The sequence below is a fragment of the Talpa europaea genome (assembly GCF_964194135.1).
Source record: "Talpa europaea genome assembly, chromosome: 13".
NCBI classification, from domain to species: Eukaryota; Metazoa; Chordata; class Mammalia; order Eulipotyphla; family Talpidae; genus Talpa; species Talpa europaea.
This window is the reverse complement of record NC_140080.1, coordinates 41,438,956-41,583,134: the sequence shown is the minus strand read 5'-3', so window position 1 is coordinate 41,583,134 and position 144,179 is coordinate 41,438,956. Positions and strand designations below refer to the sequence as shown.

The following is a 144,179-nucleotide window of genomic DNA, read 5'->3' as shown; positions in this document are numbered from 1 at the left end:
TATTTCCATCCATTTGTTAGGCTATGAAGCAAACTATCGCCATGGTGAAAATAATTGAATGTATCCTTTCCTTTTTTTGGTTAATAGTAAATAGCTTTCAAAATTCAAGTCTACTGAAGATGCCAGCCAGTTGAGGAGAAGAGGAGAAAAATGCAGGTAGGTAGCTTGTCCTGGACAACCAAAAGGATTCTGTGTGATTGAGGACAGAAGAATCTAGTTTAACTAGGGTGCATTTCCTTGTGGGCTTTCTGGTGGGAACTGAGATCTATTTGTCTCTGTTAAGGCTGCCAGACACGTTCTACTCACCTGAGACCTCTTCCTCGTCAGCCCTGTGTGTTCCAGATGCCTGGACAGCACCTGAAAAGACAGAGCCAGGGCGGGGTCACATTCACACAAACGTGTGTGTTTCACTCAAGCACAAAATTCACACCCTTTTTAATCCTCAGTTATACTGTAAGATAAGCCTTCTTTTTTTTTTTTTTTTTTTTTTTCCTTTTTTTCGATGGTTCTATTTTTTTTTTTTTATAAATTTTATTGTTATATTCCCCATACAATTGCAGCCCCCCATTCTGACCCCAATCCCTCCCCTCCCGCCCCCGCCCCCCTAAAAGTGTCTCTGGTTCATAGTTTTTTGTTGATTTTGATTTTCACTTTCTTATAGTTATTCATTTTCCTGGTCCCTTATTTAAGTTTTCTAGATTCCTGCTATGAGTGAGACCATCCGGTATTTTTCTTTTTCTTTTTGGCTTATTTCGCTGAGCATGATCCCTTCCAGCGCCATCCATGTTGCAGCAAATTGCATGTGTTTATCTTTTTTGAATGCTGAGTAATATTCCATGGTATATATGTACCACATCTTCTTGATCCAGTCATCTATTTTTGGGCATTTGGGTTGTTTCCAAAGCTTAGCTATTGTAAACAGTGCTGCTATAAACATAGGGGTGCAGGTGTTCTTTGGAATTGATGTTTCTGTGTCCTTAGGGTAAATACCTAGGAGTGGAATTGCTGGGTCATATGGAAGCTCTATGTTTAGTAGGTCCAGAAATCTCCACACAGCTTTCCACAGTGGTTGGACCCGTTTGCACTCCCACCAACAGTGCAGAAGAGTTCCTTTTTCTCCACACCCTCGCCAACATTTGTTGTTGCTAGTTTTTTTAATATGTGCCATTCTCACTGGTGTAAGATGGTATCTCATGGTAGTTTTGATTTGCATTTCCCTGATGACAAGTGATGTTGAACATTTTTTCATATGCCTGTTGGCCATTTGCATTTCCTCTTCAGAGAAGTTTCTTTTAAGCTCTTCTGCCCATTTTTTGACTGGATTATTTTCTTTGTTGTTGTTGAGACTCATCAGCTCTTTGCAGATTTTTGTGATTAGTCCTTTATCATTAGTGTTGGGTGCAAAAATGTTCTCCCAGTTGGTGGGGTTTCTCTTTGTTTTTGTTATTGTCTCTTTTGCTGTGCAAAAGCTCTTTAATTTGATATAGTCCCAGCTGTTTATCTTTGCCTTCACTATCACTGCTTTGGGTGATGTGTCTGTAAAGATGTCTTTGATGTGCAAATCACGTAGTGTTTCGCCTATATTTCCTTCTATATATTTTATGGTTTCAGGTCTTATGTCTAGTTCTTTAATCCATTTTGAGTTGATTTTTGTGTATGGTGTGAGGTGGTGGTCAAGCTTCATTCTTTTGCATGTAGCGACCCAGTTTTCCCAGCACCATTTATTGAACAAACTTTCTTTGCTCCAATGCATAGTCTTTGCTCCTTTGTCAAAGATTAGTTGACCATAAACCTGTGGGTTTATTTCTGGATTTTCTATTCGATTCCATTGGTCTGTATGTCTATTCTTGTTCCAATACCATGCGGTTTTGATGATTATGGCTTTGTAGTATAGTTTGAAGTCTGGGAGTCTGATGCCTCCATTCCCTTCTTTTTTTTTCAGGAGAGCTTTGGCTATTCGGGGTTTTTTGTGATTCCATATGAATTTCATCAATAATTGTTCTATTTCTTTGAAGAATGACATTGAAATTTTGATTGGAATAGCATTGAATCTGTATATTGCTTTTGGAAGGATGGCCATTTTAATAATGTTTATTCTTCCAATCCATGAGCAGGGGATGTCTCTCCATTTCTTTGTGTCTTCTTCTATTTCTTTTAACAGTGTTTTATAGTTTTCTTTGTATAGGTCCTTTACCTCTTTTGTTAGATTTATTCCCAAATATTTGATTTTTTTTGTTTCAATAACAAAAGGGATGGTCTTTTTGATTTCTTCTTCTTCAGATTTATTGTTTGTGTATAGGAAGGCTACTGACTTTTGCGTGTTGATTTTGTATCCTGCCACTTTACTGAACTGATTGATGAGTTCAATTAGCTTTTCTGTGGAGTTTTTGGGGTTCTCTATGTATAATATCATATCGTCTGCAAATAGTGATAGTTTGACTTCTTCTTTTCCTATTTGGATTCCTTGGATGTCTTTCTCTTGTCTTATTGCCCTGGCTAGGACTTCCAGTATTATATTGAAAAGCAATGGTGAGAGTGGACATCCTTGTCTTGTTCCAGATCTTAATGGAATTGCTTTCAGCTTTTCACCATTGAGAATGATACTGGCTGTTGGCTTGTCATAGATGGCCTTTATGATGTTGAGGTATGTTCCTTGTATCCCAAGAATTTCAAGGGCTTTTATCATGAATGGGTGTTGCACTTTGTCAAAAGCTTTCTCAGCATCTATTGATATTATCATATGGTTTTTATATTTCTTTTTGTTGATGTGTTGGATAACGTTGATTGATTTTCGGATGTTAAACCATCCTTGTGCCCCTGGAATGAATCCAACTTGGTCGTGGTGAATTATCTTATGGATACATTGTTGGATTCTGATAGCTAAAATTTTATTGAGGATTTTTGCATCAGTGTTCATTAGGGAGATTGGCCTGTAGTTTTCCTTTTTTGTGTTGTCCTTGTTCGGTTTTGGTATTAGTGTAATGTTGGCTTCATAGAACGTGTTTGGTATTGTCCCTTCCTTCTCAATTTTTTGGAAGAGTTTGTGAAGGATAGGCACTAATTCGTCTCTGAATGTTTGGTAGAATTCATTTGTAAATCCATCAGGTCCTGGGCTTTTGTTTTTGGGGAGGTTTTTGATTACCATTTCAATTTCGCTAATTGTAATTGGTCTGTTTAGGTGTTCTATTTCTTCTTTATCTAGCTTTGGGTGATTGTAGAGTTGTAGGAATTTGTCCATCTCCTCTAGATTGTTAAACTTGTTTCCATATAACTGTTCATAGTAGTTACTGATTATTCTTTTGATTTCTGCTGTGTCCGTTGTGATTTCTCCTCTTTCATTGATGATCCTGTTTATTTGTGCTTTCTCCCTTTTTTCCTTTGTGAGCCTGGCTAGGGGTTTGTCTATTTTATTGATTTTTTCAAAGAACCAGCTCTTGGTTTCATTGATCTTTTGGATTGTTTTTTTAGTTTCAATTTCATTTATTTCTGCTTTGGTTTTTATTATTTCTTTTCTTCTACTGGTTTTGGGGTTTTCTTGTTGTTCTTTTTCTAGATCTTTGAGCTTCGAGATTAGGTTGTTTCTTTGCGTTCTTTCTTGTTTCTTGATGTGAGCTTCTATTGCTATATATTTGCCTCTTATTACTGCTTTTGCTGCATCCCATACATTTAGGATATTGGTGTCCTCCTTGTCGTTCAATTCAAAAAATTTTTTAATTTCTTCTTTGATCTCCTCATTAGTCCAATGGTCTTCCAGTAGTGTGGTTTTTAATCTCCATGAGGTAGGAAAGTTCCTTGCCTTCTTTTTATGGTTTATTTCTAGTTTGATGCCTTCATGGTCAGAAAAGATGGTTGATATGATTTCAATCTTGGTGTATCTGTTGATGTTTGTCTTGTGCCCCAGTATGTGATCGATCCTGGAGAATGATCCGTGTGCGCTTGAGAAAAATGTGTACTCCATTTTTTTGGGGTTTAGTGTTCTATAGATGTCTGTTAAGCCCAATTGCTCTAGGTCTTTATTTAGAGCTTTGGTTTCTTTACTTATTTTTTGTCTTGTTGATCTATCCATTGTTGATAGTGGTGTGTTGAAGTCTCCCACTACGTATGTGTTTTCTCTGATGTCTGTTTTCAGAGAGGACAACAGTTGTCTGATATATTTTGGTGCTCCTTCGTTTGGTGAGTATATGTTAATGAGTGTTATTTCTTCTTGAAGTATTGTCCCCTTGATCATAATGTAGTGACCATTGGGGTCTCTTTTTATCTTTTTGAGTTTGAAATCTGTTTTATCTGATATAAGTATAGCTGTTCCTGCTTTCTTTTTTGGTCCATTTGCTTGTAGGATTGTTTTCCATCCTTTAACTTTGAGCCTATTTTTATCTTTTGTAGCTAAATGTGTTTCCTGGAGACAGCAAAAGGTTGGGTTTTGTTTCTTAATCCAGGCTGCAACTCTGTGTCTTTTTATTGAAGAGTTTAGTCCATTTACATTTAGAGTTAATATTGATATGTTAACATCTGTATTTGCCATTGTGTTTGTCTTTCCTTTGATTTTATTTATTTATTCTTTTAATAACTTTTTTTTTTTTTTGGCCTTCTTTCATTGTTATTCGTCGCTCTGAGGTTCTGGCTTTAGGACTCCTTGTAGTATTTTTTGGAGTGGGGGTTTAGTTGCAATGAAATTCCGGAGTTTCTGTTTGTCTGGGAAGGTCCATATTCTTTCTTCAAAGAGGAAGGAGAGCTTTGCGGGATAGAGTATTCTTGGTTGGCATCTGTTTTCTTGGAGTCTGTTGACTATGTCCCTCCACTCTCTCCTTGCCCGTAGTGTTTCTTCGGAGAAGTCTGATGTCAGCCTGATTGGTTTTCCTTTGAATGTTATCTGTTTCTTCCCTCTTGCCAGCTTCATTATTTTTTCCTTGTCCTGGATTCTTGGGAGCTTTACTATTATGTGTCTTGCTGTATTTTTCCTTTCGTCGTGGAAGTTTGGTGTTCTTCTTGCTTCTTGTATATCAATTTTCAGCTCCTTCTTCACATTTGGGAAGTTCTCTTCAATTATCTCTTTGAATATTTTCTCTGTTCCTACATCTCTCTCCTCTCCTTCTGGTATTCCTATAACTCTTATATTTCCTTTCCTCATGGAGTCAGATAGTTCCCGAAGTCTTTCTTCGTTCTTTTTCCTTCGTACTTCTCTTTCCTTTTCTGTTTTGGTTCTTTTTATTTCTGTGTCTTCAAGATTACTTATTCGTTCTTCCATTTCATCTATTCTGCTTTCATTGCTTTTCCCAGAATTCTTTAGTTCTTCCATTAATTCTTTGATCTCCTGCATTTCTTTTACTTCCCTCTTTAGGGACTCAATTTCTTTCTTCTGACCATTGTTTTCCCTCTCTAGGGACTCAATTGCATTCTTCTGATCGTTGATTATTTTTCCCTTATCATTGTTTTCCTTTATGACTTCTGTCAGTTTTTTAATCACGGCAATTTTAAATTCTCTTTCTGGAAGGCTCAGAAATTCTTCCAAGTTATTGTCGTTGCAATCTGGGGGCTGGCTTTCTTTTTGTGGTGTGCTTTTTCTCTGGAGAGTTGCTAGGTTGCGTGTGGTTCTTCTCCTCCCTACTGTCTGTTTTCTAATTTGCCGTATGCGTTGGGACACTGTGTTGTTGGGACTTGCCGGCATCTTGGGTGGGCTTCTCTGTTCCCCTCTGGTTCTTCCAGGAGTCATCTGTCAGTTTCAAGCAGCCTTTACTGGAGAAAGGTCCCTGTTCTAAAATGCCGATGTGGGGACACACTCCCCTGTGCGCCTGGTCTGCCCCGGCGGTGGGTTCCTGCTCCCCTCTGGGCTTGGACTGCAGGCCAGATGGGGTCTGGCGTGGGCGAACTTCCCCCGCTCACCTCTGGCTCCTGAGGAAGCCTTCTGCAGGTAGTCTTTACTGAAGAAATGTCCCTGTTCTAAAATGGTGATGTGGGACACACTCCCTGCGCTTCTGGTCTCAGGCACACTCTTCTGCGCGCCTGGTCTGCCCCGGCTGTGGGTGCTCGCTCTCCCTGTGGGCTCAGACTACTTGTTCAGAAGGGGCCCGGTGTGGGCTAACTCCCCAGCTGGCCACTAGCTCCTTCAGTAGCCTGTGCTGGGGTCAAGTCGCTAGGTGGCACCAGAGATCTCTCCTAGAGCCCTTGGGGAGCTGATTTTCCACCCCGTGGGACAGGGAGCAGAGCGGGGATGGTAGGGTACACCTCAACGGCTTTGGGGTGCTGTGTCTGCCTTGTGCCCCACCGTCGTGGGGAACCCACGCCCCTAATTTCGTGCCCCGGGTCTCAGTTCCAAAGCCCTCAGTTCCAGGACGCGGGCTGTAGCCCAGATCAGTGGCGCGGGAATGGCGCCTTTTGAATCCCGCTCCCCTGCCTGGGCGCCTTGTTCCTGCTCACTCAGGGAGGGCCTCCGCCCGGGTCTCAGTTCCAAAGCCCTCAGTTCCAGGACGCGGGCTGTAGCCCAGATCAGTGGCGCGGGAATGGCGCCTTTTGAATCCCGCTCCCCTGCCTGGGCGCCTTGTTCCTGCTCACTCAGGGAGGGCCTCCGCCGTCTCCCCGCAAGCCTAGGTCGCAGGCGCTGGGACCTGGGCAGCTGCAATCCGAGCGCCGCTTTCGCGCAAGCTTACCGGGCATCCGGGGCTGTGTGCTGGTGCTGGTCTCCTCCTGGGGGGCGGGGCGCTCTTTAATGGCACGTGGAGCTCACCTCCGCGGTGGATCCTGCAGGGTTCGCCTCAGCTCCCGTTCACGGGGTGTGGTGGCAGAAATAGTTCCTTTCCACTCACAGTCCCGCTTGCTGCATCCGTTTTTCTTGTTGGGCGTTTTGGTTTGTTGTTTCCCTTGTCTCTGCCGGTCGGAGAGTGCCGCCTCTGTGGGCGGGGGATGGGAGCAGGGTTCTGCGCTTCCCTCCCTTCTCGTCCTCTTTTATGGCAACTTTCTTCTTCGGGCAGTTTGCTGGAGTCGTCCGTTTATCTTCCGTGTCCCAGTTCTCACTGGGACCTGCCGCTTTTCCTCCCTATTAACTTTTTTTAATGGGAGATCTTACTCGCAGCGTCTCCTCGCCGCCATGTTGCTCCGCCCCTCCAAGATAAGCCTTCTTATTATCCTCGTTGGCTAAAAACACTAAAGTGAGATTATTTTTTTCAATTGGAGTAAATGCCTGCGAGACTATGCTTGAAACCAAGAGATAAAGATTTGAACTTTGGACCCTGACTTCCAATACTATGATCCGAGTTATTATTGAGAGGTAACAGCACATCAAATAGGGAGAAAGATTTTTGTTACCCTATTGTCCAGAACATTCCATTATTTCTGGCAGACCAGAAGAGAAGTCCAAGGATGGGGTGTGGGGGTTACACAGAGAAGGCAGGGCGGCGAGGAGACAGAAAAGGGTGCCAAGGGGGTTGTGGATGCCTTGGTTACTAGGATATGTCTGTGGCAGAAAAGATAAAGTTACTTTATTCATTCTGCACCTTTCCAAGACACTGGACATCCTGCCTGGGGCTGGGGCCGCTGACGGTGATGTGCCAGCTAAGAAGACCCAGGGCCCTTCCCACCAGCACCTCGACAATGCCGCACTGAGCCATGAATTGCTCCTCCTCCTCCATCTCCCCCAACCTTCTTCTTTTGTTCATACCTATTTTTATATTTATAATGACACATTCACAAATCAGCTATTGTAGCTAAAACTTCAGATAACACAGATCTCTTAAAAAAAAAAAAAGATAATGTGCTTTTCTGTCTGCCTCCCCAGTCCCCCTTCCCAGCTGGGAGGGCGGGGTGCTGTCATCCCTCTCTCTGTGGACCCCTCACCTGGCACGGCCAGGGGCAGAGAGGGCGCTCGAGGACACCTGTGGAGGGATTAGAGGAATCACCACCAGCAGCCCCAGGTGAGCCTCTGCCTCTACATTCAAGGTGGAGTGTGTCCAGGAAGGAGCCCTGGGTGGGCTCGCTGGGCGGAAGGCGCCTCCTTTCCGCCCCATTACTGGGCTGATGCCTGAAGAGCTGAATTTCCCTGAAAGATAAGTTGGACTGAGGAGAAATTCCTTTCCCTGGGAGCGGTGGGGAGTGTCCGTCCTGGGCTTGCATCCTGGCTTGGCAAACACATGCGTGTGCACATGCACACGTGTACACACACACGTGCAATCACAGGTCATCCTATCCCAGCCTGCTCCCCAGGGAGCCTAATTTCACAACACAGACTGATCGGTGGGAGCACACTGAGCTGAGAGGCCTGAGCGTTGAGTTCTTATATGAACTTTACACGACGTGGCCTAAAGCGTGGAACTAAGCACGCAGTCTTCATGGGCCTCATCTTCTTTATCTTCCAAATGGGCGGGCAGAGAACCAGGCGTGGAGGAGACACCAGCCCCGGAAGGACACTGCACCTCCCAGGGCACGGCTTTGGGAACCTGCCCTTGACCCCCGGTTTGTTGTGGGAGCCAAGACACAGGAAACTGACATTTTGGGCAGAGCAGGCAGCTGTGCAGGGGGAGGGGTGACGTCGGAGCCAGCGGCTGAACTAGTGGCCTCTGCCCAGGTCAGCAGCTGCCCGGGAGCAGCTTCCAGGAGCTGAGTGACCCCCAGCAGGGCACGCTGCACCCCTCAGAGGACAGTCTGGAGAAGCATCCCCGGTGCCCGGTCGTGGGTGCCTTCTGCAGGCTGCGGGCGTCGCTGTTGGGGACACTGCTTCTGCCTTCCTGACAGGGTGACCCGACTGATGCAGAGTGGTGAGGACCAGGAGGACGGGCCACTGCCAGCTCACCTTGACCCTGCTGGCTGTCCACTGAGCGAGCTGGCAAGTCTTCTAGACTTTTCCTTCCTTGTAGTGAAACTTTGGATAATGTTAGCAAAAATCTTAAAGGGTCTTGTAAGGAATAAATGAAAATTTTTTTCCATTTTTCTTTTGTTTTCCATTTTGCTGATGGAAAACTTACACCAGAGAAACAGAAAAATATATAAAAAAAGGACTCATAAAAATATAAAATTTGAAATAAAGCATTAGTTATATAAACCAAAGAACTGGCATCTGGAAATAGTGACGCTGAGGGCAGAGTAGGAAGTAGGTGAGATAGAAGGGCCCCTCAGACTAGAGTAGCCGGTGAGGTGGCAGGGACCTTACCTGCCAGGTGGATCTTTGTGAAACTGGATAAACCTCATTCTAAAATTCCAGAAAGGAGAGCCTTGGTCTACTTCATTTATTGTTTTGTTCCCAGTGTCTAGAGCAGTCCCTAGCACAAAGTAGGTGTTTGTAAATATTGGGGGATTTTATTTTTGTTTCACTGTACTGATAATTTTCTAAATTTTATCATTTTTGTTCCCAGTTTTATGAGCTGCAGTTGGCATAAAACATTATATTAGTTTCAGGTATACCACATAATGATTTGCAAATGACAGAATTTCCTTTTTTTTTTTTTTAAGGCTGAATCAAATTCTATTGTATGTGTGTGCCACATTTCTTTATCCATTTGTTTTTCCATGGACACTTAAGTTGTTTCTGTGACGTGGTGATTGTAAATAATACTGCAATGAACGTGGTCATGGACTCTCTTAGAGAGACTGATATCATTTCCTTTAGATATATATTCCAGAACTGGAATTGCTGGATCACACAGTATTTCTGTTTTCACATTTTTTAGGAATCTCCAGACTGTTTTCCATAGTGGCTGCACCAATTTACATTCCCACCGATGGTGCACCAGCCTTTCCTTTTCCTTTTTTCTCCATCCTCGCCAATGCTAGTTACCTCTGGACTGAGAGCCATTCTAGCATGCCAGGTGGTATCTCGTTGTGGTTTTGATTTGCATTTTCCTGACGATAAGGGATGTTGAGCATCTTCTCATGAACGTGTTGACCTTTTGTATGTCTCTTTTGGAAGAATGTCTATTCAGTTCCTTTGCACATTTTAAAAATCAGATTGTTTTCATTTGCTAATAAGTTGTATGAGATCTTTACGCATTTTGAATATCAATATCAATTCTTTATCAGATATGTAGTTTGCAAATATTCTCTTTTTGTGTAGACTGCCTTTTCATTTTGTTTGTGGTGAAGGTTTGTTTTTCATTGAGTGCATAATAAGTGCACTTGTAACATTAGTGTTCAGAACAGGGATAGAACTTCTAACATTAGTGTTCAGAACAGGGATAGCGCCCAGAACAAGTGGTCAATAAATGTTTGATGAGTAAATGACAAATGCACGAATGAGCTGGAAGTGGGAACCACATTCCAGCTCCTGTTTCATCTCTGACTTCCCTTCACAAGCCTCCAGATCCTCCCAACTCATCAGGCCACCCCCAAACTTGCCCCAAATTTCCTCACCTAGCATTTTTACTATGGCTTTTCTCCATCGGGAACACTCTTCTCATTTATTTTTGCTGTCAAATTTCATCCTTCAAGATGCAAATTATATGCCACCTGCTCCATGAAGCCGTCTTTGTTTCCTCATTTGGAAATGCTTCTTCTCTCATGTCCCAATATATTTCTCTGTTGATGATTCTCAAATTTATATTTTCAATCCAAATCTTACTCATGAAATCTAAAGTAGTATACCCAACTATCTACCCAGCATCTCCCCCTGGGCAGCTAATAGACTCAGCCTTCATATGTCCACCCACCCGCTTGGCTAAGTCAGCTCCCCGTGCAGGCTCCCCCTTCTTTGTTAAGGGCAACTCCATCTTACACTTAATTTATCCAGAAATCCTGTTGGATCTAGTTGGTAGCACCAGAACCACAATGCTCACCACCACCACTGATACCACCCCGATCCAAGCCCCACCCCTGCCCTTCCTGAGCCCTCAGTCCAGTTCTACAAGTAGACTGCATGACTATTTGTCAAATATAGATAAATCGTATCAGTCATCTGCTAAAAATATGGAGGTGGCTCTACATTTCACTGAGAGTAAAAGCCAACATTCTTAAAATGGTCTATCAGGCTTTACAAAACCACACAGCTCTCTGACTCATTTGCTACCATTCTTTCTGTCCCGGGTATTCTGATCCCTAGATGAAACCATGGCAGGCTGTGGTATGGGATAGGGGAGATGGGAGCTGAGAGAAGTTGGGGCAGTTGTCCTCCGTTTCCTTTCCTACTAAGTCTGGTCATGGCTATGACTGTGTTGCCTTAGGAAGGAGCACATCTGCACAGTCCTCGCCTACAGTCAGCAGGCTCTGGGTGCCAGCAATCCTGCTCTCTGCTGACCCCTGCTGGCCTAGGGGGTGCTAAAGACCTATGGCTGTTGCCAACTCTCCAGGGCCTAACCTCGCTGGCTTATTTTAACTCTGTGCACATCTTTGTAAATAGTCTCTTTATGTAACAGTCTTCCATTACTCCTTTCCAAGGTATGTGCTTGTCTTGTCTAAACTTGATCAATCCCTCATCCTGGCTCACTTGTTCAAGCAATCTTCTTCAGAGCCTTTGCACTCTCTCTTCCCTTTTCCTGAAGGTCTGTAAATTCCTCCCTTATCTTCTTAAGTCTTCGCTCATTTGTTTTTTTGTCAGTGACCATAATTTCTGATTGCCCTAATAAAAATTAAAGCTCCTCACCCTGGCAATTCCAATCATTAAAAATAAAAACTAGTACTTACTACCTTATAACTTGCTACATTTGTTTAGCTGTGATTTTCGCAATCTTTATCCTCCCACTAGACTCAGGAAAAGATTTTATCTGTGTGTTCATTGAAAAATCCCTACTACCTAGAATAATGCCTAACATATGGTAGATGATAAATGCATGCTTGTTGAATGAGTAAATGTTTGAATACACCTGCTTTGTTCTTATCTCTCATTTTTTTTAGGGATTTATTTATGCATACAAGAACTAGGGTACAGGCCAGAGGTGGGCGGGGGGTGAGAGAATTCACCAGAGACAGAGTGGGGAGCAGAACACGAGAATTAACTGAAACACACTGCTGAGGGGAGCAGCAGACGAGATAGGAGAGGTCTACTGTGCCATGTGGGTCACCTCTGTGGCAGGCCTTGGATCTAATTCATGCTGCAGTAGCTGCCGATTGCTTCACAGTGCTGACATTTAACCCCTTGCGCCACCAGGGAGGCCCGTGGCCTTATCTTTTATGTTCTTTTTACCTCATATGTGTTTTTATCTTATGTGTGATGTAACCAAAAAATACTTATGTGGAAAATGTATAACACTAATTATTATGAAAAAAAGAAAAACCTCACAATAATGATCTCAGCTAGCAGCTTAAATTATGAAAAGGATAGTAAGTTAAACAAAAGCCAGCAGAAGGAGAAATAAAAATGTGAGCAGAAATCTATGAAACAATATAGAAAGGTAATGCAAAATCAATGAAGCTACATACATTTGTAGCCAGACCAATCAACAATAAAAGGAGAGAAGGCAATTGCCACGATCAGAAATGAAGAGAAGATTTTACTACAGATAATACAGAAATTAAAAGGTCAAAGAGTTAATATTATGAGAAACTTTATGCCAATATATTTGAGAATATACATGAAATGGATAAATTGTTCATAAGACCCAAACTCCCAAGCTTACTCGGGAATAAATAAATAGTCCAAATGATGCTATATCTATTGAAAAAAATTAAATTTGTAGTTTAAACTTGCCAACCAATGCCTAATCCTTATCAAATACTTAAGGAAAAAATAATAATTCTGCCAAAATTTTTTCCAAAAAGTGGAAGAGAATGGAACACTTTCCAATGCATTTCATGAGATCAATATCAACCTGATATTAAAACCAGGCATAGCTATTACATGGAAAGAAATCTACAGTTGAATATTCTTTATGGACATAGGCAGAAAAGTCATTTTAAAACATTAGCAAATAAAATCCAGTCATATATAAAAAAGGATCATAAATAATGAACAAGTAGGTTTATCCTGGGAATGCAAGGCTAGTTCAACATTTGAAAAACAACCAGTGTAATTCATTATATGGACAGGCAGGAAAAGAAAACCTTCAGGTTACCTCAATAGATGCTGAAAACACATTTAAAAAAACCTCAATATCCATTCATAATAAGGCTTTTCAAGAAACTAGAAATAATTGAGAGCTTCCCAAACTAATAAAGGCTCATTATGTGCAGCTAACATCATACTTAATGTTGAAAGACTGAATATTTTTTATCAGGAATAAGGCAAGGATATTGACTCTTATACTTAGTTCAAAATTGTACTGAGGAAAAGAACAAGAAATAAATGTATACAAATTAGAAAGGAAGAGATAAAAATTGTCTTTATTTGTAGGTAACATGATTATCTATATAGGATATCATACAGGATATACAAGCAATTGTTACAGCATCACCTAAACCATGAAATATACAGAGACTAGCTAATAAAATGCATGCCAGATTAAATGTTAACAGCTACAAAACACTGATAAGAGAAATCAAACTAAACCTAAATAGTGACGAGACACACTATGTTATTAAAATATCAGTTCTCCCCAAATTGATCTACAGGTTCAATGCAATCCCAATCAAAGTGAAAACACCTGGGCACGGACTCATGGGAGCTGTGGACACGTCTGACTGTCCCAGTGAGATGGGTGCCCAGACCGGCCTCATCAACAGACAGATTCTTCCAGGACAGGGACCCACTCAGCTGCTCTCCTTAGTGCTGGTAAGTGCCGCTGTAACTTTCAGGTTCAAGTTCATTCTCAGAAACACAGATCCTGCATTTCATGACCTGGCCCTGCTTTTCTTGGCATCCATTTTTTTGCCCGCCCACAAGGAAGTTCCAGGCTTGGTGAGGGCTTCTATTTTGGAACAGATTGATTCATAAAACTTTTTCTGTCACTGAGTAGAAATCTTTGTTTCTGCAACACCCACCCTGGTTAGGCTCTCTGAACTTACAGAAGTAATCTCACATTCATTAGAACTTTTAAGTGTTTAAATGTGAGTTTTTTCTTGTGTTTGCTATATATTCTCTGCTCACTTAGGTATTCATTCCTGCATTGACTAGCTTTACTGTGTTTGTAGTCGCTCTTTTCTCAGGAAGTCTATAAATGTCTATTTTAATATCTGTCACCTGGAATTGAATGCATGGTCCCATCAGCCTGCCAGAGAACAGCCAGAATTTGCCAGATTGTTTACTTACACATCAGTCCCCTCATGGAGCCTAAATTGCATTTATGTTTGGTAGTTTCATTTCTGGATAACCCATGCTTGGAACCTAAAATGCTGACATATATCCCATCGGCATTGTTTTTAGTCATTTCCCCCTTCTGGACTTGTCTCATGGTATTTTTGAGTTAAGATTTTGACATTTATTTCATTTGCTTATTACCTTGCTGTGCCATTCTCTTTTGGTGATAATTGTGAACTCTAATTCTATTTTCCTATAGATATTCTTTCCCCCTTCACCGATGACTTTGATCAGTTGTGTCCAAGACTTTCCCACCTAAAGAACCTCTGAATACTCTTCATTTTGCTCTCCACAGTGCAACTTAGTGCTGGAGACCGTCTTCCAGAAAAGGGATGCTTGCTGACCTTGGCTGGTCTCACACATGTACTCCTGTGCTTTCCAGCCTTTTTGCTACGTTGAAGTCAAGCTAATCTCTGCAAAACAGGGACATTTGCTCACAGTACCCCATTTCCTAATCATTTATAAAAAAATGTATTGTTTGTATTCCCTACATACGCCACTTTAATATATTCGATATTCATTTAATATTTATCAGAACCTACCATGCAAGGCACATTGCAATGCACTGGGGATACAGCTGTGAGCAAAATAAAAATCCTCTGTCTCATGAAGCCTATTTTGCAACAGCACCTCTGTTCATCGGCCTTTTGTTCTGCACTGGTCATCTTCTGTCCTTGCACAGGGCCTCTGACCCTTCTTTCAGATTCTTTTTGCTCCTGTCTTTTTATGTAATCCTATTTATCTTTCAGATATTAACTTTAAAGTCACTTTTCTCAGAAAACCTTTCCTGATTTCTCTAGCAAAGTAAAGCTCCCCTTTCATTTGATCTTCGAGTATTTTCCTTCCTCCCTGCTATAGCCCTTACTGCACAATCATTTCGGCAGCAATTTGGCCTCTAAGTGCCCAAATGGATGGTGCCGAAGGGTTCTGGGAGGGCAGGGGCTCTGCTTTTGCTCAACAGTGTTTGTAGTGCCCAGCTCAGAGCAGGTGAGCATTCAATATCATTTCGAGGAGTGAAGTTATGCCTTTATTCAAGCCTTCCCTAATATTTTTTCCTGGAAAGGAGTGAGAACTGAGACTAAGAAATATCAGAAAATATCATTCAAGGAAGCATTGTGTAATCTATCAGTGGTCATCACATCGGTCATGTCTCTGCCTCGCCTGTTTGCATTCAGCCACAGTCTTTTCATCTCCTCGGGGAACATTTCATGTTCATGGCAGGTTTTCTGAAACTCAGACACACTGTCAACTGCCGCCCCCGCTCCACAGTCTATGCAACATGGGAGAGCGGCCAGTCTGATGGCACCAGCTTCTTCTGCACGCTCGTAGCCTCAGCATGCTTGGCCCTGCATCCTTTCTCCTATAAGAAGCTTGCCCACATCCAGGTGACTCCCCAATTCCTGCTGACCAGGACCTGGGGAGAAAGCAGCTGGGGGGCTGTGCATTCACCATGAGATGCTGGCTCACTGAGGCTGCTGGGGTAGAGGGGTGATGCCGTGCCCCCAGCTTCAGCCTCACCCAGAGAGCCAAGGCAGTGTTTGCAGACAGAGGGGATCCCTGGAAGAAGATGGCTTTCTTGGTGGAGGGGAGCCCAGTGTAGACCTGGTCAATGAGGTAGGAGCAAGAGCACAGCCCTCATTCCTGGGTGCTCTCTGCCCTCCTCCCCCGCCCTGGCCACCCTCACAAGAACTAAACTGTGTATCTTGGTGCTAGAATGCGAGGAATGTGCCACAGCCTGATAGGCATGAAGCAATCTGCAGAAGCAGGGAGGAGCCCTGCTCCCTGGTCAGAGGCCTGTCAGTGCAGGACTGTGGGGCCTCCTGCTGCAGCAGGCATATCAAAGGCTGTGTTGTACACAGGGTATGGTTCCCTCCTAGCCAGTAGGAGGCTGGAGAAAGGGCACCCTCAGAATGGTGTTTCCATCCAACACTTTTGAAGTTGCTGTCCTTGGCTGCTCAGCCCTGGAAAGATGAAATAAACAGAGATGGTTGTTTCTGTACCAGGGAGCACTCTGTTCTGGGGCCCAGAGGAGTTTTGCTGAGCTTTTCAAAGAAACAGCTCTTTGATTTTATTGATGTTTTCTGTTGCTTCAATTTCTATTGCTTTCTGCTCTTCTACTATTTTCTTTTCTTCTCCTTACCTTTTGTTTAATTTGCTCTGCTTAGATAACTGATTTGAGATTGTGCTTTTTCTAATATAAGCATTTAATGTTATAGAGTTCCCTGTGAGCGTTGCTTTTGCTGTATCCCCCAAGTTTGATAAGTTGTGTATGGAGTTCATTGCATTCAAACTGTTTTCTCATTTCTGTTGTGATTTCTCCTTTGTCCTCTGAGCTACCTAGAAGTATTTTGTTTAATTTATGCTTACTAGGAGATTTTCCAGATGTATTTCTTTTGTTGATTTCTTTTAGAACATATTTTGTGTAATTTCAATCCTTTAAATTTCTTGGCATTTGTTTTTTTGTCCCAGAATATGTTCATTAAGGGTGAATTTTATTATGTACCTGAAAAGACTGTCTATTCTGGTGTTTTCTGATGTGTTGCATTTGATATATTATATTATAAATGTCTGTTATGTCAAGTTGTTGAAAATGTTCAAGTCTTCTGTCTTCTTACTGATTTGTTTCTGGTCTAGATGGTCTATAATTATTGAGAAAGTAGTTGAAATAGCTAACAAAAATGTTAGAATTTTTATAGTTTTATCAGTTCTATTATTTTATTATTTCTTTCATTTTAAATTTGTGTTCTAAAGTACACGTATTTTCAAGATTATTTTTTTGAACGAGTTCACCTCTTTATTATTAGGTAATGTCCTTATTTATCCCTATCATATTTCTTGTTCTGAAATTTACTTTAGCTGACAATAACACAGCCACGCCAACTTTCCTTTAATCGATACTTGGATGCCATTTTGTTTTCTATCTTTATACTTTTAACCTAGTTATATCTTTATAGTTATATGTTTGGGTCCTTTATTCAACTGACAGTCTCTGATTTTTAAATAGAGAGCTTAGGCCATTTTCATTTAATGCAATTATTTGGTTGCATTGTTTGAATCCACTCTCTTGTTACTATTTTTTTGGTTTATTTGTTCTTTTGTGACTTTTTCCTCCTTTCTTGCCTTCTTCTGGCTTGAGCATTTTAAAATGATTATATTTAATATTAGAAATATTTCTTGATTTATTTTTTTTGTGGTTTTTCTAAGGTTTCAAATATTTATCCTTAACTTATCAGAGGCTACATTCATTTAAAATTATACCAATTTACATATGGAATATGTATCTTACTTTTCAAAATTGAAAGAGAATACTTTCTTAGACAAACAAAATTTTAAGGAGTTTGTTGCCAGTAGACCAGCTGTCAAGAAGTATTAAAATAAATTCTTTGGAGAGTAGGAAAACAATATAGGCCAGAATCTTGGATCTATATAATGAAAAGCAGACCACTGAGGAATGGATAACTAAGGTAAAATAAAACCTTTTTATTTTCCTTATTCTTAATATACCAAACAGATAAAAATTTATTCAAAATAAATTTTGAACTATATAATTATATAGGAACTATGTAATTATATATAGAGCTTATATATATATATTTATGCTTATATATAAGTGAAATGAATGTTAGCTACAATAATTGTGGCAGGGACAGGAGGAAGAAATTAGGATTGTTTTATTATTGTAAGGTACTCTCACTACCTATGAAATAGTATGTTATTTGAAAATGAACTTGGATGTAAATGTATGTTGCAAATCTAGGTAAACCACTGGAAAATGAAAAAAGAAGTACAATTGAGATGCTAGGAGAGGAGAAAAAATGGAATCAAAAAATGCTCAATTACAACCCCAAAAGTCAGGAAGAGTTGAAGATAAAAATAAGAACAAAGGCAGCAAATAGGAAACAGTTGCAAATGTGATAGATATTAATCTAGCCATATCACTTTGAATGTCAATGATCTAAAATTATTTTATAGATATTAACAAACTGATTCTGAAATTTATATGGTAAGGCAGAATTTAACTCATAATAGCCAATACAATATTGAGGGAGAAGAACAAAGTTGGAAAACTGACACTACCCAACTTCAAGACCTATTTAAAGTTCTATAGTAATCAAGACAGTGTGGTATTGGTAAAGAATAGACAAATAGATTAATGGAAAAGAACAGTGGGTCCAGAAAATAGATAGACTCTCCCCTCCCCCATAATCAACTTATCTTTTCAAAGGAGCACAGGTAACACATGGAGAACAGATAGTCTTTTCAAAAGTGGAGTTTTGCCTGTGTATGTCAACAACTGTACTTACACATGCAAAACAATTGAATCTAGACTCTGACCTTACATTCTGCACAACAAAGAGCTCAAAGTGGATCACAGAACTAAACGTAAAATGTGAAACTATACAACTCCCAGAAGATAACATAGGAGAAAACCTACATGACATTTGGTTTAGTGATGCCTTTTTAGATAAAACACCAAAGACATGCTCCTTGGAAGAAATAACCGATATGAGATGCACTTCATTAAAATTAAAAACTTCTGCTTCTGTGACAGCAGTGTCAGGAGAGTGAGAAGATATGCCACAGACTGAGAGAAAACATTTGCAAAAGACACATCTGATAAAAGAGTTATCCAAAATATACAAGGATCTCTTAAGACTCAGCAATAAGAAAGCAAGCAAACTTACTTTAAAAAGTAGGCCATATACTTTGATGATTCAAGGTGGACTAGTATGGGTTTGGAGTTGTCTCTTTCTCCATGGTCCCAGTGGAATGGCAGCCACCAGGGAATAACTCCACTTGAAAGAGAACTGAGAACTTGATGATATGCATCTACACAGAGAGGTGAGGCAGATAACACCAGAAAGCATAAGAAGGTATGAGAAATGGTTCAATCAGGAATAATATTGGGGCACCGGAAAATGTACCCACCCCACCCCTACTCAGACTTCTAGAGTTTCTGGGTTACTAGCCTGTTATATCCAGGCAAACACTGCCTTCCTGAAAGAATATGAGTATAAGGTGGGCATTGAGATGACACACTTGGGGCTGCTTATAGTTAGCTTGACATTCTGAGAAGCATCTGTCCCTCCCCCTGCCTGGGCTCCTGGATCCTAGCCCACTGAAGACAGTGGAGTGCCACATAATGGGCACTGACTGCTGGGAGGAAGTTGGACTGACATATCTGGGGCTGCTGTCAGCTGATGTAGCAGTGCTGAAAGGCTCATGCCCTACCCCAGCCAGACTCCCAGGTTACTCTTGACTCCTAGCCCACTGCAGCCAGGTCAGTGCCACCTCACAGAGAGAATGAAATCAAGAAAACAATCCTGTTTACAATTGCACCAAAGAGAATTAAGTAGCAAGGAATTAACAAAAGAGATGAAAGACATATGCAATGGGAATTGCAAGGGAGTGTTATAAGAAGTAAAAGAAGACAAGGAAATGGAAAGATATTCTATATTCATGGATTGGAATTATTAATATAGTTATAATGGTCACCTTACCTGAAGCAATATGCAGATTTATTGCAATCCCTATCAAAACTCCACTAGCTTTTTTCAAGAAAATCAAGCAATACACACACACACACACACACACACACATGCATACACAGAACCACAAAAGAACCCAAATAAGCAAAATAATTCTTTTTTTTAAAGATTTATTTATTTATACAAGAACCGACCTCTGGTATAGGCCAGAGGCATGGGAGGGTGAGAGAATTCACCAGAGACAGAGCGGGAAGCAGAACAGGCAGACGACTGAACACACTGTTGAGGGGAGCAGCAGGTGAGGCAGGAGAGGTCTGCTGTGCCATATGGGGAACACTCTGGCCAGCCAGGAATTGAACCCGCGCTGCAAGAGGCTGTGAACAACTTCACATGCTACGCTCAACCTGCTACGCCACTGGGGAGGCCCAAGCAAATTAATTCTTAGAAAAAAGAAAAGCAAATGGAGGTAAATACAGTTGTAGACTTCAAAAGGTACAATAATCCAAGCAATTGGTATTGGAAGAAAGGGGAAGGGCGGGAGGAGAGAGAAAGAGAGAGAGAGAGAGAGAGAGAGAGAGAGAGAAAGGAGAGATTATGGGCAGGTATTTTCTTCTAGGTAAAAATTCAAGAAGTTCAGTTATAAGATAAATTAGAAGACACCAAGTCACATCATAGTAAAAGTGTCGAAAGCCAAAGGAAAATAAATAACATTGAAAGAGTTAGAGAAAAAGACACATTCTAATAGTGGAATAAGACAAATACTCTGTCCTTTGCTCAAATGTGAATTAAGCTTCCCTGAATTCTCTTTCTAACTAGATCCTGGCCTTGGGATCTGTCCTTGGTCCACCTAGTCTGGCTTTAGCAAGAATTCTATCTTTTCAGTTTAGGGGAAATCTCCCACCCTTTGAACATCAATATCTGATCAAAGTCCACATCCTCTTACCCTCAATAGCTTATCATCTCAGCTTGTCTTCAGGAAGAATCTTTTTTTTTTAAATTTTATTTTTATATTCCTTGCTGAGCAAGTCTACCCAAGTCCTCTCACCCGTGGTGTCTCCCCTTATATGTTACCATTTACAGATCCCCATTCTGCTTCTTGGCTATAAATCTCCTCTTGTCCTTGTATTCAGACTTGAATCTGGTTTCTCCTTCTGTCTCTCCTACAGTAGCTCTTCTTGCATAAAGACTTGTATTTCATCTTTCACAAATAATATGAACATTTTTTCTTTAAAAAATCTCAGTCCCCAAAACCTTCTGATTTCCTGTCACAGACTGTGGGGGGCAGAAGACTATAAACAACACTTTAATGAAAAGGGAGAGATTTTCAGAATTGATTTTTTAAAAGCAAGACCCAGTTATGTGCTATTTACCAGATAGATTACTGAAATATAAATATAGGTTATAAGCAAATGAATTGAAAAAGATAAAACGTGTACAAGAAGGTGGGGGGTGGTTGCAGCATTAAACTAGATGGCAAGCAATCATTAATGTGGCTAAATAATAAATCTTTAAATTATACAAAAAAAGCAATTGAGAGAATTAAAGGGAGAAAGAGAAATTCCGTACCCACATTTGGGGATCTCAACGCCATCTCAAAGCAATCGAAAGAACAAAAAAATCCATAAAAATATAGATGATTTCAAAATACCAAATATCTTGACATAACTGATGTTTATAGAACATGATTCTCCCATAACTGTAGGATAGACATTTTCCCCTCATGCATATGATGTGTTTACCAAAATAGACCAAATTTGTGGGCGAATATGGCACATGTTCATACTCATATCTCATCTACAGATGGTCAAGACACCATAACCATCTTCTCAAGGATCTTAAATCTGACTATGAGATTGCTTATGCATCTTCCATCACTCTCCATTGCCTACAAAGTTAATTTAAATCTCTGTAGGCTGACATAAAAAATGCTGTACAATATGGTTCCCACTTTTTACCCTCCATCCTCATCACCCATCATGCTCTATTCTATGTATGTGTGTTGCATGGCTGATGTGGACTCTGTTGTTTCTGGCAATATCACACAGGTGGCTGCCCAGTCTTCCTACATTTCCTTCCCACTGCCTTCTATGCCCTGCCTCACATCCTGTGTCACATTCTGTGTCCTCCCATGTTCACTCAGTTGTCTTCCTTCTTAGTGTTCTTCTGAGCACTGAGACTGGAGGGCCTTTCTTTACTGGCCTTCACTGAATTGAGGTTCTATGTCATCTGTCACAGAATGGTTTTATCCGCTGATCCTCAATGACATCCCCGCGCCCGAGGAGAAAGCCCTTGTGGACCGCACTAGGCGTAGTCAGCAACAGACTCTGGCGAGCAGGGAGCAGGCAGCCAGAGAGATACCTACTTCCCGGCTTGGCCAGTCTGTAGGACTTGACATTAAGGAATTAATGCGACTCTAAAAATTGCAAGAAGTAACTCCCCGAAGAGGAGGTGACTGATTGGCTTGTGAAGTGTCTCAAACTGTCTGGAAATCAATCTGAGGCAAATATTAGCCATTCCCCTCAAATGCCATGTGAAGAATTTGATTTCTTCGTCTCCAGGGAGACACTTTTTTTAAAGACAACCAACCCAAACAGTTATTGGTCACCTACCGAATGCAAAGTACTGAGATAGATGTGCAACTGATGAGATTTTAAAAACAGAGAACTAGCTTTGAGTAGCAAGATAGTGGTTCGGCATATAGAAGTTCCAGATAATCTATGTAATAGCTGGGGGAAGGAGATGAGAGAATTATCTCCTTGCAGCAGGCTTCGCCCATGGGGTTTGGTAGACAGCAGGGCAGGTTGCCGGAGCATAGCTCAGTACATCTGCGGTGGCAGTGACCCACCTGCCTTCTCCATCCCTGTCCATGCCAGGAAGACGTACAGTTACAAAGCAAAACCAAGCAAGGAAGGGGAAGCCACTTGAATTGACACACTTTGTATCTCCCAGAAAACCGGTTCTCTGCAGACTTACACAGGCAGCGGCTTTGTGCAGGCTGGAGGTCGAGATGGCTCTTGGTTGGAAGGAATGAGGGAGTGACTTTGTTCCCCACACCAAACTTCTCCTTTGGGGGGCATTGCAGATCTTTGCCATTCAAAGTGTGGCCGCAAGCCTCAGCGTGATCTGGGAGCTGGCTAGACAGAGAGAATTTCAGTTCTACCTCAGACCTACTGAATGAAATTAGAATTGGCATTGAACAAGATTTCAGACAATTCCTTTGCCCATTAATGGATGCAGGAAGCACTGTCATAAAACACCCCAGGGTCTGTTACTGAAAAGTAAACAGAACAGAAAGAAACAGATGTCAGCCTTTTGGAGAGTAAGCCTAGAAGGAATCCAACATCAATACAAACAAACTGTGTTTGTATGTATGCTTAAAGGACTAGGTGTTTCCAAAATTTTAGAATTTCAGAGTTTTCAATCTGCTTTTTTTTTTTTTTAAACAAGAAAATGCTTCTAAGGCACAGGATGAGAAAGAAGGCAGGAGTGAGCGGTGCAGGAAGTCCCGGCCCTCACCTAAGGGCCGTCACAGTCCATTTCAAGGGCATGTGAGACCAGGCGGGAGAATTTCAAGGACACAGCACTGAGTGTTTTAAGCCTGGAGGCTTCTTGTCATGATTTTTGTAGAAGATAATGAATTTGGCTTGGACATCTCTGAAGCATGAAGGCAATCCCCATGTTAATAAATGCAAAGAGAGTTTTAAAACATGTATCTTTAGAACATTCTTTCTAGAAATTTTCTAGCTGTTCCCACCCTGGATTGAGGTGGGAGGTGAGAGGCCTAGGCCTGGGGACATCCCTCAGGCTCCTGCACCCCCTCCCTGAGAGTAAGTACCCCCAGCTCCTGAGAGGGTCCTGCTGGTGGTCCCCACCTGACAACCACGTGCTGCTGGAGTCTGGCCCCTCACCCCCTTGCCATGAAGTGGTCCACGAGGGACGTACACACATAGGAGTGACAGGTACCAGCATGTGAGTGGGGACTCATCACCGATATGAGTCAGTCTCCCGAAGCTTAATGCGAAGATGATTTTGCCAAAAGACCAAGGAGTAACTTTTTAAAAAATTTATCTATTTTATTTTATTTTAAAAATTTATTTATTTTCAGTTGAAGTCATATTGTTCATTCCTTTCTGCCTTGACTCCAGAAGGGCTGCTTCTGAGGAGCAGATCCACCCACCCAACCAGAGCTCCGTCCGCCCTGTCATAGTGGGACAAGGTGTGGAGGTGCTGCACAGTCTCCCTAGGGTGCCACTGGAGTTCAGCTTTGGAACATGTACGATATTTCAACAGGTGTAGAAGGGGAAAGGAGGTTGAAGTCGAAAGGGGGCTGTGTGAGAAGTGACTGGTGTCCTCAGGAAGGGAGGGCGCTGGAGGACCCTGGGGGGACAGAGGCTCTGAGAGTCACTGTCAGGAAGATCAGGGATGCCTGTGCTAGGGGCCTCTCCTTCACATGAGTGTCTCCATGTAGGGTGACAAGTGATGGGCAGGAGCGTCTCTCTAAAAAGCTACCTCAGCTTTGGGTGAGGCATGTCTGGGCCAGGGAGAACCTGGAGGTTGGCGACCAGAGAGAAGCCCAAGGTGAGTGTTGCTTCGGAAGGGATGGAGGAGTGGAGAGCAGAGGGCCTGTGCAGCCCAGTTTCAGGAATGTGAGGATTGTGGGCTTTGCAAACATGGGTGCCTGTGTTCTGCCCCCAGGGGTGCTGTCTCATTGGTCTCGGTGAGGCCTGGGCAGTGACATTCATGAAAGCACCCCAGGTACAGCCAAGGTGAGAACCCCTCTCTGAGCCCCCTTATTTACCCCAGGGAACAGCAAGGACCCCAGGAGGCAAAGGACTAAAGGCACAACCTTGGGTCTGGAACCCCAGATTGCTGATATAAAATCTAAGGTTCGTTTTCAACCACGTGGTTCTGCGGTGGAGGTCCTAGCAAAAGGGTGAAAATAAAAAGAATGGAAAGTAGGGTTGGTGGGAAGAACCTGGGGGGTGGGTACCTCCATTGGCAGAGCAGAGGACGAAAAAACTTTGCAGAGGAGACAGAGGAGCCGTTGAGAAAAAGGACGGAGCCATGGGGAGCAGTGAGTGGGGGTGGTTGACACCATCACAGGCTCCAGGGCAGAGCAGGTCCAGGAGGAAGGGCCTCAGGGCTCACCCTTCATGGCCATGAGGCGCAGTAGTTTTGAGTTCCGGAGCAGGTGCTGAAAGGTAATTCGAGGCTATGTGAAAACATGAGTAATCAGCTCATGACTCTGGACATGTTCATTTATGTTTCTAGGCCTCAATTCTCTCATCTATAAAATGTGTTAAATATGAGTACTCACCTAATAGGACTGTGATGTTGAAGTGAGCTAATATACGTAAAGCACTTAAGAAGGTCCAGTGTGTGTGATCCGCATGCTCACCATGGTGATAGCTGTTACTGGTGTGGGTGGAATCTTCAAGAGGTCATTTTAATTGGATGGGGGGAGAGGTGTCAGATTTTTTCATTTTCTTTAAATTAAAAAAAATAATTAGTTAATTTTTAAGTGTGGTAATATTGGGGTAGTGGCATCAGATATTACCAAGATTTTATCGTTTCCTTATGGCCTCTTGCCTCTCAGCCAGCATTTCCTTAGCATGAACCCCAAGATGGTTGTTGCTGGAGTGCTTCGAAGGAGACATCCCTGCTTGCAGAAGTGGGGCAGACTTAACCAGGTTTATTCCTTTGAGGCCTTTTTATGTTAGAAAGGATTGTCTACCCTGGCACCCTGGCACATCTTATACCCCATCCTGAAGTCCAAGAACTCAGTAGCACTCAGTTCATGTGACATCACATTGTCACTGGCGTAGTTGTAGCTGCTACATGTCACCCTGAAGAGCAGCATCCCTGTATCACAGCAGTAGGGCCAGACCTACTTTCCAGGGTGGTCCCTCAATCTCCACCTGGTCAGCCAGTGCACCAGGGACTGCATTTTCCCCAGCGAGGGACAGTGTTGCAGGAATGGGGTGGGAAGAACAGAGAGGGAACTGGCTCCTTGCTTTCCCCAAAGAACTGTCTAGCTTTACAGACACTACCCTCAGCAGTCGGAAGAAAACCCCAGACCTTCCTGCAGGTGTGAGCTGCTTGTGTGCTGTGCCAGGTCTGGCCACTGGATGTCACTCTTAGTCTATTTTCATTTGGCATCAGGTTTCTGAAGATGCTCCAGCATTCTGCTGGCCTCCACCCCCTCCTCACAGGTCCCTCCTCTGCTGTTGTCAGCCCCAGAAGGATTTGCTGACCACACAGGTGGTATAGTGAGAGAAATCACCCAGGAACTGACTTTTGGTCCATGCGTGGGAAAGTAGCCTGCTTGTCTTGGAAGGAAGCAGAGTCCAGTATCAGTAACTAATTCCATAGCAATAGCAGCTGAAAAAGAGCTCTTAAAATATAGAAAAGATATTCCTATCAAGTAGATAATACCTTTACTTTTTGAATGTGATGTCTTGCCTTTTCGTGTTGACAATTGAAGATATTTGATACACTTCAGTGTTTCTCGCTCGCTCTAGTTCTCTCTCTCTTCTAAAGGAAATAGAAGGTTCCAGGTACATTTGAAATCTCCTTTATAATTCTCCTGGATCATATTACCCTAGTTTCTGGTGGGAATCTTTCCAGTTCAAATCCTGATAGTCTTGTAAGTATGTACATGTTCATAGAGAACTGTGTGGATTTGTGCATTTTTAAAGTTAATAGAAATGGTTATCTAATACTGTTTGTTTTCTTCAAAATGCATCTCTTCTGTGTCTATTTTTCACTAGAATTTTGTTGTCTAATAGTCATTTTGTTATAGGGCAGCCCCGATATTGAACGGGTTGCCTGGCTGTGGGTCCTCACCCGCGCGCTTACAAGGGACTTATGAATACTCCACTACAGGCACACACAAAAGGTTAATAAAAGGTTTATTTACAAGGGAAAGGGAATTATTTACAAGGGAAAGGGAATTAAGGAAATGTACAACTCTGGGAGAAAATAGGGAAATAAAGTCTTTAATGCGTCCTACCCGATCCGCCGACCTGGAAACCCAAAAAGCACTCTCCGAACTGGCCGGACCCTGCGAGCTGGCGGAGAGTCAAAATGGGGGACCCCTCCAAAGCCCACGTGTCTGGCTTTATACTAACCTGGCTGCTTAACCCCACCCTCAGGTCCCAGCCACCTTCCCTTTGGTGGTGATGGGATTTGGAGTTCCCAGTGTCTTTGGCTTTGGCCTGGAGTGGGGGTGGATTCCACAAAGCCTGTATGGAATTAGCTTTAGGACATCATTTTCCCCCTAACAATTTCTTTGCAGGTAGTCTATCTTTTCTGTTTGGCTATTTTGTTTTTAGTAGCATTAAAAGCATTGACCTTGGGATCTACTGTCTGACCAGGTTTTTAAGAGCACAGCACAGAAGTTTGGTACTAGGAACCACAGACTCTCTGATTGTTTTAAAAAGGTTTTATTTATTGATAGTCCTCCATTCTAACGTGACATATCCAGGTGTGACTTTGTATTTCTATAGAAAATTGCCCATTCTTATTTTCCTACAGTAAATCCTTCAGTATTTGTTCATTGGAGGTTTGAGTGAGTTATAGGCTCTTAGTCCTTGCTTGTCTTAAATGTGTTTTCTTTTCAGTCTTGAATAATCATTTAGCTAGGTGTTAATATCTTCCAGGTGTGAAAATAAAAACAATGGCTAACAAAAGTTTCCACCAATTTTTCCAGAGGTGTGTCTGGTCCACTATTGTTTTCAAAGAACCAATTTTGGGTTTGCTAATAACCTGTATTGTGTCTTTTTCTCCTTTTCCATTAATTGTAGCATGCATAATTGATATTTCCTTCTTTCCATAGTCTTTGTTTATTATTTTATTAATTTAGGTTCTTTTTTATTTAATTCTTTCTTTCCATGTAATCAAACATTTAGATGAAAAAGAAATTAAACTTAAAAAGAATTGGTAGAAAAACTTAAACAGATAAAACCTTTAAAGAATGAGAAGTCATGTTTTAAAAGCTATTATTTTTATTTACCTTGTTCAGGACTTGGTGTGCTTTTTTGAACTAAAGACTTGTGTCTTCAGTTCTGGAATATTCTCAGTTATTTTTTTGTGAATATTGACACAATATTTTCAGACTTTCCTTCTAGAACTTTTATTTGCAGAACACTGGGAGTCTCAGTCTATTGTCCTCAGTGCCTGGTTAATTTTCCCATCGTTTCCATGTCATTTCTTCATTCTGGCTGGTTTCTGTAGTCCAGTGTTCTACTTCACTAATATTTTCCTTTGCTGTGGCAGCTCAATCTATTGCGCCCTTAATTGCAATGCCTTTGTCTTCTTTTCTAGAAATTGTATTTGGTTATTTATCACATGTGTTTAGTTCTTTTTCCATAACACTATGGTTCCTAATTTTCAAAATCTTTTAAATTAATATGTTTATTCTAGTTCTCTTTCATCTCCAGTTCTTTTTATTTTTTTTTAAAGATGTATTTATTTATGCATACAAGAACTGGGATACAGGCCAGAGGTACAGGGGGTGAGAGGATTTACCAGAGACAGAGCGGGGTGCAGAACAGGCAGACTGACTGAAAAACACTGCTGAGGTCTACTGCACCACGTGGGTAGCTCGTGCTGCAGAAGCTGCAGATAGCTTCACAGTGCTGTGCTTAACCCCTTGTGCCACCAAGGGGGCCATCTAGTTCTTTTATTTCCTCATCTTGCAATGCTTCTTGCACCTAGTGGCTTTCTCTCTAAATACTTATTTTTTGTGTGTGATTTTTACTTTATCTGTAAACTATCCTAACATTAAAAAGGGGGGAAGGGTCCTCAAAGTACCCTACGCTGTGAAAATATCCTTATGAAGTAGTTTTTGCAATTGTTTCTATTGGAAGATCTGACAGCCAGGGCCAGCTTTTGTCACTACCTCCCTGACTGGGATTCCTGCAGTGTGCGGGGAAATTCAGATCCTGTCCTTCTTAGGATGCAAGTCCGGTGATTGATTTTTACACTCAAGGCCTCGGGGAGAAACATAGCTACTTTAGAGTGTCCTTGGAAGGTGGAAGGAAGTTTTCTAATTCCCTTTTGATGGAATAACACCAGCTCCAGGCTTCAAATTTCATGGAGGGAGAAAATTTCTAGCTCCTTGTTTTACATAGACCCAAGGTCAGATCTACTGCAGGCACAGGGGAAGGCAGAGGGTGTTAGAAGGATTTAGAGGGCATGTCTGATCTCTGAGGACCTGTGTTCTGGCTGAGAACCCCCCGGGTGCCCACTACCTCTGATCTCACCTGACCTGTGCAGCTGTTTCTAGATGCCAGGGATTGGTTTTTTCATTCTTTAAATAAGTATTAATTTTTTTAATCTCTGCCACATTTTATCCTACCTTGAACTTGAGAAATTCAGTTTATCTTCTGGATTTCTTACCAGTGGTTTTCAAACAGGGTCCTCTGAGCTGTGCAGGGAGGAGAGTGACAATTACAGACATCTTCCTGGCTCTAACCTGCCCTCCATCCTACCCCACAGGGCAGCTCTACTTGTGACCTGCTTACAATAACCTCACTGTGGAACCTGACAAGTGTCATCTCTCTGTGCCTCAGTTTCTCCCTCTGTGAAAAGGGGACAATGATAGTGATACCGGAATTGTCAGGTCTAGTCTCCCAGCCAGGAACGGATCTCAGGCTGCAGGGCAGCGCTGAGTTCCAGCCACTAGACCCCCCAGGGTTGGTGTCTCACGAAGCCGCAGCAGGAACTTCGCAGACGCTCAGGCAAGCAAGCGAGAAGAGGCAGGTTCGTTTATAGAAAGAAAAAGTTTATTGAGGAGGAAAAGAGCAGAAATAAAGTGGGAATCCCACGCCAGGGAACCAGGCCTGGGAGGGGCAAGGAAGCCAAAGTGGAGTTGTGTTTCAGGGAATATAGACCTTTTTTTCCCTCATTATTCTAAAACTTCACCAGTCTCTTTGTGATTGGTTAGTTCTCGGCTGTCTTACTTAATTTGCTACTGAGTGGGGGATCTTCACATTCCTTATCTAACAGCTTTCTCTTTCCCCATTAGTTGTGTAACAGGGTGGTCCCCAGGAAAGGGGGAGGTTCCCTGCCCCACCCAAGGGAGGGTGGAGCTGAGCAGGAAGAGGAGAAGCTGCAGAAGAGACTGAGGAAGGAAGCAGGATGGAGCCAGGAGACCTGGAGGAGGCGCATGGAGCCTAGAGACACGTGAAGAAACTGCGCTTGTCTTTTGGTCGTGGACTAGGTGACACAGATGTGGGTGAGACCCGTGGGGAGGGGACAATGGCAGCTTTTATCTTGATGTTGATTTTGCTCTTTTCCTTCCGGGCTTGTCCAGTTGTTTGTGACCCTTTTCTGTGGGTCCCCACTGGAAGATGCTTTAGACTTGTGGCAGGCTTTGGGGCCTTGTTCTGGGCCGATCCCATATGGATGGACTTTTACCCACGAGGGGACGGGTAACTTTGGGTGCTTCACTTAGAAACTAGACTCTTTGCCTTACCTGTATTGTTTCCTAGTTTTATTAAAGTTCCTTCCCATTAAAGTCTCACATGTTTTGTGTTGATGCGGCGGATGGCAGAACCCATTTAGAATAGGCAGGTTTGCGGGGTTTGGGCTGCCCCTCTCCCTGTCCTATAACAGTTGCATCTTTAAATTTAAGGCCCAGTCCCCTGGATGGGTATCCCTGCATTGAAGCTGCCCTTCTAATGTGTCCATAAATTAAACCACTCTCCATTTCTCCAGTCTCCACCTCCCTTTACCACCTGAAGGAAACCAGGACCAGCATTAACAATGTTGTCCTTGGTCCTGGCATGTTTGTTTTTCCTAATGGAATGGGTTACTTTCCCTTGCTTGTCCTTATCTCTTAAGCCTCCCTAAATTTTTCAGAGGTCCCCTCCTGCACTATCCCTAAAACTGCCTAATAACCCTAGCTTGCCCCGTCTCAATAGCACTGCCTCCCAGGACTTGTGAAGATTAAATAATATTCTTAAGGTGCTCAGATCAGTGCCTGGGTCAAAATAAGAACTCAATAAGTGATCTTTGTTAATTAACTATTTAGTTCTAAGTTATTTTTCTTTTAAAAAATGATTCTGAAATAAAAATAAAAGTCTTTTTAGATCTAGATGGAGCTTTAGAAATTATGTACATACGTTTCTGGACTATTTTCTAAAACATCTTCTAGTTTGGAAATTCTTTATTTCTATGTCAACTCTACAATAGGAAAGTTGGTTTTAGCGAAGCTTGGAAACTAGCAGGGTGGGCATAAAGATTTCTATTGTTATGATCATTTTCATCCAGCCCCCTGACATTCCTTCAACCCCACTTCCTATCCATTAGCAATTCCATTCTTTTCTTAATGATTCACAATGACCTTGTTGTAATCATGGAATCAGATCTTAACAGTTGCACAAGCTTCCTCTGACTGGAGCCAGCCTTGCTTCATGGTTTCTCAATACTGTGTCGCTTGTCCATAGATGTTTTGCTGAAAGTGTTAGGGGGAAAGGATGTCCTGAGTTAATCCCATGCAGGCTTTGTGGACCCCACCCCCACTCCAGACTAAAGCCATCAAGACATTGGGAAAGACAAATCCCATCACCACCAAAGGGAAGGTGGCTGGGACCTTAGGGTGGAGTTGGGCAGCCAGGTTGGGTATAAAAACCAAACACGTGGGCCTTGGGGTGGCTGGCTCGCTATCGCTCGCCTCCTGGCTTCACGGCTCCTGGCTGGCGGCCAACTCTGAGAGCGCCATTTTGGGATTCCTGATCAGTGGATCAGGTAGGACTCATTTAAAACTTTGTCTCCCACTTTTCTCCCTGAGCTGTACATTTCCTCATTTCCCCTTCCCTTGTAAATAAACCTTTTATTAACCTTTCGTGTGTGCCTGCAGTACAGCATTGATAAGTCCTTTTAAGCGCGTGGGTGAGGACCCGCAGTCAGGCACCCCGTTTTGTATCAGGGTTGCTCTACAACAAAAGCACCCAACTCCAACGAAATTGTATTTAATGGTCTCTCGAACCTTCACATTTATGGTAACTTCTTCTACCTTTCCATGAAGGCAGATGCTGTGGAGTTTCAAGGAAAGTATAGGGCTAAGGGAAAAGCTTTACTTTCTTTCACGACCAGGGTGCTGTTGGGAGGGGCGCTTTCCTTCCCACTGGACCTGTTAGAGGGCAACCCCAATGTGAAATGGGTTGCCTGACTGTGGGTCCTCACCCACTTACTTAAAAGGGACTTACAATAAGACTCAATTGCAGGCACATACAAAAAGGTAATAAAGTGTTTATTTACAAAAAGGGGAAAGGAAGAAATGAATAACTCGGGGATAAGGAGAAGGAGAAAAATTGGTGAATGCGTCCTACCAGTTCCACTGAGCTGGAACCCCAATAGCATGCTGAAAGCTGGCGAGAAGCCAAGGACCCCCAATGCCCACATGTCTGGTTATATACCAAACCTGGCTGCTTAACTCCACCCTCAGTTCCCAGCAACCCTCCCTTCAGTGGTGATGGCATTTATGGGATTTGTCATTATGGCATTTTGGATCTCCTTGGTCCGGGGAATGGGGAGTTTGTTCAGGACATCCTTTCCCCCCAAACAGACCTACTCAGCAGTCACTCCCTCGAATTCTACCAGGCAGTGCTAGCTATTCTTACTTGGAAGCATTGTGAACCAATGGCATAATGAGTCAGGAGCTGGGTTACAAGAAATGTGTTGATTGGGCCTCCCCTGGTGGCGCAGGCAGTTGAGAGCTGCGCTGTGAAGCTGTCCGCAGCCTCTGCAGTGCAGGTTCGATCCCGGCCACCCGGTGAGGGTCCCACATGGCGTGGCAGACCTCTCCTGTCTCGCCTGCTGCTCTCCTCAGCAGTATTTCAGTCCATCTGCCTGTTCTGCTCCCTGCTCTGCCTCTGGTGAATCCTCTCACCCTCCCGCGCATCTGACCTGTACTTGGCAACCAGAGACTCCCCTCATCCCCACCATCCCACCCCTATCTTCGTTCAGTTCAGGAACGCTACAATTTTTCAGAGACAAAATGAGATGCTCTCTTGAGGTACAAGGAATTGACAGGAAATCAGAGTCTGCCAAACTCTCTGCAGATTGATACAATGAACGTCTATCTGGTAGCTAATTGTTCCTAATGTCTTCTGAGGACCCAATTCTCATCAAGATCAATAGACCTTTTAAACTGTGACTAGGGAGTCTGGCAAGGTAGTGGCAGTGAAGACACCAGTTAACCGTGCCCAAACATGCACAACAAAACTGATGCAAAATGAAGTAAGAAATCCCCTAGCGGAAAAACTGCCTACTAGGAGCATCAACCAGACTGGAAAGGGTAGAATTCACTTTAAGTGAATTCTGTTTAGAATGATAACAGGGAGGTACCACACACAGAGGGAGGAGTGGCTGCGTGTAGAGCACCCTATAGCTATTGACTCAGACTCTTGCCAACATGTAGGCTCCTAAGACCTGGTACTGCACTGGAAAAGGGGGTGCAGAGGTAGACACCCAGGACAGAGGGTGTTTTGCTGGAGAGCTGCAGAGGGGGGAACACAGAGTGAGGATGCTGGCTTGAATCTGAGGCTCCTAACACAGAACAGCTGTACCATGAATCAGATCAGAGCACCTTGACTTCCCTACTGAGGCCCAGGTTGAGAAGATCCAACACACCTGCCACCCAGCTCCCAAAGAAGTGCTTCACAACAGAAAGTACAAATTCCTAAGTCTACTGATGGTGACTCATTGATGCCCATTTCCCTGTCCTCTATTATACCTGCTACTCTTCACCAGAACCAGTCCCCTGACTACTCCATCTGGTGCAAAAACAACTGTTGACAATACGCCCCGACTAAAACCCATACAAAATTGAAAATGGAGAGACAGAAAAACACTGTGTAAATGCCAGAAAAACCCTCTGAAAGGAGCTCTTCCTCATGGAGTTGTGGATCATGATAGAATGGGAGTTCAGGGTAATAGCCCCAGCAGTGCTCATGGAACTTAGAAGAACAATGGGAGATTTAAAACAACAGGATAAAGATAACGAAAATATGAAGCAGCTGCATTCAGAAATAATAGAGTTAAATGCTATAGCTGATTTGAAAAATACAATTGAGGGTATCAATAGCAGACAAACACAAGCAATGGAGAGAATTAATGAGCCTGAAAACACAATGTTGGAGAACACAAGAATAGAACAAAGTAGAGAATGGAGAATAAAATGATGAACACAGTCTAAGAGATCTCTGGGATAATATAAAAAGAAATAATCCAAATAATCACTGAAAATCATCACAATCTGAGAAATGAACAGAAGTTGTGATCCAAAAGAAATATAGAGTCCCAAATAAAATAATTCCAGGCACAAACACAGCAACACACACAGTAATAAAGTCATTGAGAACCAATGACAAGGACAGAATATTAAAAAAAAATCAAGAGAAAAAGAGGGTAACCTATAAGAGAATACCAATCAGACTATCAGCAGAAACATTACAAGCATGAAATGTCCAATAGGCATATGAAAAAATGTTCAACATCACTTGTCATCAGGGAAATGCAAATCAAAACTACAATGAGATACCATCTTACACCAGTGAGAATGGCACATATTAAAAAAACTAGCAACAACAAATGCTGGCGAGGATGTGGAGAAAAAGGAACTCTCCTGCACTGCTGGTGGGAGTGCAAACTGGTCCAACCACTATGGAGAGCTGTGTGGAGATTCCTCAACCTACTAAAGATAGAGCTTCCATATGATCCAGCAATTCCACTCCTAGGTATTTACCCAAAGGTCACAGAAACATTAATTCGAAAGGGCACCTGCACCCCTATGTTTATAGCAGCGCTATTTACAATAGCTAAGCTATGGAAACAACCCAAATGCCCCCCAAATAGATGACTGGATCAAGAAGATGTGATACATATACACAATGGAATATAGCTCAGCAATTAAAAAAAGATAAACTCATGCAATATGCAGCAACATAGATGGAGCTGGATGGGATCATGCTCAGCAGAATAAGCCAGAAGGAGAAAGAAAAATACTGGATGGTCTCACTCATAGCAGGAATTTAGAAAACCTAAATAAGAGACCAGGAAAAAGACTAATTGCAATAAAGATAAAATCAAAATCAACAAGCAACTATAGATCAGAGACACACTACAGTGGGGGGCGGGGGGAGAAGAGGGTTAGGGTCAGAAAAAGGGGGTGGGGATTGAATTGGGAATATAACCAAAATGAAAATGCATACATTATGCAAAAATGAAAAATGATGTAAGAATTATATAAAATAAAATAATTTATTAAAGAAAGAAACATTACAATCATGAAGGGTCTTAGAAGAGATATTTAAAATACTTAAAGAAAAATATTTCCGACTCAGAATCCTTTATCCAGAAAGATTGACAATCAAGTTAGAAGGAAGACTAAAGAGCTTCACTGATAAGCAAAAACTAAAAGAGCTTATCAAGACCAAGCCCCACATGAAAGAAATCCTGAAGGGGTTTATATAAAAAACAGAGCAATGAATATCAAGGCAACAGACACCTAAATTCCTTAACATGGAGAAGGAGGAAAGTAGCAGTGTGACCCATTAGAACCAGCCAGAGAACAGCTAGTTCAACAGATCATACATATAGCCCATCAAATAAAACCTCAGTAGAATTCTGAGACAAAAATGAATAGAAGTAACACAGGAGACAACATAAATGGAACTTAAACAAAAAATAATAGGAAGCATCAACAAACAAACAAAAACAAAACAAAAGGCAAGGCAAACCAAAAACAAACACATAACAAAATGGCATGAAGACTTGTATTACAATATTCATCTTAAACATAAATTTAATATGCCCCTTGACCCAGCACTCTCCCAGCTGTCCTAGCCACTGGAACTAAGCCCCAAAGTGCTTCAGGCAAGGCCTTAGCACCATCCCAGATTTCACAAAGCCCCAGCAGCTGTGCCCACCACCCAGTAAACACCCAGAATAGTGTGAGAGAAGGACCCATACACAACAGAAACCCCAACTACAGCTGAGCAAATTGAAAGAAAATAATTTTGAGAAAGAAGAATACAAATGGCAGAACAAGTCCTCCGGAGAACCAAATCTCCCAGCCACTAAGACAGGGAAGAGCTTTGATCCCTATCAGACACAGAATTCAAAATTGCTGTAATGAAGAAAATCAAAGAAATGAAACACAAAATTAAAAAAAAAAAAGACCTCTGAAAAATAGTTTAGAGAAATGCAAGAAAACTCAGAAAAGCAAATGAACAAAAACAAAACAAACAAAAGGAGACCAACAGCAAGACATATAGTAGTAAAACTCCCAAGACTCCAAGACAAAGAAAAGATAATGAAGCCGAAAAGAGGGGGAAAAAACTGATAACCTATAAAAGGACCCCGATTATGCTAACAGTAGATTTCTCTGAAGAAGCTCAATGGGCAAGAAGAGAACAGAACATTATATTCCAAATAATCCAGTATAAAAACTGCCAGCCAAGGGCCTCCCCGGTGGCGCAGCGGTTGAGCGCTGGGTTGCGAAGCTGCCCGCGGCCTCTGCGGCGCCGGTTTGATCCCCGGCTGCTCCCCGGCCACCGGAGGAGGGTCCCACATGGCGTGCAGACCTCTCCTGCCGCCCGCTGCTCCCCTCAGCAGTGTACTTCGGTCCTTCTGCCTGCTCTGCTCCCCGCTCTGGCTCTGGTGAATTCTCTCACCCTCCCGCGCTTCTGACTGTACCCAGTGCTTGTATAAATAAATAAATAAATCTTAAAAAAAAAATAAAAATAAAAACTGCCAGCCAATAATACTCTATCGTGCAAAACTCTCCTTCAGATATGAGGGAGAAATAAAGATCTCAGACAAACAGAATCTTAGGGAGTTGGCAACCATTAAGCCCTTCCCCATAAGAAATATTTAAAAGATCTTTAGTATTTAAACCAAGTAAAGGAATAAACATAAAGAACTGAACAATCACAAATATGGAAATTGAAACACTAATAATAAATCTGAAAAACAAAAGCCCAAGACCAGATAACTTTACAAATGAATTTTATCAAATTTTTAAAGAACTCATGTCCACCTTGCTCAAGTTGTTCTAAAAAATACAATAAGAAGAAATGGGGGCCTCCCTGATGACAAAAGGGGTTAAGCACAGAACTATGAGATATCCACAGCCACTATAGCACAAGTTCGATCCCTGGCCTGGGAGCTACCCACATGGTGTAGCAGACCTCTCGTGTCTCCCCTGCTGCTCCCCTCAGCAGTGTATTTCAGTCAGTCCACCTGTTCTGCTCCCCACTCTGTCTCTGGTGAATCCTCTCACCCCCCACACCTCTGGCCTGTACCCAGCTCTTGTATGCACAAATAAATAAATCTTAAAAAAAAATGCTCCTTAATATGCCTTACGATGCTAAGATTATCTTATACTGAAACCAGACAAAGACAGCACAAGAAGAGAAAATTATGGACCAATATCCTTGATGAACATCTATGCAAAAATGTATACAAAATTCTAGCAAATCAAATTCAACAGCATATCGCAAAAGGATATATACTCTGATCAAATGGGATTCATCACAGGATGCAAGAATGGTTTAATATATGTAAAGTAATTAGTGTAATACACCATATCAACAGAAATAAAGATAAAAATCATATATTAATATCAATAGATGCAGAGAATGTATTTAATAAAATATAGCACCTATTTATGATAAAAGCTCTAACCAAGATGGAACATACAAATGGGAAAAGACAGTCAGTCTCTTTAATAAATGGTACTGGGAAAATTGGAAAGCCACACATAAAAGAATGAAGTTGGTTAAAGGCAATGTGTTTCCATCAGTCTGCACCGGGGACCTGGGTGCTGGGTTGTCTGTGATGAGATGTAACTGCATTTGATGAGGACTGTATGGAATTCCTATTCATAGATTCACCCCACGATTCCTTAGGGTGTCTTGGAGACTGAGGTTTTGTTCTGTGCAGTGCAGGACACAAACTAGCTTGCGTGAGTTTCATCTAGGATGTATCTTAGATTCCTGGGTTGCCTCTATAATGGTTCTTATTAAGTCATTCTCAGAGGGGCTAGGATTTCTGTTTTGAACGAGTTCCCCATACAATGCTGAGGCAGGCAGCCTCAGACTGGATGTTCTAGATCAGCAAGCTGTGGGGCCCTAGAGCCAGCATGTTCCTGCTCTGGATTGCTGATTATTAAATATTCAGGAATCTTCTGAGTTGGTTGCTTAAGTACTGATAGATGGAGGCAGCAATAGTAAAAGTTTTCACACCAAAGAAATTGGCAAACGCTACACAATTAGAGCTTTTTGGTGCTTCTAGATTCTGGTTTATCAGTGCACCATTAGCCATGACAACTTTCTGAGTGTTCCAGAAGGCAGGAACTGGGCTGTGACTTGGGGGATGAAAAGTTTGGGCTGTAAAGTCTCCTCATGTGCTGTACAATCTTATGCAAGTACATTTCCTTCTCTGGGACTGTTTACTCTATAAAACTGGAAGTTGGACTACATCAGTTCTCAGACCCCGTCATACAGGAAAGCTGTGTGGACAAATACTGACCCAGACTCACTCCTGGGTCTGGAGCCTCACATTGTCATGGAATTTTACACACTCTGCACATGTCTCATCTCAGGGTGAGTGTACTTGCTACCAGGGCTGATAACTATTCATCTAGATGATGTTGTGTTCCTTTAAATTCTAGATTTTCAAACTATACGATACCACATAGCCTTATGCTTCACTCCTCATTAGCCCCTGTCACAGAGGAAGAGTCTTTCTACATAAGATCATTCTCTGATCATTAAAGAGTATACTATGAAGCAGCAACTTTTAAAACATCCCGCCTGTTTAATTTTTCTTCTTAAACAGAAGAATCAGAAGATTAACTTTTTTTTGATATTTTTGGAGTCACCACTATGGATGAGGAGTGCTTATTTATTTGACAAATATTCCTTCAGCCCCCGCTTCATGCTAGACTTCTATTAGAGAACAATCCTCTCAGGCCGGTACAGGTAAGTCCCTATTTTTAAAGATGGGAATACTAAGGAACAGAGAGGTTCTGTTCTTTGTTTTGGAGATGCACTTCCCCTGTGTGGGGAGCTTATGAGCACCCATCCTGCTCTCCTCCATGTAGCTCTTAAGATGTGATCAGTGCCCAGACTTGAGGCTCCAGGATAAACAATCACAAGGTGTGTAACGCTTCCATCAACAATGGGCCACACAGGCAAAAGTGCTCCCCAAAATCCTACTGCCCAGTGACATCAGAGCTGACATTTCCCACTGGTAGAGGCCTCATATAGCTCATGTTTACAAAGTCTTTTGTTGACATTATTTCCCCTTATGTTGGATTTAATCTGATGTTGTATTGTCCATCATGGGTTCCAAGCATACAAAATCCACTGCTTATGTTGCCAGTAAGAGGCCACATGCAGTGATTGCCCTGAAAATGAAATTAAAAGGATTTCGTGCTACAGAAGCAATTCTTTGATGGCCATTGCTCACCATCAGGCATGTCCCATTACACCATAGTTACGACCTTGAACAAGGACAAAGTGATGAATGATGTTAAATGGTCTAATTCGTCAAAACCAATGAGACTAATAAAGATTAAAGAAAGGCCCCCATCAGACATAGAGAAGGTTCAAATAACTTGAACTGAAGACTAGACACAGAGACAGGCCCAGTCCTTTCAACCCCTGATGGTCAGGACTGAAGCATGACTGCGAAGTTGTAAGAGAAGACAGGATGGGATGTGGAATTTGCCGCTATCTCTGGGTGGTTTGAATGATTCAAGAATCCTTCATTGCATAATGGGAAAGTGAGTGGGGGAGTCTGCAAATGCTGATGTAAAGGCAGCTGAAATCATTTTGGAAACTCAAGTTAAATTGCATGTGCAGGAAAATTACTTGCCAGAGGAAATCTTTCATATGGCTGAAACCTCCCTATTTTGGAAATGAGTGCCCAAAAGGCATCCCACCCTAGGGAGGGCAAGTCAATGACAAGTTTCAGGATTTTAAGGATAGCATAACTGTCTTGTTTGGGGGCCATATTGGAGGCTACAAATTCAAACCTTTTGTGATCTGGCCCAGTGAGAAGCCAAGGCCTTCAAGTGTATCAATAGGCACATACTGCCAGTGTGCTAACAGGAGCAAGAAGAAATCACAGATGACCCAGCTCCACTTCCAAGATGCACTCCTGAACTGCTGTGCCAGAAAAATGCAGTACTGTTTAGTTTGGAGAATGACATACATTTCAAGGTTTTGCTTTTGTTGATAGTGCTCCCAGACATCCTCCTTTTTATTGGTAACCCTCATCCTAACATCAGAGTGGCACTTCTATTTCCAAATACCACCTCTTTGATCCAATCCATACATCAAAAAGTTGTAGCAACCAGTCAGTCTACTACCTGAGGAGGACCTTTGCCCAGATATTGCTGCAACTGAGGAAGACACTGATGTCTTTCTGGAAGGATAAAGATATCTCTGACTGCACCAAAGAGCTTTGCTGGCTTGGGGCTATGTCACCAAGGAGAATGTAAGTGGCATCTGGAAAAAAACACTCGAGGCTCATCCGTGACATCAAAAGATTTGTCAAGGATGAAAGGTTGCAAAAATCCACACACCTGTGGCTGAAATGGCAAGCAACTCTCATCTGGGTGTAGACGAGGATGACACTCAGGGAATCTAGAAGCAGCTTCTTAGGAACTGACTCACGAGGAGTTGTTAGAACTGGAACAGAAACACACAGCTAAAGAGGAGACAAGAGAAAAGGAAACTGCAGGAGAAAAAAAGAAGTAATTAAGAGAAAATCCCCCGTGGAAAATTTAGTGGGGGCTTTTGTAGGTCTCAATGAGCTCCTTAAAAAGTTTAAAAACGTGGACCCTGATACCAAAAAAAAAAAAAAAAAAAATCATTAAAAGAGCAGACTGTTCATGGTGCATTACTTGCCTACTAGCAAATCTTTCATAAAAAAACAAAACAAAACAAAACAGAACACTCCACATTAAGCAACTACCATGTACAGAGTTCTGATGATTTCTGAAGAAGAGTCCTCTGGTCCTCCAGGCTATATGAGGAGACAGCACTGCTGTGCGGGGGATGGCTGCTCCCTGCATGTCACTGCCTGAACCCTCCAGCGGGAGAGCTGTGGATAGAAGACAGTGATGTTGGTGACCCCACCTCTGTGTAGATATAGCCTCATGTGTGTGCTTGTGTTTTGTTTTTTCACAAAATAAATAAAAATAAAAAAAATTAAGATGAGAAAAATCATTATAGAATAAGGATATAAAGAAAGAAGATATTTTTTGTATAGTTGCATGCTGTATGTTTTAAGTGCTATTGCAAAAAGGGTCAAAAGTTAAAAAAATTGTGGCCTCCCTGTTGGCACAAGTGGTTGAGTACAGCACTGTGGAGCTGTCCTCAGCCTCTGCAGTGTGGGTTTGATCCTGGTCGGCCGGGGAGATGCCCACATAGCACAGCAGACCTCACCTGTCTCGCCCGCTGCTCCCCTCAGCAGTGTATTTCAGTCAGTCTGCCTGTTCTGTTCCCCGCTCTGTCTCTGGTGAATCCTCTCACCTTCCCATGCATCTGGCCTGTACCCTGGTTCTTGTATAAATAAATAAATCTTTTAAAAAAAGTTAAAAAATTAAAAAATAAAAAAGTTACTGTAAGTTAGGGTTAATTCATTACAGAAAAAAGAAATGTATTTTCACAAATTTAGTGCAGCCTAAGTGTACAGTGTCTATAAAGTCTAGGGTGTTCTACAGCCAGGTCTCAATTTTTATATTCCCTCACTGCTCACTGACCCACCCAGATCAACTTCCGTTCTGGCAGGCTCCATGCAGTGTACCATTCTTCTCTTTTGCTGGGTTTTCCCTAAGTCTAGATATCCTCGCTTACATACAAAGAATTGTGTTGCACCTGCCTACAATATTCCTGCAGTCACCTGCTGTACAGGTTGGCGCCTACGAGCCCAGGCCGTGCCATCTAGGCTCAGCATGCAGCAGGCTAGACCATCTCATACCGTGTACTCGTATTTCCTTCTGAGGGTGGATATACCCCGTTTGTTCATCATTCATTCATAACCAGGCCTTTGGGTGTGTCCAACTTTGGCATGAATAAGGTAGCCATGAACATTTGTGTGCAAGTTTTTGTGTAGACATTACAATTTTATTGCTCTGTGTTATATACTCATAGGAGTAGAAATGCCAGAGGAAATGGTAACTCTTTGTTTAACATGTGGAAGAACTCATAGACTTTTCCCCCAAAGTGGCTTCATCATTTTACATCTCTACCGGTAGCGTATGAAGTTTCCAATTTCACCCTTGCCAACACTTGTTATTCTCTGATTGTTTGATTCTAGACATCTCATCCACTATGGTGGGTGTGAAATCATATCTCAATGTGGTTTGGTTTTGAGTTGCATTTCTCTTATGACTGATGATGTTGAACATCTCTTCAAGTGTTATTGGGCATTTGGATATCATCTTTAGGGAAATGTCTATTCTGATCGTTTGCCCATTTTGAAAAATTGGACCTTACTTATCCTTTTATTTTTGGGTTGTACGAATTCTTTTTTTTTTTTTTTATTTATTTATTTATACAAGCACTGGGTACAGTCAGAAGCGCGGGAGGGTGAGAGAATTCACCAGAGCCAGAGCGGGGAGCAGAGCAGGCAGAAGGACGGAAGTACACTGCTGAAGGGAGCAGCGGGAGGCAGGAGAGGTCTGTGCGCCATGTGGGACCCTCCTCCGGTGGCCGGGGAGCAGCCGGGGATCGAACCGGTGCTGCAGAGGCTGCGGGCAGCTTCGCAACCCAGCGCTCAACCGCTGCGCCACTGGGGAGGCCCGTACGAATTCTTTATGTCCTATAGATACACATCCCTTATCAGATATGTGATCTGCAAATAGTTCTCCCACTCCATGGTTGTTTTTGCATTTTCTAATGGTGGCCTTGCAGCACAAGTTAGTAGTCATTGTGGTAATGTTTAACTTATCTTTCTTGCTGTTGTTATAAATGCTTTTGCTGCCACACAGCTAAGAATCCATTTCCTGAAGATTTCAGATCTATGAAGATTTACCCCTGTTTTCCCTCTAAAAGTATTGAAGCTTTGACTTTGACATTGAGATTTTGATTCACCTTGAGTTAATTTGTTTATCTAGTGTAAGGTAAGGATTCAATGTCATTCTTTTGTATGGTTGTCATGCAGTAATTCCACAACCTTTTGTTGAAATACTGTTCTTTCCCCCATGAATTCATTTGGCAACCTTGTCGAATAGCCACTGACCACAGGTACATGGACTTATCTCTGGACTCTTGGTTGTATTAAGATTTGTCCTTATGCCAGTAACATACCATTGCTGTGATGACCACAGTTGTGATTACCATTGCTTCATAGTAAATTTTGAAATCAAGAGGTGTAAGTTCTAGAACGTTGTCCTCTGAATTCCCTGGGGACAGAAGTGGGGCTGGCAGAGTCTGAATCATCACCCTTTCTGTTTCAGCCCCTTGCACCCCAGACAAAGGGAGTGTGGAGGGTTAGGTAGGTGGGTGGGGTAGTGTAGTGACTGCTTGCTGCTGCCACCTGCTGGATATTCAGGCTCATGTCTGGGTCCCATCCCGCTGGGGCTTCCCCCTGGGTCCTGGGGTTTGAGCCTGATATACAGGACCTCTAGTTCCTGAGGTCAACAGGGTGGTGCTTGAGCACTTGTTTCCCCTCCCTCGGTTGTGGGGACTATGGACTGGTCAATGACAGGGAAGTAAACTTGTCATTGGGGTTTCCACTGTCAACCCTGCTTTTGAGCAGCTCGGTATGATCTGGTTTTGAGCAGGTCAGGATGCTTGGTCTTTCCCAAGTATAGAAAGGAGCAGAAGGACCAAGTGGAAGAGACTCTGTGGGTTCCTCCAGACTGCAATCTTACCACCCTGTACTTTCTATTTTTTTCCTCATTGCCCTTTCCAATCCATTATTCCCTCGGCTCAGTGGCTTGCTGCTAGTGTGTTACCTCTGCTCCTGCAGAACTTCTGCTCCACGAAAGAACAGGTGGTGCCTGGACTTGACTGCTGTGCTCCTTCCCCTCCCCCTGCCTAGGTTGGCACCTGCCCTGGTGTTTAGTCAATAGCCATTGAGTGAATGCCTGGTTTTCTTCTACTCTCCATACTCCAGGCTTCTAGAATTGTAACCTATGTTATTCTTTTTTTTTTTTTAAATTTATTTATTTATGCACACAGAGGAGCTGGGTTACATGCCAGGGATGGGGTTGGTAGTGAGAGGATTCACCAGAGACAGAGTGGGGAACAGAACAGGCAGACTGACTGAAACACACTGCTGAGGGGAGCAGCGGGCAAGACAGGAGAGGTCTGCTGTGCCATGTGGGTTTCTCTCTGGCCAGCCGGGATGTAACTAATGTTATTCTTTGCCAAAAGCAATCCTGAAGGGAACTCCCCACTCTGGCCTCGCTGGTCCTGCTGGGCTCTGAGTCCTGGCTTCCTCACTTCCCAGCTGTATGACTTTGGAAATTTACTCAGGTTCCCGGGGCTTCAAACTTCATCTGTAGCTGAAGAGAAGATAATGATGGTATCTATCTCACAGGTGACTGCTAGCAAAGTTTAGTAACATGCTTTGTGTAGCATATCCGCATGGAGCCCTTGAGGTACGTGACTGTCATTGTCATGGTCCCTCACACGGATCGCTGAGAAGCCAGTTGCTGTTCTGCTAGTGCAGGCTGCTGGGCCTGTCCACAGTTCCTTCCTGCTTGTTGTCACTTCCCTGCCTGGAATGTGAGGTGAGCCCCATTGCCATGGGGACTGCAGGGAGTGGCCCATCCTCCAGGCCACCAGTGCCAATGCTGCTGAATGAGGCTGTGTCTGTTTCCATCTCCTTCCAGAGAAAGACTCAGGCGGGGACCAGGCAGAGGACAGAGAGCTTCTGGCTGCTTCCCTTCTCAGTCACTGTCTCTACTGTGGCAAATGCAGTAAGAACTCAACCCAGCCTCTTTATTCCACAGACTTGTGAGGATCTGGATGAAGTGCTCGTTCCTTTATTCCAGGCTGACATTAATTTTCCTCTCTGTCTGTGGTCAAGCATTCTCCCCAGCTCTGGAACTCAGTTTAGTGAAACACCCAGTACTGCCAGCACCCCACCATCAACAAAATGTGTGCAAAGATACTCTCATGTTCTCACAGTCGCTCTGTAAACTGGGCAGGGGCTGCATTCCCATGTGATGGCACCCCTGTTTGTGTGGGGTCCTTTTCACTTTGCCTAGCTTGGTGCTGATGAATTAGATGTAGGGGAGACCACTGAGTTTGGACCACTTAAAAACCTCAAACCTCTACTAGGAAATCACTCTTCTTTTGTCTGATAAATATGAGGCTAGAAAGAAAAGGTTCAATAGAAATAAAATGTCACAACCAGGAAGATGCCCATAATTGTGGCCACCAGGGGTGCCAGGCGAGCTGGGGTAGACTTTCCTGGGGCCTTCACTGGAAAGGGTGTCAGGAGATGAGCATCTTGGCTCATGTCTCTCAAGTGAATGGAATCAAAACTGGGGGCAGAGGAGCCTTTTCCTTAGAATATGATTTTGAACTTTATTTAGGCTACAGGAAGGGAGGTAAACAATTCTTACCCAGAAACAGGAAAATGTTGTTAACTGTTGGAAAACTACATGGCAAAGCCATCAGAACACACTCCTTCTACCTTTGTCAAGAGGAAAGAGGAAACTTTACGGGGCGCACGTCCCCCAGGGCCGCCACCTCCCCCTTCCTGGGTTGTATTCAATAAAGCTCTCTTCTCCACCGGAAGTCCTGTCCTTCCTGCTGGGGGGCCCCAGCGGCCAGTCATGTGGCAGGCCAGGTCAGACATGTCCTTATCCCTTGCGGGCTAGGCCAGCACTGAGAGTGAAGCAGTGAGCAAATGAACATATATGACAATCTCTGTATTAGGATCCCAGTTAGGAGAATATGCATATGTATGCACACATGACACACACACAATCATGTAAAATCTTCCGTACAGAGATCAGGTCACAAGTACACGTGTCTAGGAGGCAAAGCCAGTGTTCTGGAAGGTCACTCCAAATTATCACTCCTAAGGTTGCCTTCGGAGAGGGCACTGAGCTTTTTTGCTCAAGGGTGAAGTGCTTTGAAAGGGACTTGCATTTTTATTCAATATGCAGTCTGAACCCCTCCATGCGTGTGCCCTGCTGTCATGACACATTTCACATAGACAATCTTTGGTGGCCTTGGAAGCTGGCCTCCTGCAGGACAGTGCTTGCCTCTCTGTCCTCTGCAGGACCCCCATCACCCTCCACATTGTGACGCCATCTCTGCAGCCCCCCTCGCACCTCACCTCTGGAGGTCCCCACTTGCTCATGGCCACTCCTCTATGGCACCTCTTTTCATGGCCCACCCCTGTTCTCATGTCCTGCTCCATCCCCTCCATCCCCTCCAACTCCTCACCCAGCCTGGCTCTAAGTCACCCATTTAGGGACTCTCTCCCCAGCCCCTGGATGCTCCCACCCTCTGTCCCCTGCCTCACCTGCTTTGTCAGCTCTGAACTGTCATTCCTGCTTTGTTTCCAGGCTGCTGGAAGAACACCAATAAAATGGTGCAGGCTCCTAAGGGCCCTGCCTGCCTTTATTGTGCCAGTGAAACGGGTCGAAACTGGAAGACAGGGTGAGCCCATTAGTGAGTCCTTGCCCAGGAACCCAAGAATGCAGCACGCATGGGTAGAAACAATGAAAAGCTCCTTTTAGACAGGGAATGAGAAAAGGGAGAGGAGAGATGAGGGTAGAAGGGGTTGGGGGAGTAGAATTTATAAGCCCACATGTGGCCAGATGCAGTCTGTGCTACCCCAGATAGTATCTACTGAGCAGAAATGGGGTGCAGGCAGGAGCCAGCTTAGGAGGAGAGAGACCCACATGTGTGCTGCCCTCTTAAAGCCCGCACGGGGCTCCGCTTCACCCCTCATTCCAGTCACCCCATTCAGGAGTCCATGGGCACATTCCAGAAAGCTCCACCGTTTTCTATTGAGTTGATTTGAGCAGCCTCTCCAGGCTCGGAGGTTGTTCTTCCTGTTCCTCTTACCCCGCAGAACCCACTGCACCAGCATCAGCCATAGACCTGGACTCCCCCTGTGTTGAGGCAGCCCGTCCGGTGGGACACCCTCTGTTCACACCAGCCTGGCTGTGTCCTCTGCTGTTTCTTCCTAACTGGCTTCTAATTGTGAGGCACCGTGGACCCTGGTGGGATCCCAAGCCACCTTATTCTCGGGGATATTGTCTCAGTGGGCAGAGTTCCTGCTTGTCAGCTAGGTGCATGGGTCATGCAGGGGCCTCTCACACCAAGGGCAAAAGTCCTGGTCTGAGGAACAGACCGGGAAACCTGTATCTGCTGAAAACAGCAGGGAGATATTAGAGATAATTTGCTTTGACTGGCAGGAACAATGGAGCCCCCCCCAGGCAATAACCCCTCGTCACTCCGCCCTAGCTTATAGCCCCATAACTGCTTCCCCCATGCATGAACACTCCCTGCATATTTGCCCTGCCTTTGGACTTGATGCTAATAAATATGAGACTGCCTTTGGATGGGGCTGCACCAACCACAACCAAGCCCATCCTTGCTCCTTCCTGGACTCTGCTCTGTCTGGTCTCCTCTCTAGTCCACACTGAGTGAACAGAGGTCTATCCTGGCCTGGTGCAGTTCAATAGCTCCCTTTCCTCCAATGCCTGAGTGTGTGAGGAATGAGGCATGTGGGGGATGTGGAGATGGCCTGGATCCCACCCCATCATGGCCGCCCGCTCCTGCCCCAGGAGGAGCTTCCAGATGATGGTTTTGGAGTTCTGGAGCTTTCCAGATGATGGTTTTCTGCAGAATCCCTCTCTGGGGCTTGTCTGAACTGAAAAGCACCATCCCAGGTCACGCTCCCTTTCGGGGCAGCCTGTACTGAGCCACTGGTCATATGGGGACGTGTTCGGTCACGACAGGCGTGTGGCCAGCACAGTGGCTGCCACTGGGCACCTGGACCCCAGCTGAGGACAACCCTATGGGGCTGTGACCTCTTAGGATTCCCTGTAGGAACCAGCAGGGGACTCCAGTGGGTCTGCATTGCAGGCCTCCACTCCCTCTCCCTTGGTCAACCCTTTCTGCCCCCACACCCCCAATTTTTGATCCTGCTGGTATGTCCACCTGAGCTGCCTGCCCACAGATCTTCTCAGAGACACTGGGACCTGACCTGCAACAGCAGGCTTTTATGTTGGGGAAGAAAAATCTTGAACACGGACAAGAAAGGTCAATATTCAGATTGATTTCATTCCCTTGTTACGTAGAGCACAGTTTGAAAAGATAAAGCTCCTTGGGTCAAGGTAAACTTTTATGTAGCTTAAAAAAGTGTGAAAGAAAATACAAGATGTGAGAAATTGTGTCAGGCATTTGTTTGAAGATGAGCCAAGGGCTTCCTTAAGCCTTTGGTTCATTCATTCCTCCATCTCAGTGTCTTTTCTATGCCACCTGTGTGCTGAATCTCAGGGTACAGTGGCAGAAACTTTGGGCCCATAAACATCAAACTTATTATGGTCTGTGACACAAACAAATCAGGGAAGAAATAAGAATAAAGGTGGTGCCTCAGCATGGGTGACCCTGAAGGCAAAGCTTATGAGGGGGCATACCGCTCTCAGTGGGGCAGATGCGTGGGAGACGGAGGCCGGGAAGTCAGGGGTCTGCAGGTGACTGCTCTCACCCCATGCTGACTGGAAGCCTCTGGACATCGAGAGCCGGGCCGGAGGGGAGAGGGCTGGGGATGGCCTTGCTGCTCCAAGTGTGGGCCATGCAGATCTGTGGAGCTTCGGACATTTCCAGTCCCGGGACTAGGATCTGCATTTTCCCATGGCCAACGTACCTGTGTTTCTTATGGCTGCAAATAAAACAAATCACTATAAACTTAATAGCTTCAGACAACGCAAATACATTGTCCTATACTTCTTGATGTCAGAATTGCACAGTGGGTCTTCTTGGCAAAAATCAGGGTGGCTGTGTTTCTTTTGAATGTTCTAAGGAATTGTCAGTTCCTTGCTTTTTCCAGCTTTTAGAAGCTGTCTGAATTCCTTGGCTCATGGTACCAGCCTGGCTAGCAGCCTCATAATGTCATTTTCAAATTTATTTCTCACTGATTCTGACCTGTATCCTTCCTTCCATCATCATGTTTTCTAACCCTGATCCTCCTACCTTCTATTTGTAATGACCCTCATGATTATGTCTGGATAACCAAGCATTCTCTCCTTCTCAAATTCCTTAACTTCATCAATTAATAAAATCCCTTTGAGCCATATCAGGTAACATATTTAGAGGTTCTGGGATTAGGACATCTTTGGGAGCCACTATTCTCTCTATAATGCCAGACTCTTCATATCCATATTAAAGTGAGACCCTGGCTCACTGGCTATAAATGCGTTCTCTTCCCTACTTCCCTGGCTGCTCCCACACATCCGGCTGAAACCTCTGAAGCTAAGTGCATTATGATAAACTTGTTTTGCTTGTTTGCTTGACCCCTATACATGTGTGGCTCTGTGCGGGTTAAAATGACTCTGATCTTTATTATTAGCAGGTTTTGCTTCAGGAAGTGGTTGGAATTGGACATTGTATATGTGTCTGGTTCATATCCTCTGGGTATTTATATTGGTGAACGTGCTGTTGCTAGTTGGAATGTTCAAGACAATTCCTTTCTGCCAAGTGCTGGTCATAATACCTTGCAAGAGTCACCTGACTTCTTTCGGCGTCTTTGTCACAGATCTGGCATGGAATATAGTGAGATGAAACTCTTCAATAATAGGGAGCCCCTGCGCAATTGTAAGACATTAGTGGATGCTGAACTGTGAGGAATGAAAGGGCCCCTCACACCTTATCACTGAGAGTGGGCCTGTCCCTGCGTGTGCTGCCCCCTTGTGGTTAAGGCTTTTAATAGACTGGTGTGGATCAGATTAAGAAGCAGAGCTGGGCATTTAGATACCTGGACCTGCTCATCCAGGGAAACCTCTGCGACATTATTTTCTGAAATCTGAGTGCACATTAGAATCGCCTGGAATAGGTCTAAAAGAAAGCCTCCAAGGAACCTGCTTCTAGAGATCGCTATTTATTGGGGCTGGCAAGAACTAGGCATCTGAATTTTGATAAATCTCCCCAAGGAAACAGAATGTGAACTATCTTTTCACTCAGCAGGTTTGTGTAAGCTTGAGCTCCACTAGTAGGAATACAGGAAGTGGGATGAAGAAGAGGACATGTCACAGAGTTGTGTATGGCCACCCTGCTGTATGGGACAATTGGATGGACATCTGAGTCTCCTGCTTCCAGAGGAACTTGGACAAAGTCTTCACAGTTGCAATAAGTGAGTGGTATCAGAACTCAAAGCTGCTAACAGAGAAATGAATGACTGCCAAAGATTAGCCACCAAGATTTATCTTTGAAAACACCCAGAAAAGAAAACATACACACACACACTTCCTTTGGCTTTGAACAAATCTGTTAGATCATGAAGCCAAATAGCATAATGATGAAAATAGTTAAGTGTGGGTTTTATCGTCCTTTTTTAAATAAACAGAGTGCAAAACTCATATGTGCTGAAAGTGTCAGACAGTTAAGGAGTAAGGAGAGAAATGCAGTGAGGGTAACCTAGACTGGGATGCTTTCCCTTGAGATAACAGCAGAATCTTTCTTATTACCTGTAGACAGGTGGGTCTGATTTTACTGGATGCATTTCCTTAGAAATGCTCTGGCTGGACGGTGATTTTATCTCTGCTCTGTGCAAGTACCATCCCTCATGTCATGTCAAAAGCATGAAGCCTCAAAGACACGCCAGAGCCTTCTACAAGCACCCCAACATGTGTTACTAATGAGCTTGCCCTCCTCCTCCTCTTCTTCCACCTTCTTTTTTTTAAGATTTATTTTTTTAAAATTTATTTATTTATACAAGCACTGGGTACAGTCAGAAGTGCGGGAGGGTGAGAGAATTCACCAAAGCCAGCGCGGGGAGCAGAACAGGCAGACTGTCGAAGTACACTGCTGAGGGGAGCAGCAGGCGGCAGGAGAGGTCTGCGCGCCATGTGGGACCCTTGCTGGTGGCCAGGGATCGAACCAGTGCTGCAGAGGCTGCGGGTAGCTTCACAGCCCAGCGCTCAACCGCTGCGCCACCAGGGGAGGCCCTTCTTCCACCTTCTTATTGGTATATTTTTATGCTTATTAGGACATCACTATGGAACATTCTAGTTGAAAAACTTGTGAAAATATAGAAATTTTATGAAATATAAAAAAATAATGTCCTTTTCCCCTCCTTCTCCTCTTTCCCAGGGCAGGGTGCTGTCATCCCTCTCTCTGTGGACCCCTCACCTGGCACAGCCAGGGGCAGAGAGGGCGCTCAAGGACACCTGTGGAGGGATTAGAGGAATCACCACCAGCAGCCCCAGGTGAGCCTCTGCCTCTACATTCAAGGTGGAGTGTGTCCAGGAAGGGGCCCTGGGTGGGCTTGCTGGGCGGAAGGCGCCTCCTTTCCGCCCCATTACTGGGCTGATGCCTGAAGAGCTGAATTTCCCTGAAAGATAAGTTGGACTGAGGAGAAATTCCTTTCCCTGGGAGCGGTGGGGAGTGTCCGTCCTGGGCTTGCATCCTGGCTTGGCAAACACATGCGTGTGCACATGCACATGTGTACACACACACGTGCAATCACAGGTCATCCTATCCCAGCCTGCTCCCCAGGGAGCCTAATTTCACAACACAGACTGATCGGTGGGAGCACACTGAGCTGAGAGGCCTGAGCGTTGAGTTCTTATATGAACTTTATACGACGTGGCCTAAAGCGTGGAACTAAGCACGCAGTCTTCATGGGCCTCATCTTCTTTATCTTCCAAATGGGCGGGCAGAGAACCAGGCGTGGAGGAGACACCAGCCCCGGAAGGACACTGCACCTCCCAGGGCACGGCTTTGGGAACCTGCCCTTGACCCCCGGTTTGTTGTGGGAGCCAAGACACAGGAAACTGACATTTTGGGCAGAGCAGGCAGCTGTGCAGGGGGAGGGGTGATGTCGGAGCCAGCAGCTGGTGGCCTCTGCCCAGGTCAGCAGGTCAGCAGCCCCTCCTCCTGCCCCGGAGCAGCTGCCAGGAGCTGAGTGACCCCCAGCAGGGCACGTTGCACCCCTCAGAGGACAGACTGGAGAAGCCCCCAACGCCCGGTCATGGGTGTCTTCTGCAGGCTGCAGATGACTGCAGCCATTGGGGATGCTGCTTCTGCCTTCCTGACAGTGTGACCTGACTGACGCAGAATGTGAGGACGGGCTACAGGCGGCTCACCCCAACCCTACCGGCTGTCAGCTGAGTGAGCTGGCCAGTCACCAGACTCTTCCTTCCCTATCGTGAGGTGTGGAGTGAAGTATAAATGTGCACTTCTCATATGAACAAATAATATGAACTTGGTAAACATGTATTATTGTTACGACTAATGCCGGCAACAATTGAAGCCTTTGGAGCTGGGGACCAATGATGTCCAATGAATAAATGAGAAATGCTGGGGAGCTAAGAGGCTGCCGTTTCTGCCACCAGCTCCCCGCAATGCCAGCCCCACAGCTCTTGCCAGTAGAACACCTGTGCCCTAAACTCATCCTTAATGCCAGTCCTAGCCCCTGTGATAATAACTTGTGTTCATCTGGGATTCTAGGATCTTAATTTCAATTGAAGTTGGTTCTGTTTCTCTGCAGACACTGACTAACAGACTGGTCGCTCAAAACTGCATCTAATGCCACAGCCCTTCTCTATGCCCAGGCAGTCACTGGTTCGAGTCATCATCATCTCTCCCTGGGGTGCTAGGTTTGCTGCATACCTGGAATCTCGCTGCAGCTTATTTCCCAATGAGCAGTCAGGGTAACCCTGTAAAACCATGAGTCAATTGTGTGACCCCTTCTTTAGTGTCCTCCATCAGCTCCCGTCTCAGTCAGAGTAAGACCTGAAGTCCTTGGACAGCCTCCCCTCCTGCTCCTTTCTCTGACCTTCCTTTCCCCTCCCTGCTCACTGGACCCCAACCACATGCTTCTCCTTTATCATGCCAAACAAGTTGCATTGTGAAGGCCTTTGCAGTTGCTCCTCTCTCTGCCTGAAAATCTCTTTGTTCTGGATAATCCACCTGAGCCAAGCACAAACTGAGTAGCACTGGTTTCTTCCTCTCAAGAGAAGCAACAACCTTAGGCAGAGTGGACTGTTCATTTCGGATTTGTCAAACATGTGTCTGAAACAACTGCCGCTTCTTGACAGATGGCTTGGGGAGAAATTCCTTCCCCTAGGAGTGGTGGGGAGTGTCCCTCCATATGTTGGTCTCGATCATTACGTCATGTCTGTTGCTGCACCTGTATGAGGTCGATGTGCAGGTGAGTCAAGACAGGATGCTAAGTTGGAGCGTTTGTGTGAAAGGCAAGTTAGGCCATAGTTTGTCTTTTATGTCTGCTCCTCACTTCCTTCCAAGTCTATGATCACCCACTATCTAAAGAAGCCCTTGCCCTTTGATCTTGGGCCCAAGATAATTCATGCTTTGGTCAGGGAAATGGCTTGGGATGCATGGTAGGAAGTGGATACTCTAAATAGGAGTGCATGGGGGATACACCCCTTTGGGGGTGTTCAGATGAGAGAGCGCTGTGTCCCTATACGCTCATCCTTGTCAGCCCTCCTCTCCTAGACTTACCAGAAGCGGCCAACTAGCTTTGACTGTTCACTGTCAGAACACCCAAGCCTTCCTCATGGTAGTTGTGAAAGAACCTGTGTATTTGGACTGTGGAATTAGCTAGACCTGGTTCAAGTCCCTCATCTGACATTCTTAAGAGGTGGGGCCTATGACAGATTGTGTGTGCCTCTTGGTTAGTGTCCTCACCTGCAAGATAGAGATGATAGTGCTTATATTGTGGTGTTGTTATTGTGTAGCGAGTGCCTGGCTGGTAAGTAGTGAACATTCAGTGACTTTGAATCAGGATGAGTCTGCCTGGCAACAGAAGCCTGTCCAGATGTATGGCCCAGACCTGTCCCCTGAGATCATAGTGATGTAGCCACAAGTCAAGGAATGTCACCAGAAACTAAAAGGCAAAGGGAAGATTTTCCCCAAAATCTCTGTAGGGAGGGTGGCCCTGTGGATACCTTTATTTTAACCTAGTAAACTGGACTTTGGACATTTGTCCTTCAGAGATATGAGTGAATATCATTCTGTGATTTTCAGTTACCAAGTTTGTGGTACTTGTTGCAGTGATCATAGGAAATGAATGGATTAGGTATTCAGTAAATATCAATGAAACTGGTAGGGGAGCTAGATGCAGATTTATGTCTATTTAACTGACCCATAAATACATCAAACTGAAAACTTGATGTATCTGATCCAAGCGTACTGTCCACATTCTGGTCTTTTGCCAACCTCAGCTCTTGTTCCAGAAATCTACTGATTTTAACTCCAAAAGCACCTTAAAACAATTAAACTGGTGTGTGTGTGTGTGTGCCTATATGTTGTCATTTTTTAAAAAAGTTCTAGGTGGTTCTAACATATAGCTAGGTTTGAAAACTATCTGGACCAGGTTCTTCATAGAACTGGTTGATCCTCTCGAAGATCACTAAGAAGTTGAGTCTGTGAGTGACTTCAGGGTTTGCAAAATACAGTTAACCTTTGAGCAATGTGGGGTTTAGTAATGCTCACACCTCCCTCAGCACCCTGAGGCTACCAAGGTGCTGGTATGTTCCACCCCTTAAAGTTGGCCTTCCATCTGGTGCATGCAGGTCAGAGGCGAGGTCCAGACGTTGTCACCTAGGACCGAGCTGGTACCTGCAGCAGACACTCATGACCACTCCAGTGGGACTGCTCTCCTTCACCTTGTGACCCACTGCTCCTTCCAGAGTCGAAATTCGATCAGCCTACTTCCCGCTCTAAACTGCAGGTAAGATTCACTTAAAGTGCAGCCCCCAAGCAGCTGCAGGACCCAGTCTTAGCCCACACCTTCCCACTCTTTGCCCACACACCGAGAGTCTTTGCACTGGGCATTAGGAAATATTAAGCAGTTAGTGACCCTGAGGTCTTGACATCGGTCATGCCTCTGCCTAATGCTGTTTGCATTCAGCCACAGTCTTTTCATCTCCTTGGGGACATCTCATGGCAGGTTTTCTGAAGCTCAGACACACTGTCAGCTGCCACCCCTGCTCCACGGCCTATGCAACATGGGAGAGCGGCCAGTCTGATGGCACCAGCTTCTTCTGCACTCTTGTAGCCTCAGCATATTTGGTCCTGCATCCTTTCTCCTGTAAGATCACATCCAGGTGATTTCCTAATTCCTGCTGACCAGGACCTGGGGGGAGAAGGCAGCAGGGGGACTGCACGTTTACCGTGAGGAGCTGGCTCACTGAGGCTGTTGGGGTGGAGGGGTGATGCCGTGCCCCCAGCTCCAGCCTCACCCAGAGAGCCAAGGCAGTGTTTACAGACAGAGGGCATCCCCAGGAGGGGATGGCTTTCCCTGTGGAGGGGAGCCAGTGCAGGCCTGGTCAGTGAGCCAGGAGCAAGAGCACAGCCCTCATTCCTGAGTGCTCTCTGCCCTCCTCCCCCGCCCTGACCACCCTCACAAGAACTAAACTGTGTATCTTGGTGCTAGAATGCGAGGAATGTGCCACAGCCTGATAGGCATGAAGCAATCTGCAGAGGCAGGGAGGAGCCCTGCTCCCTGGTCAGAGGCCTGTCAGTGCAGCGCTATGGGGCCCGCTGGCCGGCTGCCCCTCCCATCCTCCCTGGGCCTCCTGCTGCAGCAGGCATATCAAAGGCTGCATTGTGCATTGGGCCGGCCTTGGTCCCTCGTGTGCAAGGGAGGAGGCGGGAGGAGGGACACCGTGGCGGAGTGGTGAGGCTGTCCCCTCCCTCTGCTCTTCTGGCTGGTGTTCCCAGGGGCCTCGGCCCGGGGAGGATGGTGCACACATGGGTGGCTGCTTCTGCATCCCTGGGGAACAGAGTCTGCCCTGGGGCCCAGGTGAGTCTCCGGGGTCGGGGGCTCAAGGCTGTGGCTTGGCCAAGGTGGCCGGTCCAGTGAAAGCTCAGGGATCTGCTGGGTTGGGGAAGCTGCTCTTCCAAAGGTGGGGAGGTGGTTATGCTTTCTGGCTGCCTGTCCTCCCCCCAAGTTCAGTATTTGTCATTCTGACTTTTTAAAGGGGAGTGAAGCCTGGGAAACATTTACTTTTTGAGAGAAAGAGACTTTGAGTTCACTCAGAGTGAGAACTGCACTTGGCGGCCACTCCCAGGGTGTGACTAAGCCCTTCCTTCCTTTTTTCCCAAGATTCCCTGGGTCAGGAAGAAAGCTCAGGCAGCCAGTTCCTCTGTGGCTCATGGGTGGTCATGAACTTGACCTCAGTCACTCAACCCTATTTTCGTCAGTATTGCTGTTACTGGAGAAAAACAAGCCGTTTCCTGTCTCCTACCTCGACAGTGTGATTTTTGAGGGTATGTCAAGCTGAGGCCATGGAGATCTGTTGCTCTAAGAAATTGTCAAGTCATCTGAGACTGGATTCGAGTGACCAGCCATCCCGGTTTGCCTGGGACAGTGGGCTGCCCGAGGATGTATTCCGGGCTCAAACGGAGACCGTTCCCGGGAAACCTGGATGGTTGGTCACCCTAAGGGCAGAACGGAGGTGAGCCCCGTGGCCTGGCATAAGGCAGTCTTCAGGACGAGCATGGCTTTGTGGGAGGGGTGGCTGGGGAAGGACTAGCTTGGGCAGAGAAAGAACATTCTTATAAGGAGTCATCCTAACCCTCCTTAGGAGTCTGTGTCTTCCTGGAGCACAGGCTCCCTGGAAGGAGAGGACAAGAGCCACCTAGAACATCGGCTTCTAGAAGGTGACTTCTCCCTGTGGCCTTGTGACCTGGCCTGACGGTGTGAAGGCTCTAGAGGTCCTTTAAATGAACAGTGAACCTGAAGCATCTGGGTCCTGCTCTTCTGCTTGGAGTTCCAGCCTAGCTATTTGGCTTTTCTGGCAGGAAGCGGTGCCCAGACTAAGGCTACCCTGGACCAAAAATTATTATCAACCCCTCAAACAACATCTTGGCACAAAAGGCACAACCTTTAGCTATGAAGCATTTTCCTTCTCCAGATTTTTGGGATTTTTAAACTTTTCAGACCTTCTCCTTAAATCCTGTTGTTATGGTAACCCATGGGCACAGGCATAGCATGGAGCTGGGGAGACATGAAGGATCGCCGTTCTGTAAGCTGGGGGCCTGGCTTCTAGATCTGACTCAGTTTACCTCCCGCGAAGCAGGCATCATGAAGGCCAGTTTTGATCTTGCTTCTTTGTGGTGCTTTGAGCAATTTATTCTGTGCTTAGTTTCTGTGTTTTAGTTTCCTTGTCTATAGATTTCACGATATAGTTATGCCTTCCTCATCAGGTTATGGTGGGAAGTCATGTGGAACACTTAAGTCAACCTGGCACAGTTAATTACTTACAATCAGTACATAGCCACATTAACAGTGGCCAATATGCTATACTCTTGCTAGGTCTCTGCCCAGCTGTAAAGTGAGGGGAGGTCTTAACTGAGCCCGTGGAGGGCTCTGCGCTGGCTCCCTGACCCCCAGCTTCAGCTGGAGCAGCTCTGCTCCTGTTTGACATCCTGTCCTCACGCTAAGATTTCATGCAAAGTGGTTTTGCAGCTCAAAAGCAGCCAGAAAGTCAGTTCCTACTGAAGGAGGCACCACAAGTTTCTTATGACCCTCTGCCTCTATTTCATCCTTTCAGCTGGTTTTTGCCATTGATGATTGGTTGACATCCTGGATCCTCATTTTCACCAAGAGTTAGGCTTCTGGTTATTTCTCCGTACTGGTCAGCGCTGATATGGGTATTGTAGGCAGATCTGAGGCCAGTTGCTATAAGTATCCCTTTGTAGGTGTCTATTTATCCTAGAGAAAGGGAACCAAGAATGAGATGACTTAAGGTAGTGTGGCTGTGGGGTGCCACTTACACTCTTGAAGCTAAGCTGTCCTGGCTGCCACCTGGGTCTAATGGCGGTGTCTGTCACATGGAGGCTTTGTGAGGATCCAATCAGATAATTCCTCTAGGGGTTTAGCACAGCGTCTGGTTTCTGATAACCCCTCAGTGCTTGTGGGTTGTTTTATTGTTGGCTAGTAAGACCCCTCCCACATCCTTTCTTCCCAGTTCCTGACTCTGCCGGCTGGAGTTGGCAGAGGGGCGGTCTGTGCTTTTCCTTTGGCCGCTTCTGCCGCTGTGGCCATTTAAGTGGGAGTGAACAGTAAGGACTGATAGTCCTCAGGGCTGAGGGGGCAGAAAGGAGCAGGATCCTGATAGCACCAGGCTCTGGATGGTTGCCCAGCTGGCTTGCTGAGGCGTGATACGTGACAATGTTGGCTCTGAGGACCTGAGGCCCGTTGCTTTATCGCACGGCCCCTGCCTGTAACATCTGCTCCTCAGGATGTTCCTCATTTGCTCACATAAATCTCCCCTTTGCACATGGTGGGAGGGCAGTTCCTGGTCACTTGCCATCACCCGTGGGCCTCCCTGGTGGCGCAGCGGTTGAGCACTGGGTTCTGAAGATGCCAGCAGCCTCTGCAGTGCCGGTTAGATCCCCTGGCACTGGGTGAGGGTCCCCATATGGCACACAGACCTCTTCTGCCTCCCGCTGCTCCCCTCAGCAGTGTACTTTGTCAGTCTGCCTGCTCTGCTCCCTGCTCTGGCTCTGGTGAATTCTCTCACCCTCCCATGCTTCTGACTGTACCCAGTGCTTGTATAAATAAATCTTTAAAAAAAAATCAAAAAAAAAATCCCCCCCTTGCTCACCTCAGATCACAGGCCAAGTCATGTATGAGTTTGTTGGTGTCAAAGTTTCCAGAACATTCCTCTTATGAGCAACATTTTCTTGAAGAAATTTGGGAGACTGACACCCTTAACGAGCGGACGAAGAGAGACTATGGTCGTAACTGGTGTTTGGAACTATCCACCTTTCTGGTAAATTTGCATCATCAGTGTAATAATAGGAGACTTAGTGCGACTGCCAGTGACAGCGACTGAAATTGTGCATTTGAACTTTAAAAGACTAATGAGGCATTTCAAACACATCCGAGAACAAGAGAACAATAGGGCCACCTAACTTGAGCACATTTCTGCTTTATGCTGTATTAGCTTCAGAACAGCTTTATTTTTCTTCCTTTTCCTTTTGAAGAAGTAAAACAGTACAGATACAATTGGGGTCACCTAGTAATTCTTCCCAATGTCATTCTCCTCTTTCTCTCCCTAATCACTTTCATATTTTCAGTGGTTTTGTGATTTTATGACATAATCACATATTCATATGCTCATCATCAGTGCAGCGAGTTTATTTAGAAGATTTTACAGCTTAAGCAAAATATCGCTATGTAACTACCCCCCCTACTCTCCCCCTCCATGATCTGAGAGATATCTGTGTAGCTAGAAGGAGTTGTAGTTCCAATATGACACTTGTCTCAATAAGAACTATGTGAATCATAAAAACTGCTGGTGGTATGTTTATCAGGTCAATGAAGGAAAAAATATGTGGGTAGAGAAAAAGAGCTTGGAGGGAAATGTTCACAATTTAGTTTTCTTTTAAAGTTGGGTGTGGTGGTGCAATGTAGGAGCAAAGAGACTAAGAAAGAAAAAATGGGAGCGAATTCTCATTCCCGGCGCATTTTTGTGAGTGAGATTTTTCCTGCATTAGAGACTTTAGACCTCAAAGTTCTGAGGTCAGGCTAGCGCAATGAAAACAGCAAGATCTGCCCTCAGTGATCTGGATTCCTGCCGACTCTGTGCTTAACCTACTGTGCAACGGTGGTAAAATCCCTGTACCTCTCTGGGCCTTTGTTTCTCAACAATAAAACTAGGAGTGAAACAAAATGACCTCTTAAATCTTTTAAACATTTGTTTTCTTTAATTGTCCCCTCTTTCTCATTTTTATCCCACATATACAATATGTCAAAATGGCTTCTCTTTTCTTAGTTTAAAATATATTATCCGTCACTCTATCCCTAACTTCTCACTGCCAAGACCTCAGTCACATTCCCACACTCTCATACCTGGATTGTCATGCAGCTCTTCGACTGGCCTCCTTGCTTCTTATTTGCTCTGTATTTTCTGTGTTCCCCCAGCGAAAATTTATGCTTTATGCCATTCCCACGCTCAAGAATGTTTCCTGGCTCCCTATTGCTTGCTGTATCCATTCTAAAGCTCTCTGCCGATCTCCCCATGCTCTTCCTAGCCTGTCTTTCTTATGATTATCAGTTTTAGTCCCACAGTCACCCACCTTTCCAGTACATGTATCTGACCTCTGCCAGCTCACATGCCTGCAAAGCCTGTTTCCTCCTATCCTGCTGATCTCTTTACTGTTGATCCTGTTTGCTCCTCGCCCATAGCAATCTAGCAACAATGTAAAAAGGCAAAAAAAACATTGTAATGCAGAAATGAAAGGTAAACAATCCAGTTAAAACAGGGCAAAAATGTGTGCAGACAATTTCATTCTAAAAATATAATGGTGGCAAATAAGCATGTGAAAAAATGCTCAGTAGCATTAGTCATTAGGGAAATGCAGCTACAAGCTAAAGCTGAATAGCTACCAAATGGCCAAAATTAAAAAGATTGGTACAAGCAAGGGTTGGTGAGCATGTGGAGCAACTAGAATATTGCAGGTGATGCCAAATGTAGCAGCCATTTTGAAAAGCAGTTGGCTGTTTAAAATAAAGTCTCAGTGTTTTTTGAAATGAGTTAGTAACTTTTTCTGATCAATAATCATAAAAATAAAATAGCTTACACCAAAAATAATTTATTGAATCACATTGTCTAATCAATAATATTAATACAAATGAAATTGACTTACAGCAAAAGTAATTAATTAATTTATGAATGAAGTCCAGGGGTTATTTGTTTCAGGTATGGCTGGATCAAAGTATTCAAATGAAGTTTGAATCAATGAAGTTAACTTTCCTAAGCTCTGTACTGAGTCGAACTTAGCTTCCACCTCGCTTTCTCCTTGTGGTGGATTCCACAGTTCCACCTGCCGAAGTAGAGAGGCTACCCCCAGATGTTTGAAGGTAGAATAGGTTAAAAAAGAACTCTAGGAATATTTTTAATTCATCGTTTTATTAAAATTTAGCATTCATATGGAATTGTGCCTCAAATTATGTGTGTACAGCTTGGTGAATGTTTCCCGGGTGAATATATCTACCTCTTCTGCTTCATTTATTTATTCTCATTCTGTGATCTTAGTCACAACTTCAAGTGCAGCAGAAACAAATCTTCTCTCCCCTAAGAGTGCTGATAAGGTTCCTAGGACCAATTCTCACTGACTTAACTTGGTTCATGTGGCCATGGTGTAGCATAACCCCATTGGTATATACTTGAATTATGTGCCCACTTTAGAACCTGGCCCAGGAGCCAGCCTCACCTGAACTGTGTGGGCTGGTTTGGCATGGGTCACAAGACTCATGAAGAAGGCAGGGGTTGAATCCAAGAATGTCTAATTGCAGTCTTTATTCCGTTCTACCTGCCTCAGTGTTTGAAAAGAAATGCATGCCCATTATGGCATATTAGTGCCAAAAGTAAATACACTGTACCTTTATAAACTTACACGTAGTAAGTAACTATAGAAAGAAGAATCAGAAGAGTGATTAAAAATGACTCAGCAGTAGTCAGCACAAATCATTCAAAGTTTATGTTTTTCTTAAAGCACTTCATTCTATATGACAGTTTTTGTTGTTGTATTGAATCATCTCTGGTTCTTTTTCAAGGCCCAGCTCAAATCTTCAAATTCCTTACAATTCCATGTGAAAGAACTTTGTGAATTGTAAGTGCCTGTGCCACTAGTACCTATCCTACTTATTATAGGGCTTACTCTGATTTTCTAGATTCCATATTGTTTCTTTTTTTTTTTTTTTAAGATTTATTTATCTTTAGAAACACTGGCTACAGTCAGAAGTGCAGGAGGGTGGGGAGCAGAGTGGGGAGTAGAACAGGCAGAAGGATGAAACACACTGCTGAGGGGAGCAGCAGGCGAGACAGGAGAGGTCTGTTGTGCCGTGTGGGACCCTCGCGGCAGCCGGGGATCAAGCCAGCACTGCAGAGGCTGCAGGCAGCTTCGCGGCCCAGTGCTCAACTGCTGCACCACCAGGGGAGGCCCTCCATATTGCTCTTGAAGCACATGGATCCGAGGCTCTCTCTGCTCCAGAGATTCACACCAGAAACCCCCAAGGTGCTACATAAAGTGCCTAAGTCCAGAGGCTACCTCCAGATGTTTGGAGGTAGAATAGGTAAAAAAAGAGCTCTAGGAATATTTTTAATTCATTGTTTTATTAAAATTTAATACTTATACGGAATTGAGCCCCAAATTATGTGTGTACAGCTTGGTGAATGTTTCACAGGTGACTATATCTACCTCTTCTGCCTCATTTGTTTATTCTCATTCTGTATTGAATTTAATTGTATGTCCTGTCCCCTATCCATTTTAGTGTAATTGGGCATTTCAGTTGTTGTTAGGTTTTTGCTGCTGTGCTGTTCTGAAGATGTTTATAGATGTGTGTTGGGGAACATATGTGTGTATTCAGGTATGGACCTAGGTGTGGAGTTGCTGGGTCTCCATGTATGCATGTGTTCCATTTGAACTGATTCTGTAAAAATTTTCCAAAGTGAAAAGTTGCAAAATTCATCCTCACACTTGCATATATAGGAATTTAATTGTTGTGTCACCCTACAAACACTTGATCTTTTCATTTTCGCCAGTCTGTGTCGTGGCAGCCCCTAGTTTTAATTTTCATTTCCTTCATGTGTTTGAGAACATTTTCAAGGATTTATTGGTTGTTTGGATATTATCTTTGTGAAAAGATAAGGGATAAGATAAGATCCCTTTTGTGAAATTACTGGCTACCACGTCATGCAGATATCCTTACCTATTTTTCTATACATCTTCTGGGACAGGTATCCTTTAAAAGATATGTATCTAGGTCATTCTGATGCAGACTGTCCACATTTGTGTTCTGTGCAATCTACAATTTTCTGCTCTCAAGCCCACATATTCTAGAAGAGCCACGTGTGGTGCCGTCTCCCAAGTCAGTACACTGTCCTGGGCCTTCTCCTTCAAGGTGGGCTCAACTCATGGGCCCTTCATTGTTTTCAGGCCATTGTTTCTTCTCCTGCAGTCTCACAACAGGGACACTCTCACCAAGGTCACCTGTGCCAGGGCAAATGGGTGACCTGACAGAGACCAGATGCCTGCATAGGGGCAGCAAACACACAGGCCCAGCTGACTGTGCTCCAAGAACATGAGGGACCTGCTACAGATTTTCCAGGCAAGCCAAACCTCTGGGCTGTGTAAAAAATCCCAATTTCTAAATGCTGTCAAGTAGTTCAAACTTGAAATACTAACTGTGTGGACAAATAAATCAATCAACAATAGGGAGAAAGGAAAAAGATGTATGTAGGTTGCTATGGCCATGGCCTTTGCCTTTCAAACTCTGTCCTCGAGTAGAGAAGCAGGTTGCCACCCCCCACCTCCCCTGCCCTGCTGGTGAAGCCTGGGGCCTGCAGGACCACCTGCGGATACACTAGAAATGCAGGACCGGATCCTGGCAACCGCTGAGGCAGAATCTGTGTTTTAGCAATATTCCCTGGTGACTCTTACACATATGAGAATTTGAGGCCACCAATTCAGGTGTGTTGTTCTCAATACTGCTCAAATTAGAATCATTTGGGGAAACTAAAAAAAAATAGCTGGGGTTTCCTAGGAACCACATCAGTCAGCATTTCTGGAGATGAAGCCAAGCAATGGTATTTTAAAAAAATTCATCCTGAATGACTCAAATAGGTAGCAGGGTTGAGAAGCACAAACATAGATCAAGTCCTCATTTATGAGTGGATAAGTGAAATCTCAAAGATGCAGAGATGAAATGTCTTGCCCAAGGTCATGTAATTGATGTGAGGGAGAATGTGATTTGTGCTCTGACCTCATAGCTCCTGGCTCTCCAGTCAGTGTCTTTGCTACAGTGACTCTTGGTTCCTGGGGAAGAAATAAAAAAATGATCCTGTTCAACGATAGCTCATTACTGCCAGCTTTCCAGTTCAGCTGCTTAGCTTTCTGCACTGAACCCCTAACAAAACTGACTGGATAAGAGCTGCGAGGTGATGGGTCCCCCCTTCTGCGTGTTCAAGCCTAAGTCTATTTAATTCTCCCTGTCTCTCACCCAAGTGAGTGCTCACTGCTCCCGCTATGAGGAACTGGAAGATCCTCCACTTGGATTTCAAAATTCTACTACTGAGAAACAGGAGGAGGCAAAGGTTCCAGGCAGCAAAGGGAGAATGTGACAATAAGATCCCTTATAGTACTCACCAGCCTTGAGTCCTGGATAGCAGCAGTAGAAACAGCATCCAAATGCAAACCTGTTGGGCTACTTGACCCACCCTCCTCACCCTCACAGTTGGAGAATCTGGGAGTATTGCAAGGACTCCCTAAGTCCTCTTTTCCAGGAGCAGATATGCTTGTAATTTCTGACCCCATTGCTGAATTGTTTTGTGGTCAGATCACAGAGTAACCACAAGTCATATATTAAGGACTCAAGTCCTTTGGTATTTTTGGGATATATGAAAGAGATCCATATTCCATAGCAATTCTTTTGAAATTGCCTTTTATACTTTCCTATCTACTACCACATGCTTTATACCTACGCTCTCTTTGCAACTCTCTCCCATTCAAATACATTCAAATAGGGGGACCAAATAAGGGATCAGGAAAAGAAAAAGACAAAACTAGCAGGCAACTATAAATTGGAGATATTCAGCAGGAGAGAGGGAGGGAGTTGGATTAAACCAGAGATGGGGTGGGTCCTCCTTGGTGGCCCAGGGGTTAAAGTCTCAGCGCTATCAAGCTATCTCCAGCCACTCAGGCATGAGTTCTATCTCAGCCCAGGGAGGTGATCCACGTGACGCAGCAGACCTCTCCTGTCTCTCCCGCTGCTCCCCTCAGAGGTGTATTTCAGTAGATCTGCCTGCTCTGCTCCCCACTCTGTCTTTAGTGAATCTTTCCACTCCCCCTCCCCGGCCTACACCCAGTTCTTATATGCATAAATAAATAGAAATAAATCTTTAAAAAAATAAAGTGGGGGAGGGAAGAGCATAAGAGACTATGGTGACTTGGTGGTGGGAATTATATGGGGACTACACCTGAGAGGAGAACTCAAACGTTGTACAAAAATGAACAATGATGTAAATACATACATACATATATATATATATATATATTTATAAACAAAACCAACTAGCCTTCTCCCTAACTCGTGCCTGTGCCACAATCTTCCTTCTCCTTTCACTCCAATTCTGCAGCTGCAGAGACAGGAGCTTGTTGGAGAGCTGGGAGAGAGAAGTCTATTTAGTGGGAAGACAGGGCAGGTTGGGGATAATCATGCATTTCAGGGCCATTCTAAAGTGGCCCCAGCCACCTCCCTAGAGATGCAACTCTCTCTTGCTCCAGCACATCTGCAGGCCACCCCTTGCTGTGGCCATAACCACAGTGACCTTGTAGCTTAATAGACACTGAACACCTTCAGTGTACTGAGCGATGGGACTCAGCCTGACCTGTGGGGGGGATTCTTTCTTTCTTTCTTTCTTTCTCTTTCTTTCTTTCTTTCTTTCTTTCTTTCTTTCTTTCTTTCTTTCTTTCTTTCTTTCTTTCTTTCTTTCTTTCTTTCTTTCTTTCTTTCTTTCTTTCTTTCTTTCTTTCTTTCTTTCTTTCTTTCTTTCTTTCTTTCTTTCTTTTCTTTTCTTTTCTTTCTTTCTTTTTTTAAAAATAAAATTGGGACACCCCAGCACCTGCAGGGTTGAGATAGCATGCATGGCAGTTCTTCGATAAGAGTTGAGTACTAAATATAAGGCAATGGTGATAGCAATGAGAATTCACGCATGCCACCAGCCCCAGAGAAACATTCTCATTTGACAAAATGTTGCTTATAACTTGCTAATACTCCCACAAGTGATCTTTCATTTGATCTTCTCTAGGTAAAGGAACTCCTTCCAAGGATCCAACCATATCCAGTGAGGTTTTAACCTCATCCGAAGACAAAGAAAAATGTTTCCTGCCACAGAACATGACTCCAGGTATCTAAATGACAAGATCTAGCAAAACTTCAGTAACCTTCTCTCTCCCACCTGCGGGCAGTTCCCTCCCTCTTATCCTTTCCAGAGACCACCAAATGCATCTTTGCAGGTGTGACCTTGGCAATGATATTGACTTTTTCACTAATCTTTCACTGCTCTCCAGTGCCTTCTAGATAAGTTAAAAATTCTTACACTGACACTCAAAGCCCTTCAAAATCTGGAGCCTTTTGGGAGTTCTATACATACTTGCTGTATTAAAGCATATCATTGATTTGATTTGAAGGTGTTGGAGGGTAGGGTTTTTTTTTTTGAATAATTATGTATTCTACATAGTTCCTAAAAAACTGATTTGTACATAATGGGTGCTCAGGAAATTTTTCGTAAATAAATACATGGATGGTTGAATAAATATGTGGATGTCATTTGTATTCTATGTAGTACCTGATAGTATATTAGTAGGTTCTGAATAAATATTTGTTAAACTAATGAATAAATGAATAAAGGATTAAACATGCAGAAGGAGGTTGGCAGAGCCCCTTCTGGGCATCTGTATGACTCTTTCAGAAGCAGAAAAAGATTTTGAAGTTAATGTGAAAATATTTTACTCTCAATACACATCTCTCACAAGGTTCCTCTTAAGAGATCTCAATGAAGTGGGCAAAGAGAGATATCATCAGAGACTGGCCAAAACTTGCTCTACAATCTCTGAGAATAAACCTGTAGAAGACAAGCATGTTGGGACTTCCATATATATTTGCTGTATTAAAGAAGGCATGTCATTGATTTGATTTTAATGTGCCGGAGGATGGATTTTTTCTATTTTTGGAATAATTATGTATCTGCAGGATAAGCCTGGAGCAAACCATGTGCCAGACACAAGCCAAAGTGATCCTGGTGTGTTCTCCTCATCCTCATGTACTCACCTGTTAAGAGATGGCACCAAATCCCTCATTTTGAAGGTAGCTGCCAGGGTCTCAGACAGGGAACTAACTTCTCTACCACTACACAGGCAATTCGTGGTGAGAAAGGGCAGGGTGAGGGACACCCCGGGAACCCAAACCTGCCAGCTTTAAGTAGGTTTTGTCATCCGCTGTGTTAAGACAAAACATACTCTAGTGCATAAGACCTTTAATGAAAAGAAACTTTAATACAATTAGTGTGCAATATAGATAAGAGAAGGGAGAGAATAGATAAAATAGTTTCCAAATCAAGCACCCAAAATTACCCATCCATGTGGGTAAATGCCCAACCAAACAGGGTTGGCCCAAACAGGGTTGGCCCAAACAGGGTTGCCACAAGTCCAAGGCACCTTCGGTGGGGACACATAGAAAAGGGGCAGAAGGCGCCAGACAAGTCTGGAAGGAAAGACCAAAATCAGGATAAAGGCTGCCATTGTTAACCTCCCCATGGGTCTCTTACCCACGTCTCTTTCAAGTGTCTTTTTCCATGTCCCCAAGTCCCTGGTACAAGTCCAAGTCTGAGAAGCAAGCATGGCTTCCTCACATGTCTCTCTGCTCCAAGTGCCTCCTGCAGGTCTCCTTCAGGCCTCCTTCAGGCTCTCCATCTTCTTCCTTTCTCTTCTCAGTCTCCTCCCTAGCTTCTCCTCCTCCCTGGCCAGCTCCATCCTCCCTTGGGTGGGGCAGGGAATCTGGAAACTCCCCTTACCCTGGGGTCCACCTTGTTACACTTGTTCATAGCCATGATGCTCCATTGCTCTCCAAAAAAGCACTTCTTTTTGGCACACAAAATACAGTTGTTTCCCGTTGGGGAGATATGTTCTAATACCCCCAGCGGATGCCTGAAACCTGTATGTTTTTTCATATATGTGAGTATATATATCATATGAGTATGTATACACACAGATATATGATATTTTATCAGTTAGGCACAGTAAGCGATGAACAGTAATAGCTAATAATAAAATAGAACAATTATAACAATATACTATAATAAAAGTTACGTGAATGTGGTCTTTCTCTCAAAAATATCTTATTGTATATGATATTTCCAGACCATGTTTGACTGCAAGTAGCTGAAACCATGGAAAGCAGAGCCCTGGAGGGAACTGGGGGAAGAATCTATACTACTGTATAGATCTGTGGAAAAGATTTGCATTAGGAATGTTTTAAAGGACAGAAACCATGGAAAACAGATATCGTATAAATGTCATACCAGCTTCTTTCCTTCCTCAATTTCAAATTCTGTCGAACTGCTTGATTGGCAATGAGAAAAACTTGTTCTTTGTCTCTTGCTGTTGTGTCAACCTGCTTACCTGTCTGTCAGCTGGGCCATCCCTGCAAGAAGCCAAATCACCGAGTCGTCATTTGCCTTATCAGTGTGTGAAGATCGAGAATAAAGGGCATGTGTAGGTGAAGCCCTGAGACCAGAGGCAGGGCTTGTCCATCTTCCAGTGCTTTCTGCCATGATGCTGCTTCCAGGAAGATGGCGGACGAGAAGAGGAGCCAGCTCAGCTGCACCCTTGCCTTCACGCTTAAGAGACGCAAACAGACTCAATCATATATGATATCATAATTATCTGACTGGCTTCCAGAAGGATTAAACAGTGACAAGCTACTCTTCACACTAAACCCTGAGTGAACTTGATTTTATTCCCCCTCCGCTGGTGTAGAGGGCCCTGGAGGCTCCGGAGAGTATGTGCTCTCACTGGTTCAGATCACAAGAGCTGTTTGCTTTCTTAAATCCAAGCCTTTTAAGGTGCTTATGTTTAACCTGCTGCCAAGGAGATTCATACTCAAGGGATGTCATTTGTGAGGGGGGATTCTGATGAGAAATTCTAGAATTTAGTTTGGTCCAGTTTTGTAAGGATAGGGTTTGGTGAAAAGGATGAGAGACTCAGAGTCAAGATTAATTGCAGGTGTGGCCAGGTGACAGCAGTCATTTCTGGGGTACAGGGTGAGGGCAGGGGATTTCCAATGTGTAACAGCCAAGGCTTACTATGCTTTTCAAAAAAATTTTTTTAATTAATTTTTTTCCTTACATCATTATAGTCCCTTTAGTTCTGTCATGACATCACCTGTGACCCATCACCATATTCCCCTGTGCTCTTCTGTCCCCTGTTTTGACCCCCTCCTCCCCTCCCTTGCTGTAGGCCTCAGTTCTATGGTCAGCTTGCCAGTTTTGACTTTTTCTTGATCTTTTTCTTGGTTTCTCTATATTCCACATATAAGTGAGACCATCCGATATTTATCTTTTTCCTTCTGAATTATTTCAGCTAGTACAATTAAGGCTTACTGTGTTTAATGTACATTTAGTGTGGACCCAAAGCTTCTCGTGCATAATCTTGTTTAGTAAGCCTCTAAAAACCTCTGGGGAATAGATACTCTAACGCCACCTTGCTAATAGGAAAAGTCAAGCGTTGACAGGTAGTAACTGTTCAGGGCGGTGCAGCCAGGGCAGAGCCAAGCTTTGAGCTGGAGTCTGTGGCTCCTCCTCCCTGGCTTTGCCTCCTCCTAGAGATCAGTGTGCACTGAGGTCACCCCACGGAGGGCTGGACTGATGCGGAGATGAAGGGCTCGGACAAGTTCAGAATACAGGCCCCGAGGATCTGAGTAGGACGAACAGCCACCCCAGGTTCACCCAATGTCAGGTCAGTGGGGTATGTTGCACAGGAGCTGGTCCTCTGACACAGCATTTTCAGGCTTTCTGGGTTAAAGACAGGCCTTTTAAAGGTAGGGGGCCAGGGGTGCCGGCTGACCAGGCCACACTGCAGGGGCTGTTTTCTCTAATGTGCTCAGGAATCTGGGGAGTCAGAAGAGCATCCTCGTGACTAGCCAGTCCAGTGCCTCTTAGTTCATTGTGCCTGATAATTATTAACGGGGTTGCTACTTAGTGTCCCAAGAAGACAAGTGACACATGTTCTTTCTTGGGTCATCTCTCCAGAAAACAGAATCTAAAGGGATATACCCTTCCCCACCAACTCAGTGTCCTCCACTCATCTCTTTAACTTATTTATTTTTTCATAACATTTTCTCCACCAGAAAGTACCGCATTCGCAGGATTAGATATTTACCATGTAGAATACATGTTGCATGAGGGGAGGGGTCACGTCTGTCCTGGGTCCTGCTGTGTCCCAGCTTTTATCACAGAAGTTTTGAATGCATTGGAATAAATTAAAAGCAGACTTTAATACATTAATCGATTACTCTAACAAACATTGATAAACACGTTACACGTTTCCTCTACTATCTGCAAGTAGAATGCTTCTATTTTGTATGATTTGGCAAGCTATTTTTTGGGTCTGGGGATATTCAAAATTTTTTCCATATAAATTAGTGGTAATAGTGTTCCCAGATGCAAGACAACCTATGAAATCATGCCAAATAGTCACATTCTACTCTAAGATGGCAGGTGAAACCTGCGTAAGAAGAAGTAAATGTTAATGTGTAACATATATAATATCTATTACATATTATAAATATGATATATTTATTCATATGGATAATATAGTGCTTATTCAAAACCTTCATATCATCCATAGAAGGAAATACATTTCCTAGCTTCTGTGTCAGCACCATCACCTCAGACCCAAGCTGTGTAGAAATAAACCCTGTACAAAGCAGAAACAACCTGATTGCAGTAGTTCCCTAACTCCAGAACATTCCTGAGCACTGTTAAATTTTCCTGGGGAGACAGTTTAAAGGAGGTGCTCCAAGGATGTTAAGACTCCCTACGCCTCCTAATCAGCCCCAGCATTTTTCACACCAATTTAGGGGCTAGGTATGGGAAACATTGGGGCTTATCTAATTCTTTCCTTTTGTCATAGTTTCACCCTGATTTTTTCCTCTGTTCTTGTTTCTTAAATTAATTTATTTTTTTTACATTGCTGTTCATTTTTGGACAGTATTTGATTTGTCCCCTCAGGTGTAGTCTCCGCGGTTCTCCCACCACCTTTGCCTCTGTGATAATCACCACAGTCCCTGTGCTCTTCCCACCCCTATTTTGACCCCTCTTCCCCCCGCTCCCCTCCTGAATGCCTGACATCTATGGTTCTGTCTGTTCCCTAACCCCTTGGTTTCTCTATATTCTGTAAGTGAAGCCATCTGATATTTATCTCTCTCTGTTTTCCTTAAGACCTGGCTCTCTCCTTCAGTGTGAGGAGCCGCTCCCAGAGGTGCGTCAATGGCCCCTTGCAGGAAGCGGCCCGGAGGCGGCTGTGGGCCCTGGAGAATGAGGACCAGGAGGTGCGTGCCCTGTTTAAGGTGAGCGGGGGCAGAGTGGCCCACCTGAGGTGGCCTCACGTAGGCACAGGCTCGCCAGCACCATGGCCAGCGCCAGGAGCAAAGTAGATGCTCAAGAAAACCTCTGACCATTGAAAGGATGAGCAGAAAACGTACACCTCAGCTCAACAGGAATGGGGCAACACCTGGGGCGGCCAAGTCAGAGAAAACCACTTCCGTATCTGCCACTGTTAATTGTTGAGCCTTCAACAAGTGACTTAATTCACCTCTGTAGACTGGGAATGGGTGTAGTACCTATCTCACTAAGGATACATTTTAAAAAAAATGTGGTAAATCTGAGTTTGTTATTTTTTTATTGTGATCAAATATACTTAATATAAAAATTTCAATTTAAGGACTTTTAAGTGTGCAAGTCAGTGGCATTAAGTGCATGCACGGCCCTGAGCAACCAGCACCACATCCATTTCAGGACTTCTCCTGCACTCCAAACTGAGACTTTATACCTGCTGAGGGATAACACTCCTTATCTCTGGCCCTCAGCTACTGGATGTTCCCTTTTTTTTTTTTTAAAGTAACAAAATTGTCAGTCAAATAATACCTGTAAATATCAGGAGAGGAGGAAAAGGCTATAAAAAAAATAAACCAGTTCTTCATCTTTCATACTAGATTCATAATATCTTTAATCATTAAACCAAGGAAGAAGGGCATGATCAAATGATCATGCTCAGAACTGATGTGAAAAATGGTCCAAAATGGTTGAAACTTGCTGCTATTGAGTTGGGGAAGGAGACTACGGCTTCATAAATCAGCATACATTTTGGTTATCTTTACAGTTTCCATACTAACTTCATATAAACTGTCACATATATAGTGTCTGGTTTGTTGAGGGGAGTAAATGAGAGCATGCCTGGAGAGACTGGGGTATTGTGTCTGTGTGGTGATATGTGTTCCAGAAATAAAGGGAGAATTGGTTTTTGTCTGTAATCTCTGGAATTCAAGGACTTGGAGGCACAAGCTGGTAATTGACACCAGAGAGTGTCTTTTGCTTTGCTTCCTGCCTGGACAAGGTCAGGTTTGGCCGGGACAGTCGACCTGCTAGGCGGAGGCTGCAGAGGGGCAAGCTTGTGAGCCCACACTGAGGCCTGGACACAGCTTACGCACAGGTGATGTTGGACAAATTTATTGGTTGTCTGTGCACGACCTCCTTGATTATAAAACAGGGGTAATGCCATTGCCTATTAAATGCCATTGGTTATTAAATCCTAGATGCCATTTGTTTATAAAATGTGCCATTATTTTATACATCTCTAAAAAAGAAAATGAATGCTACTAGTTAAATATGATGCCATGCTTCCTTATCTTTTATTTCAGAAATGGTTAAGTGGGATGAAAGTGTGTTCTTAGAGGGGATTAGTGCTGTAACCATACCCTCTTCATAAGGCGTTGTGACAGCCAGCGAGGCCTTGCCCGTCAAGCTCTTGGTGAAGTGCTTGGTGTGTAGTGAGTTCTTTGTAAATGGATTTTTATCTAGAACCCCTTCTCTGATTACCAGGTTCTACATCTTCCAAGGACTTGGGCCTCCTGGGGCCTCATGTGGCAGAAAGAGTTTGATTTTGCTGACCTAGAGAATATTCTTTCAAAACTTTCTATCCACTTCTTTCCCCAAGGTGTCTCAGGACAGGGATCCAGGGGTTGATCTTTGATGGCGAGACCTGGCCTGGGGGGAGAGGGACTTTCTGGCCATCGCTCATTATAGTCAACTCCAGAAGCTTGGCTAAGCAACAGAGAGCTTCTCAGGGGAAAACCAAGTATGGACAGCAAGTCAGGCCTGTTTTACTCGATATTAAAAATGTAGGGCTTGCAGCTTTCCTCCTGCTCTGCTTGTGAGCATGTAAATTGGCACAGCCTTTCTGGAGGGCAGCTTGGCTTTTGCTTTTTAGGACTGAAAATATACATATGCTTGCATTCACAGTTGCACTTCTTAAAATTACTCACGCCAAAACAATCAAGGAAGTGCCAGAGATTTAACTGTTGGAGGTTTATCACAGACATGTTTAGGATATTAAAAAATTGACAACATGTTGATTAACCTGACACTGATGTTTGATATATGGTAGTTTCCCCTTTATCTCTGGGAAGTATTTTCCAAGACCCCTGCTGGATGGCTGAAGTCATCCAGTACAAAACCCTATATACGCTGTGGTTTTCTCTGTACATACACACCCATGATAAAGTTTAATTTATAAATTAGGCACAGTAAAAGATTAATGCCAATGATAACAAAATAGAACAAGGTGAATGTGGCCTCTTTCTCTCTCAAAATATCTTATTGTTTATAATATTTTCAGATCATAGTTGACCTCAGATATCAGAAACCTCAGAAATCAAAGCTGATTTGGGGCTGTGGTATTTGGGACTATGGTATGAGGACAGTTGCTAAGAGAGTGAATGCTTAAGCATTCTCATCACAAGGACAACTTTTTCCCTTTCCTCTTTTCTCCTTTTGTTTCTCCTTTGTATGAAGAGATGGATGTAGCTGAACCTATCACAATTTCACAATATATGTAGTGAAACCATCACTAATGCAGTGAGTCAATTAGTTCTCAATAAAACTGAAAAAAATGTAAATTACTCAAATGTCTAGCCATCAGGAAAAGGTAATAATTATGTTAATGCAACAAAAGCATATGTAACCATTAAAAGTAATATGTATTTCATGACATTGGAAAATGACTCACAGGATATTGTTTGTTTGGTGCCAAAAGAAAACCATAGAATGATTTGTGTCATGTAGCTCTAATAATATACAAATAGTTACATAGAACTCATGGGGTGGGGGAGGTTGAGAGTGAACAAGGTGTTAACAGTGATGATCTCTAAAAGAAAGGCTTATGGATGATTTTAACTTTTTGTGCTTTGGTTTTTCTGTCAGCCCACTTTATAAAAAACATCATTAGACATAAAGTCAAATTTGATTCCAAGATGCCTTCTGTGACTCATCCTCCTCCCTTGACCATGCATCTTTTTTTTATTTTTAGCACAAAAAGTAACATTCTCTGTTCTTCTGTCTACACTCTGATTTCTTTTTGTTGCTGTCCTACTTAACAATGTATATTTGGAGTCTGATTCAGTACACAAAGAGCATCTTACTTTTTTTTATAGTTGCATAATGTATTATTCCCTTGTAGGGTGTATTGGGTTGTCAGAAAAGTCATGACATATTTTTGTTTGAAAAACCTAGGAAAAAAAATCATGGTTTTTCCAACAACCAAATACATAATTCATGTTAACCAGTCTCCTGCTGATGAACATTTAGGTAGTTTTCTTTCTTTCTGGTGATGTAAAAATCAACGCCACAATCCAGAAGTTCACACAAAGCATTTTGTACAGATGGGTGTTGTCCTAGGCCACGCTGTCATCCAGCTGACCTGCTTTTCTCTCTGTTCAGGACCTCTCAGCAAGGTTGATGAGTGTCCAGTCCCAGAAGGCACAGTTTCTCATCACTTTCAAGACCATGGAGGAAATCTGGAAGTTCTCCACCTACCTGAACTTAGGTAAGACCTGGAGAAGGCAAGTGGAAAGCATTTACTTCACAACTCAGTCAACGTGTAGGGCTTGGTGTTAAGGAATTGGTCTGGCTCTAATATGGATGGTTAACTTTCTTTTTTTTTTAAAATTTTGTTTTTGTTTTATTTGTTTCTTTTTTTTCTATTTATGCATACAAGGGCTGGGGTGTAGGCCAGAGGTGAAGGGAGGTGAGAGGATTCTCCAGAGAGAGTGGGGAGCAGAACAGGCAGACTGACTGAAATACACTGCTGAGGGGAGCAGTAGGCAAACAGGAGAGGTCTGTTGTGCCATGTGGGTCAGCTCTCTGGCCGGGAATCGAACTCATGCTGCAATGGTTTCCCATAGCTTCATAGTGCTGTGCCACCAGGGAGGCCCCTGGATGGTTAGTTTTTGAAATATCACAAACTTCTTGGAACTAAACCAAAGCAAACATTAACTGCAACTCTAAAATGCCATGGACAACATTTGTTTTCAGGGAGACTTCTTCATTAAATAATCAATTGACAAAGTTACAGATCATCTACTAAGTTCAAAGTACTGAGATATATGCAAAACTGATGGTTGTAAAAAAAAGGAAAAAAAAAAAAGAGCTAGGCTTGAGTTAGGCCAAAGTAACTGTTCAAAATAATAAAGTTTGGGATACTTTATCTTAGGTCTTTGGGAAAGAGAATAAGAAAGAGATGGGAGAATTATCTGTCAAAGGGCTTTCAGGCTGGAACTTTTTCTAGAAGGTAAGGAAGGATGTGGTGGGGAATGGCCCACTGCCTTCTCTCCAAAGGTGAAAAGGAAGTTTCTGTTACAAATAAAAGTCAAGCATAGAAAGGGAAGCCCCTTTGACTTAACCGGTTTTATCTCCCAGAAAATGCTGCTTCTATGCAGACTTATACAGGAGGTGACCCTGTGTGGGTCTGGAAGTTCAACGTGGCCCTTGGTAGAAGGCTTACTTCTCTGCTGGTAGCAGTGGTGATTTTCTGCTCTCCACACCACACCTCTCCTTTTGTGCTGATTAGAGATTCTCACTCTTTAAAGTGTTCTCCCTGGACTAGCAATATTGGCATCACACTGGGCTTGTTGGAAAAGTGGAATCCCTGGCCTGCCCACATCTGTATTTTAATAAGCTCCCCAGGTCGTTATTTGCACTTTAAAGTATGAAGCGCATGATAGAAGGTGCATGTGACCTAAATCAGTACAACAGAGTCAGGATGGAGAGACCAGCTTTTGCCTTTTAAGAAAGAGATGTCTCAAAAGAAGTGAAGTTTAATGCAACCAATTCACATATATATGCATATATAACTGATCATAAAGTTCCATGTATGACTGATCAAATTTTACAGTTTGCATAGCTTCTAGTCTGGTGTTAATGAGGGGGAGCTTAGTGGGCATGGGGTGAAGGGAGGGTCAGAGTGGGATTGCTGAGGTCAGCCTAACTCCTTTGTGGGTTCCAGAGAACCCCTCCCCCCAGCCATGGTCCAGGGTACAGGAATTTGAATTCTGATTGGGAGAGCTTTAAGGGGGGGATCAGGAAACACCAGAAGCAACATTGTAATCTCAGAGCTTATTCCATGGATGGATGTATTAGAAGAAGGTAGTTGGCTTTGCTTATGCCATTATTTATTGATGGAGGTCCCTAATAGGTTGAAAGTGATAAATATCATATTAAAATGACTTGTACATCTCAGAAGATGATGAGAAGAATTGATTCATTCTAGAAAAGTCTAATTACTCCTCTGATGTGCTCTGACTCCAGCTAAGTGGGGTCAGCCTGGAGAGGAGGCTGGGACTTCAGCTCAGCCTCTTGTACACTCAGCTCATGGCAAAGATCCTCCAGGCCCCCTGTTGGCTTGCCTCCTAGGCTATGTGTCTGCATGCCTGGAGCACCTCCTCTTCGACCACCAGTACTGGCTCAGCAGCAGATTGGTGGAGGACACGGAGCTCCAAGTGTCCGTAGATGATAAACACCTGGAAGCCATCTACCTGGGACTCCTGCTGCAGGAAGGTGAGCAGGGAGGAGCGGTGAGGATGGGGTCTTAGCTGGGTCTGTAGCATCAGAGTCCCTAAAGTTCACATAAAGGGAGGCAAAACCATTCAAACATGAGAATATTCCCACCAACCCACCTCTTACAATATTACTCCAACAGCTCTCTCAGTATAACATTGACACCCTGTGAAGTTATGTTGGCCTTTCTCATGATTGCCCAATGGCAGACCCACTCAGGGAGTCCTACAAGGTGCCCAGGCCAAGGCTCCTCCTCTCAAGAAAATTGAATTGGGGGGGGGGTTTGCCCAGACTCTGGTATCATTTGAAAGTTTCTCTGGCAATTCTGATTGCATCCAATGTTGAGAATGACTTCTCAATATAGGGTATATTTTGAGTGTAAAATAAAGTTGCAATGTTTGGATTTTCTGAAGGATTTCATGAGATTGAGGACAGGGATGTTGGGAATTTCTTCAAGTGCTCATCAATCTGTTTGCAAGGAAAGATCTGATCAAGGCCACAGCAGCCCAGTCACAACTGAAAACATAGTGGACACACTGAAAGAGCCAGACTGGGGTATTTTGCAAAATGTTCTCTTTATAATTCCATTGCAGAAATTCTTTATGAAGGAAAGAGCCTCATATTATGCTACTATACAGTTTAGTCAGAGAAATTGCATTCACCCAAATCAATGGAATTTATTCTTTGTTGGTCCTCAGATGAAGCATGAGGTTGTATCAAGTATGTTTTCTTAAGTTTTTGTTTCTTTTTCTTAAAGATTTATTTATTTATGCATGCAAGAACTGGGGTACAGGCCAGAGGTATGGGGGGTGTGTGTGAGAGGATTCACCAGAGACAGAGTGGGGAACAGAACAGACAGATTGACTGAAATACACTGCTGAGGGGAGCAGCAGGTGAGTCAGGAGAGGTCTGCTGCACCATGTGGGTCACCTTCCTGGCCAGGGATCGAACTTGTGCTGCAGTGGCTGCGGATAGCTTCATAGATTGAGACTTAACCCCTTGTTCCGCCAGGGAGGCCTCTGTTTCTTTTCTTTTTTTTTTTTTCAAGGTAACGTTCCCATTAAGCCTGAGTAAAATGTCTTTTACTCAGACATTTTGCTGTGTATTTTAAGTGAACTCCCTTTTTTCCTCAGAACCAGTTTTCATGGGGTCACAGGGACCTCCTCAGTGCCATCCCCTCCCTCTAGGGTCTGCACTTTACTCCCAGGAAGAACAGTATTTGGGCTCCAGATGGAAACATGATATCGTGTGATAATCCCTGTCCACTTCTTGCTACTCCTTGGAAAAGGCTTTTCTCATTACCTACAGGCCACTTCTTCTGCAGAGCCCTGTGCTCAGTGGCTCAGTCAGCTGAGAAGGAAGGAGAGTGTTTGCCGCTCTGCAAGAATGAGCTAATCTCAGTGAAGATTGCAGAAGACCAGTCCGAGTGGGAAGGAATGTCCTTGGTGACCGGCCAGCGGGGCCTGGTGCCCGTCTCAGCCCTGGAACCCCTGCCTCTCCCTTTCCACCAGTGAGTAACCCCTGCCCCCTGGAGGTTCCCCAGAGCAGACTAGATTCGCATAGGACAGAGCAGGCACGCTTGCAGATATGGGCACCTGTGGTGCCAGGGAGAGAACAAAAGGGGTGGCCTCTTATCTTTTGCTATTTTTTAACAGTCAAGGTTTGCACAGTGTCATGAAATTGGAGACAACTCTAAGTTTCAGATGGACATTGCACCTGGTGTCCAATGTCTCCCAGGGTTGGGCCTGGGGGCCGTTTGGTCAGACTCAGACCCCTTAGCTTTCCACAGACTCTCTTGGTTTCAGGCACCTGTAAATTTTTTTTTTGGAATAATGAAATACACATATGTATGTATAAATACATGCATATATTTTTTGGTACTCTATATTTGTACATAAATCTGTGTGTGTGTGTGTGTGTATGCACACATAAATCTGTAAGAATTATGTGTCTCCTGGATAATGAGCTTTAGTATTTCCTAGGTATCATCTTTATACGTAGGGCTACCTGCCACTTAGCACAAAATACTTTTTTTTAAAGGTCTGGGCCCAAATAACACTTAAAAACATCAGCTTCCCTTATATAAGGGACATTTTTCGCACTAAGGTTTGAGAACCCCTAGAAGATACTGTGAATTCCAACTTGCATAGTGACAATAAAGTCATCCCAGGCCATGGGCCCTGTGTGTCGGTGGTGGTAGAGAATCTCACAGTGAGGATGGAGCGGGCCCTCCATTATTTAACTGACAGACTAATAGCAGAGGCCGAAACATCTAGGTCTACCGAACTGCTTCCTTTTCACAGTGCCTGGCACAAAGGAAGTTTTCAATAAACGTCTGCCACCACTGCAGGAAGACTACCAATACTAATTCCCATCTCCATTTGTTATTCTAATAGACTGACAACAGCTCAGGGCCATAGTTTTTGAAATCCATGCTTGCAAATCCTGTGTTCCTCTTGACAGGTGGTTCCTAAAGAATTATCCCGGGACCTGTGGCTTCTCCAGGAAGAAGGACTGGACAGACTCCTGTCCCATCGGTATGGCTGAGTTGAAGGCAGCGTTGCTAGGGAGATGATAATACTCTGCCTCCTGATTTTATCTGCAGCCTGGAGTCACTTGATGTGAATTCCTGCGTCACTTTGGCTATTGGCTGGATTTGTAAATAAGTTACTAGTTGACACATGGGTTTTCTTGCCTCTGAATCAAAAGGTCTCAGTCCAGGGCTGTGGCTGGGAATGTCCGCAGGCCCCCGAGGATGCAAGATGGTGGGGATGGCAGGGACCACAGGGGCTTGAAGATACACAGTGGAAAAAAGCCTAGTATGGCCAACTCTGGCTGCAGGAGCCTGCTCTCCATCTCTAGTCAAAATATTTTCTAATTTCCATTAGAGATTTGTGAAATTAATCTTGAATTTAGGACGAATAAGAAATAAGAATTTAGGAAGAATTTGACAAATAGTGGGTACTCATTAAATTTTTTGAATAAATGAATGAAATATATATGTATAAAATATGCACATATTTTAGGTTCTCTGTATTTGTACATAAATCTGTGTGCGTGTGTGTGTGCGCACATAAATTCACACGCATATCTGTAAGTATAAAGTTTCTCCTGGTTAATGAGCTTAAGTATTTCCTAGGTATCTTTATATATAGGGCCTTCCCTTATACCTAGCACAAAATACTTTTTTTTTTTTTAAAGGTCTGAGCCCGAATAACAGTTAAAAAAATAGAAATAGGTGGGATTAGGGATTCCAGACATTTCGAGCTAATCGATAACCACTCATAACAAGACTTTTATCTTTCTGAGGAGTTAGGACACAGGGCTGGGCAGTCAGTTCTGAGTTCAGATTCCAGTTCTACAATGTAAAAACTAGAGTGACCTCAGCCAGCTCAGAGTTTCCCCCTTTTAAAACAGCACCACAGAGCCAACTTCAAGTGTCATCCTGAGTGTTGAACTAAGTGACACCTGTAAGCCATTCAGTACATTTTTTTCAGCGTTCAACTAGGTTTAGTTAAGTCCAGTTAAACAGTGTTTAGTGCACTGTAGATTCCCCTAACCTACAGAGCAGTGAGAACTTCTCATCATGAAAACGCAATCAATAGAAACTTGACCAGAAATGTCAGGATAAAAATAAACCTGTAACTTTAGCAGAGGAGCTAAAACGGAAACTGAGGCACAGAAGTGCCCTTTTCTCAAACAGCAAGATTCCTTGAAAAGAAGGGTCACCAGCAGCTGAGAGACTGAAGTGCTCTTTCGGGCTCCTGGGGAGACCTGAGAAGGTGGACATGTGCACTTTGAGCACCGGATGGTACAACAGTCAAGAATGTCATTGCTAGATCCCGATTGGGCTACTTATTAAGCGGATAGTGACCGGAGTCCGAGGGGGAATCTTCCCGATCCTGCTGGGTCATCAGTTTTCTTTTCGAACAGCGACACGAGGCTGGCATGGCTCATTTTACCCCTCTGGCTTTTCCTAATGTTTGATAGAGGGTCGCAGTGGCCACAAGGTTGGAAGGAGCGGAGAGAGAGAGCCTCCAGTGGGGGTCACCCTGGGCTGTGGACTTGTGTTTCCACGATGATGATGGAGGCCAGACCAGGAGGGCACTAGAGTGACCTTTCCAGTTTCCCACATGCTAACCTTTCAGTTCTAAGGTATATCAGTTTCCTGAGATCATGTCTCCTACATTTGTTAAAAATCCTTTTTACAAAATGATGATACAAGTGGGTAGTAATTCCTTTCTGGAATGTTCGAGTGACTAAATGAAAGGCCAGCTACCCTGTGTCACACACTTGCCAATTCCTTTCTTTCTTTTTTTGGGGGGGCGGGGTGGGGAGAATGGGTTTACTGGTACTTGAAATTCTAAATTCTGGGAAGGCCTCATTTCATATTACAATGAAAACTAGGGGAAGGCATAGCTGTTTCTGCTGATTATTTCACCTGTGTGCTATTCCCTCACAGGCAGAGGAAAATGTAAGGTCTGGAAAGAATATGAGAGGGAAGAAAAGGATGAGCTGAGCTTGCACCAGGGGGAAAGCATTGAGATCGTCGGCTTTGTCATCCCTGCGCTCCAGTGGTTCATCGGGCGGTCCGTGCGCTCGGGAGAGGTGGGCTTCGTCCCCACCAGGAACGTAGATCCTGACTCATATTCCCCAATGTGAGTATGACAGAGAGGCCCTCTGGGGTGTCTCGGAGTGGGGTGTTGTGTGTGTGTGTGTGTGTGTGTGTGTGGGTGCCTTCCCTAGTAGCCCCTCCTCATTCCCAGCTGGTATGCACATGAACTCTGGGATTCCCTGGTAAAACGGAGCCAGAGGCGCACACTCCAACAGCCGAGGCTGGTGAGGAGTGACAGAAAGGACAAGGGTGAGTGGTCAGAGTGATCGGGGATGGAGTTCAAGTCCTTTCAACAGAAGGCCATGCAGGCCTTCATCCCTGTGAGGAGGGAAGCACAGCCCCGAGGTATGGGGCCTGTGTGGGGCACCAAGGCTGTGGTGTGGTACTTGAATCCTGCCACCCACCCCATCAATCAAAGGCCACGTTGAGAGACCTTGGATCACAGCGTGGTGAATGGAGAGTTAGTTCCTCCGTCGGGGTCTGCTCTCTGAAAGCTTAGTGTGTGAAGCAGTGTTGCTCAGGAGACTGGAGTGTGTCTTTTATTCCTCCTGCCTGAGTCCAGAAGGGCTGGGTATGAGGAATAGAGCCATCCAGGGGACCAACCAGGAGGAGAGGGCCAGCCCACTCCCCCAACCCTGTCCAGAAGGGGCAGAGCTGGGGCTGTGGCCAGTGTCTCCGGATGGGCTTCCTGCAGGGGCTAGGAGGTCAAAGGAAGCCTGTGCTTGGAAAGCACTAGTGGGAACACAGAGCATCCCTGCTGGGTCATGACGCAGTCCTCCACCCCAAGACAGCGGGCCTGGAATGTCTAAAGGTCTGATAGCCCGGGATTCTGTCCTCTGGAGCTTGGCATTCCTCTCGTGGCACATGGCAGTGTTCTGCTTCCCATACTGGAAGTTCCCTACTTTTTCCTTTTGCATTTTTTTTGGGGGGGGATGGTTATTACATGGACTTGATTGATGCAATCTATCGGCCTTTGGTGATTGAGTCAAGCTCCAGTCTCTCCAGGGGCTGGGGCTGAAAGTTCCAACTCTCTTTTCAAGGTTGGTTCCCTGGCAACCAGATCCCCCATCTCTAGGGGATTTCCAAAGGTTGCCTCATCAACGTAAATTCAGTTCTGGTTGAAGGGGCTTGTAATGAATAACTTGATGCGGGGCTCACCTTTATGGCAGAGAAGCAATTTCAGGAACTGAGGATATTAATGTGAAAGATGCTTTAGAGAAATATGAAAACAAATGATGCTCCTATCGTTCTTTTAACTTCCAGCAATTTTGGGAGCTGTGAGCCAGAAAACATGGATGGAGGTCATACTATACATTTACTACAAATCATATATCACAGGCAATTTTAATAGGATTCTGAGGGTAGGCATCAGGTTTCAGGAATTATATCTGGATTTCTGCATCTCAAATCTTTCCCCAAAGATGACAGCTCGGTAGCACTCAGTTCACGTGACATCACATTGTCGTTGTCATAGTGGTAGCTGCTACACCGTCACCCTGAAGAGCAGCACCCCTGTTTCACAGCGGTAGGGCCAGACCTACTTCTTTCCAGGGTGGTCACCCAGTGGTCACCTACTTCTTTCCTCCACCTGGTCACCCAGTGCATCAGGGACTGCACATTCCCCAGGGAGGGGACAGTGAGGCAGGAATGGGGTGGGGTGGGAAGAACAGAGGGGGAGCTGACTCCTTGCCTTCCCCAAAGAACTGTCTAGATTACAGACACCCCTGACCCCTAGCAGTCAGAGGAAAGCCCTAGACCTGCCTGCAGGTGTGGGGGCTGCGACATATGCGCTTGTGTGCTGTGCCAGATCTGGCCACTAGATGTCACTCTTAGTCTATTTTCATTTGGCATCAGGTTTCTGAAGACGTTCCAGCATTCTGCTGGCCTCCATCCCCTCCCCACAGGTCCCTCCTCTGCTGGTGTATTACACCCTAGAGTGTATCTTTGTATATGTGTAGTCATTCATTTATTTATCCTTTAACCAAATTGGCAGTATATTGAGAGTTAAATTTCTCAGAAGCTGTTTTCAGTGTCAGATTTAGCCTGTCCCTCTCTTGTGTGGGAATGGGCTTTGCTTGTTCACAGGAATGAATTAGTGGATTTCCTTTACTTACAGCACAGGTTGCAATACCCGCCACCTAGTTCCGTAGGTGGAAAACCAGTGCTTAAAGCCTGTGGCAGCCATTCTGTCTGAATAAACATTATAACTGCATTTGACCACAGCGACATTATGAATCTCAGCTTTTGAGGGTGACAGAATGCCACCACCTTCCTTTCTTAGTTTTATGGTTTTAAAAGATAGTTGGCATTTGTGTATGTGTTTTAAGGGGAAAAAAATCTTCAGATGTAGTTGAAGACATCTTTTACCCTTTCCTACTTTTATACTTTGATCCTGTTTCCTCTTCCTTGAGGCAAAATATTTGAAGTTGATATGTATTTTTTCACTTTTCATTCTGATACATTTTAAAGATAGGATTTGTTCATGAATAAAACATTCTATAGTTTTGTGTATTTAGAAATTTATACAATGTATTTCTTGCAACTGCTCTTTTTCCAGATGCCATTAGAAATTTATGATTTATTCACAGTGTAATATAATTTGCTTTAATAAAGTATTACTTAAAGGAAATTTATATACTTAAATATCTAAATTAAAAATGAGTAAGAATGAAAATCACTCAAAGCTAGGGGGAAGAAAAACAAAATTTGGTATTTCATACGATCGAACGTTGAAAAGTTTCTGTTTTTGCTATATCCCCACTCTCAGGCTTCCTATCGTGTCTGTATAAATCTCTTTCAATGGCATCTGTTTTTGCTGATGAGAAGTCTCATAGTCATTTCTTTGTAGGTAGGCAGCGTTTCCCCTGACTGGTTAGTGGGTTTTGATTTTTTTTTTTTGGTTTTCTCTTGATTATTGATGCAATTGTTATATAAAAAGCAATTCTGTTACATATACAGCAAACTGTCCACCCCCTACTTCATAGTGTATGGGTTCTAGTAATTTTATTGGGGGAGAGCTGTAAATTGGAAAAATCTCTCAATCTTTAGTTTTTGTCTTAAAAAACTGTCAAGTAATAATTTAACTATGTATAGAACAATACCTTTCTAGTGTAGAGGGAATAATAAATTTTCAAACCTGTTTTGCCAAGGCCTTGTGATTCTGCTTAGCCTTTTCAGAGTCAATTTTTCTTTTGTTGGTTATTTTATTGCTTACTTGCTTCTTCATTAATTTTATAATTACCTTGTCCTTTTCTTTCTTTGTTTATATTTCCTTATTTATGTTCTTAAACCTTTACATTTTACTCTTTCATACCATAAATTAAACAGTAAGTGATTGGACCCTGAAAGAAGGATTAAGACAAAGAGAAAACCTGAAAAGTTGATAACCTCCAAGAAATGAAAATCATATTTAAAATTAAATTATTTTTATTTATTTTGCTCAGGATTTGGTGTACTTCTTCAACTTGAAGACGCATGTCTTTCTTCAATTCTGGAAAATTCTCAGTCATTCCCCCTTTGAATGTTGCCTCTCTCTCATTCTTTTTAGCCTCTCTTCTGGAATTCCTCCTAGAGGTATGTTCAACTTCTCGTTCTAGCCTCAATCTTGCTTAATGTGTTCTTTTATGTTTTTCATCTTTTTGTCACTCCAGATTATCTTTTGGGTGATTTCCTCAGCACAATCTTCACTTTCACTAATTCTCTCCTCTGCCGTGCCTTCAGTGTCCACACTTTTATTTCCATGTCTAGAATTTGTATTTTGCTGTTTTTCATGGATGCTTGTTTCATTGTTACTTCTACTCATATCTTTTATTACATCATTTTAATCATGCTTATTGTAAATTAAACTTTAGGTTATTGTTACATCTCGATTGTGTGGTGTTAATTCACCTATTTGGGAATGTTTTTTCTTTCTTTTTTTTCAAAGATTTATTTATTTATGCATACAAAAACTTGGGTACAGGCCAGAGGTGTGGGGCGGTGTGGTGGGGGACGAGAGGATTCACCAGAGATAGAGTGGGGAACAGAACATGCTACTTTACTGAAATACAATGCTGAGGCGAGCAGCGGATGAGACAGGAGAGGTCTGCTGCACCTTGTGGGCTTGTTCTCTGGGTGGGGATCGAACTCATACTACCATGGCTGGCAATATCTTGATAGTGCTTTGTCTTTAACCCCTGTGCCAAAGGGAGGCCCCTTCATGCTCATTTTAAAGAGGCAGAAATTGGCTCATTGTCATTAAGGTGCTTGTGGGTGGCAGAGCCTGGCCAGGCAGAATCCATAGGCCTTGGTCTATACAGCCAACTCTGTGCTGCTGCATGTGGCCATTGGGCACCTGAACATGGAAAATCCCAATCGAGGTGTACTGTCAGTGTAAAAGACACTAGATTTCCAAGACTTCACATAAACAAAAAGAAGTAAACTGTCTTGTAAATAATTTTTCCATAGATTACATATCAAAACATTATTTTGGACATGGTGGGTTAAGTAAAATGTGGCATTAAACTTAATTTCATTATATTTAAAATCTTTTAAATGTAGTTATTCATGGTTGGGTAAGGGTCTCCTTTGGGTCTTGAATGCTCATACGAGAAAAGGGTGAGTAATTTTTTAATATAATTGTGTCCCATGTTGTATGGGACATACTTATACTAAAAACAGTATTCACTTTTATCTGAAATTAAAGTTTATTTATTTATTTTTGTTTCTTTGTGCATACAAGGAATGGAATGTAGGCCAGAGGTATAGGGGATGAGAGGATTCACCAGAGACAGAGTGGAGAGCAGAACAGGCAGACTGACTGAAATACACTGCCGAGGGGAGCAGCGGGTGAGACAAGAGAGATCTGCCGCACCTTGTGGGTCAGCAACCTGGCCGAGGATCGAACTCAGGTTTCAGTGGTTATAGCATGATAGTGTTGAGACTTAACCCCTATGCCCCCAGGGAGGCTCTTCTTGGACACCTTAGATACTTTTGACTCGGGATGTGGCAGATCAGCTGTGAGGTGAGAGGGCAGATGCAGAGAACTTCATCTTTGGCCTGAACTTTAATCCCAATCAGCTGTGTCATTGTGAGCTGATTATGCAACATTTTTGAATGCCCCCAAATATAGATTAAAATACCTGAATTTTAAGATTGTGGCAAAGGGTAAATAGAACAGTAAATTCAGGAATGCCTTGCAAAATTTAAGTGTTCTGCACAAATTTGGGATTATCTAATTTTTAGTCTACAGTGACTTTAATTGTAGATTTCATCATATACCCTTTTGAGGATGGCAGCTGGGGTGGTGCTGGTGGTCAGGCTGGAGAAGCGGGGGTCAGTAAGCATAGTGGGAAGAGTCCCAGCTCAGAGGGCAGAGCACCGCATCACCGCCAGCTCTGTCACCAAGTGATGGCAATGATGTTGAGCAGTTCATGTTAGCTGCTGGCCTTCTCATTGCTGGTTTTCAGCTCATTATCTGAGCTGTGGGACAAAGGGTAAGCGGCAGACAACGAAACCCCATTCCAGCCCCTCCTTCAATCCTGCTTTCACCAGAGATGCTCTTCCTATGTCCAGTGCTCCTCCCCTTATCCATGGGGGATGCATTCTGAGATCCCCGTTTGCTGCCTGTAACGGTGGAGAGTACTGAACCCTCTATCTGCTCTGTTTTTTCCTATTATGACATACAAACCACAAAGTTTAATATCTAAATTGGGCGTGGTAAGAGATTATTATTATTTTTTTTTAAAAAGGCATGTATATTTATTTATTTATTTATTTGTTTGCTTGTTTATACAAGCACTGGGTACAGTCAGAAGCGCGGGAGGGTGAGAGAATTCACCAGAGCCAGAGCGGGGAGCAGAGCAGGCAGAAGGACCGAAGTACACTGCTGAGGGGAGCAGCGGGCGGCAGGAGAGATCTGTGCACCTTGTGGGGCCCTTCTCCGGTGGCCGGGGAGCGGCTGGGGATCGAACCGGCGCTGCAGAGGCCGGGGGCAGCTTCTCAACCCAGCGCTTAACCGCTGCGCCACTGGGGAGGCCCAAGAGATTAACAACAATGACCAGCAATAAAATAGAACAGCGGTAACAATCTACTGCAGTGAACATCAGTAATGTGGTCTCCCCTGCCTCTTGAAATATCTCCTCACATGGATATTTTCAGATCTGGTTGACTGTGGGTAACCAAAAGTGGAAAGTGAAACTGCTGATAAAAGGGTGACTGTTGAACTTCTCTACCACTTTCTAGCCACCACTTTTATTCTTCTGGGCCTCAATTTCTCTCTCTGTGAAAAGAAGATAAAAACAGTAAATACCTCATAGGGCAAATTGTATAGAATAAATGAGATTGTGTCTAATTTATATTAAGCTTCCCCTGCCCACCCCCCTCATATTAGTTGTTATTAACACTTTGTAAAAATGGATTCTGAAGTTAAACAAAATCTCCATTTTACATTGAAAGAGATCTTATAAAATATTCAGATAGATACTGGTCTAATATTTTCTGAGGCACTGCTACTCTTCCAACTCTTCTATGGTAAATCAGTTTGAATAATTAGTTTATATAATGGAGGGAATATAAGGATCTCTGTTACTTATAACCAGTTTTCCCCACCCCCGACTCTCCTTTTGCCCACTCTCAGCACTCAGCATGAGATTCCCCTCTCAACACTAAAGACTGTTGCTCTATGTCATGGAATCCCTGTCCACTACGTGACATTGCAGTCAGCCTTTCTTCATCGTTCCTCTAGATGGTGACACCTGTTCTTGCATTTTCTTGAAATAACCTGACCCAAAAACTTCTTTCAGTGGTCCTTTCCAACTCTTCCATTCAGGACAACCGATTCCTCTATGGGCCATTAAATTTGGCACCACGTGGTTAGCACCACGTGGTCTCAGAGATTGGTTTGAGATTGACATTGAGAAAACGGACTTGGCTTTTCTTAGGAGGTTCAGTTTTTAACAGGAAGGGTGCTTTCCATCCCCCTTGGGCTTAATCAGCAGGACTTCATTCTCCAGGGATTTGGTGCTAATTGCTCTTCTTTCTTGATTCTGCATAATTTGCACAACAGAGAGGAGACTGATTTCCACCATGGAAAATGGCTGATGGCTGCTCTGTGTCCTTACCTACATCCTAGGGTGAAGGGCAAAGGGGCTGCCTCAGGAGCCTTGCACTGATCCATGTCCATGTCGTTTGCCTCACAGGAGCAAGAACTCTGCTTTTTTCAGTGATGAAGAAAGATGCTCTCTGTGGGCCCTGGGAAGTGACAGGAAGGCCGAGGGTGCCGCCTTCCTCCACACGCTCGCCCACACCGACATCACGTCTGTCCACCGGCTTAGTGAGTGCTTGCTCCTCAGACGCCTTTGAGCCCAGGAACTTCAAGAATGTTCCTATCCAGGGAGAGATATCTCTAGAGTCTAACCCCATCCATGACCTTAGGCATAGAACACCATTCAGTGGCTGATCTGGGTCATATTTGATTAGCAGCATTTTCACTTTAAATTTTGGCATTTCTGGGTTATGCAAGATTTGTTGCCTAGAAGCTGTGAGATGTGGTGAAACCAACTCTGCTGTCACATGAAGGTCAGCCACCTTGAGCCTTCCATTCTAATCTTGGGGGAAAAAAATCTTCCCAAGAGGTGACTGAGGTCCTTCCTTCTAGGGCTGAAGGCCCAATGACAAAGGGTACCGTAGAATTGTTACAGTGAGCAGGAGCCTAAGAGATCATTTCCTCTCATTTTATAGATTGGGAAACTGAGGCCCAAGTGACCCAGAGCCTGAGCCAGGATAAGCCTGGCTGTTTTCTAGTCAGGGCAATCCCTACTTTACCACTCTTCCCACCACTAAGTGACATTGGACTATTAGTTACGTTGCAGGTGGCGGCTGTGGAGAGTCAGTGCCTGGGGAGGTTTTCAGCATGTCAGAAGGGCTGGTGGAATGAATGAATGAATGAATGAATGACACCTTTCCCTTACTTTGGGAAAGGCTTCCTGCCCTGTCAGGAGGTACATTCACCACCTACGGCGGTTATGGACAGATTTTTGCTTCTCCCATCTCTTCAGGGGTGGTGATGCTGTGCCCACCCTGGTATGGCTAGGTCAGATGGGTCAGATTTCAGTGGCACAGGCAGAGATTCTGCAAAACAGCCCTCAGCTTCCAGAGCAGAGGCAGCCAGTGGAGTCTGTCTTCATGCCTAGGGAGTATTTGCCATAGCCTTGGTATTTGCGCCCCACTCTGGTGGAGGTTTCCTCCCACTAGATCCCCATCACCCCTCCGGGTGTGGGTGCTGCCTGGTCGGTGGGAGCTCAGGTCTGATAGTCAAGGTGCACCATGGGGTGTATCATTGGGGAGGGGGGCAGCAGAATGGTATCACAGGTAACTGCCAGCTGTTGCTCCAGTTGCTGGGTAGCCCAGGCAGCCCATCGCTTCTTTTCTGAAGACCAGGAGTGCGATGCAGGGTGCACCTTCTGTCTGCACAAACTTCCCTGGGTGCCAAGGCAGGTGCCACATTCTTTTGGCAAATTCCAGCACCCCCAAGACCTGTCCCCTGGGGACGGACAGCCTCTCTGTAAGGGGTGTATTTAGTAGCTCATGTCCCATCTATGCCCTTGGTGGTCCTGCTAAGAGAACTGGCTATCGTGAGAGAGCAGGAGATCCTCAGGGCAGTGAGGGGGGCACTGCAGAAAACTGTAATGACATTCACAGGAGGAGTCTCGCCCAGAAAATAGTGGCAGAAGCTTGACTTGGTGACGGCTCATGCTCATAGGAGAGCCAAGATAGGGCACAGGAACTTGTGCTTCTCTATCAGGGAGAAGTAGACTCTTCTGGCTAGGAGCCCCTCTATCCCCCCTTATTTTTCCCTTTGATTTTGCCTTTTCAGTCTACTTTGCTGGCCCCATCTACTAGTAAAGGCTGGTATTTCTCAGGCCTGTTCACACCCCCCACCCTCTACCTCCTCCCACTTGCTTTGCTTTTTTTCCCAAATGCTTTTCCCAGGACCTCACCTGCTTCTTGTAACCTGCTGTGGGTCCCGAGTCTATAGTTACAGGTCTCAGCTTTTTTTCTTGGATACAGATCTACTTCATGCCCTGCCTAAAGCTCCTGCAAGAACCTCCAACTCAAAATGTCTAAAACCAGGCTCAAGACTGTCTCTTTGTTTTACCTCATCCCACTGTGTTACTTTGGGGACAACTCGGAGCCTCAGAGGCATCTTCATTTTCTTCTCTTCATATACACATCTGTTCACCTTGTCCTGTCAGTTTGACAGATCAGCGGCACACATTCAGCGGGTGTCTGTTGAGTGTAGACAGGCGACAGAGGAGGAAGGAGGAAGAAGGGGCATTTTGTGTACACAGAAACGGGGCGGGGGGGAAAGGCCTTGTCCACAAAGCCAGCTGCACTTGGAAATGTGTTTCCTGCCCTGCTATGGACTCACTGAGAGCCTGGTCCCCCAGGGCCCCCAGACCCAGTTCTCTGGGCATAGAGGTTGTGTTCCTGGTTTTTCTTCTCTGACTGTGTCTCACTTCTACCTCAGCTCCCAGCTGGAAAGTGAGTGGGTTAAACAAGATGATCTTTAGGTCCTCGCAGTCTGAATTGATGGTGAAGGGAGAAAGCTGCCCAGTCCTTAGAGATGACAGGAGACATGAAAACTGAACACAGAGTATCCTAAGGGGCCGCTGATCTGGGGTACACCTGCTGGCTTGGGCACGGGGCCCACTCTAGTCTGACGCCAGGTTGTCCTTCATCTCTATTCAGGTGGGTTTGAATCCCTCCAGAATCATCCGAACGATTTGAGCGGTGAGTAAAGATCATGCTGCACCTGACCTCCGTTCTTCGGGACAGCATCCTGCCCTCTTGCCCAGAGCTGGCCACTGTGGCTGCAGATGCTTAGGGTTGCCAACTCTGCCTGTCCTTACAGTGCCCCAGGGCTTCAGGGAGGCCAGGCCTGGTGGGGCCTGGGAGGAGCGTCAGCCCAGGGGCTCCAGACGGTCCAGCGGCTCCGAGGACTCCAGTCTGGAGGAGGAGCTCCTCTCGGCTGCCTCAGACACCTACCACCTGCCGGAGCCCGATGACCTCGATGACCCGGAACTGCTCGTGGACCTAAATACTGGTCAGGAGGAGGAGGAGGAAGCAGAGAGCTTCGCCCCCATACTGGCCTTTCTGGACCATGAGGGTTATGCTGACCATTTTAAGAGCCTCTATGATTTTTCTTTCTCTTTCCTCACATCTTCCTTTTACAGCTTCTCTGAGGAGGGCGAGCTTGTGGCCTATCTGGAGGCCTCGAGGAAGTGGGCCAAGCGGAGCCACATGACCTGGGCCCATGCTCGGCTCTGCTTCCTCTTGGGCCGACTGGGCGTCAGGAAGGTCAAACTGTCTCAGGCCAGGGTGTACTTTGAGGAGGCCATCCACATCCTCAACGGGGCTTTTGAGGACCTCCCCCTGGTGGCTGCGCTCTACATCAATTTGGCTGCAATCTACCTGAGGCAGAGGCTGAGGCATAAAAGCTCGGCCCTGCTGGAAAAAGCCAGCACACTATTGGCCTGCTTGCCTGACCGAGAGTCCAGTGCCAAGAATGAGCTGGACATGGTGGCCTACGTGCTGCGGCAGGGCATTGTGGTGGGCAGCTGCGTCCTGGAAGCCAGGGCATGCTTCCTGGCCATCCGACTGCTCCTGAGTCTTGGGCGGCACGAGGAGGTGCTGCCCTTCGCAGAGCGTCTGCAGCTGCTGTCTGCACACCCTCCTACCTCGGACGCCATGGCCGTTATCTTGAGTTTTCTATATGACAAGAAATATCTTCCACACCTAGTAGTGGCCTCTGTGCGGCAACGTGGGGCCCAGAGCACCCAAGCGATCCCTCTACCTATTTGGCAGGCCCACCTGGTCCTCCAGAACACCAGCAAGCTCCTTAGTGTGCCCTCAGCAAGATGGGGCGAAGTCTCCGCCCTGGCCTGCCCAGCACTGAGGCAGGTGCTGGCCGCCTGTGAGGAGCAGGCTGATCGGAGCACCCAGAGGGCTGTGTGTCTCATCCTGTCCAAAGTGTACCTCCAACACAGGTGTCCTGATGGTGCCATCCACTACCTGAGCCAGGCTTTGGTGCTGGGGCAGCTGCTGAGTGAGTATGAAGCTTTTGAATCTTCCCTTTGCCTGGCCTGGGCCTATCTCTTAGCCAGTCAGGCCAAGAAGGCTGTGGACATCCTAGAACCGCTATTATACTCCCTGAGGGAGACAGAAAGTCTGACCCAGAAAGGAGTGGTCCAGAACCTCTTGGGACTTGCATTTCAAGGTGAAGGCCGGGTGAACAGGGCCGCCAAGTGCTACCTGCGGGCCCTGAACAAAGCCCAGGAGATGGGGGATGTGAGGAATCAGGCAGTGACTTTGGCCAATCTTGGCCACCTGACTCTCAACTCCGGGGCTCAGCAGCTGTCCAGGGACTACCTCCTGCAGGCTTCCCGGCTCTATTCTGAACTCCCCGCCAGCATGGAGACAGACATGGAGTTAGTACAGATGCTGCTCTGGTTGGCCCAAGTCTTTGTGTCTGGACACCAGGTGGTCAGTGGCCGCCTGTGCTATGAAGTGGCATTACTGTTCGGCTTAAAGCACCGGCACTTGAAGAGTAAGTATGTCCAGGTTGCTGGCAAGTCTTAGAGAAAAGTCTTAGAATGTGTCTTGCTGTGTCCTGCCTCCAGTCATCTCATTCCTGTCCCTGCTTTATGTTCAGGTCAGCTTCAGGTCACCAAATCCCTCTGCCATTTCTACAGCTCTGTGTGCCCCAACCCCGAGGCATGCATCATCTACCACGAGCACTGGCTGGCCCTGGCCCAGCAACTCAGGGACCGGGAGATGGAGGGCAGGCTGCTGGAGTCGCTGGGGCAGCTCTATCGGAACCTGAACACGGCCAGGTGAGTCTGGGCCAAGTCAGAATATTTTCTCTCAGGAAGTCAAGTCCAAAGGCACACGGCACATTTATGGCATCATGGAAAAGAACACTGGCTCTGCAGCACCATACAAGCCAATCTGGTGCCAGGCATCACTAATTAGCTGTGCGGCTTTGGGCCAGTTATTGAATTTCTCTCTGCCTCAGCTTCCTCATCCATCAAAGGAGAATAACCCTGGCATCCGCTCATTGGTGTTATATGAGGAGTAAATGAGTTCTTGCATATGGAAGACTTGGAACAGGGCTCAGTGGTGTTGGTCATAATATAATTCTTTGTATGTTTCTATAGCAACCCATCATGTGAGCATGGCTGAAGGTGCAGAAGTCGAGAGGTGGCAGTTACACAGGACTGGAAGCCTCCAAGGAGTGGCCTTAGCTGAGGGCCATTGGCGTTGGAGAATTAAATTATAAGTTATACAATTAGCCCACTGAAAGCAGGGGTAAAGAATTTCAGAGAAGTTAGGTTAGGACCTTATTCTTAGAGTGAAACTGAAAACTATGAAACTAAATTTATATTTATCTTTTAGTTAAGAAATTAGGTTATATTTGCAACTAAATCTTAGAATAAGCAAACAACAGGAGCAGTGCTGACTTCTTAGCCTGATTTGTTGACAAATATATTTGTATAATAGCATACCCAGACATCCTTGTCTTATGACTGGCTTTTCAGCACTTTCTTTCTTTAAAAGGCTCATTTTTGCAAAAATACAACACATTTGACTGTCTTATCCAAAGGTATCTTTTAACCCTTTGATATTTCAGTGTTCTCATCTGAAACAGCCTTCTATCTTTTGTTGATTTTCTCATCTCCTTCTTTTGCTGGTCTAATCTGCTTGATAGCATGGCCCTGCAGTTCTGTTCTTTAACAAGCCTTTAATTGATTCCATAAAGTCCTACATGGTTTGCAAGATATTCAATTTCACTTTGCAACAGATTAGCATTGTATTCATAATTATGAATGACTGCTAAAATAGAGCAGGGATAATTGTTAGTGTTGAGCCGAGAGGTGGTTGAGCAGAAGCAAATTAAATGACAATTTTTTTTTTTCCCAGCAACCTGGTAATCTTGGTTTCTCTCTTCCCTCTACCTCTCCATTCTGTCCCTGTCCTGTTCCCTTACCCTCCCCCCTTTTACAAGAAACTGGTGTCACCTAAACCTTCCATTGGCTTTGTCTTCACCCCAGGAATGGAGTTTTGATTGCGGAACATTCTAGGGGTTTGCATGGTTCTTGAGCAGATCCAGAAGGCAGGCCCAAATGACCCTTAGAGATGAAATAGTCAAGTCCAGTTTGGGGCATCATCGGGATGGGTTTTGGTAAAGTTGGATTTTAAGGGACAGAAGTGAGGATAAAATAGGTGTCAAACTTATTACCACCTCCGGCTGTGTGAAAGATCAGTCTCAGATTAATCTGGGTCATTACCTAACCCACTGCCACTCTTTGCTCATCACCCTCCCTGACACCTCCAGTTGCTGAAAACCACAACCCCCAAGGGGAAGCCAGAGGAACAACCCTGGACACTGTCAACACTGTGGAGGCCTTCCTTAAACAGTGTGAGAATCACTGGGGTAATTGGGCAGAGGTGAGGACTGGGCTGTACTTGACCCAGAAATGACTGCGAGACAGAATCCATGGAATGGGGAGAGGAGCATCTAAAACTGAATTACACATCCTAAACAAGTTACTTCTCTTGTTTGCTCCATTTTAAAGATAAATCAAGGTGCCTTCCAGTTCTAAAGTAGTGGACTGAGGACCACCTAACTATGCTATTCTGACCCTGGAAATAGCCCTGTTAGAATTAGAATTCTTGCTGCCTTGCAGAGTCCTGGATTATGGATGTAGAGTATTACAGCTGTGGGTCTTCTAGAGGGCCTCAGCTTTCAATATTTTGAAAGACTCCGCAGTAGGCTCAGAAGGTCCTGATGTAGTGACTGTAAACAGCACGAGGCAGAAGTTGTGTCAAGCACAGAATAGAGGAGACAAATAATACACGTTGCTGTGGGACAGCCAAGTTGTTAGTTAATTGCAGTTGACTCTTGAGCAATACAGGGGTTAGGTTCACCAACCTCCTGCACAGTAGAAGACCTATATGACTTTTGATTCTCCCAAACTTAATTACTAATAGCCTGCTGTTGACCGGAAACCTTACCAGAAACACAAACAGTTCATTCACACACTATATTGATTTTTACTGCTCGTTAAGTGGAGTGCATCATCAAAAAGGCCTTTACCCCAGTCACCTTCACACTGAGTAGGCTGAGGAGGGGGAGGAGGAAGGAGAAGAGGAAGGAGAAGCAGGAGAGGCAGCCAACTCTGTATTTTACAGAAATACATCATTATTTCTGTCCCAGTCCTTCCACTGCTTGCTTTAGTTTCAGGGCCTGAATCACAGGAGGGCCCACGTCATAAAAGAAATCATGAGCAGTCTTGACCCAATGAGCCCTCCTGCCAGATTGTCTGCTGGCAGTTGTGTCTTGGCGCTGAAGCTTCTCCGTTCTCTCCCTCATGGTCCGGCGCGGGTTCCCCAGCACTTGTCTCCATCACGTCTCCTGTGACTTTCTCGGGTGTGGCGTCTCTCCGCGTGTAAAGGGGTACTAGCAGTTAAATCTGTGTTGTTCAAGGTCAGCTGTAGTTGATCTACTAGCTCACAGCCTTTGAATTCCAAGTATATGCTGATTGACTTCCATAGAGGAAATTAAGATGGGAAATGGGGACACTTAGTTGGAGGGGGTCCCTGAATTCTTTGCTTAAGGCTCAGGCATGATAAAAATGATGCTTGATGCTTAGAGGCAGGTGCCCTATAGTGGTAATTACAGTAGTGAGAACCTGTTAGGAGAACTTCAGATGCTACCTAGAATCCTACCTACATAGTACCAGCTACAGCCTTTCTTAAGGATAAGGAGCCAAGTGACAGTGAATTAGATAGTAAATTAAAATACCAGGGACTTCCCCCCTAATAGAAATAATATTTTTTCTCCAAAATAAAAGTTATTTAAAATTATATTTGCTGATGATAAAATAATTAAACCATTATTAAAAGTTATAAGTTGAAAAATAACTTAAAGATTCCCCCCCCCAACTCTCCTTTCCCCAAAGCTTCCCAGAAGATTTAAACATACCCATCAAGAAATATTTCATGCACAGGAACAAGTGTATGTGATACATATTCTATATATCAAATATGATATATATAACATATACACACACAGAATGCTCATTTATAACGTTTCTTAAGTGGGATATGATAAAAGTTCTGTTATGCAATATTCTCTTCTGTTACTTGTTTCTTGCACTTAAAAAATCACGATGAAATGTTGATCTTTTTATCACCTGGTGGGGGGCTTCTAATATATCAGGAACTGAGGTAGCTGGAGAGGAATGTAATAATTTGGAAAAAGATTCCCACGGCACTATCTCGACATGGAGCAGTCCATCCTCTGTGGATGTGAGTGTGGCATCATTACAAATATTCAAGCAGAGCCTGATTATTCAGAAATCTTATAGAAGAGTTTCCCGAATTGAGCTTTTAAATAATAGCTTTATTGAAGTATATGCACATACCATGAAATTCAGCCTTTGAATAAATGTACAGTTCAGTGATGTTAGCACACTCACAGAATCCTCTAAATGTCAGAATACTTTTAGTGCCCACAAAGGAAACCCTATTCCCACTAGCAGTCATTCTCCATTAACCCACGCCCAGCCTGGCGCTGGCAGCCACTGCTCTGCTTTCCGTCTCTGCGGATTCACCTCTTCTGGACGTTTCGTGTAAATGGATACATGTAAGATGTGACTTCCGTGACTGGTTTAGTCACTTAGGGTAATTTTTGAGGTGTATTCATGTTGTCACATATATATGTATTTCATGCCTTTTTATTGCAGAATAATATTCATGGTAGATTGGTTCTTTTATCATAAAAATTCCCTCATTATCTTTAATGACAATTTTGGAATTTTTACCTTATTAGTCTAGCCATTCCTGTTCTCTTCGGTTGATGTATCTTTTTTTCAACTTTTATGGAAACTGTTATATTTTTTTCCTGTGTCTTTGAATCTAAAGTATCTTTTGTAGACAGCTTAAAAACACTCATTATGCCAATCTTTTTTCAATTTTATGTTTTATTAACTAATTTTTTTTTTACATCGTAGTCCCCTTAATTCTTTCATCATCATCTCACCATGATCCATCACCATATTCCCTTGAGCTCTTCTCTCCCTGTTTTGACCCCCTCCACCCTCCTTGCTGCATGTCTCAGATCTATGGTCAGCTTGATAGTTTTGTCTTTTTCTTGATCTTTGGTTTGGTTTCTCTATATTCCACATATAGGTGAAACCATCTGGTATTTACCTTTTTCTTTCTGGCTAATTTCAGCTAACATAAGCCATCCTATTGAATGGGAGAAAATATTTGCACACTGTACAACTGATAAGGGACTGATATCAAAGATCTACAAAGAGCTTACATAATGCAACAAAAACAAAACAAACAACACAGTCAAACAATAGGGGAACCAAATAAGAGATCAGGGAAAAAAAAAGACAAAACTAGCAGGCAACTATGAATTGGAGACATTCAGCACGGGAGCGGGAGGGAGAGCATAAAAGACCATGGTGATGGTTCACGGGTGACTTGGTGGTGGGAATTTTGTGGGGACAATACCTGAGAAGAGAAATCAAACATTGTACAAAAATGAACAATGATGTAAAATATGTCTATATATAAATATTTAAAAATAAATGGGCAAAAGAACTAAAGAGACACTTCTCCAAAGAGGAAATGCAAATGGCCAACAGGCATATGGAAAAATGTTCAGCATCACTTATAATTGGGGAAATGCAAATCAAAACCACAATGAGATACCACCTCACTCCAGTAAGAATGGCATATATCAAAAAGGCCAGAAACATCATTCTGCCAATCTTTGTTTTTTGACTGAAGTATTTGACCCATTTACATTTAATTCATTTGCTTTTACTAATAAGGTAGGGTTAATAGCCTCCTTTTTGCCATCTATTTTCTCATTGATTACTCTGAGGATAAAAATTACCATCTTAACTTTTAACAATCTCAGGAGTTTCCTAGACAGGCACACAGTCCTGCATATGCGTGTGGTGTTCTAGATTCCAGGAATAGGCAGTTTTTCAGAGCCTAATGAACATTTCGTTTTCCCTTTTATTTTTGACTTTTTAAAAATCAGCTTCTTCTTTGCTCCAAATGCTTCCACCACCTTGGGCAGGAGCCATGTTAAGCAATTGTTGTTGTTGATCTTTTTGGACAGATACCACAGGGGAAAGGGGAGTCTACACAGAGAGAGCTCTGGGTTAACAAAAACAAGTTCTGTGAGTGGAGGCTTTCAGGGAACTTCCAGACAGGTCAAATAGTGACAATACAATCCCCTGGGGACAGAACTTTGGGGATTTCCAACCCCTCCCTGGTTGCGGCTAGCGGTTTTCCCAGCTACTGGGATTGCAAGACCTTTGGTTTTAAAAGTCACAGAGCTGGAGAGAGGTGATACCCCTAAAGGAAATTAAAAAAGCAAGACAACTCAATATTCTGAGAATGATTCAGCTTTTTTCTTGAAAAAATGTTCCTCAAATTATTTCAAGTGTTTGGTTAATTTCTAGTAGTTCTGAACGTGTTGATCTTGACTTTTTTTTTTTTTTCACCAGTATTATCATTGCTTTTACTGAGGAGTGAAGTTTTGGAGGTCTTGGAAGTTGATCCATGCTAGGGTATTTTAATACTGTATTTTAATCTATAGTGCTAAAGTCAGAGATTGTTGTTTATTTAATTAGGAGGAAGTAAACATCTACTTCTGCTTTACCACTGACGCAAGAGGGAAAACTAGACTAGAGGGAGAAGGGAAATGCTTCAGGTGCCACGTGAAGCCCTCACAACCACAGGGTCCTCATTTCTTCGTAGAAGGCTCATGAAGGAGAACATGCTATAATGCTGTATCTTAAATTTTTTTTTTATTGAATGTTGGTTTATCACATTGTATAATGCTGTATGTACTTTTAGTCTGTTTAAATCACCTCCTTCTGCAGAGTATTTGAGAAAAAAGAAAAAACAAAAGAACAAAGACCAGTTAACAGACACAGAGAAACAGGTGTGTCCATGCACCTGGAGGAGGTAACTGTAATTTAGCTCTAAGCTTCCTGGTAGCTGAGGTGAGAAGGGGAATGCTGTATGAGGTTTTCCCTGTCTGATAAAAGAAGTTAAACAAAAGTATCTGCAGGATACTTTTATATATATCTCCTGGCACTGAGTTGTTCTAGGAGGAATATATTGAGTGGGTTTTGATGTCGATTTCTTCAAAGGATTTCCATTTGCACAAAACTTGAAGTCATTGCAAGCAAAGGTCACAAGTATTCACGGGAGAGACGGTGGGCATCTGCAGGGCAGGATTCGAGGGAAAGGGAAGAACACTTTCAGCTAAGGGTGGGGGATTCTGTCAGGGAATTCCAGGAAGGCATGAGACTGGGGATCAGGCTGACTCGAGGCTATCCCACCATGCTCCTCACTTCTTTTGACCTACAGCCTTAGGGGTGACTAGAGGAACTGGGGTGCTGGCCCTTTCCAGGCCAAACCATTGACTCATTTGGTGTGTCAGACAGCAGAGATTATTGATTGACAGAGGTGAACAAATGGGGTGATGAGTGATGATAGGAAAGAACCAAAGGAGTTGCCGACTACCTCGTAATTTAAGACCATAAAGACATTGTGTTTTACTGGAGGTCATGGATGAGGTGTGAATCTTGGCAGGTGGCAGTGGTCTTTGGGAAACCCTTCAGTGCTCTACAAGTCTTGTTAGTGCCTGTGAGTAGCTGGGTCTCTATAAGCCCTCCCCCACTCCATCCCTCCCCCCATGGGAATATTTCCTGGAGAGAGATACCGATCTTTCATTCACAGACATAGTGATCTAAGAGAGAAAATAATCCAAGAAACAAATGCCTGCACTTTGAGTTGGCTTCTATACGAATCCAAATCTTGCTTCTTGGGGGTCTGGAGAAAATTGCCTAAAGGTCTCCCAGAGCAGAAGTGGGAATAAATACAGAGCAGAAACCAGAATTAGGATGGTGTGCCAGGGTCCTGTCTCCATCAAATCTTCCAGTGGGGGTGGGGAGAGTGATGGAAGCCAGTTGTGCCAAGGATCTCAATACTGCTTGAGGTTTGGGGGTACAGAGTGGATGAGAGAAGGGCAGGACTTCCTGTAGTGAGAGAACTTTGGATGACCTAGCTCCTCCAAAGAGGTGGGTGAGGTCCAGCATTGCATGCAGTAGTCCAGGTCACAACCCATTCTCAGCAGCAGCCTGGTGAGAGGGTGACAAGTGCCCATCCTGACAGCATTAAATCTTATGTCAAGAGTAAGCCTATAGAGAACATCAAGTTCTTTCTTCTCGGAATTAATAAGGGTCAAGAGTCTGGAACTTTCTCCAGAGCTCCAATGGTTGCCTCATTCATAAGACGTCTCAGGTAGAACCTTCTTATTCCCTGTGCTCAAAGAAGCCTGGGGGGTGATGGTTATATCTGATGAAGCCCTCCTAACTGGTCACAGACTGGTCAATGATGACCAAAGTTTTTAGAAGGATTCGCATAGTTTGGTGCAGTGGTCTCAAATTTCCTTGAGCCTGAACATAACCTGGGTATGTCTTATGTGTCTTGGAAATACAGATTCCTGGTGTACAGCCAAAATGGCTCTGACTCAGCATCAGCTCCAGGAATCTGTAATGCTGATGCATTACCCAGCTGTGAATTGGACCTGAAGAATGGGTATGTGGTGGAATGAATCCTGTGCCGGAACTCAGAGAAGGGGGTTCTGGCTTAGATCTTTACCAGTGTGCCAGACAACCTTGTGCAAGTCACTTCCCATCTTTCGACCAGCCATAAAGGGGCTGGACTAGATCAGCAAGACTCAAGCCCAGCCATGTATGGCGTCCCTACTAGAGAGTCTTGCAAGATGCTGGTGCCTGAGCCACCTGCTCACGGCCCCCTGGTAGCATGCATGTCAACAAACGGGATGACTTTGCCTACGTTTTTATGTTTGAAAGCTTCCAGCTCATTCTGATGTTGTTGGAGTTAAGAACTACTGTCTGGATGATTTCCAGTACTTGGTCTTGTTCTAGAATTCTGAACCTGTGCAACTCTACATTACCTCTGTCTCTTTTCATCATTAATCCCTGTCATGGGGGAGAGTTTTCTAACATAAGACAATTTTCCAGAAAATTCAAGAGTACTATGTTAAGCACCAACTTTAAAAACTTTTGTCCTTTGATTTTCCTTCTAAAACAAAGATCAAAGTCATCACTATGGTCATTTATTTGTGCATGTATTCCGTAAATATGCATTTGGCATTTACTGCTTGCTAAGGGCTTCTGACAAAAAATTCTGTAGTGTAGTCAAAAGAGCGATGGATGATGGGTTGTAATAATAATAATGATAACTAACATTTAAATATTCACCAAGTGCTTACTATACTGTAGGCACTGTTCTGAACACAATAGTTCTATTACCTCATTTAATCCTCAAAGTTGCGATAATTATATGCCCATTTTACAGATGGGAAAACTAAGGCACAGAGAGGTTCTGCACTTCCTCAAGATCACACAGCTGGTTAAGGCAGAGCTGGGATTCAAAAGTCTATGTGATGATAAGTTGTTCCCTCCCAGAACCTTGGCTTCCTCTGTGCTGAGTAACTCCCAGATCCCTTTGAGACCTCACACCCTATGATCCATGTCTGCATCCTAGATCCCTCAGGAAGTCCCTCACCTGCATCAAAGAGAGCCTGCGTATCTTCATCGATCTGGGAGAGAGAGACAAGGCTGCTGAGGCCTGGCTGGGGGCCGGGCGACTCCACTACCTCATGCAGGAAGACGAGCTGGTGGAGCTGTACCTGCAGGTGGGTCTCCTGTTGGCGCCGCTGCCGACTCGGAACATTTGGGCAGGCAGCTGCACCCTCCAAAGTGACTGGCTTAACTAGAGAGAGGTGATATCCAGGCCACGTCCTTTGAGGGGGGTGGGGCAGCTCCCTGGGCATAAGATTGAACCCAGGGAGGTCTGGCGGGCTGAATACAGGAGGCAAACAGCAGACCCCACGTCCCACGTACTGCTGTGAGCCCCCACCCCCGACCCCGTCACATGGTTATAGCCATTTTCCCGACTCACGCACTTTGGTTTTTTTTTTAATTCTTTGCCTTGATCATCTTTCACCTCCATCTTTTTTTTAATTGATTTATTTTTTAATTTTCTTACATCGTTGTTCATTTTTTGCATAATATTTGATTCTCCCCTCAGGTGTTGTTCCCATAATTCTCCTACCACTGCGGTGGCACCCGTGATCCATCACCACAGTCCCTTGCTCTTCTGGCCCCTGTTTTGAGCCCTCTCCTTCCCCTCCCCTTGCTGTGTGCCTCAGATCTATGGTTTGTCTGCAAGTTATGTCTTTTCCTCATCTTTGTTTGGTTTCCTTATATCCCTCCTATAAGCGAGACCACCAAAAAAACCCACATGCATTTTGATTCTAGGGTTTTGCTGCAACTAGAGTCAAGGTTGATGTGTGCAGGGTTTTAACATGATTGCCTCTTAGGATTCTTTTCTTTGCACACCTTTAATGTCTGAGATATGGTACAGTGTGGTGATACAAGGCCTGGGCTTTGGAGACAGACAAGCCTGCAACCAAATTCTGTGGTCACCAATTAGGTACTGTGTGACTTTGGGCTTGCTATGTGAGCTTTCTGAGCTTTTTTCACTTCTTAGCATAAGGAGTAGAAATCACTTATAGTAAATGCATTTATTAAATGCTGGGGACTTAGAAAATACTTAATCAATCAGATTATTATTATAACTATTTTTCTGCTTTTTTTTGGCAGGTAAGGACATTTGTTATCTCAAAAATAGGCCTGCTGTCATTCCTTCCTTCCCCTTATTATTCCCTTTATTCTATTACTTAAACCTAAACTCACTTCCACTGAGTCTTATATGGTGTGTATGCTGACTGCATGCCTACAGCACCCTGGAGGCTTTGTTGAGCGTATCACATGCGTGATGTAGTTTAATTCTCATTACAAATGCAGCAGGAGTTTCTACTGAAATTTCCACTTGCTGACATATTTTAGTGAGACTGAATAACTTGCCTGAGGTCTAACGACTAGTGAGAAGTAAAGACTGCACCATGGCAGTTTGACTTAAAGCATTCATTCTCAGTTCTAGAACATCATACCTTTAGATTTTAGAGCTGGAAGCATTTTCAGAGTGCAGACAATGGAGTCCTGTGCGTCACTTTCTGGCCCCAAGGGAGCTGTCTGGGTGGTTCCCTGCTGGGTGGCAGTGCCTCCCGACTCAGACTCCAGCTCACTGCCAAGTGCAATGATAGTGGGGTCCTGCAATTCTCTGGTCTCAGGCCCACCCCACTGTGGACTGCCACCTAACTGAGGCTCTGGGGCCATCCCCACCAAAGTGTTTTGAGGTCCTGGAGCCATGCTGCAGAGGTTGGGGGACATTCTGTTTAGATGCAATATGAAATGCCTTGTAGGAGAGAAAGAGGGCTTTCTTTCTCTTTCCTCATGGGGGTTGGAAGAAGGATAATGGATTAGAAGACACTAGTGTTTGCTTTCCACTAACTGGTGATGTGAACTTGGCCTTGGAGAAGTTTCTTGTTCTTTCCTAAGCCTCAGTTTCTCCATCTGGAAAGGGCAGGTGTTGGCCTAGACAACTGTTTTCCAAGCCTCAGTCATTTACACAACCAGTCAGGATATCTTCTGTATGATTATTTACTCCCCACTTTTACTCCGCTTCAAATCAACTTAGATTTTAACATTAAGTGATACTGCCTGAAGTCACAGGTTTTGATGTATTACGAGTCTTGTTTTTTTTTAATAAATTTTATTTTTATATTCCCCATACAATTGCAATCCCCTTATTTTGACCCCAATCCCTCCCCTCCCCACCCCCCACCTCCCATAGAGTGTCTCTTGTTCATAGCTGTTTGTTGATTTCGATATTTTCTTTCTTATAGTTATTCTTTTTCCTGGTCCCTTATTTAAGTTTTCTAGATTTCTGCTATGAGTGAGACCATCTGGTATTTTTCTTTTTCTTTCTGGCTTATTTCACTGAGCATGATCCCTTCCAGCGCCATCCATGTTGCTGCAAATTGCATGTGTTTATCTTTTTTGAATGCTGAGTAATATTCCATGGTATATATGTACCACATCTTCTTGATCCAGTCATCTATTTTGGGGCATTTGGGTTGTTTCCAAAGCTTAGCTATTGTAAACAGTGCTGCTATAAACATAGGGGTGCAGGTGCTCTTTGGAATTGATGTTTCTGTGTCCTTTGGGTAAATACCTAGGAGTGGAATTGCTGGATCATATGGAAGCTCTATGTTTAGTAGGTCCAGAAATCTCCACACAGCTCTCCATAGTGGTTGGACCAGTTTGCACTCCCACCAACAGTGCAGGAGAGTTCCTTTTTCTCCACACCCTCGCCAACATTTGCTGTTGCTAGTTTTTTTAATATGTGCCATTCTCACTGGTGTGAGATGGTATCTCATGGTAGTTTTGATTTGCATTTCCCTGATTACAAGTGATGTTGAACATTTTTTTCATATGCCTGTTGGCCATTTGCATTTCCTCTTCAGAGAAGTTTCTTTTTAGCTCTTCTGCCCATTTTTTGACTGGATTATTTTCTTTGTTGTTGTCGAGTCTCATCAGCTCTTTGCAGATTTTTGTGATCAGTCCTTTATCATTAGTGTTGTTTGCAAAAACTTTCTCCCAGTTGGTGGGGTTTCTCTTTGTTTTTGTTATTGTCTCTTTTGCTGTGCAGAAGCTCTTTAATTTGATGTAGTCCCAGCTGTTTATCTTTGCCTTCACTATCACTGCTTTGGGAGCAGGAACCCACTGCCGGGGCAGACCGGGCACGTAGGGAGTGCATCCTGCATCGCCATTTTAGAACAATCCAAAAGGAGTCTTGTTTTTCTAAAACACATTGTTTGTTCTATTAAAACACAAAATGTTTGTTTTTATACTGCAAAAAAATCATTTCTAGGGTTACCAAAGTAGTCTCTCCTAGCATGATGGGGAGATGCGAGATCAGAGACCCTCCATAGCTTTTCACCAGCCCTGTGAGTGGGGGTGTGGGGGGCAACTCAGAGTTCATGCACTTTAGCAGAAGGTTAAACTATTGGCCTGCTATCACACGCCTGCCTGTCCTGTGGGCGTTTGGAAGTCCTTCTCTCTATCTTCCTGTCTTTGACAGCCATCTCTGTCCCTCCCAGGCCGCCATCCAGAAAGCCCTGAAGTTGGAGGAGCCCTCCCTGGCTCTTAAGCTCTACGAAGAAGCAGGTGACTTGTTCTTCAATGGGACCCGCCGCAGGCACCGTGCTGTAGAGTATTACCGAGTGAGTCCTGGGCTGCCTGTGTCCAGCTGGGCCGGGCACAGATGGGGTTCGTGGGGACTGGGGCCTGGGATCCAACCCTTTCCCCTCTCTGACTGGTATTTCTTTTTCTCCCCTTCCTCTCCAATGCCCACGATGCCCTCTCTTCTGTATGGCACTCTCCAGGAGGCTGCGGGTATACCTTATCATTCTCGTGCTTGATAAACACTCTAATCATCACCCCTCTTGTGTGCATTGTACTTTACAGTTTGTAGCACACTTAATACTTTCCAGAATGCTCTCATGTACTGCTGGTGACATCGTGGGAGATGATTTTAAATGGGCCATGAATGAATGCTTTTCTTTGACTCTGTTTTTATCAAGCATGCATTTTAATATATTTTAAAAAATTAAAATTGTGTAACACCAGTTCATCTAACCCATGATTTCAAAGATATTGCAGTGGATGAGGCAAGATAATAAGGGTTTATTTAATAAATTATACCAATTAAATATGTCCAGAAGTTAACGAAATGTCAAAAATCATATTTGCTGTTCACCCTGACTAAAATTTGGGGAACCTAATTATCTTATTTGAACCTAAAATTTCATTTATTCAGATATTCATTCACTTATCAGTTGTTTATTCAATCATCAAACACTTCTCAAGCACCCAGTAAGTTTCAGGCACTGAGCTAGGGTGGGGAGAGCAGGAAGCACTTTCCTGACTGTTGTGCTTATCTTTATATGTATTTTATAGATGAGAAAATAAAGGCTCAGAGAGGTGAAGTGACCTGCTCCAAAGTCTATCATAATAAAAATAATAGAGCTGACCATTTATTGGGCACTCTCAGACACTATGCCAATATTGCATATGTGCACTTTGTAGATATGGTGCTAAGGGAGCATGTAGTTAGGAGAGAAATAACTTCCCATGTGACCTTGGAGAAAGTCATATCCCTTTTCCCACATTCAGCTTTTCTAATTTTAGGAGGGCTGATGACTTCTAGTTATTCTACCTCTAATTTCTGTGTGTAGCAACCAAGAGCAAGGACCAGGTGAGCAAGTTAAGGAAAGACATGCATGGAAGTACAGCTGTCATTCTTTGCTTTTAGTCACAACAACCCTCTGTGGCTCAGCCCTGCCTGTGGCATGCAAGCCTCTTAGAGTCCATCTTTATCCATGGTTCTTGCCGAGGCTAAGATTCCCGTGCCTATTATTGGGGAGGAAGTACTTTCCTTTCTTTTTACCCTTCTAGGTTCCTTGGCCGTTCTAATGACTAAAATGGCATAAGCTAGACTAACAGAAGACAAACAGATTTAATTACCTACATGGGGGGTAGGGAAGGCCTTAAAATGACCCAAGAGCCCCAGAGAGGCAGCGTGAGGTATATCTGCAATCTTGGGCGATAGCATCTGGGACTTCAAAGGGAAGGAAGGCAATTCACAGGAACAGGAGAAGAGCAAATGTTTGCTAACCAATGTTTCCTGAGCCTGCGAAACAATGGGGCAGAGAAGACTTTGAACACAGGTTTTGCTAAGTGTCCCCCAGTCTACTGCATTTAGTTTACGTATATGTGTGTTTTTGTTTTTGTACTTACTGGGTGTTACGTAGCTTACTTCCTTGACAGTGCTTTTTTTTTTTTTTTTTTAAAGATTTATTTATTTATTTATACAAGCACTGGGTACAGTCAGAAATGCGGGAGGGTGAGAGAATTCACTAGAGCCAGAGCGGGAAACAGAGCAGGCAGACTGATGATACACTGCTGAGGGGAGCAGCGGGTGGCAGGAGAGGTCTGCGCGCCATGTGGGACCCTCGCCCGGCTGCCGGGGATCGAACTGGCGCTGCAGAGGCTGCGGGCTGCCTTGCAACCCAACGCTCAACCACTGCGCCACCAGGGAGGCCCCTTGACAGTGCTTTCTATACAAATTACGGTAAACAATTAAGGGAAAGACAGAAAAAGGCTTCCTGAGTAAGCTGGGTGCAACTTGTCTTTAGCTGCCCACATCTCAAAGCAGCCTATCTGGGGGAGGCATATTCTGAACCCCTCCACTATGTTCTCAGGCTGGGGCTATTCCTTTAGCAAGGAGGCTGAAGGCATTGAGAACGGAGCTCCGGATTTTCAACAAGTTGACTGAGTTGCAGATCAGCCTGGAAGGCTACGAGAAGGCTCTAGAATTTGCCACACTGGCTGCCAGGCTCAGCACAGTCGCAGGTAGGTGGCCTTCCCTGCTGGTGTTTGAATGGAAGGAGAAATACTCCCTGAGGAGGGACAGCAAAGCAGTGACAGCAGACACTCTGAAATCAGACTGTGTGGGTTCAAATCCCAGGTCCAAAACAATCAATTAACCAAGTTGTTTAATGTCTCTAAGCCTCAAGTTTGTCACTGGCAAATAGCATCAGGCTTGAAAATAGCACCCATCTCCTGCAGTTGTTGCGAGGAGCAATGATAATCCGTGTGAAACATGGGTCATAGTGCTTGGTGTAAAATACGTACTTGATATGTGATACCAGTGCCACATTAATTATTATTATTATTGTGTAGTTGGTATTGTTCGCCAGCACAGGGTAAATGGTATTTTATCTCCATACCAACAATGGCCCCTGTCCTAACACTCCAAAGGACTGTGACCTAAAGTTTTGACTGTTTGATCCTTAGTCAAAAGCACATTTCCCCCAAGGAATTAAAATGTAAATGGTGACATTCCTATCAACTTAACTCACTAATAAGCTGACACAGTTTGCACTTATACCAAAAGCTATTGGGGAACAACAAAGGTCATTAAAAACATAAAAAAAGACTGAATTAAAAAAACAAAACCTCATCTCAGTTGTTGGTGCTCGAGATATGCAGTTTGATGCGAGAAGCCTTGATTCCATTTTGAGGCAAATGGAGTCTTGGGTGAAGATTCCAGATCAAGGGTGTTAGACACTTTAGAGTGTCTAATTACTCTCTCTCCTTTTCCTACCATTTTCCTTATTGCAGAAAACCTTATTGAGCGGTTGCTTCTCTGCTAATCCCAGGAAAGGCCTTGGGGACTCCAGCAGTTCCCTCTCTGAGCTCTCTTTATCCGTCCCTGGGGGAAAAGCGAAAAAGAGGGTATAGCCACCCTTTCACACATTTCCCTGTGACTGGATTTTTCCATATCAGAGTATTTTCTCTTTTATTGTGCCTTTTGGTCCTTTGAAACTTAAAAGTGATATTTTTAGATTGCATCAAACAGCCACCTTGCAAATATTCCAAGCACACAATTGGAAATTTTTGTTCCCTTTCAAAGGCCACATTGTGTTAAAGAAATTGGTTATAAAACAGCAAACCTACCAAAAACCAAAACAAGTCATAGACCTATTGGAAATCAATGTAAAACAAGCATGTTGAAAAACAAAAACAAAAGTGAATGGGTCTCTGTAGCTTATCTGAGACAGGGAGTTGGTGACTGAGCCTGAGGTGACCTGACCAGAGGTGACCACTAGCAGGACAGCCCCAGGAGCAGCTGACTAGAGCCTTTTGTGGAAAGTTGTTGGTTATACGAATTTGAGTAGTTTGTCAGGATTCGTAGCTACTCCATCAAGCGAAGACTCCATCAAGTCTTGTCATCATGACCTATCACAGGGGTTTGGAAAGAACTAGTTCCTAGAATCTCAAGTTACTGTGACATCTGCAATAAGGAGAAAGTTTTCTTCAGGAATCATCTCTGAAAACTTTGACCATATGCTCTAATCGCTCTCCTAGAGAGCCCCGTCTTTGCTGTTGTAGCTGTGGGAGTGGAAAACATCTCCTTCTATGCTTTTGGGTTCTTTCCATTAGCCTAATAATTAAATTGACATGACAGATTCCTAGGAGAAAAACAAATTTAATTTCACATGTACAGGGACCTCAAGACCTGGCACTCTGAGAAGTGACAAAAGCTGGCAGCATTTAGACCTTCTTGAGAAGGAAATAACAAACTTGGATAAATAAACAAGAAACCTTGAGCTGGGGTGCTAATAGGAATAAGTAGCAGAGTTTGTTTACATAATTTCTGTCTCTGGTAATATGGTAATAAGGGTAATAATATGGTAATAAGGGTAATAATATGGTAATAAGGCTCAGGGAGGGTGACGTTCCTGCTTTCAGGGAGACGGAAAAGGGTCACAATGACTTTCTTTAACAAGCTATTTCTTAAGTATCTTTAATGCAAAATATGCCAAAGTGGTGTATTTTGGGGTGAGTTGCCCCACACCCCGACATAATACTCAGCACAAGTGTAATTTTCCCTCTGTGAGATTATTTAAGGAGTGTCTGTGTTCCACGAGACCATTGGTCTCCTCAGGGCAAAGTCTCTTCTACTTTGTCCCCAATGCCCCAAACTTCGTCCCTGACTCTAACAGACCTTCAGATGTCTTCACAGATTATATGGACGGTTTCACTTATATGTGGAATCTAGAGAAACTAAACAAAGGTAAGACAAAGACAAAGTGTCAGGCCAAGCCTGAAAGCAGATCACATATCTGAGACCCCTGGGAGGGGAGGGGGAGAAGGGGAGCGAACAAGAGGGAGGAGAGTGCGGTGGAGGCTGGAGGACTGTAGGGACTTCATCGGGGTGGGGGGCAACTGTGGTGACCGGGCCCAAGGGGAGAAATCCTATCCTGTGAAAAAATGAAGGAGGAAGTTTACAAACAAAAAAGAAACAAGGAAAGCTGTTCCGAATGAATGCGTGAACACATGCTGTGAAGCATTGGCTGCAGAACCCTCTCCGTCTTCCATCCCTAGGAGATCAGAGGCAGGAGCTGGTGGCCTTTCACCGTCTGGCGACTGTGTACTATTCCCTGCACATGTATGAAATGGCCGAGGACTGCTACCTGAAGACGCTGTCTCTCTGTCCAGCCTGTCTGCACAGCCCCAAGGAGGCCCTGTATTACGCCAAGGTGTACTACCGGCTTGGCCGACTCACCTTCTACCAGCTGAAGGTAAGAGTCAGGCTTCCAACTCCGTGCAGGAACTACCATCTGACCTTAGGACGCTGAGCCTTCAGGGTAGAGTTGAGGACTAGATTGGGGAGTTGTGTCTCGTAGGGTAGGGTGGCCCCACTGAGAACAAAATGGCTCTTTCTACCTGTATCAGAGGGCTCAGGGGGCTCCATCTCTGCCTGTAGATCAATCCCAGCTCCTCAATCTCCTTGCCCTTCTTCCATCTCTGTGGCCACATCATCCATCGATGCTATGGCATGTTGCTTGGTGCCTGTGAGCTCCTCACGGTCCTGTGAAATATATGAGACCAAAAACAATATATGAGCCCCTCAACCAAAAAAAAAAAAAAACTGTCAGCTCTGACATTAATGTTTACCTGCATGTTTAGGGGTACAGGGGAATATTTCCCCCACCCCTCCTGGCTCTTCTCACATTAGTCAAGCAAACAAATTCACATTAGATAAATTACGAGAAAAAAAAATTAATGGGAGAAGTTACATGGATGTTAATTCTAGAGTAAATGGGGTAGACTGAGGGCTTATATCCTGAGCTAAGTAGGGTCTGGAGCATCAAGAAGAGAGGTTGGGGTCTCACAGGGCAAGGAGAGGGTGAGGCTTGTGACAAAACCAGATGCTGTAGATGTTTGCCTTGCCAAAGAGAGATGTCACTGAAAATACGATAATTTTTGGAAATGACCCTAAGGCTGCTAATTTAAAGTAAGGTGAGAGTTTCTCTTGAAGCTCACAGTATCTCAGTTGACCTTAACTTCACAAGCCAAGGTGATGTGTACTTGGAGAAGCTTATCTTAATATTTTTTGGAAGGCCTACCTTTCCTATGTCTACAAAAGGCTACAAGTTAACTGATCAACTACAACTCACTTCCTATAAGGTTCTACACATCTATATTTTGGGAGAAATTTAAAATTAGGTGCATGGTAATATGTCTGAGATAAACATACGTCGAGATAAAAATGTGTTGAGATATATGATATGTTTGAATGGAAGCATACCTACGTCCTAAGAAGGCCTTACTCTTGATTCTCCTATATGTTGTGCTGGAGTTGAATCTAGGACTTCTTATTTTTCTCGTCTCTTCTGGGAATGTATAGGTGGTCCTTTATTCTGTTACAATTTTGTCTCTAGAAGCTTTGACTTCCTCTTACCAGAGGTCCCAGCCTATTCCAGCTCAAACCTAATCTCTTAATACAGTGACTGCCTGTTTGGCCCCCTGGGGGCCCTTGGGGCTGCTCTGCTGTGCTTTTCTTATTTTCCAGACGTTGTTTCTGGCCTGAATTAATTATTGACTTATGAGGGTTAATGGGAACCAGACATCTCTTTTTGAATCTCACCCAAAGAAGCATCTGTTGCTTATTCCTAGGGAATACAGTGAGTGTTGAGGGTTGTGGGGTATGTGTGTGTGGGTTGTTCTCGAAGGACTCCTGGCCATCTTGCTGTGTCTCACAGCTCCCAGGAAGTGGCTCAGGGACCAAGTATGTGGGATTGAATAGTATGAACCAAGGACTCTAGGAATTGCCAAGACGAGAGCTCAGCTCACATTAGCTTATGCAAAAGAAATGACAAGGTATTGCTACAGAGACTGGGAAGCTCAGGTGTAATATAATTTCTGGTTGTTTTGGATGCTGGTACTCAGACATCTTCAAGGGTTTCCCTATCCATCTCTATGTCTTGGCTCTGTATGTTTCTACTTCTGTATCTTGCCCTCCCTCTCCTTCAGCTCTTGATAGGCTCTAGCCTCTATCTAAAAGGGTGTAGGACCACTTTCTCTGCCAGGTCACATTGAAAGGTCCCAAGTGATGACTAGATGGGTCATCTGGGGTCATCCCTGAAGCACTGGGTCTAGGGCAGTGCTGCTGTATGATTGATCAAGTCTGGCCAGATTCCACTTTTGTGCCAGGGTCACGGAGGACCACAGTGGAGTAGGGGAGGAGCTCCCCAGGAGACTGGCAGAAGGTGATGGAAACATCTATTGGACACAAAAGCTAGGGTTCCTGGAGCTCCTGGCAATGCCTCACAGCCTGTCCTGGAAATATTTGCTAACGCTGTCTCTTCTTTGCCCCTGCCACGGGGTTAGGATGCCCATGATGCCACTGAATACTTCTGGCTGGCCCTTGCAGCAGCGGCCCTGCTTGGTGATGAGGAGTTGCAGGACACCATTAGAAGCAGACTGGACAACATCTGCCACAGCCCCCTGTGGTACAGCAGCTCTTCTGGGCGCTCCTCAGAAAGGGCGCGGTGGCTGAGTGGCGGGGGCCTGGCCCTCTGAGGAGAGCTGTCCCGTCTCTGACCAGAGGCCCCAGTCAGAAGCTGCCTCCCTGCCCCAGGATCCTGGACACTGATCTATCTGGAGGATTGAGTCATTCCCTGACCAACCCCCCTCATTTTACAATGGGAAGAGAGCAGTCTAGAGGCAGAGGTCTTGTTCTGGGCCACACAAGGGGTGGGTGTCGGAGCAGGGATTAGGAGGCCTGGCTGTGCGTCTAGAGCCTTCCAGTAGACTGGCCCTTCCACACACATGTCCACTTTCTCAACGTGAGAAACCTGGCTTAGGAAACCTATCTCCTTCCTCTGTGAGGAAACCAGATGGCAGATGGGACTCTGTTCCCTTCACTTACTTCACTCAGTGGTGGACTCTTCGCTTGCTAGTTCCTTTCCTCTTTCTTTTCAGCAAGAACCAAAGGAGGTCTCACTCTTCCTGCCACTGGGCACTGGCAGGAGGGAATTCACCGTGTTCTTAGCACGAAAGAACCTCAGGAGAGCCCGCTGGAAGGCACAGTATGTGAGACCTGAGGTAGATTCACCATCTCTTCCCTGTCCCCGGCTCTGCTCCCATATACCTGCCGAGAACCCTTGGGGAAGCTTCCCAAGGGTCAAAGCTTAAAAACTGAGCACCAAGAAAATGATGCCCTAAGTGACGTGTAAACAGTATATATTATTAAATATTGACCATTGACATTTGTACATGTGTATCTCCTTTATAATAGGGAGAGAAAAGATGGCAGACTTGAAGGATGGCTGAAGTAGCCAGGTGTTGTGTTGGTTTCAGGGTAGCTCCTTTTCAAAGCGTGTCTACTGGTCATACACCATTGCCTAACCTGTGCCTTGAAACGTTAGCTCACAGTTTCTGTAGGAAGGCAGGAATCCAAACTTGATGTAGCTGAATCCTCACCCGTGTGGCTCATCAGGCTGCCTTCAAGCTTCTGAGGTAACTGTGATCTCTCAACTTCACCAAGAAGAATCTGCTTCCACACTCACTCAGTTGTTGTTGGTGAGAGTCAGTTCCTTGCTCGCTCCTGGCCAGAGGCTGCCCTTGGGTCCTTGCCACGTGGCCTCTCCCCAGGGCATCTCACAACAGGTAGCACACAGGGGAGCCAGCGAAGTCAGGAAGTCATGGCCCTTTCATAACCTAAGCTCTTAAGTGACTTTGCCCTTCGTTGTGCTTTTTCTGTTCACGATAAGAGAGTCCTTAGGTCCAGGCACACAAAAAGGAAGGGAGTTACCAAGGGTGTGAATATGAGGGAAGCTGAGTACTTGGGGATATTTCTGGAGCTGCCCACAACATATCTGAATTCTTTGATAGGCAGTGAAGCCAACATATGGTCCACTGACTGCACCAGCTGCATCACCTGTGATATTGTTTGAAATGTAAATTTTTGCCCATCTCCCCTTACCACCCTCTACCCCAAGATCTTGGACTTGGAGTCTCTGGAGCCCAGGTGAGCTTTACCTTCTCCCCAGGTCACCCAAGTGCACACAAACACACAAGGAGCACAGACAGGCTCCAGAACAGTGGTTCTCAGATTGTGTGTAAAACAACCATGCGGGGAAATGTGGGGCATCACTTTCTGGGTCTACCTCAGCACTGGAATCTGGGGGGGTCTGGAACATGTGTTTTAATGAGCAGCTCAGGTGACTCGAATGCAGGTGAATGATCCTGCCCTGGAACGTCATACCTTGGCGTGGATTTAACCATAGACAAGACACCAGCTGCCCTTCAGCTTTGATTTTACTCTTGGCCCTGCTGTTCTTAATTTCTCGCTTCTTGGGCTGAGCATTGCATCTTCTAGTCTCCAAGCTTGTCTGCATAGCCACTCGTCTTAGTTTCTTTTAGGAGCTTGGTTGGTTGTCAGAAGATTTTTCTACTGTAGAAAGTCTTCTCTGGGAAGGAAATGCGATGACCTGATCTACCATGTAAATTAGGTGTGGTTTCACTCCTACCACATGAAAGCCGCTAGTAGGAGCAGGTGTTGTGGACGAGTCCAACTTCCCATGCAGAATCCTTTCAAAAACATTCCTGGGAGACAGATGGGCTCATGCTCCAAACTGTATGCCCCTTCCCTGTGACCCCGCTCTATGACACCCCTGCCCCCTCATCTGACTCAGGTTACACACCTTCTGTCTATTCCCAACAACCTGTTACTCTTCACCTGTCAGATGCCAACTTCTGTCCCTCTGAAAGTGGCGTTCTCTTAGCTACACCAGGCCTTTGGCATTGGCTGGTGGGTAGGGAGTGCAGAGGGACATGACTGTGCTGAAGGAAATGGAAGGTTGTATTTGAAACTTGCCTTCAGATTTTCCTTCTTCCTGGTAGCCACATCTTGCCACAGCTCATATGGAGCTTATGGCCAATTGTAATGTCTTTCCACATGAGCTTCTGTTTGGCCAGATCTTTCTCAATTGCTCCAAATACACATTTTTCAGTCAAGGACATGCTATCTACCCCTTTTACATTTTGTTGGGAATTTTGGTTAAAATTGTCTGATTCAGTACTTTGGTTCACCTGTAAATCTGGTAGATTTGCCTCTAAAATGTTTAGTACATTTCCAAACACTGTGATAGAGCTATTTTTTAAAGGAGAAAGGCATAGTGCTCTAGCCTGGCAACAATTACACGCTATATGCAAATCCCTCTGCTAATATTGTCTTTAGAAGTGTTTAAAAGTCCCATTTTAAAAATGTGGTTTGATGTTGTTTTTTCATGACCCACAGAGAATGAAGTGATGATTGAATTGGGTCTCTGTTCAAGCAGGTTTAATTATACATAAACAGTGGCCAAAAATGAATGAGTTACCCTCTTTATTCTATCTGCACCCAAACTTGCCTAGCCCTCCTGGCTCCTGGCTCCTTGTATCTAATCTAAATAAAGAACAAGGAGGGAATTACATGTTTTCTCAACTTTCAGTATATTGCTTCCCTCTCCAACAGTGTTAACGCCTTGAAAGCCAATGTTGGTTTTTTTTCTTTTTTTTTTTTTGTTTTTCCACTGTTTTAAAATGTCTTACTATTGCCTGTGTACACAGGAATCTACACATATGTGCATGTGTGTGCCTGTGTGTTTGCTTGTGCTTTGTAAGTAAAATATAACTTTTGACAGAAGTTTATCTGGGGAAGGGAATGCAGAGAGCTGGAAGGGGTCAGATCAGGGGTGAGAAACAGATCACCTGGTGGTGGAGAAACCTGAATCTTGGTCTAGAATTTGATATAAACTTATAATCTGACCTTGGGCAAGTCATTTAGCCTCGATGCACCTTGGATTTCTGTTCTGTAACATAACAAATAAGATCACCTCTCTGTTCCTTTGCAGCAATGTTATTTCTGTGTCTTTTAGACAGGAGGATAGATGGTAACTGAGAGGTGAAATTATATATTTTTATGGCTCAATATTATTCTCCTCTTTTTATGGGTGAGTAAGCTGAGAAATAGAAAAGTGATTTTCTTCCAGTTACACAGGTAGTTAATGGCAATGACAGCATGACCCAAGGACTTAGTAATATTGAGGACAGGTTTTCTCTCAGTGCAAATTTCATAGTTGAGTGCATGTATGCACGTGTGTATATATAATAGGTGTGTACACACATGTATGCAAGCACGTAGATGTGCATGTATACATGCATGGCTGTATAATGCATTGTGTGCATACTCACATATTTATTACCTTATGTGTAGCTGAACGTTTATCACATTTTTTCCTTTTTTTTTAAAGATTTATTTATTTATGCATACAAGAACTGGGGTATAGGCCAGAGGTGTGGGGGTGAGAGGATTCACCAGAGACAGAGTGGGGAACAGAACAGGCAGATAGACTAAAATACACTGCTGAGGGGAGCAGCGGGCGAGGCAGGAGAGGTCTGCTGCACCATGGGACCAAACTTGGCTGGCCAGGGACCAAACTTGTGCCGCAGAGGCTGCGGACAGCTTCATAGTGCTGTGCTTAACACCTTGCGCCATCAGGGAGCCTCCATATCAAACTTTTTCTAAGGCAATTTATTCTCTTCACTCATATTAATTGATTTTTAAAGGATGATTGAAGAAAAACTTGTATTTTATAAATATAATTTCATAAGTGAAATAAATTCAATGAAAAGAAAACAAAATTCAAGCTAGATCTTGTCAGCTATGGCAAATAGCTAGCCTAGAACTGATCTGGAATTAATTGCAAATAGAGTGATTGACAAGTGGCAGGGAGTATTGAGTGGAGACTACAAGTTTCTCTTTGAGCCATGAGAACAGTGGGGAAGGCAGCACAGAGGATGACCTCCCCCAAATGAGAGTCAGTGCTGCTTGATGTCTGATCTCCAAGCACATGCTTCCCGCTTCAGGGATGTGGGATTTCAGCTGTGGGAGAGAAAGGAGCAAATGATATAACATGAATGTGATTCGGGATGAGAACTGCTGCCATGGGAGTTGATTGCAGGGGCTTATGGGAACTCAGAGTGGACTGAACCCAAGTATGGGCCGGGGCAATCAGGAGGGCTTTCTGGAGGAAGTGACATCTCAGGTCTGGGAGAGGTCTACTTGATTTCATGGCAGGCCAGGGAGTATGGAGGAGATAAAGCATGTGCCAAGCAGTCCAGAGGATGGAGAAGGCCTGGTGTTTTCTGACAACAGCAGCATGTTCAGCAAAATCTGAACACAGTCAGGGTGAGGGGTGGGAAAGTGACAAGAGGCTGGAGAGGGAGCTGGAGACAGACCCTGAAGGTCTGATGTTTGATCTTCACCTTGAGGTTGGGGGTGGGGGGAGAAGGGCACAAGAAAGTTATAAGCAGAAGAGAGAAACATGATCAGATCTGTGCTTTGGAAAGATGGTTCTGGGAGTAGCATGAGAAGGGATTAGCAGCAAGAGAGAGGGCAGTAGACTTAGGATGTACGTTTTGGATTTCACTGCAGCCTTTGGATTTCCCCAGTTTCTCCAGTAAAATCCTTTTTGTGATCCAGGATTCCAGGGCATTAACTTTGCATTTAGTTGTCACTTTGTTTCCTTGGTCATCTCTTGTCTGAATAGTTTCTCAATCTTAGCCTTTCTGTGATTTTTATGACCATGACCATTTTGACCTCCTTTGCTGTGATAATTGCTCCATGGACAGGGGTAGGGGAAGAAACAATTCAAGGAGATGGTTCTGCTCTCACCAGGGAGAAGTTTCAGGTGGGTTAGGGACTTGGGTGTATGTGGGTTAGAATCTATCTCTTAGTAGCTGTGTGACTTTCAATAAGTTAATTAAAGTCTCTGAGCCCAGTGTGGTCAGGGTTATATCAGGCAGCACATGTAAAAGTACTGAGCACACACAGTGCCTGGCGCATAAAGGATCTGATAAAGATTTGTGTACCTTCTTTATTTCATAGATGAGGAAATGACTGAAGCACATTTATTTTTGAGGGCAGCCCTTTACCCAGGGAAGAAAGAAGCCTAATTCAGACTCAAAACAAATGAGTTTATTTTTAAAGGCAGTTAATGAAATGGGTTCTGTTCTAAAAAATGCCCACTCTGACCACACCCATAGTTTATTTATTTTAAAGTTAAGATTTAAACCTTTTTTAAAACTTGGCTTTGTCTGGCACTTTGCAATGGAATCACGTTTTGTTTCTTTCCTGATGTGAGCCTTGAAGTTAAAAGTACAGCCAAGGAGCTATCGGTGGCTGGAAGCACTGGTCTGGCATCAGGGACTCCTGTGTGAAGTTGGCCTCAGCCTCTTCCGCAGGGAGTGACCTGAGCAAGCTACTGTACCCCCTTGTGCCTCACCTTTTCCTCTAATTCATTATGATTTGGGACCCCACTTATGGATAATTTGGACTGAGCACCCAATTCATGGTCACTGTTAAAAGGAAGCAATATGAGGTAGATTCTTAGTAAGCATATCTGGCTTGGGACGTGATGCATATTTCTCCAGGCCTTTTGGGGAGGACTTTCTGGTGGCCGGTTTGCCTCTTGAGTGCGATAACGTACTTTTCCTAGTTTGTGCCTCTCAGCTCCACCAGCCCCTTTCGGTTGTTTCAGAGCCAGGAGATTAGTGGATGGAGGCTGTAGGCAGCCCAGGCTCTGAGAATACAGAGTTGGGTGCACATTCCTCCAAAGGGTGTTGTCTCCCTGGAGAAGCAGGGACAGGTGGCTCGGGAATAGCTGCCAACTGTGGTGTGCGGTGGCAGGCAGGGGGCTGGGATAATGTGTGGCTGATAATTGTGGGGTACTTGACTTGGTTTCCCAAGAGCAGCTAGCGGGGCAGTGGGAGGGAAGGACACTGTGCTTTCAAAGGTACTGCAAAGGTAAGAGCTCTCACTCCTAGTGAGTCTAGTGTGCCCAGGGCATCAAGGCGGCTCCAAGGTCAGTTGCCTCTTGATGAGCTTTCAGACAGCAGGTGGAGGATGGCTGAGGTCAAAGGCAATAAGAAGCAAGGCTTTTGCTGATATGCTGTGGTTTCTCTCTGTGAGAAATCAAGAATTCCAGCAGGGGGCAGTAATGTCTTTCTTAAGGAATAGATCATTTACCAAAGTATGTATTTAATCGCTCTGGGTCAGCCTAGAGCTGTGGTTTTAACACCTTGTTTTTACAATTTTGTTTTATTTTTTACTGTGATACATAGTAAGAAATGGATTTTATATTTTGTCTTAATACAGAGACACACAAACACGCATATGATGATGTATGTTGGATAAAACACTCTTTCATCCTTACTACATGAAATGCATTTGGAGAAGCACTATTCCATTCTGTTCTGTTCCATTTCCATTCCATTCTATTCCATTCCATTCTACGCTATGCCATCCATTTTTAAACATTCTATTGTAATGTTAAATTCTCCAGCTTATGACTACTAAATTGATTTCTAGACTTACTAAGCAGCAGCTTGAAAACCACTGACCTGGAGTGAGGGCTTTCAAAAGTGCAAGAAGGAGCTGGCCATTATTCTCTCTGATATATCATTTGATGGACAGCTTTGTTGAGAACAGAAATGCTTACATATCAAAATAAAGATGGCAGAGGACATTGTTGAATGGGTACTAGGCACGTGATCCAATGGAAAGCATTTCTGAGAATGCTCTCATATAATCCAGCAGCATTTTGAGGAAAGTACTTTTTAAAAAACAAAATCTCCATTGAGATATAGAGAGTAGAATGACGTAGGCAAGTTAAGCTGAGTGGTCGAGGTGAGATCTGAAGCCTTGTCTCCCTGATGCTGGGACCAGAGTGCGAAGCTGGCATGTTATGTTCTGGTATAAGGCAGGTGGCACAGCCTTGTCATCATGAATAAAAAAAAGATGAAAACTTGTTTCGGCAGCCTGGGATACTAGGCTAAAATTCTGGTGAGTCAAAAAATGATTTACTCCAGAACAGGACTAGAGAGATTTGATATTTTGGGAGTTATTCTTGACCATACTCTGGAAGTGTAGAAGAAAGGATAGACCTTGTTTCCTAAATAAAAAAAATGAAAGAAAGACTAGGAAATTTATAATGGTATAGTGGTGATAGGGGAAAACAAATTATAAATTAGATTTTGAAGGTTCCAGGTGAGGACTAGGATGAATGAAAGGAATTTGCAAGGGATCCCAGAGCCAATAATGCAAGACTATGGACATCTGGTAAGTGTGGGCACCAGGTGGAACCTCAAGGTTGGGCTTGAGAGGCAGTGGCAGAAAGGTGATCATGCATGTGGCAGAATTAAGGACTCTTGATAAGGGAAAGCAAATAGGACCTCTTCCTCCTCCTCCACATATGTCTTGTGAAACAAGTAGCCTGGGAGAAGCCCATGCTTATATTAAGATACTTTAATTTTTACACATAAATGGTGTTAGAAACAATTTTTTACTCGCCCCTTGTACTCAGGAATGCCTGTTTATTCTCTTGAACTTCCTTATCATTCCTATTTGGGATTGCATATCTCCACCATGATCTAATAGGAATAATTATGAAAATGGTTCTTGTATTCTCTTTTTGATTCTTACCTTTCAGATCTATGGTCCGATATTTAAATATACAGGATATGATTCTCAACTACTTAAACCACTCTTACATAGGCCAAATATTATGTGTGAAGATGACATTTCTGTTCTTGAACTTTCTTGTAAATTGAACACTCTTGATGTTTGTTCATCCGGGGATTTTGGGTGTCTACTTCATAAATATGTGCACAGGAACGTCCCTGACTTCTCTGAACGTGGGGCCAGACACCACAACACCAGCTCCATCCGCCTTCCTCAGGGGGGTGTGCCAGGCCAAGCTGAAATAACAGCTGCTTGGTAATCTTGGTGACCCAGCAGCTTCTTATTCATGAAACAAACAAAACGAACGTTTGTCTTAGAACATGTTACTTTGGGAGTTCTGTGGGCGGAGGGAAGAATATCCAGAGATGACTTGGAGGATATGCATTTTCGGTTGTTTGAAAGTCCAAAGGGATTTTAGAGATGGAAAATCTGACCCTCTTCCAAGTCCTGCCTAGTTCCTTCCTTCCCTTCCCAGTTATGTAAAGTCTGTCTCTCTTTCTTTCTCTTCATGTCCTTAGACTAGGTTCTCCCCTTTGCATGTCCTCATAGATCCCTGTAATTTTCGTTCAAGGTATTTATCACAGTTTATAATTATACTATCTGTGTGGTTAAAAAAATTCCTAGGTACCACCTAGGTTGGAAGCTCCAGGAGACTGGGGACCTTGTCTGGGTCACCCACCTCTGAATTTCCAGACTTGAGTCCAGTGTCTGAAACATGGTATTGTCACCACGCATGTGGTGAGTGGATGAAGAAAAAATGAATGAATGAAACTTTGGTTTCAGTTATCAAGTGATAACTTCTTATCACTTATGAAAGGGAGAAAGTATTCAAGCTTAATCTATCTATCTATTGCTCATTAGTGCCTGGGGAGTTGGCAATAGGGCTGCTCACATTCATAGCACTAAAAGTTGACTGAGGATAGTAAACATAATTTTAATTTATTGAGGAAGAGTTGTTCAGGTCTCTTCCTGATTTTCAAAGAGGTAACATCTGTCCAGAATAATCAGTCTTTTACTGAGGCCCTGCTAGACCTGGTGCTAAATAATTCATCTTCAGTATTTGATGTGATCCTCCAAATGACCCTATAAAGAAGGTGTTATTAGTCCTAGTTTCTAGGTGAAAGAATCAGGGATCAAAGTAGTTAAGACACTTGCAGAGATTCAGAATCTGCTTTGTCTGAACTGAAAATCAGTCTTTTGAAAAACTATGTAATTCTTGTATTACATTTTCTCTTTTAGAACTCATTGTCTTGAAGAAAGACATTTCCCCTGTGAACATTTGATGGCTCCCCTTTGTCGTAAGGAAGAGTGATGGCCAGAACACCTACTGGCAGGAGCCTTGATTTATGTGGTCACTGTTATATCAAGTCCCCTAGGAAATCCCTCTGGTGCTGAATGCACCTAGGAACAAAGGGCACCAGAGGACAGGTGGCACCTTTAACATATTTCAAGACTAGGTGGGCAGAGTATTATTTCAGAATCTCAAGGTCCTTCATTAGAGAATCATAAATTGGGGATGTTGTGAGATGCAGGACAAAAGACCTGGCCTGCCTTTGAGTACCTTTTGATCTATTCGGAGGAGAATGGATGCACCTGTGGGATGCTCTAGGAGAGAAAGTCTGAGTCATGGAATAGCTTGCATCTATCCATCCATTCATCATCCATCCATCCATCCATCCATCCATCCATCCATCCCCCATCAGTCTACCCATCCATGCATCCTTCATCCTTGCAAACATCTATCCATCCATCCATCCATCCATCCATCCATCCATCCATCCATCCATGCATCCTTCATCCTTGCAAACATCCATCCATTCATCCATCCATCCATCCATCCATCCATCCATCCATCCATCCATCCATCCTTGCAAACATCCATGCATCCATCCATTCATATATCTGAACAACCAATATTAGCACCTATTATGGGCTAGGCTTCACTCCAGTGAGCAAAGTAATCATTATTCATGACCTCATGGAATCTACAGGTTCCTGGATGGGCCAGGCACCTCTGATGGACTTCTGCATTATTCTTAACCATCATAACTGAGATTTGAGCACTTACACTGTAGACGCTGGCTAAAAGTTGTGATCCCATTATATCAAATACTTCTCTTAACAGCTCCTTCCCACATAGGAAGTAATTGCACCAAATAATTGTTCATATAGCACATATAAAGACATGAATTCCAAGAGATCAAGGAAGAGGGTAGCTCCTGCAATGTCCTGCAAATACAAAGTGGAAGAGTCAGAATATCAACCTAAATGTCATCCTCATTCCAAGTATTACATTAAACTGAAGTTAGATTTTTGCAAAATTTCTTGAAAACTAGCTAGATCTTGTTCACCTGAACATCCAGTCCAAGAGGGTTGGTAGTATTATTGAATAACCTGTTCATCAAGTGTGTGACTCAAAAAAGTTTCTATTCTCTGGGTGCCTCACTTTCATAATTGGTAAAGTGAGTGTGTTAGTACTTATCTTCGAGGGTTTTTGCGAGAATGAAATGAGTTTATAGATAAAATTCCCTGACTAGTGTCTGGAGTGTTACATAAATGGTGACTATGATTGCTGTTGTATTGATAGGCATCTCAAAGAGCACTTGTTTGAGTGAAGAAGATAATGAAATCAGCTTGTAGAACAAGCTTAAAGTTGCATCCAGCAGATTGTAAAACCAGTTTAATGTTCCCATTGAGACCTGACCTGATGTGCCGGGAGGTCAGATTGTCTGGCTCAACAATGCACCCACACAACAGTGCTTGACCCTGGCAGGGTGCTCAGGATTGATCTGTTGGATCAATGAACGGCCTGAATGCATTGTTAGAGCATAAACACACATGGATAAAATCATGAAATGAATAAATGTGCTCCCTGTGGAATGCCGGAAAAACCTGAAATAGAGAGGTACTTCCTGAGGAGATTCCACGAGACATGTGGCTTGCGGGAAGGTGAGGGGTCATTCTCTTCCCAGTTCTGGCATGAAATGTCCTTTCAGGGATCTGGTTTGACCTGGATGAGGCCCTCACAGCATCCCAGAGTTCTCCCCCAGCCAAACCATGTGACCAATCCCCATAAAAATAGGACCTTTCTTCCTGTCCTTTAACTTCAAACTGGGGTCAAAGGCTTTAGGCTGGTGTGAAAATAAATAAAGACCCTAAGCAGACAAAGGCTATTTTGAAGCCAGTCCTCACTGTAAACAGTGGCCTTCCTTTTCTCTGCCTTGAAGCTTCCAGGCACTTCCCAGGGCCCACCATGCTCTCACTTAGCCTAGAGGTCTGGAGACTGCGGCAGGTCTGGGTGGGAGGGATGGGTCCTTCTGAAGAAAGTTAGAAGTGAATGTCCAACAACAGACTTTCTGAAAAAGAAATTGTGCGCATGCTTGTGAGTGCACACTCAAGTGCAACCTAGATGCTACCTTTAGAGAGGATTCACAGCATACAATTCACAGACAACAGTAAAATGTAAATACTGTTTTGCAAATTTCATATAGCCAGCAGATCCTCAGACTCTGCGTTCATGGACTTAAGTGGAACTCTTGTATCTAGAGAGTCACATGGTTGCAATTGAATAGGCCGTGTTGTTTTTACATGAATGTTGGTTAATATTTTCATCAACGAGAGAGATGAAAGTGAAGTAACCAAGAGGTTGGGAAATCACTCCTTTGTCAATGGTGTAAGTGACTTTGTTGCTGAATTGGGAAAAATATTGTTTCAGTTTCTTGCGCTCATCACAAGCTAACAACTGTTAACTTGACATGGTTTTAAGTATAAGCTACCTTATTAGCATCATTTTCTTAAATCTAGACACTCAACAATGCCATAAATAAAGGCCTGAATTATAGCATTTGCAAATTTTTGTGGTTACTAATATTTCCACCCTGACTGGTTTCAAGCTACAAAAATTGGGCTCGGAAAGATGTTCAACTCTATCGCATTTTGACTACACAGAAATGATAGGTGTGGGCAACCTCCAAAGTATCAATACTTGCAAAATTGACCTTATAATTTAAATGGGTTAATGAGAGTTCTTGAAGAAAAATAATTTCCTGGCAAAAATCCAGCCATGTTGGATTTAAACCCCTGCAGTTAAAGGCATGCAATTAGAATACCCTCAGTGCCAAATCATGGAGTCAAAATGTGTGGCTGGCAAAATGGATCCTCACAGAAATGCCCATATAGGGAGCTCAAAATTTCCTTTAGCTGTGCTGGGTGACTGGAGATGTGATCATTTTCAGGGGAGGTGTTGACAAGCAGGCAAGGGAGATAGTCACCTCCTTCGCAAAGCCAGTAACCGCGTATGTTCTTCTAGGCATGCCTTCCCCCCACGAGGTCAAAGTTCAGTAGAGTGCAGCTAAATCATTTCTACTTTTTGTCATCTCCCTTCTTATTTTTTCAGGATTATTTTTACAGCTATTAATATTCTTGTGAGCTTTTACAAGGATGACTTCATTTATCAATTGTGATTTATGGGCACCAAACTTTGCCTTCTGTCATTGTGAGTTTTCAATTGAGGCTTTAATTCTCCAGTTTTCCTGCTTCACGTTTTGTTGATTTGAGCTTTGTTTTGTTGATTTGAGCTTTGTCAGGACATTTCGATTCATCTGTCAGTTTAGTCATTAGCATGTTTTGCTTAGTGTGCTGCTGTCAGTTTTATTTTAGATGATGGATTATTTCAACCAAAACAAGGAGAAACAAATGCCCCATCACCTTAAGCATCTAAAGAGGCCATGAGTGGGCCAGGGGAAGGTAGATCTGAGTGAAATACCCTCAGTTTTCAGAGGGGCAGACAGGAAAGTCAGTGATAATTATCAATGACAACAACTTTAGAGAAATGTGAGATGCAGAGGCTTGAGATGCATGAAGCCTGACAGTTTTCTAAGCCGGAGCCAAGCCTGGGGATTGTGCATGTAATCCCCATGGCCGATCTCCAGCCAGGCCCTTGGGCATGGAGGGAGCGGAGTTAGATCAGCGTGATGCAGTCCAGGATTCTGGGCTTCGGGCCGGGTGATCTGGGATCCTCACTTCCTGCTGTGTCTGCTTGGGCAAGTCCATTTCCCTTCTGTGACCTCACCTTGATTCATTAAAAGATGGATCAGTGACGATATCAATGAAATCTGTCCTTCAAGTTTTGTGTACACATTCACATTTTGTACACAACTTCAGGGAATTCCTGGACCCTTTAATGATGCTCCAGGATGACAGTTAAGAACACCCAGCCTTGGTGACCCATCAGGACCTGTCTAAGGCTGACGTGGTGGGACTTACATAGGTGATACACACACACACACACCTGCCAGGTAATGACTGAGAGCTGACATACATACATATGGAGAAAAATGGAGAAATCCAGAGAAGAATCTGGAACGCTTAGTATGCAAGACTAGTTCAGTAGTATTTTCGTTAGTATTATTAACGATTAAGAGTGTAGATCTTGGGGTTATGCTCTCTGGGTTAAAATCCCAGCTCTGTGCATTATCTTGGGCAAGACACTTAACAATTCTGGGCCTCAGTTTCTGCATCTGTAATATGGGAAAATGAATGGTACTGACTTCACAGGGCTGTTACATGAAATAGTTAAATATTCTATGATGTTACTTCATATTACCTCTTGGATGAACAAATGCTCAGAGAATTTGATATCACACAAGTGGTATCTATTACAGATGGTGGCCTTTTGAGATCAACTATTGATATTTTGATTCTTTCATCTTATGAATGACGAGCCAGAAAAGGGAAGAGCCTGCTCTCTGACACTCCCCTCAGACGTTGGGAAAATTTGGCTGCTAACATGATGTCATCAGCATAACATTTGCAATGCAAGAGGAGGCTCGCCTCCTCAGACCAGGCCCCCTGTGTAATTATTTGCTGTGTTTGTGGGGTTCTTTGATACCAGCTGTTTATCCTTATGAATATGGTGTGATTCAGTGTGGGTCGGACATCCATGGGAATGATTTCTACAAAAGCAATTTGTGAGAGCCTCTGATTCCACCTGGAAATTAGTCACCCTAATTCTAATTACAAGGCTCTCTGACCCTAGCCTCTGTCACTGGCAGCCTCTCCCACAATAGGCATTTCAGCTACCCAAATGCAATGTCTAGGGGTTGCTTCGTGTCACCACCAGCAAAAGAACTAGAGCCTCCAGGGGAAACCTGACATAATCACATTATTGTCTGACTCAAGGCAAAAACAAAGGTGGAAGCCTGCTCAGGAAACTTTTGAATTCTGCTAGAAACTAAAAGGTAAGGATGATCCTGCATGATCTTCAAGTCTTTGCAAAGACCTGAAGGAATTGTGGGTTAAGGAGCTGGTGGGATGACTGTACTGCTGCGCTCTCAGAAGAAGCAGACTCCATCCTGGAGCCGGCGAGGGGTACACACTGCCTGCTGGAAGCCCCTCACTGCCCTGCTGGTTCCGGGCAGGTGAACTCTATTTATACACAGCCCGGAGCCCACTGCCAGGCCTGGGGGTGTGTCCTGAGCAAGCCACCCAATCCATGTGAGCTGATATCCTCATTTCTGTAGAAAATTTTCAAGAATGGAATCTTAGTAACAGTTACAGATACCATTTCAACACTTAATTATTGCAATAGATTTATAAGACTATGTATCAAGGGTCTCCCATCTCTGAGGTAAGTATAAATATTTACAGGTGGAGAAACTGAGTCTCAGAGAGCCACATATTTGCCTTTCCAAAGAGGAGCTATTGATCATCTCATGCAACTGTATTTTAAATGACCACTCTGTTCTGGAGAGGAAAAGGGACGGCAGGTATGACTGGAGACATGAATAAGTTAGAGGAAGAACCAATAGAGCAACCCGCCTCACCCCTGGACCCACCACTATGAAATCTCATTTTGAGACTCTCCGTTTCCCCAGGATGCTCACCTGTGAGAGATGCAGAGAAAACTGGCTTAAAGGGCTACAGATTAAGTGAGATGAGAGGCTATTTGGAAATGACTCACGGAAGGCCACCCCCACCCCATCCAACACACACGCGCTCATGAGTGTGCACACACATGCTCAAGCACACACATGCACCCACATATGTTCCCACACAGCTGCCCCAGGAACCCATCCTTTTCTGCTTTGTATCTCCTCCCCCCACCCAATGGATATATAGAGAAAGTTCCTGAATGTCCTGGTTGCAACTTCACTCTTCCATTCAGCCTGTTTTGCCTGCTTTTAGGCTCCAGACTGTTGAATCTCTTGGGACTCTGTGACTGCCCATGTGTCCTGAATAAGTAACCCCGATATCTCTGCACTCGAAGGGTGAGGCACACAGGCTTAGCAGGGCAACCACCAGAGTAATCTGGACAATACAGAATTATTACTATTTTTTTAAGTTTGATTTATTTTTGCATACAAGAACTGGGGCACAGGCCAGAGGTGTGGTGGGGGTGAGAGGATTCACCAGAGACAGAGAGGGGAAGCAGAACAGGCAGACAGACTGAAATACACTGCTGAAGGGAGCAGCGGGAGAGCCAGGAGAGGTCTGCTGCACCATGTGGGTAGCTTCTTGGCTAGCTGGGGATCGAACTTGTGCTGCAGAGGCTATGGGTCGCTTCATAGTGCTGTGCTTAACCCGTTGCGCCACCAGGGAGGCCCTGGACAATACAGAATTATACCAATGTCTGAACTGACATACACAACCATCGGAAAATGTCAACACCTGGTAATTCCCAAGCTCAGATGTAAGTCCTGCCCTCAGGGTAATCCCCAAGGGTGCCCAGTTGTGCTGACAAAGCTATGGCGCCTGCCCGCTGATTCAATCACTCTGTGAGATTCTGGGTGTCTGGAAATTCCGAGACGTTCCCAGCTGTGTTTCTGCTGCTTAAAAGGTGGACTGAGGGTCAAATCTCAACTCAAGGTACTTATTATCTGTGAGGCGTTAAGAAATCATGTCACTGTTCTGAGCCAAAGCTCTTCAACTATACAATGGGGATAATAAATACCTATATCACAAGGTTGTAAATGTATTGAGTCAATGTGTCTAATGCACTTAGCTCAATGTCTGGATATAGGAGACACTAAATACATTATGGCTATGACTTTATCTGGAAAAAAAGAATCATAAAGGAAATTCAATGACTCCAGAAAAGAACCCAGAGAAATGTAAAAAAATAAAAAATAAAACAAAACAACACAGCAGCAAATTCTTCCATGACTCAAGATATCATTTTGTGTGTATTGTGTGTGTTTATGAGTGTGTGGTTGGCGGTGGTTTATAATTCCCTCATGCAGAGCATAACCAAGCCAGATAAATTGGCATCTCAAACCCAAAGAAGAAAGCAAAGTAACAACCCTTGAAGATTACAGTGACGGGAATTATGTTTTTTGAACCATAAAAAGAAAAATTGTAAGCTGGCCTAGGACTTTTATGCTCTTCTTTGGTGTCTGAGGCAGCTTCAAGATACAGTTTGGATGAGGAATAGTAACTTCTAAAAAATTCCCGTGATTCGTGGGAAAGATTATTTGAAATGTGGGTAATTTTGAAGGACGGTCACTGGCGCTATAGACCCATTGTTGCGGATTTGTATTTGTAGCCAACAACTATATTTGACCCTTGAACAACACGGGTTAAATATGCGGGTAATTGTGGAGACTAGATAGCAAAGAGGGCTTTGTAAGATTCCCATTTAGGGTAGGATTTTTGAAAATTCTCTTCATTTCCATGGAAAAGGAGAAGGAGCTTTGTTGACTGTTTTTCATCAAGTGCAGCTAGTTTTCTTGACTCTCCTGCCAGGCAACTCCTAGCACCCGTGCATGGGATTTTCATAATCTATGAGGCCGAAACAAATCAGTCTTAATCCTAAGAGGGGCAGGAAGGATGTCACTTTTTCAGTCCCCAAGTGGGCAGGTAAGACTCTGTCCCTGGCCAGAGGCAGGTGTAACAGCACTGTCTGCCCATTTTGTGGGAGTGTGTCAAGAGTGGCGTGGGGCTCACATTTGGGCACACTCACTACAGAACTGTTCTCTGGGCCACAGAGTAGAGATCTGTGGATGAGAAAACCCGTGATGGAAAGAAACCCCTGAGATTTTGGATGAGAGCTGGAGCGAGGACGTGACTTGGCGAGCCTTGCATACTTCTTAAGTGGTGTGGGAGTAACCAGAATTTTGTTCTTCTAAGTCTTAATCTGATGATACTCATCCAATCACCCCGCCTCCCTCGTACAGTTTCCCTTTGTTTCTGAGGTGGTTGCTGGCACCCAGCGCTTGCCTGGAGTGAGTGAGGTGCTCAAGGAATTACCATAAATTAGCTGAAGTGAGAAACCAAGCCAGCACGTGGGGGTCACACAAAATATGCCTGACACAATGGACATGAAGACCACCAGGTCTGCTCTGGAATAGGGCTGGTGGATGGAGACCCAGTCTGATCACCCCCTGAATAAGTCATGGGGAAGTGTCCACTGGGGTAAATAACCCCAAGTTTGTTTATGCACTAGCAAACAGTTATTAGACACCTTGTAGGAGCCTGGCTCTTCCCCAGGCTCAAGAAATAGCAAACAAAATCACAAAGTCCCTGACCTCTGGGAACTCACAAGCCAGTGAAAATATTCCAGAACATTCCCAAAGGGTGGCAAATGGAACCAATCTGTGGTTGGCCATTTGGTCAGCAATTATGCATTTTTCTCCTCCATACTGATGGGTTACAATGATTGAACTTTAACTTAAATTAGATTTAGAATTATTTGCCTCACACATTTCTTCTAAAAAGTGAGACTAATAAGATGGTTATGGGATAACTCGAAAATAAAGTTTTTCAAATTAGAAAATTACACACCATGAATTCCCATGAAAGAGATTTGTTACTGAGTTAATTCTTGATTTTCCGAAAATCATTTCAAGAACAATAGCTTCTTGGCATGGAACTGGAGTCTTTGAAAACTCTGCTTCTCCTCAGAATTCTTGATATGACCTCATCTTATTGCATTGTTAAATAATCTCAACCCTTTTGGGTGTAACTGATTTAACAAGTTAACACTTGAAGCTGTTTAGACAACGTGTCCCTCAGAGGAGCAAGATGGAGCAGGACTGGGCAATAACTGCATGGGAATGGGACTTAGGCCCCTCGCATCTAGTTGCCCGAACAATTCTCAGGCTCCAGTTTGGCTGTGATACCTCCAAGTCACCCCAACGAAAGGCTTGGACATGTGTCAAGGAAGATACTTGTCATGTAGTCAGACTTGTGACCCTAAATTTTTTTTTTTAAGATTTATTTATTTATTTATACAAAAACCGAGGTACAGGCCAGATGCGCAGGAGGGTGAGAGGATTCACCAGAGACAGAGCAGGGAAGAGAACAGGCAGATGACGAAATACACTGCTGAGGGGAGCAGCGGTTGAGACAGGAGTGGTCTGCTCACCATGTGGGTTGCACTGAGGCCAGCGGGGATGGAACCAGCACTGCACAGGCTACGGACAGCTTCACAGTGCTGCGCTCAACCACCTGCACCACCAGGGGAGGCCCGTGCCCATAAATTTGATTAAAGTTCACTTTTGTAATCATTGTTCAATGAACATTGCTTGAGGACCTGTTACGTGCCAGGCGACACAGTCAACAGCCTTCAACGGGTCAGAGTGAGAGTCAACAAAGCTTGAAGGTGAGACGTAGCATTATGAGGACAGACAGATGGCCATGTGGTAGGGAGTCATGGGGTTACCATAACTCGGATGCCTATTCTATGTGCTGGCTACTGGCCTATAGTTGTTTTCTGCTCACTGTTCAGACCAGTCTTTGGAAGCAGGTCACACAGGGTAATGAGAACCCCAGCTGCAGGGTGAGATGTTGGAATTCTCAGATGTTCCAGCAAGATGGCAGAATTGTAAAGACATAGAATCACCTCTTCCCATATAAACAACAAGATTCTATGTAAAGACATAGAATCACCTCCTCCCATATAAAGACAAAAGCAACAGTCCCTTAACAGACCTGACGACTGGGGCTTCCCCGGTGGCGCAGCAGTTGAGTGCTGGGTTGCAAAGCTGCCCGCAGCCTCAGTAGCGCCAGTTCGATCCCCGGCTGCTCCCCGGCCACTGGAGGCGGGTCCCACATGGCGAGCAGACCTCTCCTGCCGCCCGCTGCTCCCCTCAGCAGTGTACTTTGGTCCTTCTGCCTGCTCTGCTCCCCGCTCTGGCTCTGGTGAATTCTCTCACCCTCCCCTGCTTCTGACTGTACCCAGTGCTTGTATAAATAAACAAATAAATAAATAAACAAACAAATAAATAAATAAATCTTATAAACAGCTGGGACTACACCAAATTAAAGAGCTTCTGCACAGCAAAAGAGACAATAACAAAAACAAAGAGAAACCCCACCGACTGGGAGAACATTTTTGCACACAACACTAATGATAAAGCACTGATCACAAAAATCTGCAAAGAGCTGATGAGACTCGACAACAACAAAGAAAATAACCCAGTCAAAAAATGGGCAGAAGAGCTAAAAAGAAACTTCTCTGAAGAGGAAATGCAAATGGCCAACAGGCATATGAAAAAATGTTCAACATCACTTGTAATCAGGGAAATGCAAATCAAAACTACCATGAGATGCCATCTTACACCAGTGAGAATGGCACATATTAAAAAAACTAGCAACAGCAAATGTTGGCGAGGGTGTGGAGAAAAAGGAACTCTCCTGCACTGTTGGTGGGAGTGCAAACTGGTCCAACCACTATGGAGAGCTGTGTGGAGATTTCTGGACCTACTAAACATAGAGCTTCCATATGATCCAGCAATTCCACTCCTAGGTATTTACCCAAAGGACACAGAAACATCAATTCCAAAGAGCACCTGCACCCCTATGTTTATAGCAGCACTATTTACAATAGCTAAGCTTTGGAAACAGCCCAAATGCCCAAAAATAGATGACTGGATCAAGAAGATGTGGTACATATATACCATGGAATATTACTCAGCAATCAAAAAAGATAAACTCATGCAATTTGCAGCAACATGGATGGCGCTGGAAGGGATCATGCTCAGCAAAATAAGCCAGAAAGAAAAAGAAAAATACCGGATGGTCTCACTCATAGCAGGAATCTAGAAAACTTAAATAAGGGACCAGGAAAATGAATAACTATAAGAAAGTGAAAATCAAAATCAACAAAAAACTATGAACCAGAGACACTTTTGTGGGGGGGGTGGGTGGCAGGAGGGGAGGGATTGGGGTCAGAATGAGGGGGTTGCAATTGTATGGGGAATATAAAAATAAAATTTATTATTTAAAACAAACAAACAAATAAATAAATAAATCTTAAAAAAAAAAAAAAAAAAAAAACCCTGATGACCGGAGCATCAGCATTTTCACAAGAGAAAGTGATAATGTCAGAGAATGTAGGAAAAACTTTGACTTACTTTCTTTGGACACCACAACCCAAGAAAGGGAGGGACAGCTGAAAATGGAGCCCCTTTTTGGTGATTGAGGGGCTCATGTTACATGGAAGCCCTTGGTCCTAGAGACTGCTTGGAGAGGGCAGTGTTTACAACCAGGTGGGGTGCACAGAAGGTCTTTCCTCTGAGAGCAGAATACCAGGGAGCAGAGATCCACAGCCAAGTGCTAGGGGAGCAGATCCACATGGCAAGGATGAATGTCAATGACTAGATATCAACTAAGGAGCAGGTGCTGGAGGTTGAAACACCCCACACTCCTGCTGCTCGGGGCACTAGAGATAATTGGATAGTCCTTGATGATCAGCACAGTGCTTCTCCATAGTAATTACTATCAATTTGAACCTAAATTTCTGGGTTTCGAGCATTTAGGGGAAAGTCCTGGTAATGGAAATAGTTTGGAGCGGAATGAGGTGCACCAACGAACCCCTCACATACGTGGTTCCTCTCTGCAACTGGCCTCTATGTTATGTGAAGCACCTGCCCTACCCTCGCCTGGAATCACCACTGGGATTACATTTACCTGTGGCATTTAAAGCATGTGGGCCCTGACAACAGTAGCTTGCAAATCTGGGGAAAACTTTTTAGAAGTCAATGGGAGCAGAGCCTGGTCACAGCTCCCTTCTGACAGTACCTCCCTCCTGGGGCCACAAGCCCCCTAAAGAAGATTAAGAGAGTTCTACGAAAGAAGCAATCTTCTACGGACAGGGCCCCCAAACCTGAGAAATACCTGTCCCTTATCTGTCTGTGACTTGCTGAAACTGTGTCCTATCTGCAGACAGGCTCAGATCAAATCCACAACTCCCGGATCACTCTACTCCTGCCTGGGAAAAATACAGGTCACAGAACTGAAGACCAGAGCTGAGTGACAACTGAAGGGTCAGTGTTAGCTTTACGCTGCTAGGAAAGCTTGAAGGAACTGACCTAGAGGAAAGGGTGGTTGAAGATCTCCTCAACAGGCAGCGACAGTCCCGAGCAAGACTTGAACCCTTGGCACTCTCTAGCAACAGCCACTTTGCCTCTTGCTGTCCCAGCGCCTACCCTGTGCCTACAGTACTGGACTCTAATCATCCAAACAGGTGCAGAGGTATCAGTCTGTGAAGCAACAGATACCCCAGTATCCTGGGCAAACAACCTCAGATTTTATCCTGCAACTTGTAATCTTTTTTTTGTTTGTTCTCATTTTTTTAATTTTATATACTTTTACATCATTTTTCATTTTTGCACAATGTATGCATTTTTATCTTGGTTATAGTCCCCATACAATTCCCACCCTCCTTGTTTTGATCCTACTCCTTCCTCCCTCCCTCCACCCCCGTAGTGTGTCTCTAGTGTGTCAAGCAACTATAAACGTTGCTTGTTGATTTTGATTTTTTACTTTATTATAATTAGTCTTAACATAAGGCTGAAACCATGTTAAGGAAAGAAAGCTGTTTGGCTCAACATATTAATATATAGTTTCAAACAAAATAAAGAGACAGAGGAACATACCACAAATGATGGAACAAGGTTTTTGGGAAAAACTTAAGTGCAACAGAACCAGATAATTTTCCTAAAGAAGAACTCAGAACAACAGTCTTAATGATCCTTATTGAAATCAGAGGGTAAAATCAATAAACAAAATGACAATGACAATGAGGATAGAGAAAACATGAAAAAGTTTCAAACAGAAATAATTGAGCTAGAGAACATAGTAGTTGAACTCAAAAATAGAATAGAAGTTCTCAACAATAGAAAAGAAGATGCAGCTCTTAGGATTAGCAATCTGGAGCCCAGGGTAGTGGAAAGCACCTAAACAGATAAGAAAAAAAAATTATGAAAATAGCATAGGACTTTAATGGGATAGCATCAAAAGGAACAATATCTGCTTCACAGGGGCCCCAGAAAAAGAAGAATGAGAGAAAGGAGTAGACACCTTATTTGAAGAAATAATAGCCAACAGCCACACTAAATTGGGGTAGAAAACAGACATCCAGATCCAAGAAACTCAAGAAGTTCCCAACAGACACACTTAAAACATATTATAAAGTGGTAAAGACTAAAAATAAGGAGACAATATACTAAAAACATCTAGAGAAAAGCAAGTCATACACTAGGGAACCCCAACAACATTATGTGTGGTTTTCTTAGTGGAAACCTGTAGGCCAGATGATATTTTTAAAATGCTAAAAGAAAAAGATTTTTAACTAAGAATACTCTACCCTACTAGACTGTTACAAAAAATGAAGGAGGGATAAAGAATTTTACAGACAAAGTATAGGAATTCATTAGCACTAAATGATCCTTGTAAGAAATATTGAAGTCCTTGTATACAATGAAAGTAATCCCACCTAGAAGTAGCAAGATAACAAAAATATACAATGTGGAGAGGGGGATAAAAATGTGAACCATTACAATGAGCTTGAGATCAACATACCCATTAGATTTCAAACATGAAATCTTACATGTAAACATTATAGCACCCTCAAAACAAAATTCATAGAAGAAACATAAGAAAGGAGGAAGGGAATTCAAAGATACATCAAATGTAAGATGTCTAAGCATGAGAAGAAAATGAGAGAAAAACTAAAGTACAAAAACAAACTGCAAACACCCTTAAACAAGTAATAGAATGTCAATAAATACGTTTCAATAATCTCAATGTTAATGGGCTGAACTCACCAATCAAAAAATATAGAGTGACTGATAGGTTAAAATCCAAAATCTAGTTCTTTACTATCTATAAGAAAGTCATTTTATCTCTAAAGACAAATACAAGCTTAAAGTAAAAACTGGAAGATAATCCTATAAATGGCAACAATAACAACAACAAAAAAGAGATAGGTACAGCCATACTTACATCTGATAAAAATATATTTTTATTTAAAAACAGTAATATGACACGGGGATGGGTATTATATAAACATTAAAGGCTCAACACAATAAGAAGATTTAACACTTACTATGTATATACACCAAATATCCAGAAAAATTATTAATAGAACTAAGGAGAAAATTGATAGCAACATAATAATAGCAGGAAGGTCTAACACCCCACTTACAATTATGGACATATCAACCAGACAGAGAGTAAATAAGGAAACAATAGCCTTAAATAACAAACTAGACCAGATGGGCTTAATAGACATTTATGAAACATTTCACCCCAAAATAATAGAATTTATATTTTTCTCAAGTGAACCTGGAACATTCTCAAGAATAGACCATATGGGCCTCCCCTGGTGGCGCAGGCGCTTGAGTGCCACGCTGTGAAGCTGTCTGCAATCTCTACAGCGCTGGTTCTATCCCGGCCAGCAGGCGAGGGTCCCACATGGCAGGGTAGACCTCCCCTATCTCACCCGCTGCTCCCCTCAGCAGTGTATTTCTTCAGTCTGCCTGTTCTGTTCCCAGATCTGTGGTGAATTCTCTCACCCTCCCATGCATCTGGCCTGTACCCCGGTTCTTGTATAAACAAACAAACAAACAAGCAAACAAATAAATAAATCTTTTTTTTTTAAAAAAAGAATAGACCATATGTTGAGACACAAAGCAAAAGCCAGTACTGACTTACAAAGACTGAAATAACACTGAGTGTTTTTTTCTGATAACAATGCTATAAAACTATAAATCAACAAAAAGAAAATTAGAAAAATCTCAAAAATAGAGACTAAATAGTGTTTCCTATAACCAATTAGGTCAATACAGAAGTTAAAGAAAAAATTAGAAAATACTTGGAGAGAAATAAAAATGAAAACATGAATTATAACCAATAGGACACAGCAAAAGTGTTATTGTGAGGGAAGTTTATAGCAATAAAATTCTACATCATGAAACAAGAAAAATTTTAAATAAGCAATTTAACTTTACACTTAAAGCAACTTGAAAAAAAAGCCAAAACCTAGTAGAAGGAAATAAGTATTACAAATTTGAGTAGAAAAATTAAAATAGACATCAAAAAGTTAAGACCAAAAAATTCAATGAATCCAAGAGTTGGTGTTTGAGAAGATAAACGAAACCTACAAAACTTTAACTAGGTTCACAAATAAAAGAAGAGGGCCTCCCTGGTGGCGCAAGGGGTTAAGCACAACACTATGAAGCGAACCACAGCCTCTGCAGCATGAATTCGATCCCCAGCTCAGCCAGGGGAGCTACCCACTTGGTGCAGCAGACCTCTTCTGTCTCGCCCGCTGCTCCCCTCAGCAGTGCATTTTAGTCAGTCTGCCTGTTCTGCTCCCCTTTCTATCTCTGGTGAATCCTCTCACCCCCCAGCACCTCTGGCCTATACCCCAGTTCTTGTATGCATAAATAAATAAATCTTAAAAAAAATAGGAGAGAAACCTTAAATGAATCAGATCAGAAATGAAAAGGGAGACATAACAACAAATACTGTAGGAATACCAAGAATCATTATAGATTACTTTGAACAACTACATGCCAATGAATTTAATAATCTAGAAGAAAATTAATACAACCCACCAAGATGGTACCAAGAAGTAATAAAAAAAAAACTTGAATAGACTGATTATGATCAAAAATCTCTCCAAAAATGAAAGTCCAGGATCAGATGCCCTCATTTGTGAATTCTACCAAAACTTCAAAGAACTATGCCTGTTCTCTCATACTCTTCCAAAAAATTTGAAGCAGAGGGAATTCTTCCAAACACATTTTTATGAGGCCAACACTACTCTGATGCCAAAAGAGACAAGGACAAAACAGAAAATCACAGGCCAGTATTTCCAGTGAACATAAGTGCCAAGGTTTTAGCCAAATACTAGCAAACCAAATCCAGCAATACATTAAAAAGGTCATACATCATGACACCATGTGTGATTATTCCAGGGGTATAGGATGATTTAACATACACAAATCAATTAATCAATTAATATAATCAATCTGTCATCAAAAGGAAAGATAAAAATTGTATGATCAATCAATAGATGCAGAGAAAACATTTGACAAGAGTTAATACACATTCATGATAAAAACTCATAATAAACAGGGTTCAAGGAACATCTCAATGTAATAAAGGCCATATATTATAAACCCACAGTCATTATCATACTCAACAGTGAAAAATTAAAAGCTTTTTTTTTTAAACTTGTTCTAGTTTTTTTTTTTAATTTTATTTATTTATTTATGCAAGCACTGGGTACAGTCAGAAGCGTGCGAGGTGAGAGAATTCACCAGAGCCAGAGCAGAGCAGGCAGAAGGACTGAAGTACACTGCTGAGGGGAGCAGCGGGTGGCAGGAGAGGTCTGCGCGCCATGTGGGACCCTCCTTCGGTGGCCGGGGAGCAGCCGGGAATCGAACCGGTGCTGCAGAGGCTGAGGTCAGCTTCGCAACCCAGCGCTCAACCACTGTGCCACCGGGGAGTCCCAAGCGTTTTTTTTTTGTTTTTTTTTTAATTTTCTAGAGGCATGTCTTATTTATTTATCTATTTGTTTGTTTGTTTGTTTGGTTTATACATGCACTGGGTACAGTCAGAAGCCAGGAGGGTGAGAGAATTCACCAGAGCCAGAGCAGGGAGCAGAACAGGCAGAAGGACCGAAGTACACTGCTGAGGGGAGCAGCGGGCGGCAGGAGAGGTCTGCGCACCATGTGGGACCCTCCTCCGGTGGCCGGGGAGCAGCCGGGGATCGAACCGGCGTCGCAGAGGCCGCGGGCAGCTTCGCAACCCAGCGCTCAACCGCTGCGCCACCTGGGAGGCCCCAAGCTTTTTTTTTTAAGATCAGGAATAAGACAAAGTTATCCAATCTCACCACTTCTATTTAACTTAGTATTGGAGGTCTTACCAAAGTAGTTAGGCAAAAACAAGGGGAATAAAAGGAATCCAAAGTGAACAGAAATGAAACTATCACTATTTATGGATAATAATATGTATAATAAACAATATACAAAAATATGTTGAATTTCTATATGCAGATAAGGAGCAAGAACAAAGGGAAATTAAGAAAACAATCCCATTTAGAATGACATCAAAGTTAACAGAAGATCTATACAATGAAAACTACAAGATACTGTTAAAAGATATAGAATAACACATAAAGAGATGGAAAACTATTGCATGTCCATGGATGGGGAGAATTACCATAGTCAAAAACAACATATAGATTCAACGTGTTCCCTATCAAAAGGTCAATATTTTGGAAATAGAGCAAAAAATATTAAAATTTATATGGAATCTCAAAAGTTCCCTCAAAGCTAAAGCAATCATGACAGAAAAGAAAAATGGAGGCATCATGGTATCTGATTTTGTACAATATTATATAGCAACCATAAATCAAACAATATGGAAAAACTGGAATACAAATAGACATAAGGATCAGTGGAACAGAATCAAGAGTTCAGTAGTAAACCCATGATACTTATCTATGACAAAGGAGCTGAGACCATATAACGGAGAAAGGAAGACCTCTTCAACAAACAGTGTTGGGAAAGCTGAGCACTTATGCAAAAGAATGAAATTCGATCATTCTTTAACTCCATACACAAAAATAAATTGAAAATGGTTGTAAGATACAAAAACATAAAATACATAGAAGAAAACAAAAGTGATAGAATTAAAGATGTGTTTGGAGACCCGACCCCAAAGGCAGGGGAAATGAAAGCAAAGACATAGGATTGGGATTACATCAAGTAAAATCTTCCCAGCAAAAAAGTATCAGCACAATGAAAAGACAACCTGTTAGTGAGCAGACTGAAGGTGACCATGAGAACTCCAAACTTGCAACTATAATGAGGCGCAGCCAGCTGTGCACACAAAGACAAAGCAGGCTTAATATAAAAGAACTTGAATAGGATTAATGTGCATACAGAGAAAAGAAGAAAGGATAATAGTTTCCCAATAAAACACCCAGAGTTACCCATGCCCTCGTGGGTAAATGCCCAGTCAAACAGGGTTGGCGTGAAGCAAGGCTGATGAGGTGCAAAAGCCTGCCACAAGTTTAAGGCACCTTCTGGTGAGAACCTATAAGAAACTCCATGAGTCTCAACTCCATGTGTCTCCTCCAAGCTCCCCAAGTCCTGGTGCAAGTTCAAAGCTGAGAAGCAAGTGGGCCCTTCTTCTCCGCATCTCCTTCTGTCTCTCTTCTGTGTGTCCTGAACCCATCTGTCTTCTGTGCTTTACATCTTCACCTTGGCTACTCAGCTCTGCACCTCATTAGGTAGGACAGGAACATAAAATAGAACCCCTTTTCTTTTGGAGATGCCTCTGTTACAAGTCTAGTAAGTGGGAGAAGATATTTGCATGTAATGCATCTGATAAAAGGTTAATATTTCTAAGATACATGAAAAATGTATGCAACTCAATAACAAAAATCAAACAGCCCAACTAAAAATGGGCAAAAGATCTGAAAAAATGTATCTTCATAAAGGACATACAGATGGCCAACAGGCACATGAAAAATGTTCATCATGACTTATCACTAGAGAAATGCAAATTAAAACCACAGTGAGGTATCAATTCATACCTGCAAGAATAGCTTACACACAAGACTAGTAACAACAAGTGTTGGTGAGAGTAGGGACAAAAAGGAATCCTTATACATTGTTGTTATAAATCTTAGTTGGAGTAACTATTTTGGAAAACTGTATTTTCCTTAAAAAATTAGAACTAGAGTACCATGTGACTCGGCAATTTCACTTCTTGGTATCTATCAAAACAATACGAAATCATTAACTCTCAGAGTTAAATGCCCCCCAATATTTATTCCAGCATTATTTACTATATTAAACTATGGAAACATCCTAGGTGTCCATTGATAGATGATTGTATAAAAAAAGATGTGGTATACATACACAATGGAATACTGTTAAACTATAAAAAGATGAAATTTTTCCACTTGGAGCAAAATGGAAAGAATTTGAGGGGATTATATGAAGGGAAATAAGTGAGAAGGAGAAATACAAATATTGGATGATTTACCTATATGTGCAATATAAGGAAACAAAGTAGATGAACAGACAAAACAAAATAAAAATAAACCATTGGACACCGACAACAGCACTGAAGTCGCCAAAGGGGAAGAGGGTGAGAATGGGAACAAGAATGGTGGTGACTGTTTTATTAACAAAATAAATTAAAAATTAAAAAAGAAGTTCTGGGCCTCCCTGGTGGTGCAAGGGGTTAAGACAACCTATGAAGCTATCCGCAACCACCGCAGCATGAGTTCGATCCCCAGCCAGGGAGCAAACCACATGGCTCAGCAGACCTCTCCTGTCTTACCCGCTGCTCCCCTCAGGAGTGTGTTTCAGTAGATCTGCCTGTTCTGCTCCCCACTCTGTCTCTGGTGAATCCTCTCAACCTCCCACACCTTTGGCTTGTACCCCAGTTCTTGTATGCATAAATAAATAAATCTTGGAAAAAAAGTTCTGAATTCTTTAATTATTTGCCAACTGCTAATTCTGTATGACTTTGACCTTTCAGGGCCTCTGTTGCCTCATTAAGACCAATATTAAGTTATAGTTAGTACTATCAGAAGATCTAAAAATTTCTTTTAGTTCTAACATTTAATAATCACATGACCTGTGCTTTTAGGTTTTAAAAAATACCTGGGTTTGGCAAAGTTGCCCAGAGAAAATGAACTTAATAGCAATTCTTATTAATACTTAATGTCTAATTGCTTTCTGATTCCAGAGCTCTTTCTTACATGTCTTTCTTTCAGTCCTCACAAAAACCCTGTAGAGATAAACAAACTGAGGTTTAAAACAATTAAGTAACTGGGTTCCTTTTTTCCTCAGTGCAGAATACTAAGTTATGAATTTGCATTAATATAATCCCCTTGATTTTTCCTATTTATTAAGGTACCATAACTAAAAAGCATTGTATCTGATTTATATTATTTTAGGTTCCTCTGAAATACCTTCATTGGATTAATATTTAATATTATGTTCTTGGCCTTTATAAATATTACATCTAAATTCAAGGAACATATATAATTTTGTACAAATCCAAGCTTAACTGCATTGTATGGCCCAATATCTCTGTCAGGCACTAGATAATAAAATTTTCATAGAATAAAAAAATTAAATGAATAAGGCAACTACGTAACATACCCAATTTCACATGAGCTTAGACATAGAGTGTATTGAGCAGGACCTTCATGAGTGACAGCTGATTATAACTGGATTAAAACAGCCCTACTTAAATAACATTTCTTTTTCATGGCTATGTATGCATCTATGCTTCTCCATATGTAGATGGATTCTATGCCTATTCAATCTATCCATATATCTATATGGATATATATGTATTATACATATGCATATCCATGTTTATAGATATCCACACACACATATGTGTTTACTCAGTTATCTGTGGACAGACAGGCTATTTCCAAATCTTGGCTATTGTGAATAATGCTTCCAAAAATCATGAACAAAATTCTGCCATTTGTGGCAACATGGATAAATCTGGAAGGCATTATGCTAAGTGGAATACGTCAGATAGAGAAAGACTAATGCTCCATGATGTCACTTACACGTGGAATCTATAAAAACTGAACTCTTAGAAGCAGTGTGAACAGTGGTTACCAGGAACTGTGTGAAATGTTAAAGTGGACAAAAGTTCAGATGCGCAGGGTTAATGGGTTCTGGAGATCTAATGCACAGCATGCTGGCTGTCATTAACAACACTATTACACACTGGGAATTTGCTAAGAGAGTAGATCTTAATTGTTCCCACCTCCTGCCCCCCATATGACTGAGGTGCTGGATATGTTCACAGTAAACATTTCACAGTGTATACCTATATTAAACATCATATTGTACACCTTAAATATATGCAATTTTCATTCATCAATTAATACAACTGGGGGAAAAAACCAACAACAAAAAACTTTAGCCCTATTTAGAGATATAAAGCCAGTGATATTTAATTTCCTTCAAACACCCAGGTTCTGTGTTTATGTCTTTTTCATGCCTGGACTCTGTGAGTGTCATGCCACAAAAATAACTGAGTGATATCTATAGGTGATCTTTCCCCTGCCACAGACAGTCCTTTAAACTTTGCTGGATATGACAATGTAGCTAAACCCATTACACCCATTTAAAATTGAAGGTGGTTATATTGCTGCCAGGAATGCAAAATGGAATAGCCCCACTTTGGGAAGTGCTTAGACAGTTTCTTTTAAATTATACCTACACTTACCGAATGACCTAGCAATCCCACTTTTAGGTACTTATACAAGAGAAATGAATACTTGCGTACACAAAAACCTACAGGAAAATGTTTAAAGTGGTTTTATCAGGTTATCCCAAACAGGCACACCTAAGTGTGTAAATAGCTAAACAAACTATGATATACCCATGTGGGGGACACACTAGCAATTGGAGATTCGTGGGTTGGGTTCCAGGCTACCAATGTAAAATGAAAATCACAGTAAATTGAGTCACAATTTTTTTTTGTTTCCTAGGGCATACAAAGCTATGTTTACACTATGCTGTACTTTATTAACCGCGCAATAACACAATGTCTGAAAAACAGTATACCCGCCTTCATTAAAAAGGAGGTTGTGAGGGCCTCCCCGGTGGCACAGCGGTTGAACGCTGGGTTGCGAAGCTGCCCGCAGCCTCTGCAGCGCTGGTTCGAGTCCCGGCTGCTCCCTGGCCACCAGGTGAGGGTCCCACATGGCGCGCAGACCTCTCCTGCCGCCCACTGCTCCCCTCAGCAGTGTACTTTGGTCCTTCTGCCTGCTCTGCTCCCCGCTCTGGCTCTGGTGAATTCTCTCACCCTCCCGCGCTTCTGACTGTACCCAGTGCTTGTATTGAAAAAAAAAAAAAAAAAAAAAGGAGGTTGTGAAATCTGTAAGATGTTCACCATCGTTTGAGTTTTCAGCAAGTCCTAATCTTTTTTCTGGTAGAGGGTCTTCCTTGGAGTTGATGATTGCTGACTGATTGGGGTTGAAGGATGAGGTGGTTTTTCACAAAAAAAACAAATGTTTTTAAAGACAATGAAGTTTGTTGCATCAAAGAACTGTCCATGAAAGATTTCTCTGTAGCATGTAGATGCTGTTTGACAGCATTTCACTCCCTCTAGAACTGCTTTCAAAATTGTATTCAACCATCTCAAATCCTGCTGTTACTCTGTCAACTAAGTTTATGTAATTTTCTAGGTTCTTTGTTGTCATTTCAACTATGTTCACAGCATCTTCATCAGGAGATTGCATCTCAAGAAACCACTTTCTTCGCTCATCCA

The 144,179-nt window shown here is 43.6% G+C and overlaps 1 protein-coding gene across 1 annotated transcript; it reads left to right on the top strand.

Annotated features, from left to right (window-relative positions):
- Positions 1-55,562: 55,562 nt before the first annotated feature.
- SH3TC2 (SH3 domain and tetratricopeptide repeats 2) lies at positions 55,563-112,737 on the top strand. The gene is made up of 17 exons (XM_084252523.1): positions 55,563-55,629; positions 65,648-65,746; positions 70,838-70,965; positions 74,393-74,498; positions 76,364-76,507; positions 77,816-78,017; positions 78,971-79,044; positions 80,970-81,165; positions 88,301-88,434; positions 90,852-90,893; positions 91,015-92,709; positions 92,815-92,995; positions 101,778-101,928; positions 105,301-105,423; positions 107,464-107,614; positions 110,153-110,349; positions 112,442-112,737. The coding sequence occupies exons 1-17, from the start codon at positions 55,578-55,580 to the stop codon at positions 112,631-112,633; spliced, it is 3,867 nt and encodes a 1,288-aa protein (XP_084108649.1). The 5' UTR covers positions 55,563-55,577; the 3' UTR covers positions 112,634-112,737.
- Positions 112,738-144,179: the final 31,442 nt, after the last annotated feature.

Bases quoted from the DNA above. Each gene is read 5' to 3' on its own strand.
- SH3TC2 (XM_084252523.1), top strand. From the start codon at position 55,578: ATGGGTGGCTGCTTCTGCATCCCTGGGGAACAGAGTCTGCCCTGGGGC. The intron at 90,894-91,014 runs GTGAGTAAAGAT...CTGTCCTTACAG, and splicing joins TCATCCGAACGATTTGAGCG to TGCCCCAGGGCTTCAGGGAG. The intron at 92,996-101,777 runs GTGAGTCTGGGC...TCTGCATCCTAG, and splicing joins CGGAACCTGAACACGGCCAG to ATCCCTCAGGAAGTCCCTCA.